Here is a 121,896-nt window from a genome sequence, read left to right on the forward strand (position 1 = left end):
GCAATAGTTATAAATAATAATTTACAGTATGTATAAGGAATGAAAAAAGCTTATGGGCTTTTACATTAGTTCTCTCTGATTATGAGATAAAATAACCTTGAACTTGTCTGGCATACAGAATGCTTCAAACAGGAAGGAAGTTTTGTTGATAAAGCAAAAGCGAACAGCAAATGGAGGACTGAATAACCTCAACCTACCAGGGACATCTTGTGTGGTCTACAAAAAGCACAGCTCTGTTCTCATTCTATAAGAAGTATGCATCAGTGTAGTGTGCGGCTTGTTCTAAATCTAACCTCCACAACAAATAAAGCAATTCATAAAGAACTGCTTTCCTCTTCCGTTATTTCCTCGTAGAAATTCAGGACCAGACTAGTCAATTTGCATGATTAGTACTCAAACACATCTGAAATATTTTCTTTTTTACCTCATACACATCATGCAAAGCATGAAAATACTCAGGAAGCAGACCTGATCAGATATGCCAGAAGTTACTAGAAATGTTGTTGCAGTGGTTAGTAACTCCTTCATGTTTGAAAACCTGAACTTCGTTTTAAACTGCTTTCTCCATTTTGCATTAGATGAGAAAGAACTGGTTCTAAATCTAGTTAAATGTCATGAATGCTTTTTATCCATCACTACATAAAGGTAGTTTGTTCAATAAAATGTAGCCTTTTTTTTTCTACATTGAAACCAGTGTCTTCTTCACTCTTCTGATCTCTCACACCAGTAGTGTGAGCCCCGATCTTTGCAGCATGTTCACTCCCAAGCCATCAACAGCTTGTTGAAATTCACAAACACGCCATGACCAGGCTTGCTGAAAGAAAAAAAACAGATTACATGCTACATGACAAGTGTTTGAACACTGAAATGTGAAAGAGAATCAACATTTTATTTGAGAAGTTTATTTATTTAGGAAAATTATGACATGTTGTAGAAATTCCCAAAGACCTTCACGGCAGCAACTAGATTTTCACAAGTGAATCCTGTGGCTCTCACATGATGTTGAGTGTTATTTGTGTTTGTAGTTTTTATTGTGATGCCAAAGTCAGATTTTCATCCTTTTGGACAGACAATAACGTTATATAATAATAATGATGAAGCTGTTGAATTAGCCATTTTTAAAACAGAGATTCAGAACGAAAGTCCCCCTTCTCTCTTCTGTTAACTGAGGACCTTGGCTAGTTTCTAGCAAGTTTGTGCCAGTGTGCTTATTGCCAGTGTTCAGATTTTATACAACGAATATGGCATCTGAGACACACCAAACATCCGATTTCTTATTTATTCTTGTTTCCTACTGTATGTGTTCTAGGTTTTCTTTGAAAGACAGCTGTGCAAGAGTACTTCATCCTCTGCCCCTGTGGACTGGGGGACCATGAGAGAACCAAGTTAGCTGAGATCAATTATTACTGTTCACACTATCAGGGCACTTGGCAGGGTAGTGATATAGTCAGGGAGTCCCATTAATCATTAGCTATTGAAGCAATGCACAAAAACACAAGGGTCTTTACCCTGGCATTTTGTTTACATGCGCTGTGTTTTAGGTGTTTTTGTATTGTAGCACTTTACGTCAGCATCCCAAAACTTTCATGTAAACCTTTCATGCTTGTTATACTGTAGGTTGATTTTTCATGTCTAGTTTGTTTCGACACGCAGCTCATTTATACTGTTTCATTTCAGAATTAACAGCGGCACTCAAGGCAGTAAATCAATATAGCAGAGGCTTGTCTAGAGTCTGTTGGAAAATCATATGGGCTCGCCAGTTTCCTGACCTGGACTGGAGGTGTTTCACAACAACTCTGCTGTTTTGCTTCCCAGAAGGCTTGGCAAACAGCCTAAAGCTAATATTGTATTATACTGCTGTAAATCTGGAAAGGACTTTAATTTTTTATTCAGTAGAAACAGTCCACGCCTCTGATACATTTAAGATATGGATGAGCCACAGTGAAAGGTTAACTTTGGATGCTACCACATTCATCAGTATAAACACAGATATAAAAACACCTACCATTTAAAATAGCAGTGGCCCTCATACACTCCATCATGCTGTCCATATTCTGGTGTCTCCAGCTCTACTCCCACACAGAAATCCTGCATACCAGACAGGTATCCCAAGTACTGGATTGTCCCAGTGTTGATTCTCCCAGAAGGAAGCAGCAGGCGGACCCTGTGTCCGATTTGTAAATCCAAGTGGGAATGAGGGACAAACACCCTGTAAGGCTTTGTGTTGCTTCTTGTGGTTACTAAGCTGAAAAGAAAGCAATCGAAGCAGAAATGACATTTCTCTTGTTTCTTGCGGATTCCTTATGCTCTGCAACCTACTTGTCCTGTTATAAATTAACATTAGAAATGTATAAATTGAATTTAACTACAAAGAATCTACAATGTTCACTCCTTGTTGTCATGTACCAATATCACTGCATGTGTGACGACAGTAAGTTTATAGTGCAACTACTGTACCAGCACAGAGAAAAAAGGGAATTGTGACATTTTTCTGTGCATTTCTTCAGTGGTTTTCATCACATATAAGAATGCCAGCCATTCTCAGTACACTCCCCCAGCAAAACTGATAGTCCTAACATGATGTGCACAAAAAATAAACTGTACAAAACAACTGACAAAAGTAAACAGGATACATTCCAACTTTCAGACTTAAGTTCTGCCCCAGTGCCTTACTCCAAGTCAGATTAGGGTCAGACGCAGGATGGGAATTCAAGTAATATTTTGCACCAGACATTAAAAAAGAAAGTTCTCCGGTTTGTCTTTGTTTCCTCATTTTGTTTACAGTACAGAGCAGTGAAAAGATTTAATCAGTGTTTGTTTTTTTTGGTTGTGGTTCAAATTAAAAGTGTGAGGGACACAAATTTCTGGCAGGCATGAAAGCAGAGCTCTCTTAACAAAAGGGTTTGGGAGTGATTTATACTAGATTTTAAATAAGGGTTGCAGAAATAAAAAGAAACGTTACAGGGTTAAAAGAGAAAGGATGTGTACAGGGGAAAGGGGATGAAGCAGGTGAGAGGCAGTTTCATACTGCCATAACAGCAACTGATATCTCTGTGGCGTACATTTTCTTGTGTCGCAATAAGGCAGGAAGGAGTGATAAAGGTAATGATTGCACTGAATTCTTGAAATATGCTACAGTGTGCGGTCTACCTCACTTCTGCTTCTAACGCACACTCTGTGGGTTTCTCTGCTAAACTGACATCAGTAGTTCAAGGTAGTAACTTCTCTACAGGTTCATTTTTTAACTTGACAGGATAAACAGAGGAAAAAAAACTAGGTGAGTATGTTCATGCATGGGCGTGGGGGATTTCCAGTCCTAGAGAGTCAAAATCCAACACGTTGTGTATGGTTGCTGTTGTTTAATTATTTAGTCGAGTCCGACTCCTCGTGACCTCATGGGCTCTAGCATGCCAGACCTGTCTGTCAACAACTGCTTCTCTGAGCTCTACATATTCAGTACTTCAGTAATGCTATCTATCTTAACCTCTGCCGCCCCTTCCTCTGTTCCCTTCCATCTTTCCCAACATCAGAGTCTTCTCCAGTGAATCCTGTCTTCGCATTTTATGGCCAAAGTGTTTGTGTTTTAGTTTTACTATCAATCCTTCCAATGGACAATCTGTGTTTATTTCCTTGAGTATCGACTGATTTGATCTTGGAACTCTCAACAATTTGCTCCAACACCACAGTTCAAAAGCATCTATTTTCTGACGCACAGCCTTACTTATACTATAAGTTATACTGTAGTCCAACTCTCGCATCTATATATTACTACAGGGAAGACCATAGCTTTCACTATACAGCTCTTTGTTGACAATGTAATATCTTTGCACTTTAATATCTTATCCAGATTTGCCGTAGCTTTCCTCCCAAAAGGTAGGTCACCCTTACTGATCAGTTTAAAAAATAATGTCATTTTGTGATCAATTTATGATGCCTTTTCTTCAGTCAAATTGGGAGAGGACAGTTCTGGAAGCATGGTGTTCATATATTCATTGCAATGGATTGCCAAAACTTCTTTTAACATTCATTCAGCATGTGCAATAGAACTGAGCCAGCTTGATAACCTGTGGAGTGCGATGCGCACAGTTACTACACTGTTTAGTTAGGAGGCAGTTAATCTACTATATGCTTCTATATTGTGTCATCATTAAATGTGTAGGCTGGCCACACAGCAGACCCTGGCTAGTCCAGAGCTTGTTCTGCAGGGCGCGGTATAGACAATCAGGGATTGTCCAGCAGGAATCCGGCTTTTGTGTCTAGCTGTGTGCCACTCTTTGCAACAGGCTGTGCTGGCACATCTTGGCAGGACATGATGGATCACAGCAAGTGCCATGATGACATACTGTATGGGCAGGAGATGGAAGGAGAAGCTCTGACAGAGGAATACAACTCTGGCAACCAAGGAAGACCTTCATATTCTTGAGAATATGCACCTTGTTGAATGCTTTTCGCAAAGGACTTATGTAAGCAGTAAATCACCCCTAATTAGAAACCTGATCTGGTGACTGAGATTGGGTGTCTGTACACAAAAATAAAGAGACTTATTAAAAAAACTAAATTATTCCTTTTATCTAAATAATACATCTTGCATTGCCAATTTATTTGACAGGCCTAGTGCTTAAATAAATTTCAATTGTTTTGTCAGTTAATGAAGTTATATAAAGTTTTGGGGATTTGAGTACGGCTATATACAAACAGCTTTCAGAGGTTGATTTCCTGACAGGCCAAATGCTGCCCTCAAGTGAATTGTGGATGGTGGAGTACAAAGCTTTTGGGAGTAGCAATAATACATGGGTGAAAAGTGTTACTGTATCTATCACCCTTCAGTACTTTTGCTCCTGCAGGAGTACAGATCCTCTACTGTCCTCCTCTTCAGGGATGTGCTCAGGTAGATCCCAGGTCTCCTTAGTATCCATGCATTGGAAATTTGACCAGTGCGTAACAATCATGCTTAGCCTCTTACGTAAACGGAAACACTTCTCAAGGTGACATGAGTACAAGTTGTCCTATGTGATTATTTTGTTTGTTTGATATGATTGCTTGAGTTATACGATTGTTTATCTTTAAGAAAAGAGTTCCAGAAAACAGCCGTGAACCTTTTCTGTGGGGGATGATTCTCTGGACTTTTCTCGATAGCAATTTCCATTTATTCTATTTTACATTCACATCACCAATGGACCCCACAACTTCTATGCAAGTTAAAATTCATAGAGGTAAATAATGCCGTTTTCTGTCAACATTTTCTTCAGGAGACAGTGCACATGTGTTGCATTGAAAAGCACATGTATATGCCAGAATTCTCATTTTATCACCACTTCCTTATCTATGCAAGCACAGCAGTTTACATAGATAACAATGTGGTTTTCCTCCGAATAATAATCCCAATTTAATCTTGTGGTTTAGTCTTTCCCATAGAAACACAATATACAGTAGGACACTATGCAAAGTGGTTACAGGAATTCTAGAACTTCGGCTGTAGTTATTGTTCCTTCTCCTCCTAAGAAACATGGTCAAAATAATTTAATGAATACATTAATTCTAAAATACTGTATTTTAAAACAAACACACAACCAACCTGCTGTTTCTGGAAGTAGACGACGAGGGTCTAGAGCTGTTCGAAGAAGACCAGGAGAGAAGGCTCCCAGACAGGTCACGCTTAGAACTGGCAGACAGGTTTTCACTTTTCAGCGAAATCACATCTGTTTTCCTTTGGTGGTGTGGAAGAGGTTCCTCGCCTGAGAGTGATCAAATGCATTTCTCATACAAAAAAAAACACTGAAATGATTTTCAGTCAGTCACAAACAAAAACACGGGTGCCTGTCATTTGAAGCTTTGAAATTATTCTGTTGATGAACAAGTGGGTTCAACATACAGCAATGTGGACAAGTGGTTAGGTGTCTGGCCTTTGTGCAGAGACTTGTGGGTTCAGATCCCAGGTGGCTACACTGCTGCTGTATCCTTCAACATGCTCCTTTACCCAGATAGCTCCAGCAACCCTGCTGTGTAACATGGTTCCCCATTTTGTATGGGCTAAACAAGGATGGAAAAGTAATAGCAGTAATACCTGTAAGCTGCTTTGGAAAAAGATGTAGCATGCTTTATAATAATGCAAGGTTTAATACGAGACTTACAATGCATCTTCATTGTATTTCTGAAATTGAATCATCTCTCTCCTGGATAAATCAAAAGTGAGTATAATCGAGAACAAACACACAGAAGTAGGTAAAATTTTAAAGCATGCATATTTTTCATGAAACTGAAATAGCATATATGCTAAGACAACTGAAAGTAGTATAATTTAATGAGAGTGGACATTTTACATGCAGTACATAGCATGAAAACTGTAACATTGTGGCTAACATGTTTAATGGATTGATGATTCATTTTACTGTAGGAATGTATGATCACTGTTTGCATTTTAAACTTACTTTGCTTACTTGCACAAGCATCAAGCATGCAGTGGTTTTCCAGGTCAGATTTGGATGTCGTTATGTCACTCTCTATGAAGCCACTGATATCATCTTCGAATGGAGCTCCATTTCTTGCCAAGATTTCTGATATGAGCTGGAAAAATATATTTAAAAAAGTAGATTACTTGCCCATTTGAATGACTTTAGGATTTTGCTGTGTACATTTTTCTATATTGGTGGGGAAGTGTGAAATAGCTGCATGTTGCAGCTTGCTTCTGAACTCTCGTTGCCAAATTTAAAAAATGAAAGCCAAAACAAATATCGGCATACAAGTTGATTGTTTTTTGGCAGACACACTGATTTTATTTCCCCCTGCAGTGATATATAAATGTGTTATTATTTTAAATTAATTTTCCAATGTATTGCATGTTACTAAAACCACTAATGTACTGTAACATACCGCCAATCATTAAACCATCTCTAGGTTATCAATACTTATTAACACTCACAATTAACAACTACAACAAAGAGTGTTCAAAAGTTGTTATATGAGAAATTCATATAAGAAAAATGGACCCTGTGAGGGAATTCATCTCCGATTTTCCAATAAATCCAATCTTGTATGATCATTTTGACAAATAATGCCTCATTCTACCTTACAGAAGAACTGCATAGAAATATTTTCCACATTTATTTACACAGGACAAGAAAATCTAGAAGGAAACGAAAGTACTTAATCCGTCATAGAAAGTGTTCCTAAACTCTAGGTCTTTGGGTCTAGAATTCATTAAGGTTTTTAGCCTCTTTAAATCATCAATAGCATAAGAGTCAAGGGGAAGAGAAGTAACCCTTCATTGGCTTAACCCTCCTCCTAGATATATAGTTGTTTTAACTTAAAGAGACCGAGAATGCATGCTTGCTTGCGAACCTGTCAGGAACCTTGCAACAGGCTTTATGGATGCATATTCAGATACCTGTGGAGAAGGATACCTGATCTCTCAGTTCCAGCTGTTTTCTCTGCAGCTCCAGAAACCTCTTTTCCCAAACAGCTTTTTCCTTTGAAATCTGTGATTTCAATAGCTGAATTTCACTCTCAGCTTTGGATAATCTCTTGCGAACCAAATTACTGCAGTCATGAAGGTTTGACGTCTCTTCTGAGACTTCAGTATCTAGAAGGAATGTTCAATAGAAAAAATGGTATAAGTGCACACAGAGAAATGTGTTATTAGCAGACATCCCACAACCTCCAATAGGTATTTTAGTTTTTTTGCATTGAAGGGCCTCTGTTGTTTTACAGGCACTGATGTTTCCTACAATTTTGGGTTTAGTAAAGACTACAGCACTCTGAAAAACTACCCATTCAAGTTTAAAATCAAGATGAGTCATTCAGACAAATTAATCTCCATTTTACAGAGCTCCAGTTCATGGTGAGCACCCTTTCAAATCACAAGCAAAGGTGGTGGAGTAAAGGTAAGATTTGTTTCTGAAAGGATAGATTGAAATATTGCGCTTTGAAGCATCTTGAAACATCAGAAAACTGTTTTCTGACATGTTATGCGCTCCCTCTGCTGGAAGTATGCGTGCATAACATCCTACGTCAAGATTACAATCGAGAGATAAAAACATTTTTATTTCGCGATTTAAAATTACACCGTATTGTATTTTATAGTATTATACTACAAAATGCATGGAACTTCTGCAGTAAGGTACATCCAGTACAAGTAGTCTGAGCAAAATAAACATCAACACAGCTTCAAATTAAAATGTTTCATTACGTTTGTGGGCGTAATGTAGTAATAAAAGACTTGCACAACGTATTAACCTGAAAAATTACTGTAATTAAAAACTTTTTATCTTCTCATCGGGAAAAAAAATGATGAACCACAAACCTGTTTTTTCAAGCTTGGGGCTGTGAACTGTAAAATCTACAATCTTTCGCTTTTTACTGAGATAAGAAGACGTGATTGCTTGGAAAGGAGTCACCTGGAATGAAAGACAGAAAAGTGAAGAACTTGGCCACAGTATGGAAACAACAGAAACGCCTTGTTATCACTTCAAAGAGTTCCAAAGAAAACATTAGCCTAATCCGTTAAAATATTTAAATGAGAGTGATCGTGCTACACTTGGTACAAAAGAGATGGAACACATTTTACAAATATAGTACATCGAAAACTCTAAAATAAAACCTTTAGTCCTTTTAAATGGTTACATTTTAAGCAATTTAAGTCTAAAAAATTCAAACGAAATTAAAACTACATTAAGAATTCGTTATTGAAGTTTTTGTTTTTCAGTCTTAAATGATAGGAGGTTTGCAAGGCTTGCATATTCATTTATATTAAAATTGATATAGAAATGCATGAATCTGCAAGTTCTACTATGTTTACTTTTCACATACTGTATAACAGTAAAGCTCATCAGTGAGCTCTGAATTCCAGATTATTTGTTTGCTTGCACAGCTATGTGAATGTGAAACCACAAAGTTTGTTTAAATTGCTATGGTTTTGTCATTCCTTTATAGATATCATTTAGCACTGCATGTTATTTTTAAAAATGTAATAATAGTGTTACTGGGAAGTACACAGCAATAAAACATAGGCTTTTGGCTATAATTACAGCATGCAGTCCTGTCAGCTAAATCCAAATTACTAATAGCTCTCATCCTACATAACTACCATACTGTATATAGCTTTGCTTAATATCTGTCTTTATTCTTAAATAAAATCCCCATCTACACACCTGTATCTTGTTAAATGCAAACAGGCAATTAAATAAATTCAGGTTTTACTCTCTTCATGTATGCTATTGTTTTGTTACTTTATACTGTATAGCCTGAAAGTTTTTTTTTACTTACCCACATAAATCTCCAGAAACATATCAGTCCTCTAAATGTCCAATCTACCATAGACCAGAACACATAGAAGACCATATTGAAGCCAGCTAGATCTGTGAACTAGATACCCATTAGTGGAGCTATAAAGAAAAGGGATACAACAACAAACGACTTCATCCAGTGCTGCAGAAATGTAGGTTAAGTCAGGCACTATAAACTTTTAACCTGCATGTAATTACCATTTATTTTTTTAGCAACAACTTTAAAAAGTCAACGCTTGATAACATTATTTCATAACATAGTCTTTGCTTCAGCCATGTTGCAGTGGTTTAGTTAGAATCCTGCGAGGGGACATATGAAACACAGTCTCTCAGTGAGCATTTTAGCTCTCAAGGAAAATGAATTTATCTAATTGATTTCAATACATTTACATATGACCAGCATATGCTGCCAGCAGCAGCCACTGACGGGCTAATGATTGAAGGACAGACACATATAGTACAACTGTTTTAGCCCTGCTGTCAGTTCTGCTAAAGATTATCAGAAATCAGCATAGCCTAGTACATATTGCAGCTAATGCTACCTTTTAGTTCTGTGTCTTGGGAATCCTTAAAGCCTTTTCTAGAGAGATCCAATTGCTGCCATGTGGTGTGGAAGCCTTTTCTAGGTCAGAATGTAGTTACAGCCCAGGCGTGTTCCCTTGGCTATCGCCCTGTGTATAAATTCCCTGCTGTTGCTATGAGGGTTTGTTGACAGGTGAGAACCAATCCAGTTAATAAATCTAGCCTAATCCTCTTAGCCATTGGTGCTGGTCATCCAGTGGAACTCATACAAAAGTGAATTTGCCACTCTGCCCTAGTTCGCATGGTTAAAACCGTTCCTCTTTTGGTTATGTTTGAAAAGAAAAGCCAGTCCTAGTTGGATTTTTTTTCTAGACAAAACATCAAATAAATTATTTTTTATTCTTGGAACACGGGACTGGTCCCAGATATCACCCCCAGTGATTTTCAGATAATATACAAGATTTTATAGAAGATCAAATCCTCACAGTTTACAGTGTTGTTTAGATGCATGTAAAACAGTGTTGCATACGAACATACTGTATTGCCAGGTTCTAAAAGGGCAAAGGTTTGATTTGTTGTTAGTTGACTAACAGTAATAAAGCAATAATAATTATACGTTCTGCTTGCTTCCACCTTTCTCATCTATACGACACCCGCGGGTACAGTTATATTTCACAAAGAAGCAGGAAGATAACACTGTAACTCTTGGTCTCTACTGTGACGGGCTTCAGTGGCGCATAATATTTATTTAAATGTCGTGCTCGTCCAGAACTTAAAAACCACAGTTAGAGACCATTAAGCCGTTCACTGATGAATGCAACCACCTATTCCTGAGAAACGAAACGATTTGGTATTGTAACGCTTACGGGTTCGAGCAGAACGAAATCAATCCGATACGGACTAGACACACAAACACCAACTTTTACTCTTCTTTACATAAACCCCGGCTACAGGATTTACGCACACATTACGGGACCGAGGGAACACGTACTTAGGATAAGGGTGGTAACTCTTTAACAGAATCTACACACTTACTTATAGGGCACTAAACTGCAGGGAACACTTTAACTAATACAGGTATATTTACATGAGTAGGGTCAGCTGCAGGTCATCTTACGGACCCTCGGACTCCCCCGGCCTACAACTCCCAGCCTGCTTTGCGGTAGCCTCAGCGCCGAGGTGCACTTCCTCCTCACCACCGGGCGAGGGCGCTACAGTATTAGACGGCGACTTAAAGACGTGTTATTTGATATTCACAGTGTTTCGGATGAGTAAAATAGAAAGTGCTGGTTTGAATATCTAAATGGAATTCATGAAATGTTTTTTTTTCCTGTATTTACTTTTAAAATAGCGGTAATGATTTATTTGGATTTTGAGAAGTTACGACTTGACCAACACAAAAATGGACATAACGTCCCGGGATCTTTCGACTGCGTTTGTTGTTTCTCAGTTTGACACCGGACACTTTAGGGAGATGCTTTCCGGTAGTCTGAGCTGTGGTGCGTGTTGCATTCGCTTCCGTCTGTGTTGTGACTGTACGGGAGTGAAGCGGGAAAGCCTACAACTTGTCTTTTGTATTTGTTTCTTGTTTCATTAAAACATGGAGACCATTTTAGAGCAGCAGCGGCGCTACCATGAGGAAAAGGAAAGGCTCATGGATGCCAAGACAAAAGAAATGCTACACAAAAAAACTACGGTAACTTGCGCAGCACTCGCCTTTGAGTTAGGCCCGTGTTTGTGGACCCGCAGATCCCGGCAAATTAGGAAAAACCTTTTTTTAGAAAAAATAAATCAGTAGAACGGTTCTGTGTTGTTTATTTTAATGTTGCAGAATTGTTTCGTTGTTTCATATGTTTTACGTTCAAATAAAATACCTGGTTTTAGATTGCAAGATAAATACTAGGTGCTTTAAGGTAAGAGATTTCAGAGGCTGTTTTCAAGCTGTGGTACACTGTTGTTTTTAGTGTTTTTATTCATAACCGCCTACGTTAACTAATTACCTGGTTAAATGTGAAAAATGTAACCGCTTTCCTTGTTTTGGGGGTATTGGGTTTCTTCTACGCGTGTGAATATGTTTTTTAAACATTTTATTTTTGACCATATGAAGCAAACGATCTGCTAGCAGTTTTTGATTTTCTTCCACCGAGATGGAGAGCTGCTTGTGAACTTGAATAGATGGCTTTATATTGCTTCACATGAGTTATATTCACGCTTTGTATTCCAGTGAAAAATTAGCAACCGAAAGTGGGATGCAGAAATAAAGCAGCTGGTGCCTTTTAACTTGCCCTTTCACCTATTTCTTTATTTAAATTATAGTCTTATTTGGAGGTGTAATTAAAAGTTCTTAGTATTATTACAAATTCTAGTAGTACTTTGGAGGATACAGTGACAGGTAACTTTATGCAGCAACATAATTACTGTCGGTGATTTTGTCAACTGTGACGTTGGTCACTGTCAAATGTGTGCTGTGTATGTATGGATTTTGATCAACTAAACATTCTGATTGGTCACAGAGCTGATTTTCTCTTTCTTGTTTAGTTAAGGGACCAGATAAACTCAGATCACCGGACAAGAGCGATGCTGGATGTGAGTAATGCATTTATATCCCATCTTAAGTCCTACAGCCACGTCAGATATTTGCTTGATTTGTGGTCCTTTTTTATTTCATGGGTAATTAAATGTGTTTCACAAGAGACGATAACACCCAGGAATTGGATGCTTGGTATGCTTAGTGAGACAAGCTTGGCTTAACCTGCTTGGTTAAACCCAGTTCAGACCGAGAGACCCAAGGGGCAGCTGCAAGGTGGAGATGGGTTTGAGTTGAGTATCTGTAGCGAGTTACGTCATGATGGAGACTAGGTACAGCTCTGTGAGATTGACTTGTCACCCTTCCCGCACTTCAGTTTATAACTTCCACGTAATAAAATATAAGATTGTACCTTGTTAAGTGTGTTTTAGAAAATACAACAGCATTTTAATTGCTTTTCCAGAGGTACATGGAAGTGAGTGCAAACCTGCGGGATTCCTATGAAGATAAAGATGGGTGAGTCTGTGGATCCAGACGTTATTTTCTGTTGGTATATTGATATAAACATGTCATTGCAGAATGATTAATAATGCTGCATGAACTCTTACTTCAGATGATCTGATTTTTGTTAACGAGTAGATTGCCAAACTTAATTGTTCTGCTGTGCCGTGAACAAATCGCCAGACAGTACCAGATTCTTCAGTTGCCTGTTGGTAGATTTGTCATACAAAGGCATTAAAACTCACTTGCTTTCACATATTGAGCAGGTAACATTTTAAGATGACTTTATATAACCATGGCATTAATAGATATTTACAAATGCATTTCTAAATATTTGGGTTTTTTTTTTAATTTGAATATAATGTTTCTTTCTGCATGCCTGTCCTCACAGAATGAGAAAGGAGGAGCTCAATGCTATTTCGGGACCAAATGAATTTGCTGAATTCTACAACCGGTTGAAGCAGATAAAGGAATTTCACAGGAAACACCCCAATGAGGTGAACTTACACACAACACAACAACGCATTTACCTGAGACTGCAATTTAATTGTGATCTAACGTTTCATATTAAGCATGCTTTTCTGTTCCAGAACTGTTTATCCTTCTTTCTTAATCGTGTTAATGTTTTTTGATCATTTAGATCTGTGTTCCCATGTCTGTTGAATTTGAAGAGCTAATGAAAGCCAGAGAAAACCCCAGTGAAGAAGCACAGAGTAAGACGAAAATCTTTTGAGATTAATCCAATTATGATTTGGAAGGAAAGCAAATCCTTTTTACATGAATACATTATCTAACTCCTTTCACAGTAAATCTTTTCTTAGATCACTTTCTAGTCTCTTTCTTTAGTTTAATTTGTGACCTTGTTGACTTAATTTTCTGTGGTGGTATTTCTGCATTGTTAATGTCAGAGATGTAAACGTGATGAAGAATGCAGAATTATGACTCAGAATAACGATTACTTGGTGATGTTATCTTGAGTAAGAATATCTTTAGTTGTGTTCTAACCTATTGTTCGTAAAACACTCACTTCTTAATGTTAGATTTAGTTGAATTCACTGATGAGGAAGGATATGGACGATATCTTGATCTTCATGATTGTTACCTGAAGTACATCAACCTGAAAGGAGCAGAGGTAAGATCTTGGATTTAGCTTTATTTTGTTTTACTTGTGCACTTGGATATCATTAACTGCTGGATAAGGAAATAAAAATGGGTATTTGATCAGGATTGTCCATTAGGGTACGAATAGATCATTGTTCCTACCAAGAATCTGCTTTATGCATGGATAACTTTCAAGAAGTGCTTTGTGTCTTGGATCGATTTTCATTTAGTTGTCTTTTGTGTTGTCTGGGTTGGAGTGCATTGTAAATCCTGAAGACATTGTTGTCTTGACTTTGTCGGTACCTTTGAGAATTTTGAGATTAATGTCTTTCAATATCTCATTCCATGAATCTCAGGAATATACCTAACCACTCTGCCTTTGCCTGCTTCCAGAGCCACAACCTTTTTTAAAGAGTCCATCAAAACAGTACACAATTATCAAAAGGAGATCTCACTAATGTTTCTTTTTTCTTTTTAGAAAATTGAATATATTACATATCTGTCAACATTTGATCAGCTATTTGACATTGCAAAAGAAAGAAAAAATGCAGAGTACAAAAAGTAAGTCCAAGTTTGTTGCTTCACACTTTTCTCAGATCTGTAATCTTACATTAGTTTTATTAGTGTATTCAAGAAACGCACTCACAAATCTTTTTGTTCATCTTTAGGTATCTGGAAATGCTTTTAGAGTATCTTCAGGACTACACTGACAGAGTTAAGCCCTTGCTAGATCAGAATGAATTGTTCAACAAAATACTCAACGAGTTTGAGAAGAAGTGGGAAAATGGTACCTTTCCTGGCTGGCCGGTACGTTTACCAAAGTGCTTGAGCTCCAGAATGCTCATGTTAAAAAAACTCGGTGTGCTGTTTTATTATTGTATTATTTTTTTGCAGTTCCACATCTATGATGGGACTGCTGTTAAAGGTTTTATCACTTTTTGTTGTTCGAGAAATTGCATATTAATGAACTGTAAACTGCTAATAAGTACCATTATCCAAATATAAAGTTAGGTAATGGAAATAAAATTAAAGGCACTGTCACATTATGTGGTTTAAAAAGAGAAACTTTGGCCGTGGGCATGTAAATGTATTTGACAGGAACTGTGTGTTCCTGATTGGAGAATAATTTGGGTTGTCAGCAATTTCCTTGAGAAAAAGTCAGCTCACTTCTGTTTTGTCTTCTTAACAGAAAGAGACTAGTAGTGCACTGACCCATGCTGGAGCTCACTTAGATCTTTCTGCGTTTTCGTCTTGGGAGGTAAGATATATTTTCCACGTGTTAGCATGACGTGTAAGTTGCCTTTTTAATTCCTTTCTTACACACAGTGCTCCTTCCTGTTCCCAAACAGGAGCTGGCATCTTTGGGGTTGGATAGATTGAAGTCTGCTCTCATGGCTTTAGGCTTGAAATGTGGAGGGTAAGTATTGTTAGCTCTTTTCAATGTAATCTAAACTTTGTTATGAAGACCACGTTTCATTTTCCTTGGGTAGTATTCCTTGGATTTCACTACTGTGTCTGTGCATGCAACATTTATTTTAACGGGTTATTGACAACAAAAGGGTCTTTTTGTAGTTCTTCACAGTTTCATGCATTACCTGGCAGGCTTTGGTCCTCCACTTAAACCTATCTGCGTGTACTTGGTTCTTTTCAGAGAAGACACAATTGTGTACTTGATGGTAATGAAGGCAAATCACATTTTCAGTACAGTCACTCTGTACAGAAGTATTTGTCCTATCCACTTCTTGTTTATTGGCAGCGAAAAAATTAATTTGATATCCTAGCCATTTCAATACACATCTTAGCTTCATTTCTATCAAAACCAAAATGTCATTGTCATGACCTTTCCTACCAGTCAATCAGATTGGAACTCTTTGGTCTCTGGTGAATGCTGCTGTACTTTGTTTTGTCCTTTGATCCCTGGTTCAGACTTTAGTGGACACAAGTGTCATCATCTTTTTGTGTTGTATAAAATGACACACTCATGCATATCCTTTGTGGTTTTATATATAGTCTTTCCTTGTGTGTGGGGGATCTGGTTGGTTTTGTTCCACTGTAGTACAGCTCACCTGATGCCCCTCCATATTTGATCCTTATCCAGTTGTCCCTGTGTCTATGCACCCGTCTCTCTTTATAATATTAGAAAAGATTAAAAAAATGACTGTTAAAAGGGTGTGAAAGTAATATTCTGTTGAGTGCGTTTTTATCAGATTAAGGTGTTTATCGCTTATTCAGGACTTTAGAGGAAAGGGCGCAGAGGCTTTTTGGCACCAAGGGAATGTCTCTAGAATCACTGGATCCCTCGCTTTTTGCCAAGAATCCCAAATCCAAAGGACCAAAAAAGTAAGAATCTTTACAGTTACCTATTTATTGAATATATCATGTTCAATTTGATATTGATTCATATCATATATGAATTATGTCATGGCAATGTAAAAATCAGAAAATAATACTGGTCAGATATTAATCCCAAATTTAAAGTGATTGGTGTGTCTGCTAAAAGCATGTTTTCCCACGGTTCTTGACTCTCTTGTCTGATGATGTCTTTTGCACCACAATTGTCATGTGGCCCTGTGCTGTTTCTAAAGTAAAAGATTCACATTGCTGTTTTTTAGGGACACAGAACGTAATAAAGAAATTGGTTTCCTTGAAGCGCAAATCTATGAGTACGTGGAAATCCTAGGGGTGAGTTGTTGATCGTATGGAGCTGTAGTATTATTACCAACACTGTTGCAGTTAAAAAGGATAATTGAATTGTTTGATACAGTTTTGATAGAAGCTGATGAAGAGACCCTCTTCTCACGTATGTTACTGGAGAGAAACAGCAAGTCTGGCGGTGGCCGGCGCCTCACATGGTCCTCACTGTTTCCGTAGGAACAAAGGCAGCTGACTCACGAGAACGTGCAGAGGAAACAGGCACGCACAGGGGAGGAGAGAGAGGAAGAGGAGGAGGAGCAGCTGAGCGAGAGTGAGAGTGAGGATGAAGACAACGAGATCATTTACAATCCCAAAAACCTGCCCCTGGGCTGGGATGGCAAGGTACACACCCTGATTTTTACCCTGGCCTTTACACTGTCCACAGCAGGTACTGGTGACTTCCTAAGACAGGTTCCTACGTCATTCATCTTTGATGTGTAATTGCCAAGCACCCTCCAAAATATGTCACTGCCTTATTACATTGAAAATACTGAAACTTTACAACCTAAAAGATAGGTTTATAATTAGTGGTTAATATTACACCCACAGAAGCCTGTTTGTTTGGCAAAAAATACACAATTCACTGGTGTATTTAATCTATATTGATATTTTTATAGCATGGCTTACAGACCAAGCACTGAAAAAATCCAGTCCCTAGCTAGCGCAGATGTGCATGCCTGTCATCCAGTTTCTGATTTTAATGAAAGTGAAAGTAATATTCAATAATATATTTTTGTTATCAAATTATACAGCTACGTGTCCTTTGAATTATTGTTTCAATCTTGTGATCTTTTGAAGGCGGTCTTTTTTTATTCCTGTTTTTTGATGCTTTCAGCCCATTCCATACTGGCTCTACAAACTTCATGGTCTGAACATTAACTACAACTGTGAGATATGTGGAAACTACACTTACCGAGGACCCAAAGCGTTTCAGCGTCACTTTGCGGTAAGTTTTTACAAAAACTTGAAAATGCCAGTAAAGGTTATTCTTTCTTTAAGACGCGCAGTTTAAATTGTAGGCGATTATGTGTGAAAAAGGAAGTATAGGCTTGATAACAAGGAAAAAGATCATTGCATTTGCAATTTTAAGATGTATTAATTTGCCCTATCCAGATGCTTTGAATTGCAAATGTAGTAAAATTTACACATTATATTCAGTGGTCCCTAACACAAGGTTAGCCATTCGTCTTTTGTAAGAAGCAAATAAAGTTTATTCTTCTCTTTTCAGCCTGGAAAAGAAACACAACATTTCGGCTGTTGAGCTTTCTTCAGGTGTCCGAAATGTTGTGTTTCTTTTCTTCTCTTTTCGGCATGGAATAAACCTTTACTTGTTTCTTTGCAGCCTATCCATGCTGACGCAGCACCCTACTTAAATCTTTTGTGTTTTTTAAATCTCCTCACGGTTTCCTTTGCCATCAGGAGTGGCGTCATGCTCATGGCATGAGATGTCTTGGCATTCCCAATACTGCACACTTTGCCAACGTCACACAGATTGAGGATGCAGTTTCACGTGAGTAGAATATCTCAGTGGGGTTCTTAAAATCAAACTACATGTAAAGCAAAATATGTTGCTTTTTAACATCTTTTCGAAGTGGAACCAATTTTTCTGAAGCAATGTTTGTAGGTGTACAGATATGTAATTAATAGGTTATTTAGTGTTTTCAGGTATGTTTTTACTGACTCCCAAGTAACTCACTACTCAGAATTTTGCCAGTTCACATCACTGGTGGCCAGGATTCCCCAGTTGGCAGTGTTTTGCTGGGTGTACGAGTTATAAAAAATAGTGATTCAGTTGAGTAATTTATGTAACGGTTAACATTGCCATTAAGAGCATTATGCAGTTCAATTTCTTTTGTGTTTTGAATGTTAGAAAATGCTCTATTTTCATTTAGATTAGAATTAGAATAATAAAAGGCTTAATTCTTAGCTTTAGTGTGTCATGGTTTAATAATGAATGATCAAGCCATTTGAATAGGCTGCCATTCTAAAATACATTTTAAAGACGGGATCTGCATTATTATTTTTTTAATAGTTTGGGCCAAGCTGAAGACACTGAAGGCATCTGAAAGATGGCAACCAGACACAGAGGTGGGTTCATTTTTACAATGTTTTAATACTGATATGAAGAGCTCAGTCAGAGAGTAGCCAAGGTATTGACACACAGACACAAATTCTGTTTTTGTAGCCTAGAACAACAAACAGATGACTAGTGTTTCTTGTTGGAGATTGATGGAGGGAATGTGATAGGGTGGTTGTGTAAGGTTAACATCTTGGAAGTTTGTATTTTGCTTTTGAAGTTCAGTATACAGATACAACCCTGTATCCTTTCATTTCCTTGAAAATTTTAATTTTATTAATTTGCTTTCAAAAAATGTATTCAGGTAATTATGACAATCTTAACACCACTTATATATAGTCATGTATAAAAATAAGGGCAAAAATTAGTTTATTGCATTATTCAAAGTCCCAGTATGGTATTCCCCAAATCCTCATTTTGTTCCAGCTCACACAACAGAAAGAAAATTACATAATCCAAACAATTCCTGTAACAACAGGATAGTGAGAAAAGAAAATGGCCACAAGATGGAGTTAAAGGCTCATTGTTTTTAACTACAGGAGGAGTACGAAGACTCCAGTGGAAACGTGGTCAACAAAAAGACATACGAGGACTTAAAACGACAGGGTCTGCTGTGAAAATGAACATTGTGAAGGAAGTTTGTGCGAGATGAAAGGCTCTACCCTCCTGATTTTATCCCATTTCACAGCTGAGGCACACATCTCATTCACTTTGCAGGATGTTTTATTTTTTACACCTTAACTCAGCTGTAACATTTTGTGTCATCCAATTACATAACATTGCTTTTGTCTAAACTCTTCATTTGCCAACTTTTGTTGCAAATGATCTTGTCTGTGATCTCACTGTATTTAATAAAATTGTCAGGATTTTGATTTCCTGGTTTCTTTGTCGCTTACTATTCCTTGTGCAATGGGGTTGGGGTTCTTGTTTTCATTGGTTGCAGTCAGTTTAATACTCTTCAAGCCAAGCCTGTCCATTATAACAAACAGGTCAAATCCTGGTACAGTTGTATGAAAAGTAAAGATGTTTGGGGGAAAAAACAAGTCTTCAAATTCCACTTCTGGGATCCACACAAAATATGAAAATCAGAGAAATACAAAGTGATCTGTTTTCACTAATATGTTAATAGAACGAGCAATGCTTATTTAAAGAAGGAAATTAAGAAGAAGGAAAAGGAAAAGCATTCCTGTGATTGCAATTTCTTTTCCTAATCCCTGAAAGACCTTGATTAACATACAAGAGAAAATAAAATATTAGGAGCAAATGTCCCACCCAGTGTCTCAGAAAATTTATTTTATGTTTATATAGGAGGAAGTGTTTGTATTTACTTTATCTGCATCATTTTAAATTGTATATTATGAAGTTTTAATTTTTCCAGGTCCCACCTTGATACCTTCAAGTAAATATCAAAATTCAGTTTTTTTTAGTTACTTGACATTTTTTAGTTGTAAGAAATGAACATAGTGCATATTTAGTTGTGCATGCAAGTCTGTGACAAGTTGATCAGATTTCTTTAAGAAGGAAATGATCAAAAGATGTTCCGGTCCTAATATTCTTTATCTATTCTAGAGCACTTTATGATAGTGCATTGCTGTTAATTTCTCATCCTTGTTAAAAATATTACATTTTTTCAGAAAAAGATCTACAGGAAAATGTCCTGCGTTTCTATTTTGAAATAAAGTAGCTGTGCATGTTTTTTACAACTGCAGTACATGGATTAAATATCTTGCATTAATTGCATACATAAATGTAAGCAATTTACTACGCAAAACCACAGAGCTGTTATGTAGTTTAAAAGATCCCTTTTGTTAATTCAAAATGATCCGATTACCTTTGTTTGGAGCCTTTTCTGCAAATATTTTCTGTTGTTCTGGAAGGATGTCATAAAGAACTGTGTTGTGTGTCATTTGTTATGAGTTAGAAATCCCCCTAACCTTCTCTTTACTTGTGCTTATGACCAACATAGGATTTCGTTGTCCTGTGAAATTTGAGAAGCTATACAATTTATAGAAGAGTGAGATATTGGAGGTTTGTATTGTTTGCAATAATGGTTAATATAATCCAGGATCAAACAAAGGGTTTATGGTGAAACCCAACCTTACCAAAGAGGATTAGGTATAAAATTCTCTAAACACAATCCAACAGTCACTTTTATGTGGTTCTTTTTGATGTAAAATAGAATCTACTATGTTATTCCATCACCACCCCCAAGTTGCCACATTCTGCATATAAAGATTTTATCTTTCCTGGATTTCAATTTAGCATCTTTAAACAGAACAATAAAAATGTTAGTATAGTTGGATGACTATACGCCTGGATGGTTTTACTTTGCTGCAGCACATAAGGATTACAAGATGTCTCGAGCTACTGTAAAAAGGCTGAAATAATCCCTAAATGAGAGAGCCAAAACTAACAAAGTGCACTTGTCCTTTGTTTACCCAGGAGCTCAAGTGTGGCATGTGTGCTTAGACCTTGAAGAGCTGTGCACACACTGGAGTTTCATCCAGCGGGTTCAGGAAAACCATGTAACATTTTTTTTCCTGTTCTAATGAATGGCTGCCAGTCTGTCTTAGATATCGTTTACTTCTGTTGTAGCAAACAGCCTTTTAAAGACTTACATTTTTGTTGTGGCTTACAGCCATTGTTGAGGTGCAACCGTAACATGAGAAAGCAAGCTGAACTTCAGTGAAATGTTGAATGTCTGTGACATATACTATGCATGCCCTGCTTGTTAAACGAAGGAGATCAGTTTAGCATAAAAATTTCTTCCTCTCTGTAGCTGAAAAAGCTATCTAACGTTAATATATCAACTCAGGAACTATTTTTGATTAACCTTTCTTTTCACTGAACATTGTTCTGGCTAATTAGCATCTGTTGGTGTCTTAGGCCTAGGGGAGGCCTAGCTGTGTCCTCAAAGGCTCTACTGTTGACTAGAGGTAACCCAATCGCAAAAGCCACTATGATAGTGATTAATGGTTGCCATAGATACCCCTTTATGAAACCTGCACTCAGGCTGCGAGAACAAATGGAGTTCACTCAAAGTGCAATAAGACTACACATTCCCCCAAGTATATGGTTATATTCCTCTGTTTTTCTTTTGCCTTAGAAATTGAAGAAATTGTTTTTAAGTATACAAATCATAAATTCAAAACAGCTAGCACCTGCAGGAAAGGTGACATTTGCATGATGATCCAAAGGGTTATCAAGACTGATAGAGTGATTATGAAAAACTCTGGATGAGCAGCGGTCATGGAAACGGCTGGGTGCAGAGATGTCTAGTGAATGCAAATCCTATTAAAACAACAACAGTCATAGGTGGAAGTCAGTAGGTGCACACCACTTAGGCAGAAAATGTTTACATCTTCTGACAGGAGATCAAGTTCAAAAGACAATCTGTCCTGTTGGTATGAACGTAAGAAAATGAGCTTGGCATACACAGGATTGGAACAGGAAATTGATCAAAATGTGCCTTTGGATTTTGTGCCTTCTGTCTGAGAAGTGCCTCTCTGTCTCCAGGACTTCGCAGACATTTGAGTGCTTCATGGAACTGCTCTGTCAATCTCTCCACCTTGTTCCATTGAAGTTGAGTAGCCTGTCTGCTTCCATTGTCCAGAGCTCCTTAAGGGAAGAGAAAGGGAAAATTTCACCATGGTTCCACAGCAATAAATTGAAGTGATTCATACCTCCCACGTGTATAGTGTTGATGTTTTTCAATTTTAAGAACAGCTAAATTGACGTTATGTTTATTCTGAGGAGATGGCCTTCTTAACCTCTTGATACAGTCTGCATGGGGGTTAAAGTTCACTGGACTGCAGTATTTTTTTAAAGGCAATGCGTTTGTGACTGCTCAGAGTTGCATTCTGCTTCTTTGTCATTTGTAACAAGGTGCTCTGGAAGGGTAGTGTCAGAGCCCCTAATTTTTCATTAATACACTTTTTTTCTTTGAATGAAAAACGGGTTCAAAGGTCAAGGGTCACAGAGTGTATTCATCCTTTTGTGTTTTGCATTGAAATTGGAGACTTATACATCCACTCTAAAACCACAACAATCCACTGGAAACATACATTTTGTCTATATGTACATTTAGGTAACCAAGTAACGAGATTACAGGTGCTTTGAATTCTGGTAATGATTCTTTTTTGTTCACTTTTAAGGTCTAAAATGGTAGTGTTTTAGAGATCTTACTCCAACAAAAAGAATGTTGAGTGGGTATTTTTTAATAAGTGTTGATCTAAACTGCAACATTGTGATGGTCAGCAATGTTTTCAATTTGCAGTGGTAGTTTTGATTTATGATGAATGAGAAAGAAAGACCATCTACTTCACATCCCAAAACATTGATTAGATTAATTGAAGTTATACGTTAGATTGTGTGCTTGTATCCTGTAGCCTAGCTTCACAAAATGCAACTCTTCATCTCTGCAGTGCTTTTCCTTCCATTTCAAGGAACCTCAAATTCTGAAATTGAATCTGAAATTCTCAGCATTATTTTATTTTGATAATTAACATTTTAGAACATTAGTTAAAATACTTTAAACTACACTGTTCATTTATGAGCAAAAGTCAATTAAATGTAGCAGTTGTAGAAAAGTCTTAAGTATTTGTCTACAGTATATGTTGATGTACTATAGGACTCAGGATTACTTAGATTTGTAATGTGTTCTTTTGTTTTGTTGACCTGTATCTGGAGATTCTTTCAATTTCAAAATGAAACAAAGACCATATCACTTGGAAATCACAGAGCAGAGTCTCGCCAGTATCTAGAACATGTTTTGTGTCTATGGCAAGCAGCAGGCCCGGTTCTGGACTTGTAACTGGAAAGTTGTGGGTTAAAATTCCAGGTGAGACTCTGCTGTTGTTCCGTTTTGCAAGGTAACTCACCCAACTTTGCTCTAGCAAAATACACATCTGTAGAAATGGGTCCTTTGGATAAAAGCATAAGTCAAACAGGCAGAAATTTTGAAACAAACAAACACGTATGACACTGAAAAACAAAAGATGTTTTTGTAATTTAAAGCTTATGTACAGTCCACTGAAGTTCAACCACCTCCGAACACATAAACACACTGTATTAGGGGGTAAAAATTGACAGTGATTTCTAAAAAAAGCTTAATGCTTGCAATAGATTAGGTGCCCCCTGTGTCTTCGTGTGTGAGAGGGATTTTCCCATTATTTTCCATCTTCAGAGCACCAAGGTAATTTAAAAACAGCAGAGACTTTGTCACTAAGCACCCTTGTCAATCAGTGTCGGGCCCTTGGTGTCTCACATAACAGAGTATAAGGGGCGCATAAAGGGACAATTGTTGTCAAGGGGCTTTTATGTCAAATAAAAAGGTTTTTAATTTCACTTTGTTACGCTGAGAAATCATGAAGTTTGCTCGGAATTTGCTTTTCGAAAGCCCGTCCGCTTACAAAACTGCCAGAATTTGTCATGGAAGGATTTAAAGCTGCTTAGTGGTGAGTAGTTTTTTCAGGATTTTTCATAACCTACAGACTTAACCGATTGTTAAACAGGAATCTGCTTGGTGAAATAAAGGTAAGAACAGCTCGAGCATAAGGACCACCATTCTGCACAGGCACTGTCGGTGCGCTGCTTAAAATAAACGATGAATTGTACGGCAGCGCTGTATAAGAAATGAAAACTGAATTAATGTAGTAAAGTAAGGTTACCTCAAGAAACGTAAAACTAAACTGAATAAGTTGACAGTTGTTTAAAATAGGGAACATGTCAAGGTCATTTTGTTCTTTTTTTCATTTCACTGTTGTTTTTTTAAATTTGATACACACTCTAGCATTTTGTTTTTGTACATGAAGATCTCAGACCCTTTTCTAGACTATTATTTTTGGCGAAAAAGCCAGGATTTAATGAAAAACGTAAGTTAGGGTTAACCCGCTGAGAGATGTTAATATTATTGGGGCACTTATTGTTAAGCGGATGTCAAGAGGGATGCAATTAAAGCTGAAAGTAAATCAATTAATCATGTTTTGTTTTTTTAAATAAGTTTTGCATAAACAGGGATTTTGCTAGGATTAGACCTTTCTTAGGAGGGCCTGTCAACAAAGCAGAAAAATTCTATTACTTTCAAAATGTATTCTCTAAAATAGAAAGCTTGTGCTCCTATATTCCAAGAAGGGTTTTTGAGATTTATTTACTTCCATGGATGATGATGCAAGAAACAAACCCTCACTTCCAATATTTACTGATGTTAGCGAACTGTACAAACGGTCAGCATTCAGATATACAGTATAGCTACTGTTTCGTAAAGGGATCTAATTTTTGTTGACTTTAAACTGGAACAGGCTGCCTACTTTTAAGCAGGAAGTTCCACTAAAGACAAATTAAAATTAATGCCATCTCCTAAAGAGAAACCAATACGTACAGTAGAGCAAACAGTTTCAAATGCTGACATAAATGTTTTAAAAATATATAATAGCTCCTGTACGGTGCCCTCACCAGCCCGCCTTGATAAACTGTCTCCACCCTTTAGGTGCACCTTTTAACTGGTAGGAGCCACAGGTAAAGCCTTCTACTCTAATTAGTTTGAATTATCTGGATAACACAGGGCACAGACGGGAAAAGACAGAAAATTCACTCAGGCACTCTGCACACAGCCCAGAACAAATTGTCATCTTATCTACGGATTCTTCCAATACCAGCTCGCCGGTAAGCAGGATTATATAGTTTTGTATAATCGATAGGGTTTTCTGTTAGGTGTTTGCATAGTGTTTATATCCTGTATCGCAGAATCTGACATCTGTTCATTGTGTGTAGGTGAACCCACTAACAAAGTAACAGAACAGTAGAAAAGACAACAGTTAGTCTTTGCTTTTAGTCTCTTTTTAATATTTGTAATGTATTCGTCATTCTACTTTATTGCACAAAGCAGCTGTAGTCTTTAACAAGATTGTGGACTTGCAGAACTGCAGATTGGAATTGAACATTTGTGATATTTAGTTCTGTATGTAATGCATGCTTTTTTATTACAATAAAATATTTGGCTTTGTATTTAGCTGTAGTCAGTGTGTCTGGGAAAATGTAGGTTATTGGCTTATTAACCTTATTAATAATCTTTTTCTCTAGACTACAGAACCATGACACTATACAGACAATCATCAGATATTTTATTCTTTAGAAAAAAATAAAACTGAATTTAAAGAGCCATCTGGAATACTCTTCCATATATCATGGACTGCATTGTTTGAAATTCTTCTATGGCATTAAGTTTGAATGTTTGAATTTTAATTGAATGGTCCGTATATGTATGACCACAATAATTTGTGGAAATGAGTGGGTTGATCATATTTTGCAAATATGAATAATGTTTTTGTCACCTGCCTCATCTAAATAATGAACTTGAAATATACACTGTAGCTATGGTATTTCAAGTGTATTTCATGTAGTACTTTAACAAATCTTAGCTTACAGATAAATGCAAATTCTTCCATCATTGACTGGTTTTTTACTGTGAAAAGAGGCAGAGGCAAATTAAGTCAAATGATGTATGAAAATGAGCGCAACATGCTTCTTCAGCTTGTTGCCTGCAGCATTTTTTAATTATTATGCAAAGAATCTCCAGACTCTGATGACAGCTCAAGACTTCTCGTCGTGTTTTTCTCTGAGCTTGCTTTGATGGGGTTTCTGAAAAATAGTTTTGAAATCTGGATTCATAGAAATACAACGTCATTTACATAAGGTTGTGGCACATTAATCATTAAGCGCTTAAATATGTAATGGAACGAATTACAAGTCGTAACGTTCCTCAAAATATAGACATTTTCAACAGCAGCTTTGAGGGACTGAAGCCTATGGCAACAATCACCATGACAACTGCTCTTGGTATCTGATCCCTGGTGAGCAATTACAGTTGATAAATCCCACTACCTGTATTTTTTTTGCTAGCTCATTGTTGTCAGCGTAGTTTCACACAGGATTAAACATCCTCAGGAGGATGACGAAAAACAAGCTGTAGGTTCCATAAGTGCCCGGGGGACTTTGGTTTGCGGAAAGTAAACAACATATCTTTCGATGGGACAATAAAAGAGTGTGGCGAGAAAGCAAGCTGGTCCTCTTAATTGAATATGGCCTTTTCCATGTCGTAATATCAATAAGCAAATCTTACAATATTAAATCCCAATATTAATATCCAAAACCCAAATCAAAGACACAGCTAGCAGGTTGAAAATCATGTTTAATGTTTTATTTTAAAAGTTAGAATGTGAAAAGTCAGCATGTGTAAATATATTCTGAGTAGTAGCCACACATAAAGGCTGAGTGGGCTAGAGCTTATCTAGGTCTGTAGATGTAAAACAGTCAGAGAGCACATGATTATCCCCAGTCTATCATAGGGCCGACCTTCCACAATGCTGCTTCCCAGTTATACAGCTGGGTTGACTGTCAGTCCATCTGCTGCTGTACTTTATTCAAGGTACAACAGCGGTGACTGGAATCCACAACCCACCAGTTGTGCGCCCAGAAACGTATCCATTATGTTACAGCTAAAAATGCTTTGAAAAATATAGGAAACTGACATGTGTGGCATCACAGTTAGAAACTTAATGCTACGGTAGATAAAGAGAGGGTTATGTATTGCTTTTAGAGCAACTGAAGTAGAATAATTTAAAGTAAAGAATTTAACTTCAGATTTGCTGCTTTTCCATGCCGTGATTGTCCTTTTCTTTGAAGTAGAACACCATGGACAAAGCAGAATATGGAAAACCTCCAACTCTTGGTTGTCACAAAACAGCATCATTTTATTAATGCAATAGCACATTCATTCACACGAAGGTTCTCTCCTTCAAAGTCTTTTGCAGCAGAAGGGTTGCTGTGCTAGGTAAACCCAGTTTGAATTGAAGTTTCTGAAATGTTACGCACACTAGCACAAATAGCTGTCAGTGAGTCAGTATCATACCAATATGCAACATGACAGGCTTACAGCTGCAGACAGATTTCTAGTGTGACCATATAATAAAGTTGTTCTCTAACCAACAAGTGTATATATATAGGCCTATATAATTTTCCCTTTAATTCAACTAATAAAGAATTTCTCGCTCTCTGTAAAGCATTTTGAGATCTTCTGGGACAAATACAAATACAAGAAATGGGGGATTCCTAGTGACCTCTTCAGTCAAGCTGTACTCTTTCCATCAGGTTAAAAATAATTCAGCTTTGCTTTTTTGTGCTAATATTGCCTCTTCTTCCCCTTTTCCTAGTGTCCCGTCTAAAGATCATGGCTGTTACTTTTCAGTTTTAGATACAGTATATGACATAGCTGGTGATAAAGTTACAGTATTTACGGCAACATTTTAAGAACTGAACACTGTTGGAAAAGGTTGTTTAAAATTACACTTCATTTGTTATTTAAAAAAATCTAAAATCACAACGTATTTGTCCTTTTAACTCACCTGAAAAGTTTCTAATCTTCAATGCTTAATTATTTCTGCTATCTGCTTATTCTCACTCCTCATTCCACAGGTACCTGGAATCGTGGAGGGGTCAGCAAATCTGACCAATAGTATTACACGTCTTTTATGTATGAACATTAAATCCTGCATTGCTCCTTCCAAATTCTCAGAAAGGCCCTAGCACATTAAATCATTGTAATAATTTTTTTTTTTTTGTAGATTTTAAGCTAACTTGTTTCAAAATGTGCTTGCCTTGTTTGTTTGGATTTAACAACAATCTGTTAATCGTACACATTTTCAATCTAATTCTGCTACCAAGATTTTATGTTGGTAGCAATGCCTGAATTATTAAACCTTGCATTTCTGTGCTAACATGGCCTCTTTTCCAATCACCTGAAACAGGGCTCACCCTGCTTTTCTTCTTAAAAAACCACCCTCTTTGCTATTTGGATTTAACACCAATGGTCACAAGGATCTGAAAATGGGTTGCTATCCAGGGTCCTGAAACACACTTTTTCTATTAACACTTGTAATTCTTTTCCAGCTGTATTCTACCTTTACACTTTGATTTGTGTTTTGCCAAAATGTTGGAAAAATATTAGAAAAAATAACCCCATCTCCCCGTAAAACTAGAAAACTGATCACTCAAATTAAACAAGTCTACACTTCTTCATTGATCCACTGACCATAATAACTGTTTAAAGCACATTTGTTTTTAAGAAAAAAAAAATTGTGCTTGACTTGATTGATTTGATTGTACTCTTGAGCTAAAAAATAAAGCAAAAACAAAGAGTATTACCTGTATTTTATGATGAATTTTCATGTACATCAGGTTCTATTATTTTTTGTAAGGACAAAGTGATTTAAAAGGTGAGTTTCATCAGACCCATTGTTGCAGTGCTAAAATTTTAAAATTTTAAATCATAATATATATGTATATAATTGAGAATACTGTAGCTATTAGTTTAAATTTGTGTAAGATATGAGCCATGAGACCATTTGTTTGAAACATGTCTCTTAAAGGGTCTGGTCCATATTCAGCATAAACAAGGTTGAAATTGCTTTTAGGATATTTCTTTCAATATTAAATTTCTCTCCGTCTGTAGACTTGTGGTCGTCATACACTTTAGAAAGAGATGCCTTGGCATTGGAATTGAAAATGGGACCATTATAGCATCATTGTTTGAAAAATTATTCTTTTATTTTGCAGAATTGTCTCAGGGCTGTGATTTTACACATACTGGAACAAAAATGGCCCCAAAGCTGCTTTTAAAAGGTATTTTTTCATCTCTATCCTAAGTATCTTCATAAGTTGGGTCTCCACAAAGTTCCGAGAAAAGGAGTCATCCATACTTTCAGCATGTTCATAATGTGAGAGGTACTACATTGTCATGTAACTATAATGTTATACTAATAACTATGTGTGTTAATTCTATAGAAGAATACGATACATAATGTAAATTAAGTTTTCAGTTTTGGAGTTAGAGTGCCTATAAAATACATGGATTATACTGTATGCAATATATGTTTGGCAGCCAATACATGTTGCATAGAAATGAAATTTGCAAAAGTTGCAAAAAATTATATTCCTATTACAAATAACTGAATAGTTTTCTCTGGAGTGGTTCATTTTACTTCTGTTTTTATACTAAGGTTTTAATATAAATATTAAAACAAATATATTAATACAATATTTAGTATGATCAATATCATCATATAAGCTCCATACATCACAGAAATTTCTCAAATGTAAAACAGTATTCAAACACTCTTTTCTCTGCCTTAATGAATTAATTTAATAATGCTCTTTAATTATTTAATAGTTTGGCTATACATGTTTTGGATATAAGTTCTCCAAATCTATATGGCTATAAGTATTAAAATCAGAATTAATACTAAAACTTTGTTTTTCGGTAACAGGCTTTCTTCTGCTTTTAATCATGCTGACAAGAAGCTCCACATTAGTGTCAGGTCAAGAAACTACAACTGCAACATCACTTAGCAACTCTACAGCTCAAGAAGATTCATCTACAACCCCAAACATAACATCTACAGAACCAACAACATCTGGAATGAATGACTCCTCATCATCAAATGTTTCATTCAGCACTACTACAGCACCTGGAGTTGGATCAATGGTCACTACCATTCCAAGCAATGGCACAGGAAACACAAGTTACTCTTGGGCCACCACTGTTTCTCCAGGTGCAGTTATATTTTCTAATATTTCCACAACGGCCATAACACATATATAACACCAGCCAACACAGCCACCAACCACATACCAAAATAATTTAGCCTATAATATTGAAATACTATATTATACAGGCTAGCAATATAGAGTATGCAAGTGTATTTGGTAAATACTGTTGCCCATTTTCACATAAACATGAATAATTAAGGTTTTAGGAATATGTAACAAGCTACTCTGCCACGTTTTTGAAGCCAGATTTACTGCACACAACAGCTGGATGAGTGATCTGAACGATCTTTAGATCAATTGTCTACTAAGTGCCAAACATGCTTGATAAACCAAATGTTCTTTGTGTGTACAATTTTCATGTTCTTATGTTAAGTGTCATTAAGGCATTGCTCTTGTTCTTTGTTTAATATTTTTAACTGAAGTCATTTCCATTTTATTTTTATGGCAGTCTCTGGAATGACAACAGTTTATGCAAACTCCACTTCTGCAGCGAACAGCACAACTAGTTTGGTAAGTGCAAAGAGAACCTATCCATCCTCCTGTCGTTCCTGCCAAGCACTCATTCTGTCAGCACAGTTCTGTTTTTTATCATCTTTACAGTTTGTTCACCCCACTCTTAACTCCTTCGAAATTTGGTTTTCATTTAAAGGGGAACTGCAGTCCCAATTTCTCAGACAAGTTTCTAAATCTCAGTAGCAAAATCCATTAATTGATGGTACTGTATATATTTTTTTACAAATTTCAATTTTTATTTAATTCGTAAACCCCTGGTCTCGCCATGGGTGAGAACAAGATTTCCCACAAATTGTGACATGAAGCGGCCCTTCCTGCTCACTAGTCACTGTAATGACTAATGCAATGTGATGTACGAGAGAATAAGTGCAAGTTGTACAGCAGACATTTCACTGTAGAAAGTATCCAATGTGATCTGCATGCAAAGTTAACAAACAGAGAATTAATGAAGAGAATTGTTTATATTGGATTAAAAGAGATGTACTCTTTCTAACGCCAAAATATAAAAATAACATTGCCAATTACCTTTAACGTTAAAAGGCTTAAAATTGCCTTTACCTTTAAATGACCTTTAATTTTTGAATTTCTACCTACTGAGTGTCTTTCCAGTTTGTTAGCCGTTTTTGAGGTTTGGACGAAAGCCTGAAGGAGCCAGATCTCTACTACTGTATATAACAGCAAGGAAATCCAAAGCTCTCACATCTGCATAAATTATTTCTCAATATTTACATCTCTTAAGATGTTTACAGACCAAGCAGTGTGTGTATTTTGGTCTTTCACATGTTGCTACACAGTGAAACAATAGTACTGTACTGTATATGAAGCTCAGCTTCTTCTTTTACAGCTTGCCTGTAAGTCTTTCAGCTGCAGCGCGCCAGATTGCTACAGAATGTATATGAACGAGACAGCAAGCAACTGCTCTTCTGGCAATGCCTTCTGTGAGGTAAATACTGCCATTCTAATGTGTGTTACTTTGGTAGCCTGCCTCGGATAACTACAGGATCTTCACAAAGAGAATGTGCTTGTCTCCCACAGCTCAAACGGCTGAGCAGCAGCAACTACACCGCGGGCTGCAGCACCACCTGCAACGGCACGTCCAGCAGGTGTGCGAACGAAACCCAGCTTCCGTGTGTTGTCGAGTGCTGCCGAACCCCCAACTGCCTGAACGGATCCATGCAGCTCATCAGCACCAGCTTCGGTACATCGTTTTTCATGAGTTTTACTGTGCTGAGATACACGCTATTGGTCATGAAGGCTGACGTTCCTCGGACACACAAATGAGTGTACAAAGACAGGAACTAGGTTTAATGCTTAGGAAACAGAGAGGGGAACAACTGTGGTAGTGCAAAGTATTCTTAAAGCATTTTTAATTTTATATGGCAGGGATAATTATTAATTAACCAATTATGGTGACATTCTGTTGGCCATAGTTACCAAACCCCATTGCATTACCCAGCCTCAACTCAAGTAGTTGTCTCCACCCTATCTCTATCTAGTACTATATTCCAAACCATACAAAAGGCCAGCAGAATATAACTGATCTCTGAATTTACTCACTTGCTTTTTTAATGCAGTTGTAAAGGACAGAATAAAAAATGGTAAAAGAGGAATAGATTGAAACGAACCCTCATTATTAAATTCTGAAGAGCATAGCAAAAGAAATTTTCATCCATTTTCAATGTCCACGTCGTCCAGTACAGAGTCACGTTGAACTTAATTACACTTTATTTTTCTTTAATTTACCAGTGACTACACGTGCGCCAACAACCACCACCACTAACCCAACTACAACTGTTGCAAATAATGTAAGACGTTGCTTGTCATTTTTATTATTGTGATAAGTGGTAGTAACTGGAATGGTCAACATTTTGCTCCGCTTTTTTTTCAACAGCACAACAGCTTTCAAAAATATCTTATCTGGAAATAAGACCTATTGACATACAGTATTCAATAGCATTCCCTCATTTGAATGAACAGAAAGTCACTTAAGAATGAAGAGCTAATTACATTGCACATACATAATTCAAACTTTTTTCTATCATTGCATGGAAGAAAACTGTCCAGACTGCAGGAATCTAGCCCAGTCATGGCTCAGTTCATGATTACACTGATTTCTACAAACTACAAACTACCCCTGTAACAATCAACCAAATTTGATTGTTTTTCTTGACTTTTTTTCAACTTATCATTCAAAGATTTGAGAGCTGTCAAAGCTCTATTCTGATCTATCTGGGTCAAATGTTTTTGCCTGTGCCAGTGATCAGCAATATTAGACTGGACGGTTTTTCAGGAAAGAACACTCAGGATGTTTATATTCCATTTAGATGTATTCTTTTGCACTGCCAATATTAAGAAGATAACCAAAACAGTTTCTTTCTTTAATTAGAGTGCAGAGTATCTACACCACATCAAAGCATACTTTGGTAGCTAAATATGAAACAGAGAAAGAGAAAAAAGCTCACCGGAAGTGAATGTATCTGAAATGATAGCATGATTCTTTATTTCTGTGTTCTGAAGCAGTTGCTCTCTTAATTCAACAGGGCAAGAAGTGCCAGACCATGACTTGCACTGGTGAAGCCTGCTACAAAACACAAGCGAAAAATGACAAGTTGTGTCCCATCGGATATGAGTTTTGCGAGGTTGGTGTCACTTTTACTTGTAAATAAGCATTTAAAATATACGTCCTTCAACATCAGATACAGTCACCAAAATCTAGCCTGATCACTGACGAGCTTCAGAGACTCATATTTCTCTATCTGAGATGTTCCATTTTTCAAGCGTTTCTCAGGTAGCGTTTTCAGACATTGTCACTGGCTTGCAGGAATGAAAAATATAAAGACAGTCATAATATTACACATGCAGAAAGACATATGATACAACATGATATTACATCTGAAAAACACATAAAGCAGATATTAAAGGAATATATTTAAGGATTTCTTATTTCTTGACTAAAACATTAATGTGAAAATTAATATAATAGGGACAAAAACTAAAGCTAAATCCAGTTTCTATTACTTCGCCCCTGCAGTAGATGGCTTGAGGGAGAAGTCTCTGAACATGAATGAACAGTGTAGTTGCAGGTTCACAAGGCAATTTGGAGACGATGCTATGGAGTGTGTGCAGACAGATGATCTTCTGGGGTTCTTGTGTTTTTCCCCTTCAGCTGAAAAAGACAGTTGCCAATGCTGTCATGACCTGGACCTCAGGCTGTAGCAAGGACTGCATCAAACTCCCCCTGATCGTCTGCACATCCACTACTGTGGACTGCCTTCTGGAATGCTGTAATGCCACTCAGAAAGACGCCTGTCTCAAGATGGATGGGTCTGTTAACATGCCCAATGGTGCCAGCACACTTCATATTCCTTCACACTTCATGTTCCTGACCAGCTCATTCCTGATCTGGATTTTAAACAGTCAGCTTCAATCTCTCCTGATTCCGTAGGCCAGGAGAGAGTGGCGATTCTTTCTGTGGCTTAGAGCGAACAACACAAGTTGACTGACAGAGCAGGACATGTCCTTTGTACTGTAGTTTCACATGTCTGTTTTGTATTCTTTTTTTTGTTTGTTTCGCATGTTTGGTGAGCAAAGGTAACAGCTAAAGGGCACAACGAAACAGGAGTAGCTTTTACAGTCGCGTCAACGCTTAACGTTTTGCAAGAAACAACTCATGCTAAAAAAGACTTGATCTTTGTTATGGCTATACAAATTACACCTGTATCATGCATATTGGGAATTGCTGAAAAAAATATTGTCACTGTCATTCAAGCACTACTGTATGCATGCTGTCAGTTTTGGGGGGATTTCTAAAGTATGTTTTGCTTTAGAAATCTATCTTTTGCTTTTAGATGTAATTTTATAAAATAATATTACATGAAGCCTTTTTTATAAACATGCACTGAATTAAGAATTTCTGTCTTTACAGAAATATTACTTATGAATTAAAGTTGGGCCCATTGACTGCATTTCAATACTGACAGTAAATATTGAAAAAAAGTCTTCTTTCTAGGCACAGTACAGTATCTTCAAAGATAGATATTCTGGCATGTATTTTATAGACAAAAAGACATATATAATTCATTGGAAGTTGGCAAGCAAAGTGCTTTCAAGTTGTTAATTCACTAGACGTACAATGCTTGAGTGCAGGTCCAATTCTATAGTCCTATGTGCCCCAAGGTATTTATATCTCCTTCAATGGTAACATCTCATTACCTTCTCCAAAGTCTGATGTATTCAAAGGTTTATCAGTTGTATTGTGCTAAGCTACATAAAACATTAATAATATGGTACACAAAAACAGTTACAGATATTGTTATACCTCTTCATGAAGTTCAGCTTGGTCTATTGAAACTGCTAGTTTTAGCTTTAAGTATCTGAATGCCTCAATCATTTAAATTAAAATTTGTAAATAGTTTTCTTTGAAAAAATCAGGTTGTAAAAAAGGCTTAACAAAAATCAATTCACTTTTCTGCCACAACATCAATTATGTTTTTAAATAAGATTTATTTCTGTGTACTATATATATGTGATATTGTACATTAAAATATAGCAATATATCATTATATTTTCCCTTATGAGTTATTGTGGTACAAAAAAAGTACAACAATAAACATTACATTTTTCCCTTAACAATTATTTGAAGAGCAGTTTATTTTTTAAATTATATATCTTGTTCTTGCTTTTACTGCTTTGTAACATACTATACAAAATAAACTTTCAAAGAGATTATTCTATAATAAAACAAAACTGAGTAACTTGCTTTGTGTTACTGATAAGCATGTACTGCATTGCCATGTTTTTGTGACAGACTGTATGTGATGTAATACAAAAGACAGAGATATTTACCTATCACTTAATATTAATATCTTTTTAAATAGCATTAAATATAGCAAGAAGCATTCAATAAAAAAAAATATTCCAAAATTGCATTTTAGCTTTGTTCAATCACTGGGAAAGGTGCAGCTGTGGTCAAAAAATGAAACTCAATTCACTAATCAAATTCACATTCCAGCTCCAGGACTAGTAAGTGGCATTATATATAGCAGTGGATATACAGCACAGTATATACTGGGCTTGAGTCTTTAAATGTTATTCAGACCTAAGTTCCAGAAACACAGAAACGGGAAACTAAAATTCAGAGTTTCCTTTATTTTTTGTATTGTCATTGTGGGTGTTAAAGTCTTTATGTATTACTATCAATGCGGGGGCAACATTTGAGAAAACATCCTCAAATATAAATAACTCCTAGCAGAAAAGGTGAGAGGTATTCAAAATGGAGAGGCTTTATGATCCCAAAGGATTTCTTCAAGAAGTTCCCAAACCTATGTGTTTCAGGTCTATGTCAATAGCAGGTGGTTTTTAATTTTGCTGGTGAATAAGATAAGATCATTTTATTAACCCTATACAATTTCTTGCATTAGAAAATTGGTCTTTTCATAGACCCCAGCTTGTTTTCCCATCAGACACACAGACAGGGAGAGAAGCCTGGGGTCAGAGCACAGGGTCAGCCATTGTACAGCACCCCTGGAACAGCTGGGGTTAAGGGCCTTGCTCAGGGGCCCAGCGAACTAGGATTCCTCTGCCAGCCAAAGGATTTGAACCAGCAACCTTCCAGCCACAGGCACAGATCCTTACCCACAGAGGTGAACAAGGAATCCCATTAGCCTTAATTATCATCTAGACCCCCAACAACAGCAACTTCTTTGATTGTGTGTTATGCAATCACAAAATCAAGTTGTGTCTTACTGTATGTCATTCATGGTTTTTAATAATTCATTTTAAACATAAAACCAAACATAGAATAAACATAGAATAAAACATTTTTTTTATTTTACAATTTTATATCATCCTGTTAATTTTCTTTTTAAAGTTGTTCATTGGAACTTTATTTAGCCGTTCAATGAAAAAGAACAAGCTTTTGATGTCAACCTTGAAGTCTCTGCTTACTGCATTTTTAAATTTTGTTGCTGTTTTTCATTTTTCTTAAGACAGCACCAGCCTCCTAGAGCTTGAATACTTAGCAATGACATGACTGACATGTCATCATCACACAAAAACAACCTTATTCTTTAACAGTGTCTATCGGTTTTTCTGTGCATGAAACCCAGTTTGTTTTGCACAGGTTATCCTCACCAGTAGGGAACCACTTAATTACTCCTGAGTGGGAAGCCAGCTCATGGTAGCATGTAATAAATGCCTTGCCACGTGATTGGACAGGTGCTCTGCATGTACTTTTCCATGATCTCAGTCCAGGTGTGTAATGTGTGTCTGGCAATAATATTTGCTTACTTCAATTACATATGTATTATCAATGCAAAGCATTGCAAATCAGATATGAGGAATATAATAAAGAGTTTAGATTCCTTTCAAATTCCTTATTCCTATACTATTAGTAGTAGTAGTATGCTATTGTTAAAATGTTATGTTTGATTAGAAGATTTAATGTTAAGTTGGTAGACAAACTTCCACTACTGCTGTGACTATTTGCCATAATAATTCAATGGGTGTAAACCAAATATAAAGTACATTGCTTTGTTATCTTACGGTTAATACTTTCATTAAAGTCACACAACTGAATGTGACTCATTTCATTTCATTAATAATTTAATTATTGTCTATCCAACTATTTGGTTTCAGATGTTGTAATAATATTACATTATTGTTGCTGTGATTTGCATACTGCTGGCCTAGTCATTTGTTATAAAATAATCATGTCCAGACTGCCTGAAGGCAGTTTTTTATACATGTATATGCTTGGTTATATCGATTTAAAACTTTTGAATTGATGAAATTTTCCTATTTAATGTCCTTGCAAAATTCATACTGTTTGTAGCTATGGATTTCTGACATTTATGGTCTGAAAGTGACTGATACAATAGGTCAGAACGACAGTGCCACAGACCTCTAGTTACTTCTATTCTGTTTCAGAGTGATTGTTCTTTCTTCTTAAAAAAAAAACCACAAACAGCCTTGACATAAACACCAGCGTTCTTGCAAAGCTGCTCACCAACTCGCTATCTAATTACCTTTCACACCGGGAAACGCCAACAAGTATTAATTCTCCTAAGCGTGTTTTGTAATACAACAGCTAATCCGCTTCGTGACGTCATGCGAAAAATCCGAAATCTCTGCGTGGCAGCCTGGGAACTGCGCCTGGAAGGGAAGCGGAACATCTGGAATGCCAGGCTGCAGTGTCCGAGCGCTTGACAAACTTTTACGATCGACTTCTTCCAGTTATTTGCGGGTCGGTGCGAGGCGTTTTCTGAAATAGTCAGGTATTACAAGTGAAACTGTTTCTCGGAAATAAAAAGTTCTTCCTCACCACAATAGTTTGCCTAAATTGCATTGCTTCTTAAAATGGATCAATCTGTCGCTATTCAAGAAACCCTGACAGAAGAGGAAAGCTGCATCATAGTATCCTTTGACAGTGCCGTTAAACTGCATGACTGGAATGCTGTACAGCTTTCTATTGAGAAGCTGGGGCTGACGCAATCCCAAGGAGAAAGATGGACGCCTTTTGATAGCGATATTGAATACTGGAAGCAGTTGACATTATTTAACAGAGGTTCCTTGAAAAGTTCTGTGTTAGGCCTCGTTGCTCAGCTGTTCGTCAGAATTGCTTGTCCGCTCTTGCAAAGCTATTACCGTACTTCACCCGTTGCGCTTTCAAACAAAATCGGGCGTAGGGAATCTGATTTGCACATTTTGCCGTCAGAGTAGGAACGTTTTGCAGACCAACAGCATGATTTTCACTATTTTATTTTGTGAAGCAAACACGTTTAATTTAATGGAAAGACCACTCAGAGCATGCTCAGAACGTTTGAGCGCAGCATACTCACATAACGGTATACTGGAAACTATCCACGCGATGGCGATGTTACACAACTTCATTGCTTGTCGCCTGAGCGTGGATCACTCTAATGGGTGCCGTAATTTAGTCATTTGCATTTCATAGCAAATTGCACGTACGAAATAAATATACTTTTAATCACAAAGGAACTGTATTGATTAGTAGGGTGTATATTCCTTTATTCTAACAGTTTCCCTTAACTGCGAAAATTAAAACATGCTGTCCAATGCTTTCTCATTGTGGACAGCATCACAGAAAGCAGACTTCTGGGTTTGGTGGAACGTGGACAAGAACATGCGTGAGTCTCCGTCCATCCATTTTCTAATTGCTTCATCCAATTCAGGGGTGTGGGGGAGAACCTGGCACGCTGCAGGCACAAGCAGAGTACACCCTGGACAGGATACCAGTCCTCAAAGGGCAAACAAAGACACACACATTTGCACCATGGCTAGTTTTCCCCAGAAGCTGATTCACTCAGCAGCATGTCTTTGGACTGTGGAAGGAAACTGGGGGACCAGGAGGAAATCCACAGGAACACTGGGAGAACATACAAGCTCCATGCAGATAGCACCCCAGGTCCCACATTGAGCCCAGAGCCCCAGAGCTGCAATGCAGCAATGCTAACCACTGTGCCACTGTGTCACCTGCATGCATGAGACTATTTTTTTACTGTAATTAAGGAACTCTGGCATAGTGCTTCTGTGTTACAGCATGAAATATTTCGATGAGAAATATGAATTTTATTCCATGCTGGAGATAATGCAAACCACACCTAACATTGCCTTTTATCACAGCTTACTAAATGAGGATATTTATTAAGATTCTAGTGCAATTTACCTGTTTGTTTTCGTCCCTTCAGGTTATTTTTATTCACTCACAGAAGAATGGCAATAACTGGTGATGATATTACATTGGACAAAGTAGTGCCTATTACTGAAGATTTTGTCATTGAAGAAGGTATGTAGTTCTTTTCAGAAAGTGCATGTATTTTTATTACTTTTGGTTCACTTAATGTGTGGAGTCTTCCGTGTGGTCATTAGGTAAGTACAGGAGTTAGCGAATTTTGTTCCATTTTCTATATAATTGCTCGTACAACTTGTATTGGAATACCAAGTTAACAAATATTAAAGACATTGTGCAGATTTATTATAGTACACTAATGCTATGCAAATATGCAAAGGTTATATTGTGTCTCTGTCAACAATTTATTCTATCATTGAACTGAAGAAAAAAAAACAGCCTGCACTGCCAAGACAATAGAATGGAAAATTGTAATGGATCTGAGCTGTACTGCACTCCCAATTTAAAACATGGCAATGTCCTTGCTTCAGAAATGGATACTGACAGAGAGCATTACTCTGGCTCTGGTGTGCCAAAATACCCAATGCTGACATCAAATGCAGCTTACACTCACCGTTATTGACCTTGGAGTGAAATCTACTCTTCTCCACATTTTTATTAAACAGTTTCCATTTTTCTAATGCAGAAAAAGATACTTCTAAAGATCCATCCACCCATCCAACCTTTTTTTAACTGCTTTATCCTGTATAGGGTCACAGAAGACATTGGAGCCTATCATAGCAAGTAACAGGAGCGAGGCAGGATATACCCTGGACAGGACACCAGTCCATCTCAGGGCACACACCTGCACTGCCACAAACACAGACACTCACACCAGGGCCAGTTTTCTCAGAAGCCAATACAAATAATAACCCACTAAATCAACTAACCCATAGGCACAATGACTTTGTATAATTCTGTTTTCTTGAACACACTGTGGGATCTAACTTTTAAACTGGCAAAACAACTTACAAACTGTGGCCTTAGCAATTTGTTGGTATATAGACATCTAGTCGTGAGCTGCTTCCGTATTTAAAGGTACACGAGTGTTGAGTGTTTCTGTTTTTCATCTTTACAGTGACTTCTCCGGATGAACTGGCCATAGTTGGTGAGTTATCAGCACTGGTGTTTTTTAAGAACTTTGTGACTTGTACAAACCAGTGGGCTCTCACGTTCTGTCTGTCGTTTCCTCTTATTTAAACATTTAGACGTGCATGCTTTGAAGCTCTTGGTTAAAGGAGTTTGTAAACTGTTTTAGGCTCAGTTCTGACCATCTTCTCCACCCTCCCTAAGGCTCAGACACCACAGTAAGGGTTATGCTACCAGGACTGGAGCTGAGGCTGAGGCTGCTCTTTGGCTCCCATTCTCGGTTGTTTTTATACGAAGTGGACAAGGCCTGCCAAGGTAGGCCCTCATTTTGCTCATTTCTTTTAAGGTGGTCTCTAATGTCAGTGGACAAAAGGCTTACGGGGTGCGGGACTCAGCTCGCTTGCATATTTGTGCACGTGTGCTCATTCAGGAACTCATTCACTGCAAGGCAATGTGTTTACCATATTCAGATTAGCTGGCTTGCTAATTTTCATCTGCAGTCCTGAGGCAGGTTATGATCGCTGCTATAATCACTCAGTTCTCTCATCGAAAAAGCCAGCCTGACAAAAGCACAGTCAGGGAAAGATGGAGAGTAGTAATACTGTGCTTAGTAAAATGGTGGCAAATTAGTAAGAGTAACTGATGGGAAGGGTATTTGTGCCAATACCAAACACTGAAGGATGGAAGAAGAACAGAGGCCATGGTTTCAGCAACTTTGTGACCTAAGCTTTGTATTAAGGCCTTTTTAAAGGTGACCTGATCAGGCATTGTTCCACCTGGACCTCGTTGGGAAAAAGTGCACCTAACAAGCCTTTGTGTGATTGGCAAGTCGCAATGCCTCACTGCACAAGCTGTATTGCTGGTCAGGGGGCTTAAAACAAATCCACAACTTTTTGTGAAAGTAAATAAGCTATAATTATAGTATTCTCATTCCAGAAAATGTTGCATTTCTTTTTTTCATCAGTATATATGCTTTATTTCATTTATTGAATTGGAGAAAACTGCATTTGTGTGCTCACAAACTAGGAAACTAGGCTATATTTTAGGTTGTTTTTTTATATATTATTTACAATGAAAAGAAAAATTCAATTAACGTAATTTAATATTTATTTAAAAGAATAAATGGAACCTGTTGGGGCACATTCTTTACACATCAGAATGGAAGTTTATAGGAAGGGCAAATGGTTACCTTGGTGTTTGCTACCTGTTCTTTAAACAAGAATTTTCATTTCACTGTGTTATTTCTATCAAACTGGAGTGTCTGAACTGTGAGCATTATGTATTAAAGCAAAAGCAGACACTCACTCAGGTAAATTAATTATATAATAACAGCAGTATTCAGAAAAAAAACACTTTTCCTGAGCTACTTCATACCCTTTGAACTGTATAAAACATCTATTGAGTATTCTATGAACAATAAACGTTAACTATCGCAGGTCAGCAAAGATAACAAGAAACAACTGAGTAACAACTAGATGAAAGAGTTGAAGGGCGTACTTATTGCTTGTACTGTTTGTTACTCCTCTTATAAACATCCTAATCTTTTGGACCCAGAACAACCATATTGATTCATAACTGAAGGAATGAGGAAACAGCTTGTTTGAATTCTTGCAAATTGTCTCATTTACTCATGTCAAGTACCTGCTTAACAAGTTATACTGTATGTTCATTTACAGCACACACCACGTACTGTGAAGTGTTGTATACATATCAGAAAACTGGTGAAACATCATATATTTTGAAATATATTATGAAATATGGATATAGCAAATTACCTGTAACAGTTCTTTGGTAGAATGGCATTTATTACTAAATTCACTATTATATACAGTAATGGAAACTATGCTTAAGATCTTGGCTTGGAACACAACATGTGTTCAGTTTTAAACTTCTGGTCTGAATCAAGCCACCTCTTGTCAGAAAAGAAAACTGACAACCCATTTTAGTGCAAAATGTAGTTTTTTTTACTGGTGCGACGGAGGTTTATTGGTGAGGAGACCACAGCAGTCAAACTGAAGAGAACGGATGAGAGAGGAAAGACGAGAGAGAGGGGGTGGAGTTTTGATTGAAGCTCTTTCTGTTATCTGCTGAAATACTTTGTAGATCACAGAGAATTTACAGTTTACAGTTATGTTCTTTATAGTAGAGCTTCAGCTTATGGTTTTAGCTCTGATGTAGCTTATGTTTTCTTACCATTTGTTGGTGGAATAAGCTTGAGGAATCTGCTGCTGAGAAGAGCACAAAGAGGGGGTTGTATCAACAATGTGTTATTTATGACATTGGTACACTATTTTAGACAGTGGTGTACAACTGCACAACTCCTTAAGAAGGTTCCAAGGTAAAGCCTTAAGGTTTTGTTCAACATTTCCTTGATGGTATTCCTAATGGACTCCCACAACAAGGATATTGCTTCAGAAAGTGTGAGCAACAAGACGAATATCCAAAATGCACAGGGTAAGGTTAAGAACTGAACGGCAGGCATTCGTCATTGTGGTCAACTTGAAAAGGCAGGCCACTTTTTAAATGTGGTTTTGCTGCTTAGAATTCAAAACAACATATCTACTAGTAAGGGGAAGTCAATGCTGAGTTTTAAAGTTATGAGCTGGCATTTTTGCAATATACTGAGTATGAGTGTGTATGTGTGCTTGAGTTGTATAAAAGAATAGAGATTGATTACAGCTGTTCTGATATGGCTTCAGAACAGCTGGAGAGCAGGAAAATGATCAACATAGTTAAAGGGTGAAGGTTTTTTTTTAAATAAAGGGAACTAAAAAATAATAACATGAAGAGCATAAAAAGGTTACAAGCTTACAAGGTTAGAAGTAGATTTGGCTAGTAGCACCAAAGATTTCATCCAGTGATCTTTTGAAGAATCACAGGCAATGAATAATTAATTCAAAATACATATTTTTAAAAAAAGTACACGTATCCTTTTTATTATCGACTAGACATCAACATGTAGTGTACTCAGGAAAATTAAATGTACCAGACACTTACCATGGTGCTGCTAGTGTGTTTCGACACAACCATTGCCCAATCTTCTGTGAGGCCTGTATCCTTCACTTTCATTTAGTGTTTCTCAAGAAAATATTACAGTAGTCAGTAGTGCAATAGCTGCATTTTGTAAACTAGTATGCAGAGGAAAGTATAACAGTTTTTTTTCAAAGGCATACCTAATGCATATTATTTTATATATCATATAAAACTAGGTACATGTTATTATTATTATTATTATTATTATTATTATTATTATTATTATTATTATTGTCAGGTGTCCAAATTGTTTAGTATTCTTATTCCTCTGTGTTTGTGTTTGTTATATTAGGTTTATGTTGTCTACACTGTATAGCCAGATAGAATTCTGATGTAGATAGTGGGATTTAACAGAGGTCCATATAGGGAGGTTTCCTTTGTGAGCAGAGGATGTGTGTCAAAGTGTACATAATGTACATAACAATGTTACATATTTAATTCTGCTGTGCACAGAAGAAGAAAAAAACTGCTTCTGAGATTTGCTTTTCTTTTCCTCCAAAAAAGTTTGTAAGCAGTCATCCAGAGAGACTCCTCAATCCCAGTTTGTGTGGCTGTCAAAATACTGCAGATCATCTAAGACTGACAATCCTCCCGGAAAGGAACAGGCTATCCAGACCTCAGCACAAAAAGGAATTAATTTCTCTAAAATTGGACCAGTGAAGAAATCAGGCAAGTAGAATGCTTGTTTTATTATCTGTAAATAATACTTTACTTACAGTAACTACAGACCTTGGTATACTTCAGTCTCAAGGAGCTATTAATCACAAACAGAATTTATGCATGTTTTAATATAAAGAGCCTTTATTAGGTATGTGCTTCTGTAGTAATTGATCTCAACACTCATGTTTGCCAAGCTCTTGCCTATAAGCACTGAAGATACTGTATTTGTTAATTGTTGGGACGTCAGAATGTCTTCTGGGTGTGTGGAATTCATGAGGCAGGTGTTAAATGGTTAAAAAATATCACAAGAGACATGTGGAATTCCACTTTGAGCATCTCAACTACAGTTCAGTATGATAAACCATGCTTTTTTGCATTTCTTTTATTTTGTAGCATTATGTGTGTTAGCATCTGATTTCAGATGTTTCAGCATCCTACTGCTGTATGTTTTCTGCTTGTCAATGATGAATGTACAGTATAAACTTTCCAGGGCTTAGTTTAAAAAAAAAAGGTTAATGGTCTTATAAATATTCAACTGGTACATGCTTAATGAAAGAAAGCTATTTTTCAGATCATTGTTTTAAGACATCAGACATACTTTTAACATTTTTTATTTGGACTTCATACTGTACAATATTGTATTCTATATCTGTGATGAGCTGTAACAGCTAATTCTTCTTCATATACAGTGCAAATATGTACTGTATTTTCACATTAGAGAGACAATCCCACCCACACCACTTCCAGCAGCAACCTTAGCTTTCACAAGAAGTCTGCCAACCAGGTACTGATCAGGCTCACACCTGCTTAGCTTCAGTGGGCAGACAGTTGGGAGCTGCAGAGTGATATAGCTACTGGCAATAAACTTATAAACTTGATGACTAAATAACCTTACATGCAGTGCAGTTTGACCATGTTCTGTATTTATAACATTATTGAATATCTTTGGAGATGATGCTAATAGCTTTATGTCCGAGTCCGAGACTGCCTTTTATTAGTATTATTTCGTGTACTATGGATCAGGAAGGACAAGCAGAATACATGAAGATCCAGAAGGGTGAGGCAGGTTAAAATACCCACAAAAAAAGTAGCTGATGCAGACTGGGGTTTATAAGAGAAGCCGCTGAAATGATCGAATGACGCGCACACGCTGAGCAAAGACTCCCGCACGTGCACCGGGTTGCCATAGGTAAGCGAACGCGTTCTCGTGGAGAGTTCATCATGCATCCCGAGCCGGGGTTTGATTGGTCTGGTCTGTTTGAGCTTCATTTAGTCGCGCAACAAGAGAAAGAAAACAAAATCTTTGCATACGAGGAAATGGTCTTCGGAGCTTTACGTATAATGCAAGTGAGGGAGCTGGGCAATGTCTCATGCGATCAAGCAATCTGGTAAATAACCATTATGCTGTATTTGTTAGTTGACTTGTTGGTTTCACGGATTGTTTTTGAACAGCGTGCCTAGGGGAAAGTTCACTCTTGTCTGCACACCCTTTGGTCGTCGTAGGTGAGTAAAAAAAGGTGCTGTAGTACGCCGCAGAAGACTGTAAATATAGGTGTTTCGTTTTCATATATGGCATTAATTTGTTTCAAGAGCGCTTTGAGAATTCACTTTCAGCTTTTTCTGCTCTTGACACTGTTAACTGCTTACCTGCCTCATAAGGGAATGATCTAAATATGAAGTTGTTCACGTTGCTGTGTCCAGTCCAGTCCAGTCCAGGCTGTTTTGATATAAAATACCTAAGAGCATTAGAAAGTTGACAAAGGAGAACAGACGCATCTGGCCACTAGACTCTTTCGGTTTTTAATAGCGAATTGATCCGAGGAAGTCATCCAGCTGTTCAACAACAGGGCAGGGTAGCTTGTTCCAGATCCCCCACAACCTTTTGAGTTACGAACTGTCTGCTTGTGTCTTTTGGGCCTTTCGTGTCTATTTTGATTTCGAAGAAGTTTAAAATGTTGACTGTGATGTCTTTTAGCATTTTGAAGACTTATTTTTCCTTCCCCTGTAGTCTCTGTTCTTTTAGCCTGTCAGAAGAGAACCTTCAGATTCTGCCTATGCTAGTTTGCTTTCAAATGTTAGTATTTGAATACCGTACAATTATCTTACCTGTTGGTAAATTATGTTGCTATGGTCTTACTTTGGTAAGTACAAGATAGTAGATATAATCTCTGTAAGATTTTTTTATCCCTCCAAAGAAATTATATTAAGCATTGCACTGCATAACCATGACTGGAAAAGTCTAGTTGCTAAGATTATCTACCTTAGATGTCTGATTAGGGTTAAGTTTAAAAGCCCATTTGGAAAATTCGGCCTTGTACATCAGATTTAATCAGCATCCCTTGCTTTACTGTGATATTTATACTTAATATTTTATTCCTCGGAAATTCTTTAATTATATCACAGTCCACCATGGAGTTCTGAAAATCAGCTATTTAGGAATAACTTATTTTTTCCCTTTTATCTTACAATTAGTCTTGCAGAGACAAGTAATACATCATTGCATTTCTCCTGCCAGAAAACCTGACACTATATCATATGCAAGATACAGATTAATTATGTTGTCTTCTACTGTAAAGTGCCTCACTGGGCTGAGTCAGCCCAGAAACTGCAAGTCAGCAGGTAATCTGTATTACAAAGTGTCTGGAGAAGTGTTTCAGAACCAGCTTAACTATTCTGATTAGGCTATCCCTTATATGCAAAATAATTTCAATTGACCTTGATTGAATATTTTCATCACAGTACACAGTACATTTACAGTACAGTACATAAAAAGGTGAAGTCCATTCCAGAGCCACAGCATCTCAATGGGCCAGACCTCATCCTGGTTTCTATAATTATAAGTGGACTGGGGAGCACATGACTCCACCCCTGGATGGGATGCTGGTCCATGGCGGGCATCACCCCACAGCAATGCTGATCCCCACTCACACAGCTGGGAGGACTTAACGGGGTTACAGTACCTCTCTCAAGGCACACCAGCTGTGTCTGCAGCAGAGACTTAAACCCACAACCTGTCAGTCAGGTGTCCAATGCCTTACCCTCTGCACTGCACCACCCCCATACAGTACATATATTCATATATATTTAAATATGGATGTAAATACCCGTTTACCTTTTGTCACAGTGCCAATAAACAAATAAAAGAGAGTGCCGCAATTGTCCTTAAGCTTGGCCTCGAGTAACTGAAGCATAAAGTCATCCACTAAACTGGTAATCTAATTGAGAAGATCAGGGGAACTCCTAGTGCAATAATATTTTTGTTATAACAAAAAAACTGATAATTGCAGAGACTTTGTTTATAAAAAAAAACAATATAAATAGGTCAATTTCTGGCTTTTCGGTTTTACAGCAGGAAAATAGTTTTATTTTTTTCTACTTTTCTTTTCACGGAGAATCGGTATCTTTGTTTCCGGAAAAGTTACCACCCGACTGCACTGAAAAGATGGGCTGAATAACTTTTCTGGTTGGAAGTTGGGGTAAAAAGAATAAGTGCCCGTTCTAATAATTTTTGTTCGTAAGAAGAATGGTCATCTTTGGCTGGAACATAGCAGTGGTATAAAATCTGAAGCAGATTATCAAAAGTGTTAGTTGTTTTTGGTTCAGAAAGAGGTGGGGATCCATAGAGAGCTAGACTGGTCATGATGATCATGTGGATTTAATCTACAGGTTTTAAGTGACTGCCTTAAAAACATATTTCTGAAGTTCAAGGGAAAAAAAAATTCTGAGCTTCCTTAAACCAGTCTTCTCACTGGTATTAATAGAGTATCTTTTCAGCCCATCTACATGGGACTGTTTTGTACTTTAAATTGCAGTGATTTGTAGAAGTGGTCCAGCTTGTGTATATCGGCAAGAAGCCCACATGATGTCTCTGCAGTTGCCTTAATTAAAGTCAGCGTGACTCCCACATGCAAAGATGTTCAACCAAAATTAAACATCTGTACCAATGAACCAAAGTACAAAGTGGTGTGGTTTTTACATTTGTGCTAAAGACCTGTGGCCTGCACTTGAGCTTTGGAAACTGGATAAAAAAAAACTTAGTCAGGTACTGTATATTGTGCTTGCTTCTTAACAATGTACCAAACAGTTGATTTTGACACGCCTAATGTTTTGGCTATGTCTCCGATTGATTTATTCTGATGTTTCAGCCTCACGATGGCCCGCTTTAATGGCATTAACACTTCATTGGTCCTCATGTTGAGAGACAACAGCAACAGACTCCAGATGCAAATGCCACTTCTAGAATCAGCTCTAGATCGTTTGTTAGCTCTCTTGTGCGTGAACTAATGATGCAGCAACAACTGGCCAAGAAACAGCTGGGTAGCCAATTGTCTAATTTCTTTTGGTCCCCTAAAATGGGAGGACTATGTTTAAAAAGGGCTGTGATTCGTATATGGTTCACCCAATATAGACGTAAATACCCCCTGATTAAAGCTGACATTCTGCACTTTAACCTCACAGTCATTGTTTCATTTCCAATCCAGTGTGCTGGAGTACAGAGCCAAAACAACAAAAATTGTGTCACTGTCCAAGTACTTATGGACTGCACTGTATAAACCTTTAAGGACATGAAAAACTATTTTTACTCTGCTGTGGAGTGAGTTTGTATTCTTTGCATTGTACTATTACAGAATTGTGCTGCAACCAGACCACTGATATTTGGTCATTAGTAGATTTAATTCAGTTTAGCAATTAATGTTCTGGCTGTGTTAAAGTACTTATTGAAAGGGTCCTGCTCAGCTGTGTGTGTCATATTAGCATCAGTCTCACAGTGATTAAGTTCTCAGCTATCTGTTTAGGGTCACTATGTACAGTATTATATAATTGTACAGCTGACCTTTCTATGGAAACAATAATGGGGAAAAAATAAGGAATACTATTTTTCTGTTAAGCAGCTTTCACTATATAAATACCAGTGGTGCAACAATTTAATAAGGGCTTTTATGCTTCTCCAGTGTCTCTTCTGTAACAAATTCTTTATCATGGAAGGCAAGTTTAAAGTTAGATGACACTTTAATCGTTTAGAGGAAGTGGTTTTCAAAAAGAGCTCAAATGTACTTACTGATTAATATCTAAATATAATATTCAGTTTTCTTTTTCTTTTTATAGCAAAAGGAGACAAACTGTGTATTTTACTGTGAATTCTCAGATGTTAGCTGTTTTTCCATCCACATTTTTGGGAACTGCTGTATTGTGCAGGTAGTTTAACACCTACATGTTTTGAAAGTAAAACATCGCTTTCTTTTAAATGGAGGAACATTTCCTACAGTTTAAATTACTGGTTAATCAGATAGGTTGAAAATCCTTTTTCCCTAAATAATACACTATGGAAACAAATGTAAAAGCAACAGGGTGGAGCTGTTTAGCTGGTGAATGGGGCAGCGTTCTTAAGCAGGAAAAAGGAAAAACATTTATTTACAGTGTTACAGTAAAGGGAGAAAACACGCACAGCAAGAATTCTATACCCTTTTTTTCTCTAAATATGAAGACCTAGTGATACATTGTCAAGCAGAAGTTTCCCTTTATAAGCAATGAACAATGCATCTCATTTCCTTTGTAGAGAACAGGAATTTAGGTCTCCACCTAAACATTCAAGGTCAGTATAATAATAGGTAATAATATTTTCCCTGCTAATATTTCACTCTTATTTTCTTTCTCAGTGCATCCAGTTCTAAATCAATTTTTTATTGGTTTGCTGCTCCTTCAAATCTACAAAAAAAAACCATACTTAATTAGATGTCATAAACGGTAAAAAGAGAATAATTTAAATTAAGTGCTATAATGTTTTGTTTTAATTTTGTATATCTTTAAATTCTCCAGGAGATGGTTAAGTAAGATTTAGTATTCAACAAGAGATTGAAGCCTCTCTACAGTGTATTTCCACTATAATTTAAGAGCCATCTTTCATTTATTGTGCTCTTAGCACTTGGACATTGTGAAAAAATATTGTCATTAATGAGGAGATGTACTGTGGAATATTTCACTGTTATAAATGCCTATGTTTTGTAAGCCATCTCATTCCATTTCTGTGCACAAGGCAATTATACAATAGTTAATTAAGTTAATTAAAAGCATTTGCAGTATGCTAATTTCTGTTTCATACATATTCAGTAGGCCGATATACCGCAGTCCACAAAATCGTGTTATATGTGTGCCCATATTTATACAGCCTGCAGTGTCTGTATGCATATATGTGTGCATTACATGTATGCACATATTACAAAACTATGTGTACTTGTTTTTTAATTTATAAACCTGTGGTTGAGTTAACCCAGTTGTAAGGCAGAGAGGCATCGGGACCACTTCGGAATGTGGATTGCTGAGACAAGGTGCCAATCTCTTTCTCCTGCACTGGGCAGACAAACGTTGGTAATGAACCTACCAGCACATCCTAGGGGGGCATGAGGAAGCTGGAGTTCCTGGGAAAACAGGCTTTACAGAGAGAGACAGGCACCCCACCCTATAAACCGAAGCCAGGACTCTACAGCTGTGACACAGCGGTGCTCCCTGTGTGTTTGTTTCCATTAACACCTGAATTACACACTAACAAAAGGCAATTTGACCCCAAATGGCACCTATCTTATCTTATTAAACAATGGGGTTTTATTTGATGGGTCGAAGGGTTTCTTTTCATTCGTAGATTTCTTCATCTTCTCTGTTTATCAGTGCTAACTGTTCAAAATGTATTGAATAATGATTCTTCCTAGTTTCCTAGTGAGTGGTCCTGAAAATTCCACATGGATTCCCTCAGGATGTGTCGGAAATTCCTGTTGTCTGCTTTGTATATTACAGTATATATACAGGATTTAACTGAAACAAAATTGCATTTTCTCCTTTTTCAAAATCTCGGTTAAGGATTAAGTAATGAGTCTAACATCCATGCCAGCACTTTTGCTTCTCGTGCCCAGCGGAGCTGCTGAATCCCAAGGAACAAACGCCTAGAAAAACAGAAGATTATTACAGCCTGCAGTCTCGCACTAGAAGAGATTGGAACTTCATACTGTGATAAAAGACAATATCAGAAGCTTCTTATAGAAGTTAATGGGATGCTTCTGAGGTGAATCACAGTAAACTGAGCTTATACCTGAACTTTTAGTGGTGGAGTAAAGTGAATGATTTTTTTTACCTTGAATTACAGTACTCAGAACTCAAACACCAAGTGAGTGTTTATTGATTATACATAGTGTCAGAAGAAAACAACCCCCACCACCTTGAAGTTCACTGTTTAGGCAAAGAATTCATTCTGCTGTCTTGTTTTGAACTTAAAAAGGTTTCTCTACAAGAGAACTACAGAGACCTGTTCCGCTATCCTCATTTTTTAATGCAATTTCCTTTTGTGCTAATCTGTTAATAAAAACGGTAAAGAAATTAATGTTCATTGAGTGTATAATACATGTATATATGTTTCTAGTTTTTCTTATTTCCTTCATCTCATCCCTAACTTTGGAAATTATTTTTTAACAGAAAACTACATTTTATATTGACTGCTGTAAAAATTAGGGTGATCTGAATACAGTTCTGTATCCAAATCCAATTAAGGAGGCCAAGACTGAAGAGATAAGGAAAAGTAGAGGAAGCTGTACGCTTTCCTTGTTTAGGAGCAAGTGATGGAACAACTAGGAGCGACTGATGCCAATCTGACTGAAGTACAAGCCCTGTTGCAACATTTGTTCTCTCAGCAGTAACTCAAATGACGTCACAGATTCCACTCGTTGCTACAGTGGATTTAGTTGACGCAGTTTTGTTGCAGGTGGTTTAGAGGAAGTCCTTTCTTTATGAAATATTTATTTCTTTAGTACGGTAGCTCCCCACACTCCAGTATTAATTCTCAGAGTGTTTTTTGACAGCACCTATCAGAAGGTCAACGTTTTCTCCAGGCCGATTACCTGCCTGTGCTTTTTAGCCGTTCCTCGAGTGTTTCTTGTATTTCAGGATGTCTGTTGCTTCTTGTTTTTGTCTTTCTCGAGCCAGTTTCGTAGACGGCACTGTCAGTTTCACAAAGTCATTTCCCAATTTTGTTGAAACTACGAAGGTAGTGTAAAGGGCCTGTATTCTTTGAATGAATCCTGTGATGGAGCATTTAAAAGAGGAAAAGTTTGTGTATGCAACATCCTAGAGGACAAAGGAAGTTAATATCTAACTTAATATACAGGAATCAATAAAGATTTTCTTAATGGTTCTCTTTCAGCTTGACTGAATAGTCTTAATTAGCCCCTTTGGGTATTGTAGTGCCTGTGCTCGTAAATGATTTGGATTGAAAGTCAGGAAGACACAGTTAAAGAAAGCTAATAAAACAAGCTTAAACCAGATACTGCAGTAAATGGCATTTAACAAAGTTGGAAGAAAATCTGGTAGCCTGCTTCACCAAAAGCTGAAAGACGTCATTATAAAAGATGCTGAAGTCTTAATATTTACAGGTCTGGAAAAAAAAGACAGATTGGTTCCTTAACTTATTAATATCCTAACACAGCATTGATAAAAGTGATGTTTTGACTTTGACATAAACTTGTTTCACCTCATAATAGTATCTCGGCTTTCAGGTTTCACTACCAGAAATAAAGTAGGCCTGTTCATAAAGATATACTCATTTCTGAGCTCCTCGGCTACAGTAGAAGCCTTGACTGTCAGAAGCAGGATTCTTCGCTCATTGTTTTATGGAAATTCCAACTGCTTCTTTTGGGAAGTGGAAGATCTGTCAACAAAACATTTTAATTGATAATTAGTAGGGTCAGCTAACAGTTCAAGTGCAGCAGTGCAGTGAAATGAACTGTCCAGGTCTAAACCAATGCAAACCTATATACAGTAGGGTGCTTTAAGAAAGGTGATTTTTTTAAGAGTAGCTACCCCAAAACCTGGAACATATCCTAAGATCTTAAAACACCATGATGCAGTAGGTGTTGTAGAAATATTTGTAGAGCCCTTTGTTACTGTACGACCTGTTCGCAAATCAGCTGCATACTTTTTTTCATTTACTGGTGTCTTCCATTTGGTTGCTTTCATTTTAAAGAGCTCATTTGTGTGCTGGGCAAGTTGAAACTAAGTCACGGTTTCAGCCTCTAACTAGCTAAGTGCATCTTTAACACTTTGCTAAACTGCCAGTTAAGCAGGAATGTGAAGAGATGGCAAGTGGAGATGAAAACAGTTATTAGTTTGTGCTCAGACACACTGCTTTTTCTGCTGGTGCAGTCTATGAAGGCTTAATCTGTGTGTGGTGTCCTTATTGGCCAGTGGGCTCTGCACTGCAGCAGGGCTTTCCTCATTAACAGTCCTGGCTCTTCTTGCAACCAGAGCCTGAATGTTTGTGTTAATGTCAGTATCTCTTTGCATTGTCCTAAATACTCAAGCCTATATCTAACATGTAACACACAACCGAGAAACTGTGGCATTCACATGTTAGTGAAGCAGAGAACAAGCACATTACTGTAACTTTGTTTCTCCCGTTGGCAAATGCTTCCTTTTGAAAAGAATGACACGTGTTGGTGTTGCACAGGGTAAGGAGATGGCAGTCTATCAAAAATTGACAGGGTCCCCAGAATGACAGGGTCAAAAGAGGGTTTCTATTTCCCATGACGTGTTAAGTATCTGGCCTTTTAAATCTGACCATACAATTATTTTTTTTTAAAAAAACAGAACATCCTAAATTAATGAAATAAACATGATAGTATCTTAGTGGGAAAAGCAATAATGAAGAGCTTTGTGAAAGCCAATTTCCTTTTCAGTTCTTGCCAACAAAATTAGTTCTAATGCTGAATGTCTTTTTCTTTGCCAGTTCAAGGACAGTGGAGTACTGTTTGCTGTGACTCTCCCCCTGATAGGATGGCTAGATTGCAGAGCTGAGCATGATTCTATCTGACTGCTTTTTTATTGGTGCAGTGGTTATTATCAGTTATTATTAGTGTGTGGTTCCTATTGTGTTGTTTGTGGATTTTTTGTGCTCTACAAATTCCAGTTCTTATGAACGCCGTCCATCCATTTTCAGTACTCTTGTCCGGTGAAGGTCGCAGCATCTTCTCAGCCTGTTCCTCAGAAACAAAAAGATGTATCTGTGAGTTTGAAACCTTCATTTGCACATCCCCTGTTTCTGTCTCTCTTCCAATCAGAGAAATCCGTGGTGGATGGCAAAACACTGGGCACTGAAGAACTAAAGGTCATTAACCGAAATGAACAGACTGGGCTGGAGCACAATGTTGACAGGTAAGGCACAGAACCAATCAGCCATATTATTGTCCTTTTAACCATATTGGGAAAGCTTGGTGTCTCCGATTTATTTTTAAGTCCTTGTCTTGTGTCATTCATAACTGAGCAACACTGGATATTTCTACTGGATATGAAAATTCTCTTTTTTTCATGCAAACACTCTGAAACGAGATCCCTTATCTCTGTACCAAGGTTTACAGATATAAATACACTGCCACTATCTTGGATATTGCACAACCTGTGATATTTCTTTTTTTAAGCGGGGTAAAAAACGACAAGTACCAGTAAAATCTGCTCCTGTTTGTAGTCAGGATGCTAAGTGTTGCTGTTATCTTTAAGCACTTGGCTTTGTGCGGAGTGTCCTGTGAATGTGTGTGATCACACTTTCTTGCTTTTCTTGTTTTGCAGGCCTGCAAAAGTGAAAGGAGAGGCAAGACACGATATGGTGCGCTCTTCCAGTCACACGCTGTCCAACAAGGCACAGATGCTGGCCATGCCGCGGTTCGGACTGCGTGACAACCTCATTAAATGCGAGCTCCTGAAAAATGAGGAGCAGTACACCTACATCAAAAACTTCAGGTGAGTTTTTTTGTGTCGGCACTACAGCAGCCCCCCAGCAGGGAATGTTTAGCTCAGCTGGAAGGTTCTTTATGTAGTCAGCTATAATACAACCGGAGCTGTTCCACTTGGCCAGAAACTTCTTTCATTAATGGAACACATGCTTATCGTCCTGGGTGCAGCTGACAAGATATGTGACAAAGCAAAAAAAAGAGTGTGAAAAAAGACTGAGCCTTAAATATCTGTAAGTCTGAAGCAGGGCTATTTATACAAGCAATGAATTTAAGATGCCCTTTCGAACTAAATGGGCGATTCACCACTCTTTAATAAGTGAATGCATAGTGATGTTGTGTTAAAGGGACTTGACGACAATTTCCATAATTAAAATTAATTTAATCAAAATAGTAAACAAGTTCTTTGTTACATTATCTTTTCTTACTGCTAGAATATGTTGAGTGCCTTTCTTTGAATTTGAAACGCCTACTGGTTGGAAGTGGGGCAAAAGGGGTCAGGTGGCTTTGCGAAACGTTCACTGCTACACGGTTCAGGGCCAACCCTAGGCAACATTGTGCCCTGCGAGAACTCGTATCCCCCCCAACCCTCTGGACGGTGCCCTCTTTTTGAAGATATGAAATACAGTAACCCTTCCTCGCCTGATTTTGGCAGAAGCATTTAAAATGACGTCTCATCTCCGAAACGGAGCATCTGGACAAATATGTGAATATGACAGAGGATTCGACATTGAATGAAGGTGACCCCAGCACTGCCCTGATGAGAGAGTCAGAATTCCTCCTGCCACTCTTGTCTACTGCATATCTGCTCTCCTTTCTGTGTCATCATGGCCCAGTTAATCATGACGCTGTGGAGCAACACAGACCTGCATTCTCATGCTTTGAACGGAACCTCTGCTTCCTGTTGGCCTGTTATCAGTGCAGTAGCTGCCTCAGGAGTGTGAAAGAGGTTGAGCTCATTTCATGCATCTCCCATGCCCACACAGGAAGTGATGAAACCTTGCTAAACGTTGAATCTGTGATCATATGGAGATCAGTAACTGTTTATTTAAATAGTTATCTTTTTGAATTGAAGTGCTTACTGTGAGAAGCCCTAGTCTACAAATAAGCAAGCCTGATAATATAAAGTTTTCTTTTTTTAGTCACAATGCCCTTTGAATGTTCAAGCTCTGCACACTTCTGTTCAGAGCTTCACAGTTTGGTTGGGAAATACAGAAATAAAAACAAAAGAAAAACACTTTCACAGTATGAGGAAACGTATATCCATATGGCTCCTGTCCCACTGGTCATCCTCTAAAAAACAAAAACAAAAAAAGGTCAAGTAAACCCTGCAGGGATTCAGAGTATATGACAAATGGCATCTCAGGCAAGAAGACAAATGAAATCAGTTTTGTGACTCATTTCCCCATTCTGACGAATCTCACCTTGCAGGATGATTGCAAGCCAGCCATACAAACCTCCTGGAACCATTTTAGGAGCAGGACAGGCTTCGGCCTGTCTCTGGCACCCTCTGCTGGGGAAAGTGTGAAATACTCTGAGTCACGGGCACAGTGGCTAAACAAGAGCTACCTCACTTTAAGTGTGACTTGTGTAAACCAGCGTAATCCAGCTAGCATAAAGGTCATACACTCCAGGTGGAAAGACAGAACACTGGGTTTTAGTCCCTTTGATCGTCATAATGTGTGCGTTTCCTGTTTTCTTAGCACATGCTTCCAGTGTCTCTAGTTTATATTTACAGTAAGTGGTTTGAAAATGTATTATTAGATCTGCCATGTAACAGTTCCAGCATCAGCATACCTGATGACACCAGAGTAGGGAATGTGGAAGTGAGAGAGTCTGGATATCACCACTCATTAGCTTTGAAACGCTAAATTTGGACTGATTGTAGAGATGCTTCTCTGCACTCTCCTCTAGGATTAATTTTTTCTTCAACCATGAACCCATAGACTCTCAGTTACTATATACCACAACTATGCATATTATTCGCTAATATAGTGTAGTTTTAAATTACATGCAGTTATACATGTTAACATTCCACACTTGTATAGCATTCCACTGTAGCATTTGGCATGAGTATGTACTGTATGACACCTGATACTGTACTATAGCTTATCAGAATAGCAATATTAAATGTTGCTGTGCAATAAAATCAATAATGTGTGGGGGTCTGTAACTTCCTACTGCTTTCTTTCTACTTTAGTTTTTTTATAGGCACGTACAATGTTAATGGCCAGTCACCTAAGGAAAGCTTGAGACCCTGGCTAAGCTGTACGCCTAACGCTCCGGACATCTACTGTGTGGGGTAAGTGTAAGATCTCCTTTGTACTGTATATGCTTAGCAAGTGAGTTGCTTGTTTCTGTTTTTTTTTCCCCTGGTTTAGAAAAAGAATGGGCTACTTTGAAAGCCGTTGATAAATGTACAGCAGGTCGCCCAAGTCATCAAGGAAATGACACAAAAAGTGCTACTGCATGACACATCAAATGGGTGTAATAAAATGCGACACTCCCGTTTAGCTTCTGTACCTGGCATTAATTAAAAATGTGATCTGTGTCTGTGTGGGGCTTTTCTCTTACACCCTAGCTTTCAGGAGCTGGACCTCAGTAAAGAAGCGTTTTTCTTTAATGACACGCCGAAGGAGCAAGAGTGGACAAAAGCTGTGAGTGATGGGCTCCATCCTGATGCCAAGTACGCCTTGGTGAGAGAACACACTTTCTACATACAAGCCCTGTTTATTTCAGCTCTTCTGTTGCGCTGTTAAACCTTGTGAGGGGACATGCAGAATAAGGCATTTTTGGTATAAAACAATGTAGAAGTAAGCACTAGTAATTTTATATTACCTTAATGTTTCTGAATGGAGGCCTTAGGTGTCTGTTTTCTTTTGAAAACCAGTTACCATACTAGTATTGTCCTTAATAAGTCCAATAGTTATTCAGACACATTGTATGTCCATAATGTATCTTACTAAATGGTGTGCATTGACATTGAATAGATTTGTAATTACCATGTCACAAAGCCTAGAAGAAACTACATTTGTAGGGATAAGATCTTCATATGGACTCAGAAAAGCAGTATTACAAAAATTTTAAAAAAACTGTCATGCCTTCTTTCTGAGAAATTTGAGGAGACAAAAGGTTTTGTCACTTCAAGTTCCATTAAGATGACAGATCATTTCACTGTAAGTTTTTTTTTTCCTAGTGTTGTTTGTAGCCCCTTCACTTACAAGCTGTAACAAAAGTGTCATGTTAATAGAAAACCTTCCCATCGCTTCTAGAAATGGTTCCTCATTTTCTTTTTGTAAAACATCAGACAGAAAGATGTTTTTAACATCTTCTTCAGGGTAAAATTGCAAATAATGCAGAATAGAAATTCTTAATTTCAGGGATTCTTGAAGAAGAAAAGATTTTCTGTAATTGTCTTTTTAAATCTTTTTTTTTATTTTTTCCATACTTTTCTTATTCTGGCTCAGTATATTTGTTGTTTTTGTCTCCAGTGAAAGATGTGGTGTTGATCTTGGGCCAGGACTATTTATTTCCTTTGATAGAAAACTGGAATGACTCTGTCTGAAAAAAGCAAACATTTTTTTCTCCCTTTTTTCAGATTAAGCTGGCCCGGCTAGTGGGGATCATGCTGTTATTTTATGTGAAGAAGGAGCACGCAGAGTACATCTCAGAAGTTGATGCTGAAACTGTGGGGACAGGCATTATGGGACGAATGGTGAGATGGACAGTACTGACCCTTGTACAGTGCAGATGTCACACTTTCCTAGAACATGTGCGACCTATGCCAGCCTTGCTTTCCTTGATGTGCCAAGTTGATGTGTCTCTATACCCAACAATATCCCTAAAAACCTGACTATACTCCTCAAAGTTGGATGTTTTGTGACCGCAGTCATATGCAATCCTTAAAGTCTTAAACAGTAGTTCCCAAGGGATTTCAAAAATAAAATATACTATTCTATTTCAATTGTGCATCATACCAATGCTAGAGATGTATTCTGAACAGTTTACCTGTTAGAAAATACCAAAATTAAGGATGCATTTTCCTGTTAACTCTAATCTTGGTGTTCTACTGTGGCACATGAAGCACCTTCATTACCACAAATAAGCACAGCCATAGTTTAGGTTGGCTTCCTGGTATCCACATACAGTATTTTTGCAGTTTTGAGAGAGTGATTCCATAAGCTGTGATGTTTATGCAGTGTTGTAGAGCCTGTTTCACATGCCATGGTTTTGTCATGGACAGAGAATTTTTGTGTATGAAAGAGGAGTGCTCGGGGAACGAAGAAAGAGTTGCTGTAGACAGTGCAATCTCAGTTTCAGTAGTGCACCCTGCTTCAGCATTTACCACGTTGTGGATCTCCTGAAATTTCTCCTTGTCTGGGTCTTGTAATTGTTTCTCTCAGGGTAACAAAGGAGGAGTGGCAGTCAGGTTCAAGTTCCACAACTCCGACATCTGTGTGGTGAACTCCCACCTGGCCGCCCACGTGGAGGAGTACGAGAGGCGCAACCAGGACTTCAGGGAGATCTGCTCGCGCCTGCTCTTTCGCCAGCTGGACGCCTCGCTGCCTCCCCTCGCCATCGTGAAGCACGAGTACGTTCAGCGCGAGCGGCAGGCGGCCATGTTTGTGAGCACTAACTGTAACAAAATGAAAGATTAAGCACTGTGACATAACCCTGTTTTGGGTGCATTTGTTTATTCCCCTGCAGTGTGCTGTTTATAGTTTAGACGGAAAACACCCAAATGTCCTTTCTTTAGTTTTTAGGCAGATTTCCTAGTGATATTGTTTTCTGGAGGTATTTACCAGTAGCACATTTTAAATTACACTTAACTTCCTGTTTAGCCTCTTCTTACAAATAATAACTTGTTTCAGAAAAATTGAGAATATTAATACATACAGTATGTAAAAATAGTCAAAGTGCAGTCCAGCCCCCATGCTGTGTAAAAGTTTATTTGCTGAAACTTTCATGTCGGTAATTCCTCTCTCTTGCTGTGTTTATTCTCAGGATCGTTTTGTGGCTTGGTGATCTGAACTACCGGATATGTGAGTTGGAGGTCGACCAAGTGAAAGACTTAATTGAGAAGAAAGATTTTAAGACTCTCCGCAGTTATGACCAGGCAAGTGCTAGTACTACATCTTGTCTATCAAGCAGAGTTCACCATTGCAGCTGATGCAGCCTATAGACAATTTTTTTGTCAACGTTTAAAAAAAAATGAAAATCATCATGATTTTAAAATAATTTTGAACTGTAATTCATATACGATGGGCTTAATTGAGATGTTAATCATCATGAATATCTTAGTGATTGAAAGATGGCTACAGGAGACATACTGTATGTTGCAATGGATTTATTTTTTGCTGTTGCAATTCAGAAATTCAGTTTTGGATGGCTGGTATAAGAATGTAACTGTACACCTTTGTCTTTGAAGCTGAAGAGACAGATAGATGAGAATGCTGTGTTCCATGGTTTCAAGGAAGGAGAAATTGCGTTCCAGCCAACTTACAAATACGACACTGGATCAGATCAATGGGATACCAGGTACATCAAAGCTAGTTTGATCCAAAACCTTATTTCTGTTGTGATGATCATCCCCCACTCAGACACTTAATAAGCATGTTCAGGTATTTCAACAGACAAAAGTTTTGTCTTTGATTATATGCAGAAAACAATTTTAAGTTGTCATATATCCAAAATCACATGTGTGATGGGCTACTCTGTTTTGCTGAAACCTGTTTGTTGTCAGAATGTGTCTGTCTCAAGAGTAGAAGATCATAAGGGAGGATACAAACTACAGGAAGCCTTTTGGCTCTTTTTCAGCTGGTCAGTTTGATGTTCTGAGAATTTTATCCAGCTGTTTCTTGAAAGACCCCAGGCAATCACCTTGAGCAATGATTAGCAGCTTATTTCAGACACATACCATCTTTTTAAGAAGGATCTGTGAAAAGAGCTTTAGTTTTTATTTTCAGCCATAAGTGTTAAGTCTTAAACAAATTTCTATTTGTTTCAGTTATGTCCTTGTTTCACTGTTTATTTACCGATACCTTTCAGGATTGTTGTATGTCTATAACAAATTCCCTCATAATCTCTGCTGTTTGAGATTGAAATGATTTAGCTCAGGAAGAATACCATGAATGGATAAGAATATCATTTGTGTCTGTATGTTTTGCCTTTTAGAAATGGTCATTTAATGCAGGCTTTGGTATTTTACTGAAAGATTTCTTCCTATTCTAAAGAAAAAAAAATAATGTGGACACAAACTGTTTTCTCCCAAAATAAATTAAAATTTGGGTTCTTTCTGTGTGTGTGTTTTTCTTTTCCAGTGAGAAGTGCCGAGTGCCGGCCTGGTGTGATCGGGTTCTGTGGAAAGGCAAGAACATCAAACAGCTGGAGTATCGCAGTCACATGGCTCTGAAAACCAGCGATCACAAACCTGTCAGCTCCCTGTTTGAAATTGGGGTGAGGGTCTGCAGTATAGTGCTGTGTGTGAACATCATTGTGCCAGCACCAAATTCTGCTGTGTGTTGCATTTGAAAAAGCTAGTGCATAGTGTGCTTGTTTTAATAAGTAACTCTTTTCTCCTAGATAAAGGTAGTGAATGAAGAAGTGTACAAAAAGACATTTGAAGAAATTGTGAGGGCTATAGATAAGATGGAAAATGAATGCATTCCTTCAGTAACACTATCACAGCGAGAGGTAAGGTTGGGTTCCTTACAAGCAGTATTTCAGGGTACTTGTAGCAGTAATGTGCTCACCTTGCTAACCTGTTACGAGGTCATTTTATAAGGAATGATCAAAATGACTACTGTTCTCTGAAGGATTCTTTGTTGGGCAGTGGATGAACTAAATGTATAGCATTGCACTAGGACGGCATGGTAGCAAAATGGTAAGCATTGCTTCCTCACAGCGCTGGAGACCCCTGGTGCCATCTGTGTGGAGTTTGTAGTTCTCCCTGTGTTCGTGTGGGTTTTCTCGGGTTTCACCAGTTTCCTCCCACAGTCTGAAGACATACTGGTAGCTTGATTACCTTCTAGGAAAATTGACCCTATTGTAAGTGTGTGCGTGTCTGTATTTGTGTCTGTGCGTACCCTGTGATGGACTGGCGTCCCGTTCAGGGTATATCCTGCCTTGTACTCGTTGCTTGCCGGTACAGGCTTCGGCTCCCCTGCGACCCAGATTTTGATGAAACGCTTAGAAAATGGATGGATAGCGAAGCACTATAAAAACAGTAACTTGGGTAATTTTATTTATAGTTCTTCTTCAAGGATGTGAAGTTCATGGAACACCGTGCAGAGACATTGACCATTCACAATGATGGGCAAGTTCCTTGTCAGTTTGAGTTCATTCAGAAATTGGATGAACCTGCCTACTGTAAACCATGGCTCAGTGCGAACCCCTGTAAGGGCTTTCTAGCACAAGGTAAGCAATCGATCTGCACATTCCTTCTGATCGAAATTAACTGAGCTTAACCTGGGAAATTGCACCGTCATACTGCTAACAATATTTTTACATGGTTTATTTAATAGCTTTTAAGTTCAAATACGAAAACATTTTTGACGTTTTTTAAATATTTAGTAAAACAAATATTTTCATGAAGAATGCATGTTTCTGACTACAGTTTCAATATTTATTTATTACATCTTTAAGAATAACAAGCTAAACAACAGAAGAGTAACGTACCGTATGTGTAATACAGTAGGTAAACCCTCATAGTCTTTAGAGGATTTAATGGTTAAAATATCTGAGGTTGCATATACATGAATGTGTTTGTTTAGTTTGTTTAGTTTCCCATGAAAAGAGGGACATTTTAAAAATATCCCAAGAGTTGTTTTTTTTAATAATTGTGGGTCCATATTTCCTAGGTGGTGAAGTGCACATTGACCTTGAAGTCTTTGTAAACCGTTCGACAGCCACTGAGCTGAACTCGAGAGAGAAAACTCTGGAGGACATTCTAGTCCTTCACCTTCAAAGGGGCAAAGACTATTTCATTTCCATCACAGGCAACTATCTGCCAAGTTGCTTTGGGTCCTCCTTACAGCTGCTGTGTCACCTGAGAGAGCCCATACAGGACATGCCTCTGGAAACAATACGAGAGTTGGTGAGCCAACCAGATTAAAGCACTTTTTTTTTATTAACAAATTTAAGTGGCGTTTCTGAAGATGTTGGAAGAGCACAGAGTTCAACAAAGTGATAAGAAGATAGTGGGAGATATAATTCCCATATGAAGCTGGAAAATCAGTAGAAATACCTAGTCTTAGAAACTTACCATCAGCTGAATATATTTCAGTATATCTGTGCCTGAGATGTCTGAGAATTGTTTCTGCTAAGAAATTTCTAAGAAAGAAAACTAGCGTCTTTCATTGCGATCATGGTTCTGTAGTGCTTCAGGTATGTAATGTTATTCATAACCAGCCATGATTAACATTAGAGGAACAAGTAAAGGTTAAATTTCACATTCAAAAGTAAAAAGAAGAAACACGATGTGTTTGCTGTTGAGCCTTCTTCACATCTGAACAATGTTTTACAGTAGAGATTTTTATATTCTAACCATTGGGAAAAAAAACACTAATTTTTTTCTTAACATTATCCTTTAGTTTTATTCACAAAATATTTTGCTATGCCGACACTGTAAATACATACATTTTTAACTATGGCATCATACAAAATGTGTTTAATTGTAGCGTGTAGTCAGCCTGACTTGATTTTAACTATTGAACTTGAAATAAAGAAGATGTGTGTGTGTGTGTGTTTTGATTCGAAAAGGGACGTTTTACACGGGCAGAAGTGCTTTGGCAAGCAGGCTCAAATCCAAGACCCCCTGAGCTCCTGCATGGCTGGGAAGCTTGAGTTGCTATGACCGTGCAGTAACCAAGCAAGACAACCAGATGGGCATTTGAATTGCAAAACAGCAGTCTAAGTGCAGCACCAGAATGTTTTACTCTGTAACACATTTTTTTAGAAGTCAGTTTCGAGACAGAAGGAAAGCGTACGCATGTCATTTCCTTAGTGACTTTTCCTGTGCCATGAACACATTCACAAATATGTTGCCAGGGATGTAGATACATGAAAGTGAAACATCTCTCATCAGAATCTTGGCTTAAGTGTTATTCTCAAGATGTACTGAAATACATTGAATTTTATACTTTTCAGTGCCTTCATTCCTTAAGGAGAACTTCCCTTCCATTGCCCTGTTAAGATTTTCCATTATCTTGTCTATAGAACTGTGTTGCACATCTCTGCTAGAAAGCCCTTCTCCCAGGTTTCTAAGCACCCGGTGCTTATGATGAGTCATGAAAACACATCATTTAGAGACACAAATTAATTGGTCCTTTATCTTTTTGGTATCTTCATAGATGAGCAAGCAATCAAAATATTTGGTAACTTCAGGACAGTTTTCCCTAAATTGGGGCTCATCAGTGCATTGTAACTTAGTCTTCTCTCTACTCTTGTTGCTTTATTGTCCTTCTTCTGGGCTGGTAGCTATAGTGACTACTATAACTACTGCTATAGCTACTATTCTTAAAATAAGAATGAAAATAAGAATGAAAAAACAGTAAACACAGTTTACACTCAATTAAAGCCTTATGGCAAATGATATGAACATCACTTTCACAAAAAACAGCATAACAAATAAAGATGTTCTAGATTTTCTAAGGCAACAGAATTTGCTCTGATCTCTTTCTTTTTGTTCCATCTTTTGTTTTTGTGATTCAAGACCTTGATGCCCCAGGACTTGAATAGTGTGATTGCTGAACCTCCCCTTGAAATTCCGAAAGAAATTTGGATGATGGTAGACCACTTGTACCGCAATGCTGCCAAGCAGGTCAGGTTTGTCCTGCAAAAAAAGTGAGCTGCCTTCTATGGAGCTTTTAGGAATTTTGCTGTCTGGTCAGTCAAGGCTGTTTGCTGAACGAAAGAGGGTGTGTTTCTGGAGGGGTTCCCTATTGATTCACCAGCCCTGCGTTTAACTTTCCCCTACATTAAACAAACGTTTTGACTGTTCTTTAAGCCATGTCTGTGTCAACATGTCAATCAGACAGTCATCAGACACGTGATGCTTGTTGACAGCCAGCAGTATGAAGCAGAGAAATCGATGGCATTTTGTTGTTTACTGCCAAGGATTTCTGTTGAGGATTTTTTTTCTTTTTTATTATTTAATATCCTTACAGTCTAATACCTGAATATGGTAGGACATGAATATTTATATATAGCATAATATTGTATTTGTATTTGTGTCCTAATGAACTGTTGACTTCATGTCCAATTATCATTTTTAGGAGGATCTCTTTCAGCAGCCAGGACTGAGGTCTGAATTTGAGGAGATTCGTGATTGCTTGGACACTGGGATGCTTGATTCTTTACGTATCCTCATTTAACTTTTTATGTACCCTTTTGCATTGTTGGTTGGTCCTCCTTATAATTACACATCTGTGAGAATTTCTTCATAGAACCTCAACACATCACAGAGTAAAGTTACAGCAGTACATCCACCACACTGCTGAGTTACCTACATTTTTATTTTACCTTTTACCTTTTATTTATCTTCTCACTGGTTTTAAGAGTATGAGTTCAGTGGTAGTCTGCAGTTCAAGGCTGAGAACAAAGATATTCAGTGGCAAACAGTTTGATTATTGCATGCAAAAGATCTGCTGTGTCATCAAGACTTCTAAATTTGAGTAGAGTTTAGAGTTTAGTGTTATCTTAGTAACACATATTTCAACATGCAGAAATTTCTGTATGTATAAAAAGATACCTATCTGTACTTCCTCATTCTCCCTATGTGGGCACAGGGCTTGCTGTGATCTGAAAAATAGAGACACAACTGGCGATTCCCATTTGGGATTGATATATATTTTAAAAAATGCAATTGTACTTTTTTTTTAAATCTAAAAGGTTTGTTCATCCAGTGTAAGTAAAATTTTCATACATTACATAACTTCACTAGCTCGCCCTAATTCTTCGAGTGTGGAAAGACCATACTGTATGCTGTATGAAACAAGGACACAAGGGGAAATTAATTAAGTGCCTTCAGGACTGAAAATTGGAAACACTACCAAGCCACTTTGCTGAAGCTGACTCCATGTGATCTTCAGAATCACGAAGAATCAGGGATCACTTTAGCTGCTAAACAACACTTAGCTACTAACAAGCAAGATCTGAAAAGGTTCTCCTCGGTTTTTATTTTATTTATTTTTATATTCCCATAGTGGTTTTGAAAAATAATTTCTGTTTAAAAACTGACGGTTCATAGTTTGGTCTAACTTGCGAATTTGTTCAGTGCTTTGTGCAGGCTTTGTCATGGTTGAATTCACCATGAGGTATAAATATGTCACAAGGGGCAGCCTCTCTAGGCCTGTGCAGTGATCAACTGTTTCTTGAAGCTTGTGGGTGAAAACTTTGCTATACCAAACATGTGAACGTACAGTTACATTGTCTCTGAGGACAAAAGGTGCCGAATTGTTCCCTTAACCCTGGTGTCCTACAGCGGGCAGTGCCCACTCAGTGGCTGAAGCTCTGCTCCTCTTCCTGGATGCCCTTCCGGAGCCTGTCATCTGCTACTCCTTCTACCAGGAGTGTTTGGACAGCTGTACCAACGTTTTAATGTGCAAAAAGGTCAGTTGGCTCTTCTTTTGCTGTTCATTTCACCATCAGTCTCGTTATTGGTATTGTGTAGATCCTCCATTTCCCCTTTTAAAAAGAGGTCAGATTGTCGGAGCCTGGGGCCTCCAGGGTGGTTGAGCTGGTGAAGCTATTCACCTGAGCGCGGGCTGGTCTGGATGATCATGGGTTCGATCCCATGCTGTGTGTTGTCGTGCAGCAGAGTAACGTTCGTTTACCAAATCTGAGATATCCGGTAGTTTTGTGTTCTGTAAGAGAAAATGAAAAGTATTGTTTTAGATCTATGATGAAGCACAGGTGTGAAAAAGAGATTTATGTGTACAGCTAACACACAACTAAGGATTATTTGCTTTTCAGTGATCTAAAGTTTTGCCGTGTAAACCACTGGGTAAGAGAATGAAAAAAATCCATGTGAGACTAATTCATTTTTATTTGTTGTGATTTCTTTAGGTTATCTCTAAGCTACCTCCATGCCACAACAATGTGTTCAACTATTTAATGGCATTTCTGCGAGAGTTATTAAAGAATGCTGCGTACAATCACTTGGATGTCAATACACTCGGTAAGGAGGAGGGAGACAATAGATTTAGGTGTTTTATCTGTGTCACTTATCACAAACCAAAGAGTTTTTTAATTAGTGGATAAAATGATCGATTAAAGTGCTTACCGAAAGTGCATCAATATGAAAGCTATTTGTACAAACAACAATATAACACCACACAAACTGCAACTGATAGGAAACTGCATTAAAAAAGTATAATTAATTCAAAAATATTTTAGCTATGTAAACTACTTATTACTTCTTCATTAATTCTACCACCTTCACTTGTGTTTTCCTAAGGTTTTATTATGGATTTAAGTCCTAAATGTATTTTGTCCTTGAAATTTTTGAAAGAGGAACTTGTGTTTTACATGCATGATTAAAACCTTGCACATCTACCTTCTAACGTGAATTCCTGGAAACATTTTCTCAAGTGCTTTTATACAACACCATTAAAAGGCAACACATTTCGCTTTCAAAGCAAATAATTGCCACTTTTGAATATGTGAAGAACCTATTTTATTACATGTTGCTATTGATATGATGAAGACTTTGGACATAGGGAGAATATAAAAGATATTTCAGTTCTGTGGTAGAATTGTAGCTTTCAGGAGGTTCTGGGTTTTAAAAATATAGAATTCCCCAGGGAAATTTTCTAGTGCAATATTGGCCTACCTTTCCACAGTCTGTGCTGTGTAATAATACAAGAACTCGGGAGAGGAAATTAAATTACAAGAATGCTACAAATATATATATCAGTTGATATTTCACTCTTAGAGCATGGTTATTTTTGTAAGGCAATTTTATTCTTGATTGCATTTTATATTATTTTTAGAAAAATGTATTCTATGGAAGGCCAAGAATTATTCACTTCTGTAGAGGTTTTAGGTACAGATCTACTTGCAGAAATGTCTTAATTTTTTTCAGTTAATTATTATACAAGTATTAAAGATGTAAGTTTTCAACAATTTTTGACAAGTTAATTTTGCATTTGGAAATTGCAGAAATGTGACGCAAAAAATCAGCATCCGGTTACCCATAAATGATGGAGCTTTCCTTTTCCTAATACAATAGAAATGAGAAATTTAATTTTAATGAAGTTTGTGACAAAATTGTTTTATTCTTTATTACATTCGGTTAAATGTACCTTTATGTAATGTCCACAAATGCATTTTATTTATTACCTAATAAAAATAGCTCTGTATTTTAAACTTTAGTAATACATTGCATAAATCATCAATTATTATTGCAGTGTTCAGATTCTGTATCAACTGCATATACTGAGTTATTTTCATGGCGTACTCAATGCTTAGATCCAGAATGTCTACAAGTTTAGATTATAAAGCTCTATGCTATTTTTTAAAGGCTGACTAGTGTGACAGAAAAAATAGATTGTTGACAAGAAAATATGTGAAGCCACAAAGAAAACACTATCTGCACACTGACTTCAAAATATTTCTTTTCATGGTTTAGTGTGGCTCAGATATGTGTTGTTGTACTATTAACCAACACTGGCCTATCTGGCTCATATAGAACAATATGAATTATTCAGGAGCTTCAAACCATTCCAGCTACAGTGGTGTGTTTAATCGTTGTTATCTGCTCCCTTTATTTTTGTAGGGACTTTTCCATTTTTTAGCATTAGTTCTAAAAAAAGGTTTCTAACTTGAATACATTACATCTAATGGTTACACCTAACCTGTTCTTTTAGAGTTTTGAATTCTGAAGGGGTGCAGGTGTTTAAAACAAATATCATTAAACTGTAAAGGGTGTGTAAATTAGTTTTTGTGCTGTACTCTACATTCCTTAATTCACCAGCCTTTAGAATTCAGTCAGTACATTCTTGAGACCTATTTATTCAGGATTTTGGTCATGTTGCATTTCAATGCTCAAGTTACTTAATCATGTGAATTCATTTGTTTTACTTAATGGTTGAAGAAACTGGAATACAATTTTTTTCCTTCCTGAAAGACTGTGCTACTAAAAAACTAAATTAAGGCTGATTTAATTCTGATTAGTATTTTGGAGAAAACTCTAAATGTGCATGTTTGGTTTTATGGGTGATCTTGTTAGATGTTTGAAGGCTTTTTTGTGAAATGCCTTTGAGGAAATAAGTCCAAAATCATTGTTGTGGGGTCTAAACAAACTTGTAATGAAGTTCTATCATAGTAGCCAGTGGCATCCATGCACAAAAAATGTATTTCAGACCTGAACCAAAATCTTTTATATTCTATTTAAATAAAATTAAAAGATATTTTCTTTTTATAGACAGACATGGCAATTTGAATTGTGAATCAGTTTTTACCGTATCGCTGTAGGCCTTATTCCTGCATTAGCAGGGAGAGGTGGTGGGGGCGTGTACATTTTCCTCCAAAGAGTGCACTTATTAGAACGATCTGCCATTTTCTACCACCCAAGTATGAACCCTGCTTGCAGGCCGGTGAGCATCAGTGATATAACCTCCTGAGAGCACTGCAAGCTCAGATGACGTTTTGCAGCAATCCAAAACTACTCTTGCAAACTCAGACCCACCCAACCACAATAGCAGGGGAATAATCTGTATTAACGTGTGTGTGTTTTTATTTCCTCTGTGAAGATGAAGTCAGAGCATGGTGCTCTTGCACACAAACAAATTGGCATCCTGCATGCACTTCAAGGGACTACTGGTTTTATTCTGTAAATGCTTGGCATTTGCATGAAGGATCAAAGATGACAGGATTGTAGACATTGATAAATTAACTTGTTCACCTCTGTCGCCCCCAGCATCTATTTTTGGTGCCTTGCTGCTGAGGTCACAATCGAAGCAAGACATCACGGAGAAGAAGAAAGCCCAGGAGTTCATTGCACATTTCCTCATTTAAGGAATCCTTTCCCGATTCCCTCAACATAGCAGCAGAGATGTGTATCTTGTAGTGCTCTGTACAGTATCCGATTTATTTTTTTATAAAGCAAAATTCAGAAATGCACAGAAGTCATATGTATAGTCCTTTTTTCATACCCAATGTTTCCCAGCCGAGCTGGGTTTTAAAACGAGCTGTTTGTGTATTGCTTTAAACAGCGTTTAAAAAACTGACATTTTGTATGTTTTTTGTAGTAATTATTTAAAGGGTAATTAAAAGATGTTTTATTATTCTGTTGTGATTTGTAAAAAAAACGTTTTTGTATAAAGAGTGAGTGTTTTATTATAATATTGGGATGTAGCAGTTTCTCTTAAGATTGTAGAGTCATTTTTGAAATAAACTCTGCCCACAGGATTCTATGCAATTGGAAGATTTTGCAGAGGTACCTGTGTACTACCAATGACATGAACCCTTGTTTTTGGCTCTAGAAGGATCCTGAAGCTGTGCATGAAAATATCATGTTCTACAGCCAGACAGTAATTATATGCTGTTTGTGTTAATCCTATAATGCAATCAGCCATTCTGTTTGAGGGAGATATCTAAAGAACAGTTTGCTTACACAAATCCTGAATGGTTATTATATTGTCTCATCAGTTATAATTCTATTCAAGCCAACAAGTGTCAGATGCTCTTAAGGTTGAAGCAGTGTTTATTTTAACGGGCTCACTTACCTCTTTTTTTTTTAACCCTCAAATGAATTTTAAATGTTACCAGAAAATTGCATCTTCAGTACATGAACGTTAAAGATGGGGAACAATTGCTAGGATATTAGGGTTTAGCTCATTTCAAGCTGATAGAAATGAAATGTCTTAATAAACATTTGTGAAACCTAAATCTTGATCTTGATGCTGTGTCCTGCATAAAATTAAAATTGGTGAAAGAAGCCTTGTTTCTTCTGTCAGTGATCAGTTTATTTCGCATTCTGAAGCCTGAGCTCTGACTATTATTTACCTGTAGCTCCTAGAGTGTGACATTTGCTTTCATATCAGTCACAGATATTGCAATAATAAGAAAATACATTGGTCACCTACTGTACATCATGAGAATGCCTTTGCTTTTGTGTAAAATACACGTTGGGTGATGTAGCCATGTCTTTTCAGAAAATACCGATTGCGAAAAGAAAACTGCAGTGTTGTTTTTGGCTACCACTAGACTCTCGTTGCAGTATTTAATATCCAAGAACATTTTTTTCTTGCACGGCAAATGTGTTTCTAAATGAACAATATAACAACAGATAACTAACAAGGTGAGGCCATTAGACCTATTTTGTTCCTTTGATTACTAAAGCTTTTCAACTGCTTCCAGAAAGATGACAGTCAGTTTTTGCAGCTTTGATCAGCACTCAGTTCCAAACGCCGAGAACTCTTGGTTAATGAAGCTACTGCTATTTCCAGTCCAAAATGTTTTGTGCTCTTAATCTCCACTTCTATGTCTGTCATTTCATTGTTGATCTTTAATTAATCCCTTAGTCTCGCCAGACTTTGCATACTAGACTCAAATTCCTTGGCAATCTGTTGAAGACTAAAAATATTCAATTTTCAGTTCTTACCAGTTGATAGCACAATTTTAGAATAATTTCCATCCAGCCAACCCATTTTTTAACAGATTCATCCAATTTAGGGTGCGGGGGAGTCGGAGCTTATCCCGGGCAAACAAGGGGAACGAAGGATACACATGAAACGGAACGCCAGTCCATCGCAGTAGAATGATTTCTTTCTGTTTAAATTCTAAACTTTTTTCTATGTACCAAGGTATTCAGTCTTTACTGTTCAAATTTCCCCCACAGGTGGCAGAAGGGGGGAAATGCGCATAAAATTCTATAAATATGACAAAAAAATTAAAGTTCTCTTCTGTACAGTATGTTTTGAGATGTTTGATGTCTGTTGTCGTGTGGTCTATAATTTCTCATTTGAGAACATTCAGAATGTTTCAAAAGGGGTTTGGGGAATTTTCGTGTGTGTCTGTTTGGAATACATTAGTTTGTTGGCTGTCATTTAGTGCTGATTAACTAGACAATTATCATTTCTGAGTAAATAGGGCCTGTGTGACCATGTGTTCCCTTTAACTGCAATCAGATTAAATGTAAAGTACATGAGGAAAAAAATAATATTATTTTTGTCCTAATCTGATGTTCAAATAAAATGCTACAAATTGTAGCCATTTTTCTTAAAGCATTGATAACGTTGTGAATTTGGTTGCTATTGAACGGTTGTTTAAAAAAATCCCGTGACCCACCCTTGGTTGAACCACCAAATCACGTGAGTAACGTGACGCAAGAGGCGTTTTTTAGAAAACGTTCAAAAGTCCCACAGAGGGGAAAATACGTATAGTATTCTGTAAAAGATTAGTGAATATCAATTTAAAAGGTTATGTTCTGTATGTGCCGAGATAGATATGATATCTCTTTTATAGGCCTAAACTGAACTAAATTAAACTAAATTTAATTTGCAGATTAGCAGAGATAACCCTGACTACTTAGTCACATCTTCAGGGAATTTTTTAATTATAGTAGACAGTATATAGTGATAACAGTAATGTTAAACAATAATATAAAAATAATGCAATTTCACTGAAAGCTATTGAACTATATCACAGTAGTCAGAGATGACTATAATTTTCGCGATAATGTTCTGTCTACAGCTATAGTATTAGCCGCTACACCCTTGCCTCTAATGAAACACGTGCATTATCCATAAACACATTATAGCTCTTTTTGCAATGAGGACAAAAACGTTTTTTTTTCCCTCTCTGGCACAGCATGTGATAAAACCTTACAGGTGGATATAAAAACACGTAGCGGTTACTATGACAACCGGTTAGTTTATTGGGCAGTGTTAGCCTTCTCCTAAAAAAAAAGATAACGCTTTTAAAATGTTTCTCGGTCGATTAACAAACTTTCGGGCGAGTGCGGGGTTCTTTTTAAACGCGTGTTTATTTTTTTAAAGTTTTATTTCACTTGAAAGCGATAGCCTGTCAAACTCGGCCTTCCCAGGATGCCTCTGTGAAAAGGAAGCTGAAATGTGACGTTGTTGTTTTAATCATGGTGCCGCTTGGGAGGGGAAGAGAAGAAATCGCCAGCAATCCGAAAGACAGACCTATTCGGCGTCTCTTGAACACCGGTAAAAATCCTTTGCATTTCTGTTAAAGGGAGGCCGAAAAGGAGAATTTGATTTCTGTACTCCGGTCTTGTTTGTGCCCGATGTGACTCTCACGTTAAACGTCTCCAGCCATACAGCCACTGAAATGATGCCTTTCATGTAGCCTTATTGGCCGAGCTTTCGTTAGAACATCTACAGTAACAATAAATTGTTTTGTGAAGGGTTGTTTGCTCCTTATTTGCTTAACCGCCATTTCATTTAGTACGAAAGTTGAAGTTGTTTCTTGACATCAGCGATCTGTCAGTTAGATTTTTGGATTCCCGTGAGTAAGATCCTCTCAACAACGAACACCCCAGACTAAGTGCACAGACAGGAGCTCACATTATTCCCGATATTCAGAAAACTGGAACATTAAGCACTGCGTCGTTAACAACACTGAATTAAGTAACGTTGGCTAAGTGGGTTACTGTTTGGAGCGTGTTCAACAGAAACGGGAAATACTGTATATATACTGTATATGTCTTACAATTTGTAGACAACCTAAACCTTCATCCATGTACACTGATGTTGGCTACTACTTCTGCCCAATTGATCTGAAATTCGGTATTTTTGTGTTGTCCTGATAAATGGCTTCTTCTTTTGATTTATTTGGGAGGGGGTGCTTCAAACTTCCAGCATTTTCGCCTGTAAAAGCAATCGTTAGTTAAATCTGGAACCCTTCAAGAGACGTACTGTCTCTACTACTGTACTACTACTGTACAGAGAGAAGGCTGATTTTTCCTAAGCGAAATTAAGGTATTTTGTGTTGTTTTGTTTTATATTGTTGTATGTTTCGCTCGTGTTTTACGTGGGCTTTGAAACTAAGTTGCGAGTTGTACACAGGCCAGAAAAGCAGCCTTCCTTTTTCACTCTCGTCCTGTCGTGGTAGATAGAGACCAAGAAAACGTGTTTTTTTTTTAAAAAAAACATTCGTAAAGCGGTTGATACAGTAGGTTGGGAATACGTTGTGATCTGTTGCTTGATTGATCGGTTGGAGAGTTTGGAGGTCTTTACGTTCAGAGTTAAATAGGAATTTGTGGATCTGTGGGTATATTCCGAATGCACATACTCGAGGATTCGAGCTTCGGTTTACTGTGCAACAAGAAATTGAAATTAAAATAGAATGAGAACATGTTCAGTTGTCAGTACTGGCAAGTTCCTTTGGTTGTGTTTTGCAGTTGCTTACAATGTGTGTGAAAGTTGTGGACCAGCTTTGATTTTGCCCAAAGCTTTAGCTGTGGTTGTCCTATTTACACTTTAAATACTCCGCAAATTAGTTTTGTGATTTGCAAAGTAACAATTCTTACACAGCTGTCCTGGGAATCAGTAAAAATGTATGTTCACGTTGATTTCCACATGCTTGATAATGACTACAAAGTCAAAAAACACTAAATCACAATTATTCAAAGTTTTGTTAAGTATGACAGTGAAATGGTCATAAAGCAATTTAAATTTTCCCTCTACTGGAAACTGAAATACTTAAGTAATACTTCAGTTTCATGATATTGTACTTATTCCTTCCTCTATTTGCATAAGAAATTTTATCCTTTTTGAGTTAGCCAACCTCAGTGGTATTTTTTAATTCTGTTGAAGTATTTAATAAATTAAAAATCGAAATAAAGAACATACTTCTGTGCTTACACCCTGGTTTCTCCTGGTTCATATTGGCATTCTCATGCTGTTTTGATGTAATAATTTTAAAAGGGCTGGATTTTCTTTTCTGGAAATCCTAATAATTCTTCAGATGAAGGTTGACTCCCAGCTCAGTCTTTTCTTCCTTTTTTTTTTCAGAAAATTTCAGCGCTGTGAAAGTCACCTGGCACTGAGCGACTTCAGACCATGGGTGAGAATGGCCCACACAAGGACATCATGTATTTTGAGGTGGAGGTGGATGAGGATGAACTGACGCAGGAAGAAAAGATGGTGGGCTTCGATAAGAATGGACTGATGCCCTCCTCCTCTGGTACAGTTTACGATCGGACCACTGTTCTCATTGAGCAGGATCCGATAAGCTTGGATGAGGAGGAGGAGGAGGATGGGCAATGTGGGCACGACAACATGACTTTTTTAGCAGAGGGATCAGAGGAAGGCTTGACTTTCATGGCCGATCATGAAGGAATGTCACAAGGATATGTTCATCACACAATCTCACCTGATCAGATCCAGTTTACTATCAACCCAGGTTCTACTCCTATGCCAAGGAATATAGAGGGGGCAACCCTAACCCTGCATTCAGAATGTCCAGAGACCAAGCAAAGAGAGGTACATAAATCTTTTATTCTTTCTGTATCATTTTTCCCCACTTGTCCAAGTTCCCTATTAAAGGAATATGCAAGGATCCCTTGAGCCAATGGTATCAACATTAAAATCATGTGTTTTTAATGGCTGGTCTTTACAGTATTAATCGCATGCATACAAAATTAAAATAATGAAACCAATAGGTAATGGAGTGTTTAACAGCCCGTGTAGGCTACAGTTGACTGGATATCACTGATCTTTTATAATTTTTCTTAGGGGAATTTATTTAAAATCAAAAACAACTGATAGTCAATATTCAGATGAAGAATGTGCTATGATTCCTTTTGTGCTTAGCTAAGGCAGACCTGTTTGTAAAATTATGCAGCACTCAGAGTTGTCAAGTCATTTGCTTAAACCATGCCATAGGCACATAAGCGAGTTCAGAAAAATACAGTAGCTCTCTATCACTTTCATTATAATGGAGGTGAATACAGAGGACATCTTGATATTAATTGGCTGTGCATTTTCTTGCGTGTTATTGGAGTGTCCAGAATATCAAACCATAAAGAAGCAATAATTAGAAGAAAGTGTTACAAAAAGATCCCAGAAAATGAGTTCATTCTAAGGGGAGAGTTAATTTGTTTTTGCTGAATGGAAAATGAAAGCTAGTGATTTGCATAGCTTGCTGTACATCCCCTGGGCCCCCTCTGCTCTGCGAAGGTTTATGATGGATCTTCTGCCACCCTTTCCATGTAAACATAATGAGAAAAGGGATTACCGTTGACAAGTTCTCATACATTAAATAATTATAAGCTTTTCAGTGACTTAACACTAGACTTTTTCCATGTATTTAGCACTTCATAGGCTATTGTAAATGTACAGTAGCTTTGTCTGTGAAGAGCTGTTTTGTACTGTATGTACATGGTGTCCTGTTTGAATGTGTAATGTCTGATTTTTGCTTGGAGATCTTGCAGCATTTGATGATAAGATGTTCGATACCCAAAAAAGAAAAAGTGTCGTCTTTTCGAGCCAGGGTTGATTAAGTATTTGGTTTTTGTGATTCAACAGTGTGTGCAGACTAGAAAAAAGATGGAATAGTTTTGTAGTACAGTAGGGTAATATATCCTACACATCACCAAAAGAAGCAATTTCTGTGTGTTGATATTGTACAGGGATCATTTGTTTCTATAATTATAGAGTTGGCAGGCAAAGCGCAAATCTGCCTCCATCAGTATTTGTTAAATTGATTGGTAAAGTGTGTATTTCCTCCTCAGATCAGAGCAGTGTTGTTTCTTTGCTTAAGAGGCATTAGAATATTCACAGTAAGTCATTTTCAGGGGAAACATAAGATGTCATAAAGGCTGTTCTTGTACTTAATTATCAGTCTCTCGTGTGTTGAATAAATGAAAATGTAATGTCTTGCTCAGGCAAAATAAAAGTGTTTAGCATGTTAATTTTCATTCACCTTTGCACGGTTTTGCCTGGAACTTCATTGATGTTTGACGTTAAGTGTATCTGTTCCATTAAGATTTAAATCTACATTTATTTTTGCTTCTTCCATTTCAAAGAAGACATATTGTCATTTATTGCAGATTTTATATTTTTTAATCATGATTTTCTATTCAGGTGCTTCAAAAATTTGATAATGTGTACTTTCAAAAATATAAAGATACTGATCTACCAAACACTGAATGGTCTGCTGAAGCTGTGAAACCTGATATATAGTCTTCATAACATTATAGGTCTTTTTATTTATTTTGCCAAGTATTCCAGAGAAATTAGAGTACTGGGATCATATTCCATGATTTACTGTAGTAAAGTATCTTTTACTAGCTGAATTAATATACATTTTCAATAATTATTTCAATAAAGATAGTCATGTGACTTTCCTCATTAAATATTTGCTTTATTGTCAGGGAAAATGTTATTGTAGTTTTATTACAGTATGGATAAAAAATCTTAGGTTTTTAAACCTACAATATCTTGCTTGTATCGGTTTTCAACATTGAGATAGAGTATCTTGTTTAGTATTATAACTTTGATCAATTCTCTTTTTCTGTTTGATTAGAGGTAACAATTAGAGAGTTGAACTGAGAGTTACAGAATGCATGCACATCTATATTGATCCTACAAGTGCAGCTTGATAATTTGATGTAGATTTATCTAAATTATACTGGAGCATTCAAAGACTCTTAAGATTCATCCATTAGCAAAGACAATTGAGATCTTCAGTGTAGCAAAGAAGGTGGGGGCTGTATTTTTTAGAGTAATGTTTAACTTCAATAGTTTCCTCCTAAATGTTACTTCAACCATTCTATATTTAAGATGTTATATGGATCATAGGATTTACAGCCAGTTAAACTGAAAGGAGACTTTTACAGGATAATTTCTTGCACTTTCTAGTTCCTACTCCTGCTTAACCAGTTATAATGTATATTATCTGTGAGTAACTGATTGAAACTTAAAATGTCTGAAAGTTATTATTTCCATTTTGGCTTGGAGATTGAAATAGAACCATTTAATTTTGAACACACCTCAAACATTTATAATTATAAATGTGTCTGTAAAATGGTCTTCTTGTGTCTTGAAAAGCAGTAGACTTGTTCAAACGTGTTTATTGCTGGTTGATCTGGATCAAAGTAGGAAAGCAAGAGAAACCCTGGTATAGCTTGTGCATTTAACATTGTAAAATAGTTGGTTTTGAACCAAGACATTATTTGAAAGAAAAATTCTCTTATTGCTTAGTTGGATTGTAAAAGGTCTTTTAGCTCTTCTCTCAAATTGATCTTAGATTAATTTTAAGGATGTGAATAGTCATTTACTTGTGCTACATACATATAGATTGCATTCCAAACTTAAGAAATATGTGCTCTCTAAATGCAAGGCTCTTTTTATTCTAGTGTATTTGTCACCAACATTCCAAATGCCTTAAAGCCTTATAGGATGAAATCGTTTTTTGTGGATTCAACTTTGAAGTTTTGGTTTTTGAGGGTATCCGTTAAAAATCCCCATGCTTAGAAAAAACCTCAAAGTGCGGTTTGGGGGAGAATACTTTGCAATTAATCCCCAATTAGTGGAAGGAAGTTGTATACTACCACAAATTGAGATCGCATATAGAGACTAAGAACCAAGAAGTAAGTTTTTGTGTGTGTGTGTGTGTGTTGAAGTGGTCGAATACATGCATTAATTGTAGAGTGTACAGGGCAAAGAGTGTGACTTGTTTTCAGCCCTGGGGTGTGCAGCTGAGAGACTGAAGCTATTGTTGAGAGCGAATCAGCTGGGTACCTGAAACCAGGCCAGCTCTCGGCAACTGAGCTTTCTGGAAAACTGCTGTGCTCTGTCCCTTTTACTCTGCTGAGAAGAGCTGAGTCATTAAATTCAAGATCTTTACAATTGTCAGAGCAAGTCTGAATTCTCATTTGCAAGTTCTTTATTTCTCCTGTGCATAAATGTTTTATTAATCAGTTACTTAACATTATAGTAGGCCTACTGTGTGACTTTAGTCTCTGTACAGAGGATATCTAAACCATGTTCATACTTTAATTAGACACTTTAGAAGTGATCCTGAACTGTCCATTTTAAAAGTACTATTGAAATAATCAGGATTTAATATTTTTCAGGAAAGAATATTGTTCAAAACATCATTCTGTTACAGGAAAGGCCCAGAATGTTCTCTTGGGTAACCTACAGTGATGCAAGACAAGTTTAGGCTATTTTAGTTAATACAGTATTTATGGAAAGCAAACCATCAGTTAGGAATTATGGCCAGGCAACTTTGAATACCCATTTCAGATCATGTATTGTACTTGATACTTTTTTTCTTCTTTTATAATCATTTGATAAAGTCCTCATTATGTGCTGATATGTTTCAAAGGGTGCAATTTGTTTTGTTTTCAGAAACGTTTATATTCTCATGCATGCAGTGAGACAATTTAACCTACATTAAAAGAGCATTTATAATGTTTTACTATATGTTGGGAAGAAAGATTTTAAAATTTACTGTTTACTATAGTTTCCTTTTATTTGCTTGGTTTTTCTCCAAGAAGACTAGTGGATAGCATGTTTTTTTCTGGCTATATATAGAGTACCTTTATACTGTGCTTCTCTGCATTGTTTTCAATACACACCACATTTTGACTTTGAATTTTAGTCCTTGAAAACGTATTCTTCTGAACAATAAATGGTTTGTTGAAATTGTGTGTCCTGTGTATTTAACTATGTACTATAGTACATACTATATGTGTATGTAAAAAAAAAAAATTCAAATGTTTTCCAGGTTAAAAGGTACCAGTGCATGTTTGAAGGTTGCACTCGTACCTACAGCACAGCAGGGAACCTGCGGACTCACCAGAAGACACACCGTGGGGAGTATACATTTGTCTGCAACCAGGAAGGCTGTGGCAAAGCTTTCCTTACCTCCTACAGTCTGAAAATTCATGTACGAGTTCATACAAAGGAAAAGCCCTTTGAATGTGATGTACAAGGATGTGAAAAGGCATTTAATACACTGTACAGGTGAGGCAGTGGTGTGCTTCTGTCTTTGAGATTAGGATTGTGATTCAATGTAGGATGAACTGTTCTGAATTCGGAATGCTGCTGAAGGGTGGAAGTGGTTTTAAATGGTACATGTGGAATTTAATGCCAAAACTTAAATACTCTACTGTGAGTCGTGGTTTAAAGTACTGGGACGTTTCCTAATGAATATTCTTTGCCCTATTTTGGCACTTTATTTAGGTGGATTGAATTTTATTCAGTAATTTGTTATAGTGTGCTCATTGACATTGTAGTAGAATGTTTTGTATGATTATCTCTTTGATACAAATGGGTGTACTGGCACTGGAGGTTTTGGTTTGTCTTCTTAAAGTACTCTGTGATGATGGACTCTTGACCACTTATTTCAAGGCTGTTGTGGTACTAATTCCAGTTTATCAGTTGTGGCTTATCCTATGCTTAAAGCGTTCACTATTTCACGTTAGAAAGCTGTTAATTGTGAGAATTGTTTTCAATGATTTTTTTATCTTATTTGAATCATCAGTTAATAATGCTGTGGAGAAAGGCAGGTGGCTGTCTCATATCATAAGTAGATGGCTTATACAGGTTCCACATAAATTGGTGCTTGTGATAGTCTCTTTCTGTATGTCTTGAACTTTTGCACTTATATAATATTTCCTCTGAGTCTGAATTGGTTTTAGTTTACTGATCTTGAAGCTAAATGTATTGCAACATAAGTTAAGGCTTCAGGGTAGGATATTGATGAGGGTTTTTATTCAAAATAAAGCCTGAATGTTTCTGAATGCTGAGTCCAACCTGGAAAGGGTTCATTTGCTTTGTTTCAGGTTTTGTTTTGCTTAGACTCTGAACAAAGTTTATTGTACCATTTTATGTTAAAAATGAATAAAAAGGGGGCCTATTCGTTGGTAATGCTTAAGGCTCTATTGGAAGTACCTGTTAGCATACTCTGAAAAGTGACAAAAACAACACTAATGACTGCAGTCTAAAGATTTCATATCTTTCTGTATAACCACCTATGTGTCTGTAGGTAGTTAATGGTGCATGGTAGGCACATGGCTTTAAAAAAAGATCTTATCTCCTCAAAATAAATGTTTGCCTTATGATGAAGATGCTTGGTACGCATTTGAGAACTTGCCCAAGAAGCAGTTCCATCCGAGACCGAAATTTTGACTTAATTTTCCTCTAATGAATATCTTACTCCATCACTGTCAGTTTGAGTGAAAATACGCCAATGTGAGCATTAATGGCATTCTTAATATTTTTGCTTTTTAAAAAGTAAATGGGAAGAAATGCTTAATGTCTTTATTTAGGTTGAAAGGTAATGAAAGTAGGTGCAGTGGACTTCAAGCTGATTAAAGTGCTGTTTGTCATGTTCTGTACATGGGCACTCTGCAGTCACTTTTAATTTAACATGAAAGCATTAATGTTATAAATGATTTATAAACATTGTACAAATCTTTTATCTTCATAACAGTAGTTTATGGATGTTGCATTGCTGCAGTGCTCAAGACTACCATCTGATTTATAGGCTCAGCATTTAATGCAGTTTTAACTTATAGCAGGAATCCTTGTCATTGTTTACTCTGCAGTCACTGAAGTGACTGTTATATTAAAGGGCTGATTTAAACTAGACCGAATTTCTATCAGTTCCCTGCTTATCAAAGGAAAAAATATAAGCCCTTTCTCCTATTCTATATTTTTAATATTCATGCAGAAACAAATCAGAAATTAAAATGCCATTTTTTAGAGTAAAATAGGCTTCAACTATTACATAAAAAGAAAAAAATAGTCTTAAATGCTTATTAATTTTTCAGTTTCAATGAATTCTTAATTTAATGTTTTTTCTGTATTTTTCTTTTCTGGTTTTTGGAAATACTACAGAACAATGTTTTTCCCCCCATTGTTAGTCTTTTTTTATTTTGTACTGGGTATTAAAAACATTTCTTCTCTTTGATGCATTCAATACTTTAGTCCTAATTGCTTAAAACATTCACAGGCATATATTGGCATTGCAGTAGAGACAGAACATTGTGGAGCAATTGATAATGTGTCAGTTGTAATTCATCAGCAAAATCAGCCAGTGCTATAGTGTGTTGTCCCTCTTAATCTCTTTCATTTCCCATATCAGAACCATGCGGAGCTGCAGTGTCATATTTTATTGGTTTTGAAAAGTAGTGATTATTAATTAAGCCTATGTACTTGAAGTGAAAACAGTGGGACCTTAAAAGTTTAATAAGATTGAGATTCTTCTTCCCCTAAAAGCCCTTCATTTCCAATCTTGGAAGGAATTAGTCAACTTTTTTTTTTCCATTGGTTGTGAAAAGCAAGAGTCTCACTAGAAATGTACGCTTTAAAGGTTATGGTCATAAACATTGAAACATTGCTCCTAGGAGGGTCAGTAGCTTTTGTGATGTAGTTGGTAAGCATCCAGTACTGATGTATGACCTTCAGAGACTGGCAAAAACCTTCAGAGCTGATTACTTCACACTTCATTAGGATGGTTCCCTATCGTCATCAAGATTCACAGCCTTTGAATTCTGTTCTGCACTCTAGGGACTTACAGTATGGCATTCCAAGTGAAATAGCTACTTAAAGCAAAAGGGATTCGTCTGATAGTTTTCTTTCTGAAGGGGACTCAAATGTTCTTGATTTGATAAAACTGAGGAGGAAATAAAAGAGCTTACTGAATTATATCGCTTGATAAAATATAGTATAGTTGCTCTGAAAAAACACATGTAATCCAGTTCAGGCTGTGAGCTTTGCTATTGTATGCAATAGTGTGGTCTGTACCAAATATTCAACTATCCAAGTGAATCTGTATTGACAGTATAACTATATTACCTTGTGTTGTGTCATCTAGAATAATTCATTGTGTCAGTAAAATTATCTTGGATACCTTGACTGAGTGTTACAGAAAGCAGTTTCACATTTCTCCTTTAATCTTTGTTTCCCGATAGAGTCATCTGAAATACTGTCACACCATTTTGCTGAATTTTACATGTATCTAATCCAAGACTTTCTGATGACTAATTGTCCTTAATCTGTTTGTTTCTACCCAAACATATTTGAAAGCATTGTGTAGTGCTTTGGAAAAGCCACCTGCATTTATGTGCACTTTTACACCATTATGCACAGCTATTTGGACCACGTTTGTTGCAAAAATGGTTTTAATGTAGTCATTATTTCAAAGGAAGTTAAATTTAATCCCAAATGTACTTGTAGTAATCCCATTGAGTAGTAATCATATTTGCAAGCTTTCCATTATAATAACAGTATTTAGCTGTGTCTATTTCAGAAAAATATTAATCTCACTGGTATGTTTACAGATTGAAAGCACATCAGAGACTTCACACAGGGAAGACGTTTAACTGTGAATCAGAAGGATGCACTAAGTACTTTACAACTCTCAGTGACCTGAGGAAGCATATTCGAACTCATACAGGAGAAAAGCCATTTAGGTAGGTAAAGGTTTGTTTTTGTGTGCTTTATTGAATTCTGCCTGTGTTTGGTAATGAACTCTAAAGAAATACCCTGAATTAAAACCCTAGTTGAAGTGTTAGTGAATTATTTTTCTTTTTTGTAGAAGAAATGCCTTATATGTGATGGTCGGGCAAAGAGACTATTTTCTTGGTTCGTTTTTTTTGCAGAATGTGTAACTGTTTTCTAAACGTTTGAATGAACGAAGTGCCCTGGGAGAGTAATTACTTTGGTGTGGTCTCTCTAGGTGTGACCATGACGGCTGTGGCAAAGCGTTTGCTGCCAGTCACCATCTGAAAACGCATGTCAGAACACATACCGGTATGTTCAAGGGTGCTTTTGAAAAGTGTGGTTCTATATTCAGCTGTTTGTAGCCATTTCATGTTAGGTTTGAATGTTCTGTTGATCAGTGTACTGATTTAATAAATCATTATGATCTGTGAATTAGGAATTAAAATTGCACTCATCTCAGCACTTTGCCGTGTCAATTTATGTTCAGTACATTTGCCAGTGCCTGTTTTTCACATGACCACACATGTTCAAGCGCATTTAAAGCTGAGAAAAATAAGCTTTTTTTTTTTACAATAATGTTTATCTTAAAAAACGTATACTTCATAAAGCATTTGCAAAATATTGGCATTGATTTTGTCAATTATGTTCTGCATGATTATCTGGTCTTAAATATGAAACCAGTGCTGCAATTGCATTCAGTCTGCATAACATGGAAGTCAGACATCATAATCTGCTGTCTCTTTTTCAGAAGTGGAAATTTCCATTTCATCACTAAGATGTTGCTTTGCGTGTTAAGCATTTCTCGTATTTCTGGAAATTTTTTAAAGAAAAGGTCCCTACATTTTTGTGATGTTCCAAGTCTCATTTTCTTATTTAACCAATGGCATGTGCACCACTGTGTAAGTCTAAACTCTGTTCTGTAATGATTCCATGAGGTTAAAGGGTAAATGTTCTCTAACTTGCAGGAGAAAAGCCCTTCTTCTGTCCTAGTGATGGCTGTGAGAAGACTTTCAGTTCTCAGTACAGTCTCAAGAGTCACATGAAGGGACATGATAAAGGACAGCCTTATGGAGGGGCACTCAGTCATTCCTTGTCTGAAGTGAGTTTTCTTCCCCAAAGATTATAATAGAACACATATTGGAGATGGGTAAATTTATATTAGCTGGTTTAAGATGTTACAAGAATATAATCTAAAAAATACAGATGCGGTCTTTATGGCATTTCAATAGAAAAGTAACTTCTTAAACTTTATTTTGAGTTCAACAATTGTGTCTTAAATTGCTGTTGTTTTGACCCATTTTCATGATTCTTTTTTTACTTTTCTTGGTTGTTACAGGATGCAAATCATTCACTTTGCCTCAGTGATTTGAGTTTAATTTCCACGGATACTGAACTGAGAGAAAATGCAAATAATGTAAGACTTATATTTGTTTGTTTAAACTTTTTACAAAAGACTTGGTTAATGCACACAGATGCAATACTAATATTTTTTTTAATTGTTTGAGAATTTGTTTTGAAAATTACTGTCCTTTTCTGTTTTCAGTCTCAAGGCCTCGATCTAAACAGTGTTACACCAGTGAGGGTATTTGAACTGATGTTTCAGAGTCCGGAAAACAGTGTTAGTCAAGATGATGCTCACCCACATGGTAAGTGTGCCAGTATTAAACGTCTTACATTGGATATACATTTCTGATTAACAGTAGTACAAGGTTTAACTACTATGCTAATGAGACGGTTAATGGCATTATCTTAAATAGACTTAATGAAATTGGATTGAAACATGATTTTTAATTTTAAAACTAAAAAAAAGCATGGCTCACAGTTTTAACTCCATGATAATTGTAGCAAATTATAGGTGTTTTGTCACAAAACAGCCTGGTGATGTAATGGACAGCTGAATGCACCTGAAGGGTGATCCTTATGCAGGAGAAGAGTGCTGCTGATCAGGGAAAGCGATGTGAGACTGCAGGACAAGAGCAGGCAGGCAGGCAGGTCACAGAGCTGTGGGTGCACTGTGGAGAAGAAAGGCAGAGGTACAAAAGGGAAATCCAGATAGAGTTGTCAAGCAGGTGAGAGGCCCAAACACAGGAATCGGGCAATCCAGGCGAAACATGGGAAACGAAGCGGGGGGTCAACCTGGAAAAAGAGTAGAAGGCACTGGGGAAAAATCCACACAAGCACGGTAGAGACAAACACCATGTCACTGATCCAAAGCCAAGACCAAGCAGTACAATATCAGCTAAAAGGGAGTACCCGCTCAGTAATGAGGTAAGTGCCATTTAGTTACAGCCCAGTAGTATTGACAACCTGCCTGACTGTGTTGCCATGGGAACAGGCAGGGTGGACAATGGATTGTGAGATTGACCGCTGGCCCTGGTGTTACATGAGCTGGAAAGACATGCGCCAAGACATTGACAGACTTCAGAAAGTTAAAATGGCGTCAAGAGTGTATGTTCATTTTAGGCATACCAATAACAAAACACTTGAACGCTGCGATATTACATATGCCAGTTTTAGGTCGAAAATTTGATTAGGTAATGGCTTTTTTTTACCCACTACGGCATGTAGTATTTGGAGTATTTATGTTTTATATGTTACATATAAGGCTTTATTTGATTTTTTTTTTGCTTGCACGAAATTGAACGTTGTTTTTATTTGTTCTAATTACAGATGCATTGGCTGAAACCTTCAGTTCTGAAAGCGCACCTGCCTCTACTGCTCAGCCTCCTGCTGCAGACTCCAGTTCGCCCATGACTTTTCCCATGCCATATCCGTCATCATTGCAAGGCAATGCCCTGGAATCCTCAAAGCCAACACCTGCGCCTTCAGCACCCCTTCCGAACGCGTCTGTTGCCAACAGCTCACAGCCAGCTGTGTTTGGAACTCCTCCCAACGTGTTGCAGACACCAGAAGTGCCTGTCCAGTCCAATTCACAGCAGTACCCACCAATACAGCCTGACTTCCTTCAGCCAACAACTCCTCTCTCTCAGCCTGGCCCCCAGGGGCCCCCCGCAGCAGCTGTAACTAGTGCCACCACCACCACAGCCCCTAGCACAGAGTCGCTGCCAGCCATGGTGCAGACTGTGCCTTTAGCTGCAAACCCTGTCTTGACCAGTAACCCCACTATAGCAATTACGCCCACCCAGAACACCACTATTTTGCAGCCAAGCATCATGATGGCAGATCAGAACTTGCAGTGGATATTAAATGGTGCAACCAGTGCACAGCAAAATTCAGAACAAACGGTAAGTCTTGTGCTGTAGAGCCGTTGGATCATTCTTCTGCACTTGTATTAGAAACTGAAAAATTCCAGCAGAAATACTCAAGTTACAGACACTTTTTAATTTATATTCAATTTGGATGATCTATTGGCAACATTCTGTAGGCAGTTGGTTAGTCCAAGTCAAGACCTTAGTCCAAGTTTTAGACTTAGCCGTTGTTTCTTTAAAGAACATCTTGGATATTTACTGGGCTAGTTCCATCAACTTTAAAACTTGGCTAACATTGTCTGATGGTATTCACAGAACTACAGATGTACTTTCGTGAATTGTTTAAATAGTTTTTATTTTTAATATGCAGTATTTTTCCCCCCAGCAACATCAAGGCCCTAAAGTTGAAAAAGTGTTCTTCACTACAGCAATACCAGTTGGAGGAAATTCAGGTATGTTCAATTTTTTTATTTCTGTATAAATGATTTAGAGTTTCGTAATTACAAAGTGTGAATAGTAAAAAAATGTATTGACATTTTGTATGTGTGTATGCTGAATCCAAAAGTTAAATACAATGGCAGTATTAAGTATTAATCTATAATTTGAGAAACATAACTGTCATATTTATGGCTTTGATAATAAGGAAATGTCAATATACGGTAAACCAGATTTTTTAGAGACAATTTCTCATATACGGCATACAGCAATATATTATACAGAAGTAAGCCACTGATAACATATAACTGTTTCCCAATATGGTAAATGAATTACATGTTTAAAAGGTCTCAAATACCACTGAAACATTTGTTGACATCTTGTCCTCTCTGTATATGTGAAATGTCTTGAAATCCAAACCAGACTGACCCAGCATTGATATCAGTTAAGCTTCCCCAGTCATGTGGTTTTCTCTTTTGCCTTGTCAATCGTCTTAAAGTGTGCCAGTTCAGCATTCTGTGGTGATGCTTTGTGTTTGACTAACAGAGTTTCTGTTCCTAGCCACCAACTTCATATTCTAAGTCAGGTGTTCCCAGTTCTGGTCCTGGGGAGCCGCACACCTGCTGCTTTTTAATATGAGCACTCAGTAAAGTAATTGAACCCTTAATAGACCTTATAGGTGTGATCTGAACTTTGATTACTTTCACTTCCTAAACAGGGCAGGTTGCCTTTTAACTATTGGGTTTCAGAAGTAACTTCAAAGATCTTCAAACCTTGAGGGAAAAAAAAAAATATTGGCTCAAGTGAAGAGCTCTGCTGCAATAAAGCCAGATATATGGCCCACCAGGACTAGGCTTGGGAGTACCTGCAGTAAACTGCCTTTTTTCATTGAAATTGATATATCTACCTCTGTACATATTCTACATTTTTAAAACAACCTAGGTGTGAGGTTATTGTATGTACATCAAGGATTTTATTTGCATAGTTCATGAACTTGTCACTACCTTTAAACATTAGGATGAGTTCTTTTTGACTCCAGTTGGCTTTGTATTATTCCACTTCATGTAGCTGAGCTAATTGCTTTTTTTGTTTTGTTTTAGGAAATCCAGTTCAGCAAATAGGTCTAAGTCTCCCTGTCATTATTATAAAGCAGGAGGAGTCTTGTCAGTGTCATTGTGCTTGTAGGGACTCTGTTAAAGACAAGAACTCCAGCAAGAAGGACGGCTTGTCTGCACAGGCCCCCGTGCCAGCCCCTCCCCCTCCGCCATGCTCTTCTTCCCCACCTTCTTCCCCTGCAAAGAAAAACGAGTCCCCTCAGAGCTCATCGGGGCAGGACAACCCTGCACCTCAGCCTCAAACGTTCCCCTCCACTTCCGATGAGCACGGAGGCCTATCCCAGTCCCATGATGCCCAGAATGACACTTTGATCAATATGGACATGTCAGATTTCCTCTCTCTTCAAAGTCCCGAGACGCCCTCGAACATGAGCACTATTGAAGCGCTGTTGTTGGTTCCTGACGATTTTACCCTGGGTGGGAGCAGCAGTGGCAACTTTTCCAAGTAGTGTGTCTGGTTTGCCCTTCGGTGTTTTTGGAGGTGTTGTTCCTTTTTTATACAATTATTTTGTTCTCACTTGTTTCCCAAAGGCTAATTTTGTGTAGACATGTTTTATATTTCCTTATACATGAATGCCCATATTACAACCTGGACCATGGTGTTTCATATACAGTACATTCTGATTTACTGCATATGACTTAAATATACAATTTTCGTTAATGCAAAGTGTCACCTGAGGAATGCAGAAATATTAAAATGAATATTCTGTGCATTTTCATAGTGATTATTAACATAAAGCATCATCTTAACAAAGGTTATTGAGCTTCTGTAGAATGGAGAACAGGCCCAAGGTGGGAAAAGGTTCAATTCGTAGTCTCAGGACTGTTGAACTGTTTTAAATAGAAGCACAAATCAGTCTCAATTTGTGCCTTTAAAAATGCATCAGACAACATTTTCATACTGGATATGCACTTTACCAGCTAGCTTAAATAAGCAGTTGATGAAAACCTTCAGTCAGAACAAAAAAGTCATCATCCCCTTTCATGACTTAAGGGAGCATCAGTGAAAATGAAACGGAGATGACTGTGGCGAGCTGTAACTTGATTAACAGTTCTATATGAGGAGTGCTGAATTTGTGATGGTTCTGCCTGCTGTCCTTGGGGAAACAGTCATTTTTTCCAGTTCTGTTATGTATTCTCAGGTTACGTGCAGTAAATTTGGCAATTTATGTATGCAAATAAATGGAATGTACTGTGGGCTTAGTAAACAATCAGCTGTATGGCCAAATTTCATTAGATAAAATATAGACTGGAACAACAATCTTATTTATCTCAAATTAATTTTTCTGTAAAACGTCATATTAAATATTAACAAGAACATTAGCAACAAACCTAAACCAATTCACTTTTTAAAGTATGGAATTAGCTTCTCCTTATTCTTTTGTAGCTTGCATGCTTATGCAGCTCCCCACTCAGACCTTTTATGAAGAATATGTTCTCAATTTTCTTTTTAAAAGTTTTTATGACGTTTGGTCTTTGGTCCATAAAAATCAATTGTGTATAAATTAGACATAATTTTACATCTAGTTTGACACCTGTAACTACAATTTGACTTTTTAAACAAATTTCCAAGCCGATACAACCATTGAACAAAGGTACATATTAAGGTTTCTTGTACATGTTAATTTATAAAGTTGCTTAATATACAACATTTAAATCATATAACTTTCTGGACAGTTCTGTTCCAAATTATGGCCTCATCATTATTGGCAAAAGTCTTATTAAAAGGTCTCATTTGTGTTTGAATCTCTGTAATTTTAACTATACCCAGTTTAATATATTATAGTGTCATTTTCTCGGTACATTTACTAGTCATTATATGATTTGCCCTCCATTCCTTCCATTTTCTTGGATTCATAGTTTTTATTCATAGTAGAATTTTTCTGAATAGGTTTCCCAGTTCTTTCATTCAACAGTTTCTAACTATATACATATTTATTAACTATTTCAATAACAAATACAAATTCTATTTAGGACATTTAAATGTACAGAAATAGATGGTACCACATACTGTGAGGCAAAACAAAGTTAAATCTGGTGATTTTGTAACCACTATTTGTGACCACATTGCATTAATTTGAGTTAGATCCTGGAAATTTACTTTTAACTGTGGTTTTAACAGTTAAAGGAACTCTTACAGTAATGTTATCTAGTTGGTTATGCAGAGTATGCATTTATTTGTATATGCATTAAAGGTCAATTTGAAATCAGAATACCTTTAGTAAATGTGTGCATTTAACATGCCAATTCACCTCTGGTCAAAGTGTTTCGAGTGTTTATTAAAACTTGTATATGCATATAACTACTTAGAGTACTTATTATAAGAGATGTGAGCAAAAGCTTAAACGAATGTAGAAAGCTAATTGAAACAACAAACTTAACCAGAATTTATAAGGTGAACTCCCTGGATTTCAAAATGTGAATATTAACCTTACTGTACAGTACCTATTTGATCAATCCTACAACAAAAATGTAACCAGTTTGGTTCTCCATTCACACACCATTGTATTTATGGAACCTCTAAATGGGAGAGCTTTTTTTTTTTTTTTATTCTTTCAATGCCAATACATCATGGTATCACATGTATATATTATTTGCAATACATTGCATTACAATAGAGCATAAAGTGGCTTATTGATACCAGAGGTGTTAATGGCATGTACCTAAATCCACTGTTTCCCATCACTTGACAACTATATTTGAGGCCAAGAATTACCAGAATTGCTTGAGACCTGATGTGGGACTTTCACATGAATCTGTTTTAAAATACTTCCTAGTCAGATCCTGCAGATAAGATTTAAATGTAGGAATTCTACATAAGGTTTCTGTCTTAAGTACTTAAGTGTCCCTTCTACCCATGCCTGATTACAATTTGCCATTTTTAACAGTTCTTTATTAAATTCAAGATCCTTGTTTTGCTCTATCTTTTGTACATATCTAGTCTAATGTAATATTTTTAAACCTGGTACAAAGGGGATAAAAATAAGTTAATTGCAATTAATCATTACATGGTAAAGAAGTTTCATTTCAAAGTGCACTGCCAGTCACAATGTAACCTCACATTTCTCGATAACATTTACGTTTTAACTTGGCATTTGACAAATTGCATGCTAATATTATGAATTGCTGAGGACTTCAGGTTACTGTTCAGTTTCTAAAAACTGTTCATTCCTTTGGTGGGAAATGATGCCTTTTTTGTTATTTTTTTAAGTTTTTAAAAATGGATTTGCTATTACAATAATCCCTATGCCCCAGTGTGACTACACAATTTCCACCAAACTGACCAAGGCATCCTCCTGTTGTTACTACTGTAGCAGGCCCATGCATTGTTTTCTTTTAAGTTATTCTGTTAATTTAACTGGAAACCTAGTCAGTCACCGCTAGATATAAGAATCTATATAAACAATAGTGACTGTAGATTACAAGCATTGAAGTTTCTCTGATACTCTGTTCAGTTTTGTTCTCATACAGTATGTTGTTTCAGAGGGCAATAATCTATGCAACCTTTTATAAACCACCAACTTGAAAGTTTCACGGATTGCATGCATCAAATTGTATGTTTAACTATTTGATACAGAAGTCCACTGGTAAAGAAAAAAATAAAAACAGGAATGTTCATTGGATGTTATTGTATATTTCTAAATATTTTGAACTACCTTTTGTGATAGTGGTACTTGAATAATTAGTTTTAAATGGTAATCATCTGGAAACTAATGAATGAGTGTATGTTGCCAAACGTTTCATATAATTCCTATAGCCTGGGAAAAAAATCTGATGTTTTGTTGCTGACTGCAGTGTTTTCTCTCATTCACTGGAAATTCAAATAGATTGTTATTGAGATGCCTATCAAAGAAATAACTTGTACTTTGCAAAAACACATTAAGGTTTAAATTTCTTTGAGATGATTATGGATAATTGGAAATTGCATTTGTATTATGATAGTCAAATGCATTGAAATTTGGTTCTAAAATACTATATTTCAATAAAAGGAACAGAAAATAATAAAGTGAGGAGACAGACTCTGAAAATGTGAATATTATAACCCACATTATTTTCTGAGGCATAAAAGTCCTAATACATTTTACTGACTGTGCAGCACTACCAGATTTCAGTCTACATTTTGATTTAAATTGATTCGGCTAAATTAGTTGCACACAGAATTAATGGTATTCTATAAAAATGTTCTGCAATACATTTTCATATTTAAGTAATTTAGGCTTAATGAGCAGTAATCTTGATTCATTCGGTAGCTTTTTTTTTGTCTGCAATTTAAGTTGCCTTTTTTCCTATGCAAATTTCATAATACATTGAATGAAGTGGTCTTTCCATAATGTCTTGTCATCATTATGTGAAGTGAATTACCAGATTTAAAAAAGAAAGTTGTAAAGCTAAAGGTTTGCTTAGGCCAGTTCAGGAAAATATTGAAAGCAAAACTACACCCAGCACAGCAGTCAAAATACAGTTTTTACAATTCAATTGGCAACTTGAAAACCAAGGACGATACTTTAGCTCATTTGCATTTTTATTAATTTTTGTAATTTTTTGGGTTGTTTACTTATTTTGTATTTTGTTGAGAGCTTCTGCATTTCTTCACTCTAGAAAAAAACAATGTGAGTGAATAGTAGTATAGTTTTGCATCTAGATGCAGATAAACACCAGAAAAAAGTATTACAGACTCAAAATCAGAACATTTTTGCTAGTGCATGTCCGATTCTGTATAATATTAAGCAAGATGTAGTCCACAGATAATGAACACTGTATCATATAAACAATTCATACTTACAGTAAGGCTGATTTTGTGTGAATGTAGGTTTGGACAATATTACGGATGCATTTCTTTTAATAGTGACACTGCATTTAAAAGTTTAAGATGTTTAGGACTTTGTAATGATAATGTGTAAATTACACCTTTATGAAGACTATCCTTGCACTCTTTAGTTTGACAATGTATTATTCTGGAAAATATTTTCATTTATCTTACCTTGATTGGCACTTTGAACTGAATGAAAGTAAACTCAGATTAAGCTTAGATTTGGGGGAAGATTTAAACTTTATCTTCATTTGCCCTTCTGATCTTGATATTTACATATCCTTGACATTTCTCCATAGCCTTGGGAATATTTAGACATTTTCATAAGACATGGGATCATTTTAGCCAGTTTATAAGGAGGAAACAAGCAAACAAAAGATGTGTGGAAAATGAAATTCTGTTCTAAGAATTGTTTGAGTGTGTCTGAACCTTTTGATAGTTTTGTTTATGCATTTGTGGGACTGGTAAACTCTCCTGAGGAGATTTGTTTTCTATTTTTTGTCCTTAAATTCACACATTTTCAAATGTCTTTCAAGTATTTATTGCAAGCCACAAAGTCAACACAATTATACAAAATCTACTGTATAGTCTTCATATTTAATTCTGTGAAACTAATGTTTTCAAACCACCATTATTGTTCAGACATTGAGCTCAGTTTAAGATTAGAATAGATATTTAACACTGGTCATCTTGACGTATTCTCTAAAACTGCTGATGGCTAAAGATCATTTGGTTCAAATTGTTGCACATCCCTAATAAGTGGTAATTTGAAAGGGTTTTGCTTATTAATTTCTTAAATAGTTTTCAGCTTTGGAATAAAAAAGGCATGGTGGGTGGCAGTATGTTCACTTCGTTGCTAATGTACAGGATGTGTTCTGATATTTTGAGTATGTCCTCTTCAGGCGTGAAAATAAAATACTTCCAACGGAAGAGAATGTCTCCAAAACCCAAAGAGTGAAGAAAAAAAAAACATGTAGAGGATTTGTATTTTTAAAGAATGTATAATGTGAAATTGTTTGCTTACATGCTTGTTTTGTATAAAGTAATATTGTATTATGATTTAAATTTAACATTTTTGGAACTGAAAGCAATATAATACTAATTAAATCCTATCTGACTTACCTACCTGTGCATTCATGTTTAATTTAATTGGAGAATTTGTCTTCAGGCAAATCTTTTCAAGAAGCAAACAAGCTGGAGAGCAGTAGCCTTGATAACCCACTGTACAGTCTTCAAACTGATATAAATGAGCTAGAAAACCCAGTGTGTGGCCTTCAAACACACATTCCCCTTCATGACTGCAGCAGAGCAGCCCTCTCCTTTAATACTTTAGTGTGGGTTTTAGGGGGATCTGCCGTGCTATTTTTATATTTTGGGGTTAGAATGGTCATTGTTGAGTGTGTTTCAAACAAAGTGTACACAGTAACATATCCAATTTTTTATGTAGATTGGAGGTTTTACATTAACAATTTCCAGGTAAACGCAGCACCATAGTGCCGTCATTGTCTGCGATTCAGAACGAGGCAACGAAACTTCCAGAGAGGTGAAGCAGCCTTATTACATTGTAAACAAGCTGGCTTGGAATACATCTCTTTTAATCCAATAGAAATATTGCTCTCGACATCTAAGATGCTTTTGCCAACAAACTCTACTCACTTGTTAATTCTGCACACAGAGCACGCTGGATAATTTTCTTTGGTGAAATGTCTGCTGAACAGCCTGTACTTATTCGCTTTTACTTCGCGTTACGCGAGTCAGTCATTACAGTAACTAGGGAGCAGGAAGGGCCACTTCACATCACAATTCTCATGAACCCTGACCAATACGGTGACTACTTTTACAGTTAACGATTTTATTAACAATTCGGAATTCGTAAAATTTTGCAATACCATCAAATTTATTTTGGTACTGAAACTGGGAAATCAGGACTTCTACTCAAAATTCAAAAGTCTCCTCTTGCCAAGCAAGGCAGTAGCTTATTTGTTAATCAAACGGACAGGGCAGGAGGACTGCTGCATCCCCACTGCATGGTCATTATAAGTTTAAGTTTGTCATTATACACAGGTATATGGTATAATGAAATGCTATTTAGCTAGCTCTCAGATGGTAAGCAGTACAACTGTATAAGAAAAAAAAGACAACGGGCAATGTACAAAACAACCTCAGATGTGCAAAATCATATAGCAACAGAATGAAATAAAGGACAGAAAATTAAGGGGAGTGAACTTCTTGACATGAGATAGAGGTAGATTTCAATGTGTGTTTGAGTTTTGATAAAGAGAGAAGGCACTGTGAGGGTTCAGATCATAGGTGAGAGAGGCTGGGAGTTTAACAGTTTGATAGTGTGGGGGTAAAAACTGTCTCTGAATCTGTTAGTCCAGGCCCAAATGCTCCGATACCGTTTTCCAGATGGTAGAGGGTCAAACAGTCTGTAGCTGGGGTGTGTGGGGTCTTTGATGATGCTTAGAGCTTTCCTCAAACGTCTGTCATAAATGTCCTGGATAGATGGGAGAGCAACCCCAGTGATGGACTGGGCAGTTTTCACCACCCGCTGTAGGGCTTTGGGGTCAGCAATACTGCAGTTGCCATACCACACTATGATGTAATCTGTCAGTGTGCTTTCTGTAGTGCATCTGTAAAAGTTAGTGAGGACCTGGGGGTGTATCTTAGCCTTCTTCAACCGTCTTAGGAAGTACAGGCGCTGTTGCACTTTCATAGGTGGCGTTGAGAGACCATATGAGATCCTCAGTGATATGGACACCAAGGAATTTGAAGTTACTGACCCTTTCCACTTCAGTCCCATTGCTGTGAATAGGGGCATGACCATGTTGCAGTTCTCTGAAATCAAACGATCAGCTCCTTGGTTTTGCTGATGTTGAGGGTGAGGTTGTTGTCTTCACACCATGTTGTAAGGAGATTGACCTCCTCCCTGTAGGCCCTCTCATCATTGTCTGTGATCGGACCTACAACTGTGGTGTCATCTGAAACTGGATGATGGAGTTGGTGTTATGTTTGGCCTTACGGTTGTGGGTGTAGAGAGAGTAGAGCAATGGACTAAGCACACACCCCTGGGGGACACCAGAGTTAGTGTGCAGGGGGTATGGATTCCAAGCCTGACAGCCTGAGGTCTGCCTGTTGTTTGGTCCATGTTGTTCCTGTGCAAAACAACTTCATGCAGCTTTCATAACCCAAATTTGATCAGAAGTCCTCAGCCTTTAGCAAACAAAAGGTCTAACATTCAATTTTAACAGGACAAAAAATATATACCTAGAGCCATACGCGTTCTTACTTTTAATTTTGCAAATAAAAGTCAGTTATTCCCGACTTCCAAAGCCGTTTCAGTGTCAACATGTTCATGAATGAGAACGCTCTTGTATTATCCTGCGCTCGTCTTTAAGCTGTTGAAACGTCATCTCTCAGTGGCTTAGAACCTCCAGCAATTTTTTCTAGTTCCTTTTTCTGAAAGAAGAAAGAAAACGTTAAGCGTCCCCTTCGCCGACGGGAAGGGTTTGCGTGAGGAAGGGACGGAGGCCGAACAAACCTCCAAAATGCCCTGGAGACTCCGCAGGTCTTCCACGAGGTCCTGACACACGTCCGTCAGCGCTTTCAGCTCCACCAGCCTACCATTCAAGTCATCAAGGCACGGATCCTGAAGGAAAAAACAGGCATCCAGAGGGGACCGTTCTGGCGTCGCCTCTCTTCGGCCGGGAACTGGGCGTTCGTTTCGGAAATTTCTCTGGAAAGGTTACTGACCTGCAGCCACGAAGGGTCGCGTCTCTCGTTTCCACACAGGTCACTCTCCGCGTTTTCCTCGCCTGGAGAGAGAAAAAAAAAAGGGTGCGGGTAACTACATTTTCTAAAGTAAATGTTACAGTGTTTGCATCTTGCGTGACAGTATATTCAATAGACGGTACCTGTTGCCATCGTGTGAGCTTGTCGGGGTTCAGACTTCCTCTTCGTTAGTCTCCTTTTTAACAGGTGATTCGTTTTAATGAGCAACTAGTGGAACCAATAATGTCCGTTGATTCTGGACAAACAACAGTCCACATCTCAACAAAAATGTAGTAATAATACAGAAAGGGTAGACATTTCTATACTTTCTGTATTAACAGAAAGGACAATAATGTGTTTAATTCGGCACTATCTTATGACAACGTTCCGAACGAGACTTGAACACAATCATAATTGCCTCCCGTTACTACCAGTTCAAATTAAAATAAATGAAAAAAGGTACCCAACGCATGTACAAGAGTTGGGGTCCTGAAGGCCGTAAGATCTTCGATATGCTCATTGAAGTCCACATCAATTAAAACTTGTATGACCTAAGCATGTTAACTCAGCTGTTAACCAGGGTTCCGTGCCAAAGCAAGGTATGCATAATTTATTAAAGTACTCCTAAGGTTATGCAAAAGTGATCGACGAGCTCTGCCTCCTGTCTCTTTAATTTAAATTAACAGGGTGCTGTTTTAGAAGGCGTGACCCGGAAATAGCTTTCACATGGTTACATCAGATTGGCGGTGCTGCTGCTGCTAGTACTCTGCTGCCCAGACCATGCTTTGACTGGGGGAAAAGCGAAGTTTGTGGGGGGTTTTCATGCAGGTTGTAGTGCGGTTTGCTCATAATATCAAAGCCTCGATACGTTCCTGCGCGTTTGCTGCGAGGTCGCTGGTAAAACCAGCGGCGATGTGTAAGGAGCTGAAGGGTAAAGTGCTGAAGCTGGAGCCGCCGGCGAGAAACGGGCCCATGAGCTGCCAGGGCGATCTTCAGCAAGGTAACCTGGAAATGTCAGCATCCGTTTACCGTGGTCTTTATTCTTTTCCATTTTTGAGAGTGCCATTCATGTCACCGATCGTTAAAAAAAACTAGACAGTAACAGCGGCAAGATCAATTCGTATTTATTGATTTGAACTTAATGTATTTATCGTATTATAATTGTATTTGGCACTTCTTTTGTACTTGTCATGTCAGGTGATCTCTAGACTAATCTTTGAGTTTAATGAGCAGTGTATTGTAATATTGCGGTCATTCATAGTTTTATTTTGCGTGGGGGAGTTGGAAATAAATTTCATCTCCGTCGGCGTGGCGTCTATATCTGTATTTAGCCATAATGTGGGTTAAACATTTTGTTCATATCCATAGCTCTATTCTTTTAAACAGTTGAGCATTGTCGGGTTTGTTATTTTATTTGTCCCAAACATAAAATCGCTAAGAAAAGTCATACAATCCTCAGCCACAACCTCCCCTCGCAAAGAACTCTGGTACATGTAGTTCTAAATTGAATGTTCGTTCGCCGATGAACTACAGCTTCCTCCATACTTTATCCAGTAAACGCTTTTACATTTTCAGGAGTTTGTGCATCACTAAATTCAGACATTTCACACACCCTTATCAGAAGGCGAAAGCCGATTTAAAGTACTTGCATTGTCTTCTCTTCTATTATTGCATTTGACAATTCACAGTATAAAACCTATTCTAAATATGTGTTTTTATTTTAGACTGGAAAAAAATTCTGGACACCACAGTTCATGTTCTACAGGCAGGACAAGTCGTGGCTGTGCCAACAGACACAATATACGGGTTAGCCTGTCTAGCCCAGAATTCAGACGCCATTAAAAGGGTTTATGACATCAAAGGACGAAATGGCGAGAAACCTCTTGCCATATGCGTGGGAGAAATAGAAGATATTTATAAGTAAGTTTCACAGGTGTAATGAAAAACTTAAACTTGAAAACAAAATATCGGTGCTGTATAATATTACCTGTAAAAAAAACAATTTAGTAGGATTTTACTTGTTATTGAGTGTTTTGATTTAAATGTATGTCTTTGCCTGCTTATATTCCACCCTGAACTGTCTGTCAGTACTGGGTCATGTTTAATAACAAGTGAGTGAGGGTGGCTGTTGTATTCGCCATGGAAACGGAGGATAGGGGTTTTAATTATAGGGGTTATATCACATAGACAGTAAGGGTGCAGATTGCTGCTGCTGATGGAGATGTGAATGGAGCAGGAAAGGTTATGCAGTGTGATAATTAGCACTGTTAGTTATTTGTGCTGTTTCAGAGGAAATATGGACGCACTCTCGTCATCCTAATAGAGCTAATGTGAGCTCAGTGATGCATTTAACTTGTTCGTGGACAAGTAACCTATATGTTGGATTTTTAGGTACTGTAAGGTGTCAGTTCCTGGCCAGTTACTTAGAGACCTTCTGCCAGGTCCTGTGACATTGGTACTGGAGCGCTCTGGGGAACTGAACATGGACCTCAATCCATTCACTCCGGTAAGATGCACACAGTGTGGAGACTTTGCAGATGCCCGTGCTGAAAGAGAAGTAGGATTGCCATGGTAATTTTTAAATCATGTCATTTTAGCAGTAGAGTTTATTGTAATTGGGATATTTTTTGCTGCAGTAGTCTTGATTACGATAACTGTAACCTTTCTGTTAGAGATGGCCTTTTTATAAAATTTTCCTTTAACTAAATTTCCAGTTCATAGCCGATATTTAAAGGAGATTAAAAGTTAAGGCGTCCGCTGTTTCTCAAGGAACACGCCTCTTGTCGTTCTCCAGTGAAATTGACCCTGCATTCGGGAGCTTTTCTCCACCTGTTTCTCTCTGTAACACCAGTATTCTATCTGTAAAAGGAGGCAGCTTCGAAGGAAGGGCTGGTTTTTCGTTCTCTGTTCCTCAATAAATATTTTCCCTCAAGAATGAGGCCCACTCCACAATAAGCCCCTTACCTACAACGTGGGAACAGTTTTCCACCTGATCTACCAAAATCAAACGGCAACTCTTGAATCCAAATCTACAGCAAAAAAGGCTTGAGTCACAGCTACCTCCCTGGAGCTGTTGTGGCTGCAGTTGTTGGTTTGGAAGTATATTGTTTGTTCTTTTACTCTGCTTATTTTCCTTTTGCAGTTGGTGGGCGTGAGGATTCCCAACCATGCCTTCATGAGGAAGCTGGCCCAGCTGTGCAGGGAGCCTCTCGCTCTCACCAGTGCAAATGTCAGCACGCAGACCAGTACTCTCGTAGTGGATGTAAGTGCAGGAAGATTTCAGGCGGTGTTTTTAGTTGATGTAACCGTATGGTGTCCGTCAAGGTGATTTCTCTAGCTTGTGTTCCAAAATGCCTGAAGCAAATTAATTCTTGTCTACTGGATTGGTGGTAAAGAGCACTGCGTGTTTATTTGACTGAATTTCGAAAGCAAATGTGAACTCTGTTATCCAAAGCAATGCAGCTGATGCACATTCCCGTTATTATGACTGTGCACACATGAGAAAAAAGGCAGTCTCTTTTTAATTGCAGGCTAGCCCAGCCTGTACCAGGGATGTCTCGTGCCCTGATGAGCACTAACCATGGATTGCCTAATGGGTTTTTTTTTTCTTCAGGTAATTAGGTCTAGCTGTGATGCTAACCCTAGTTTATATAACCAGTTCGCTGTGTCAAAAAGTAGTTGTTCTTACTCTTGTGAACATTACCACACTAATACCCTTACATACCGCATTTTAAGGTATATTTACGCCTTATATTAAACACTTGACTCATTTTCTGACCATTAATCTCCTTTTTATTTTGCTTGTTTTGCAAGTGCTACAGCGGTCATGTGTTATTCTCTTTGAAGGAGTTTTGTGAGCTGTGGCCGTGGTTAGCCCTTGTCGTGGATGGTGGGCCGATAGGTGACACGATGAGTCCAGAGTGTCGTTTGGGATCAACAGTGATCAACCTGTCTTCTCCAGGACAATACAGCATCATTAGGCCTGGCTGGTATGTAGTATCCCAGTAATACACTAACATGTTAAATATACCTTATACAGTATTTGGTGTATTTTAGTCCATTTGGAGTGTGATTCCTACTCTTCACACAACTCTAACATAATGCTAAATATCCATTTACTTCAACTGGTGTTGTACATATAGTATTATCAAGGTTTCAGCAATATTAAATCTTTTGTTTCTACCCACAATTTCATCTGAGTCATCATTTTCAACGGCATCAATATGTTGACATTTTTGGACTGATTTAGTATCTGGATATTATATGTTAAGTGTGGGTTATGTAAGTTTATCTACAGAAAGCTAAACATGTTCTTTGGCCCAGTTAGTGCAGGTTTGGGTCTTGGTCATGTCACTGGTTTTCCAGTTACAAGTTTGGTGTATTGCACATCTGGCAAGGTTGAATTGGTATTTGGACACCAAGGGTCTCTGATGTGCAACATTGTATTGTTCAGTTGCCTTTCTTTCAGTCCTTTTTTTATAATTGAAAAAAACAATTGCTTGTTTTTATTCTGAGAAGGGCTCACTTTTATTACTGCAGCTATCCCCTGCAGTATCGAGGCTGATGCACTGCAGCTAAAAAATAACCTTTTCTGCTGCAAGGTTTTAAATAGGAGCTATAATTCTTCTCAAGGACTAAATGTTGGAAGCACTTCTTTTAAGTCAGGCAAAATGCTTTTTAACTGATGTATATTGCATAAGTATTGGCATGGGATGGGCTTTATCCTTTTGATGTTAATTGAGCCTCAGTAGGATAGTTCAGAAAAATAGAGCTCTTTAAATAAAAGAGAAAAAAATAGAGATCTGTTAAAATCTTTTTTTATTCACTACCTTCTTTTGTCTTCCAATTTTTTTACAGTGCACTTAAACCTACTGTTGAAATTCTAGAGAAAAAATACAGACTGTTGCTCAAACCTGCACATCAGTAAATATACCGGATCCACTTGGCTTTCTGTGAAATGCAGAAATGACTTTTGCTAAGGTGTGTGCAGACTCTGGATCTCTTTTGGTCCAAACCTGTTGACACGGACAAGCTGGGATACTCTACTGCGAAGACTGACTTCTGGCAAGAAGACATTTCATGTGATTTTATCCGATGAATGGCATTAATCCATGTCAAAACTTAATCAGAAGAAATGTCCTCAAGATGTCCTCAAGATACTTACAAAATGTCCTCAAGATACAGCAAAATGTGATGTTTTGTGTAGCACAGACAAAATGTTTGTCCTTTCTTTTGTCTAAATTTGTTTTTCCGTGGTCGTTTAAGGTATAAAAAAAAAGTTTATGGAGCAGACCTAAGGATACAAGCTCTCTGATGCAAAGCTGAGTGAATACATGAATCCTAAGCAGTCGTAGATTTTTTTTTCCGTTCAGTTTTCAACACTGAGCCAAGGTTGCGTGCAGTATTTGAAAGGATTCTCATGCTGCTTCCTAAATGCAGCCTGCTTTTTTTTTAAATTCTGCTGTTGTACTTAGTGGTGCATGGCATAATTCCAGATAAGACCAGCAGTCAATCTCTGAGCTACAAAAAACAGCTTGTTTGTGCCAGAATCTAAGCAACAAATAGATTAAATCCCCTAAAATACAAGTTCTTAAGATGAAAGAGCTTCACAAACACTTACAGTTCTCCTGGGAACTGGTAGTCTCAACCATATTGCTTTTTCATTATCCACTAGTTAAGCCTGTCATTAATATTTTACCGCCAAGGTGTTTTTAATTCAGTGTGCCTCCTTTCACCTTTGTAACAATGAATTTGGTTTAGAACTCCTTTTTGATTATTTTCTCTCCCAGATGTTGTGGTTGTCCCTCCAGTTTTTAAACGTGTAAGTCGCCAAGCCGGGTTACTGATAGGAATTCTGTCTTTTGATAGCATTTAAAGATTTTTTTTTATTTTGTGTTTTCCATATTAAAAGAATGACCTCTTTGTGCTGTAGATCATTTCAAAACCAACAGAACTTTAAGATATTTTGCAGTATCTTGTCGAAGTCATTCTATAATACTTTTTCAATAATAATACTGTACCACAGAGAGGGTTATTTGATATTAAGAGAATAATGGTAAATGATACACAGGTGGTCTGGGCTACTCAGACATGTGGCAACCAGGTGTGTTGTTCACAGTCCCTTGTGAATGTGTATCAAATGTAATTGTACTGCAGTGCACAGTTCTTATAATAGCTATTTATCTGGCCTACCTGATCTTCTGAGCACCATGCATATCTCTCTTAAAGGATTTCCAGTATCAAATGCTATGTAGCTTTTCAAAAAAACTCGGTAGAATCAATTGAAACACAAGCTGAACAGGGGCATACCAGCCTGTATTTAATACATCTTTCTGAGCAACAGTAGAGTTGTTACATTAATATACTCTTCCTTATAAAGCTCCATTAAATTGAATTGGTATCTCTATGGTTTAAGTGAACACCAGTGTGTCTCTGGTAGCACAGTACCTACATCTGCTCTCGTAGTAATAACTGTGCTTTGAAGCTGTTCTGGGTCTTCAGCCTGTAGTATTTCTTACCACAAATGACTGGTTTGCCTTATCAGCAGTATCTTTGCAGACCAGTTTTCTGTCAATTATATGCTTGCTGGAGGAATGTACTGTATATATTGAATGACGGGGGGGGGACTTTATTCCAGTTCTTTCATAATGGTTAACTGACAGCAGTCTCACTTTTTATATAGATTTTTAAAGGAGACTTTATTTAAACTTTAACTTATTTTAGAGCTAAATCTTTTGTACATATTGGAATGTTTTGATCTTGTAAAATATTTTAATCAGAAACGTGAACATTTACTCATGGGTTTCTTTTCTTTCTGATATCCTTCTTTTTTTAATGTTTTATTTCTGTCTCTTGTGGAGTAAGAATGATCCCAGCAGAAAACGTGCTGTTCCTACTGTATGTTTTGCATAATGATATTCAGACTGACACATCCTTTTAAAGAACATTCTTGGATTCAAACCAGAGGCAAAATGGCACGAAGCAATATTCATAATAATAATCATTTGCTCTGTGACAGTAATCACTCTTTCCATCTTCCTTCAAATATTTCTTCCCCTTGGGACTATCAGTGTTTTACTTGTTCTTTTGATTGATAGAAATTGCTAGAGCACACATCAGCAAGGAGATTGCATTAATCTAATTTTTTTGAATGCATAGTATATTTAGTCATTGCTGAAGAACAATATAGTTCCCATAAATTTCATTTTTCATAAATTTCATTCATTCTGACAGCATGTTCACTGAATATTTTGAGAAGAGTTGTATGCTCTTCTCAAAAGTGCATATAATCAATTATTGAAGCCTGGCTGTTATGGTGTCGTACCTGTGAATCACCAGCAGAATGGATGGATAAGATCATTAGAAGTGTAGTTGTTGTTATGCTGTACGAAATTTAGAATGATCTATTTTCCATTGCAAAAGTATTTTTTGCTTAATTTGATTGTACAACTCTGCACGATAAGACTGCAAATGCCGGGAGCTCTACATGGAATCAAGAATTGAACCTTCTATTTTATTAGCCGAGTACAAAATTGGCTGCATTGTTGTACTGATTTTCTAAAAGCAGACAGATGAGTGCACACTCTTTTATTCTTAAAATAACTACTCTTTTCACCTCTGCATGAAACCGCATATTTTCACAATGCCGTTATAAATAGGTTACATACATTATAGCTTGGTTTTACAAATACCAATTTTCGCCTCCATTTAGGGATACAAGGTAAAGGCTTAGCATATTTTTGAGTAGTAATCAACAGTATCAAAATTCACGTCTTCTTTTTTGTGACCAATATGGCTGCCTGGATAAGGAATCCACTTTCATTATTTGACAGCAATATGAAAAAGAAGGAACACCCAAAAGTGGGTTTGTAAGTAGATGAGACAAAAGTGCAATCCGCTGTGGGGATGTCGGGTGTTCTTTCTTTAGATTAGTAGGTAGAGAAAAATTTTTATTTGGGGGGGAGTGGTGCAGCATTTGATGGTAGAGAAAAAACATACATTTAATGGTTCTAATGTATGCTCTTCATTCCACAGCACTGAGCAGATGAGGTGGACGAGTATGCCCCAAACTTAAGCATTTTAAACATTTACTGTTACTCCTGAATCATCCTGACGATGTTCTTTCTGGTTATTCAGCTTAATGACAATTTCTTCAGCCCCTGATTTCAATTTGTCCTGGGTTAAGGATTTCAAATGTCAAGGGAAGGTAGATGTATATACAGTACATATGCAATGCAGGAATACATTTACATCTGTGTCGATTTCTGAATATGCACAGAATACTTTTTATATGTGTATGCTGTATCCTTGTTCATTTCTTTTCATACATTTCAGTCTTTGTGTCTTCGCCATGTTGCACACAAAATACCTTGAATGCGATTAGTTGTTGGACATGAGAAGTTCTTATCCTGTTGATCTGATGGCGAGGTTACTGAGTAAACCAATGCTTTGCCATTATATCGCTGTCATTCAGCCAGACCTCTCTCAGTTCAGAAGCAGCAGTGAGAAAGCAACTTGTCTGTCAATATGACTGACTGTGCTGGTGCTGGTGCTGGTGGCTTACAAAGTGAGTTGTACTGCAAGCATGGAAGAAACTCAGCTCTCAGGTTACCAAGCATTAGATCTGACTGGATATCTGATTTACTTAAGAAATGCAGTAAGGACACAGAAATGGATACAGCTGAATCTAAGTAGCCGCAAAGGCTTCATTTAGAAATGGAAGGTTATGCAGCTGTAGGAATGAGTTGCAAAAAATACGCTGGGGTTCCAGTTGAATTGAACAGTAGTCCCACGTCATGCAGAGCCAGTTCTTTCTTGGGCTTTGATAAAAAAAAAGGCCTCCAAAACCATTTTCAACTGCCTGTACAATGCCATACAGCTTCTGTAATGAGCCAAATGAAAGCAACGCCAGTCTTGGTTTCACAGTGTAGCAGACTGGAGCTGCCCCACCGTGGCAGGATTCCTCACATGAGCCACTGCTCCTTCTCTCTGTTGAACTGCTCGGCCCACTTCCGGGTCAGTTCCAAGTACAAGTCGGGCTTGTGCGGCTGGTAATCCAGGTACATCCGAGTTGCCGTTTTCTTGGGCACGGCCTTCTCGATCTGTGTGCCTTCGTGCCACTCGTTGAAGGAGGTAATGGTGACGATCTCCGGCCGCACCATCAGCGCCGCTTGGAGCGACGTCTCGTAATACTTCCCGTTGACCCTGTTCCTGGTGTTGTGGTTGTTCCACGGCCGGATGCTGGTGTCGATGTAGCCGGGGCCGACGCTGGGGATGAACATCAGGTTGTTGGCGTCGCAGAAGGTCTTGATGGCCTTCCAGTTTTGGTGGGAGGAGCCGAAAGAGAAGCCGTTGGACGCGAAGTAGGTGTACATGCCGTCGAAGCCGCTGGACAGGATGTCGTGCTTGTGCCGTTCCTCCACGATGAGGGCGATGAACACGCCGTCGTAGGGGGTATTCCGCAGGCTGTGGGACCCGGACACGGTCAGCAAGTCTGCCCAGGACCCAGGCTGGGTCAGGTAGGAGTCATAAATATAGAACAGAGGCAGGATCTTCCCCGTGCTGGTTTTGAATCTGTAGAACGCTCCATGGTTCCCATACCTTTTAATGCACAGAAAAAGAAGAGCTCTATTAACTTAATCCTGACTGGATAACTAGCTGGTTTCATTTACATACAGTACATGAGGGGTGAGTGCGTCTGTGTCGAAAGCAACTTAAAATGTACTGTAAATGCTTCCATTTTTAATAGCTTTAGGCAATAAAATTCAGGAGGAAATGCTCTTAAAAGGAAATCATATTGAACTTCCCTGCTTGCCCAGTTGAAGTGTTTTGTGTTTTTTTTTCCCCCAAGGTCACCACAAGGTATTTTGTCATCATTTCTAGTTGGTTTTGATTTCTTTGTCTACCTGGGTCAATCTGGAGGTTAGTGACACACCCAGGACATTCATGTTGTGCTAGCACAATAGCAGAACAACAAGGGCTTTCTAATTGCCTTTAGTTACAAAGGTTGAGAAAGACCAAAACCAAAGATGGGTTAAGAATAATAAAACTTCAGACACTTGTCTAATGCCTAATTTTGAAGCTGGACAATGTAGCAGGCACCTCTTTTCTTATAAAGCTTATTTGCAACATACTGTATACCTGATCTAGAGTATTCTGTAACAAACAGCCTGTAGACTCTACTGATAGTATCAGTTCTACCCTTACCTGCTGTTCTGTTAATGAAATGTCAAATGTGAACCTCATCCATATTTAACTGGCTATTTTCAAAAGCAAATCTGCTGTCAAAGACAGTGTCTTACTTAGTTGCTAAATAAGACAAATGAAGCTTATTTATTAAAAAATACAGTCCAGTATTTTTTTCCCATAGTAAGTAGCCCATGACAAAACAAATAAGGAATCTAATTAAAGATTCACATACTTGTCTATGATGTACTTGATGTTGTCGTGAACAGTACGGTCGGTCCTTCCTTTGTACGGCTGGAGGTGAAAGGCTACCTGTAAAGAGATTCCTCAGTGAGAGCTTTGACATAACTGAGCTGGAGTCCCCTGAAGTCCTGATAGAATTCTTTTCTAACTTGCAACTTTTCTTATAAAAAAAAAAGAGTGTGATTCCTTTGAAAGTCTTTGCATTTGATTTTTTTACTATACTTCATATTATGCTGTTTTTCTGTATGTGAATGCATCCTAAGTTAGGATTTCATTGGAGATCAGGCTTCTGTTTAAAAATAAATCACCTGCTTAATTCATAGGTAATCAAATCATAACGAGATCCCAGACACTAGGGCCTATTTCCTAACAATTATATTGCAGTTGCAGTGAATTATGCCAAATATATATTTTTTTTTTTAATGTAGCAGATTGTATAGTAATGGCATTTTGGCTTCTTTTTAATTCCTGTGTTCCAACCATTGATTACACCAGCTGTTTAACTTAATATCTCAGCTCAAGAGCCTCTATACAAGTTTCTCAATCAAGCGCTGTGGAAACGCCCATTTGTGTGAATTCATTCTCTTGGGTCTTCATTTTTCACCTATAAAAATGTGACATTTAAGTGTGCATTATAATGAAGTGATGATAGTGGAATATCAATTCATAGCTTTGTGTCCTTCAAGTCCCAACAGGAATATATTTTCTAAAATATTGATCCCAGATATTGCTACAAATTAAAGTTCTCTATAAGAGAAACATACTTTAAAGAAATCCTAACGGCATGTACAAACAATACAAGTTTTCCAATTTTCCACTCATTTTGCTCTTTCCGTCACTGAAGTTTTTGTTTAAAGGATAGCGCTATGTTCTACCAGATATTAAGAATCCGGTGTTAATAGCAGTTTGTGTAGTGATTGCTGCCAAAACTTGGTTGCAATTCTAAGAGGCAACATGAACCACTTTATGTGCTGTTACCTTTTGTCCTTTAATGTACATATTTAGTCTTCAACATGCCTCTGTTGTGCTGCTAATATGAACCTAAATAATTTAGTTGCAGGCTTTTAACCTCAGTCTGGACGTTTTGCCAAATTACCACATTACGTTTTCAGGGTGTGTCATCTTTATCTGGGGGAAATCATATAGGCTCTTTAACCACATCATCAAGATATTTAAATAATACAAATTGAATAATTTCAAAGCCATGAGATGGGTTTGAGTTTAAAAATATTTTTTTTATCTTTTGTAGTTTGTCTTATTTTTTTAAATCCTTTTATCTTCTACATTTCTGCTTTTTAACTTAAAACATACACTATATTTTCCCTGTCATCTTATCAGATGTACAGAAATAAAGCCACTTTCTATCCTGCAGTCTAATAATGCACGACCGAAAAGGCAGCGACAATCTCTGTTTGATGGCAGGTTTTATTTTAGGGAAAATGCAGCAGACTCATTCATTGATTGTGTGTCAGAGTTTTGGTCTAATGCACATTAGCACAGCATTTGTCTGGCGGCAACATCGGAGCAAGTCAAGTAAATGATCCTAAGAATTATTCAACCTTAAATTAAATATACTCTTCTCCCCTGAGGTAGAATCCTCTGGGTGCTGTTAACCAACAAGCATTAGCCTTCAAAAAGAACCTGAAAGTACTCATGTGGAATTCTGAAAGAGCTGGACCGCAAGTGTGTGAATAAAACCATGTTTCCTTGCTTCCCTGCACAAGGAAACTGCTGTGGAAGAAATCTCAGTGACTGGCTCTGAAACACACTAATAATATAGGTCTGTGTTCAAAATGAAACCTTTTACCCAGCAGTTTGAAAGCCAGATTAATTTGTGGATTTTCTGCTCTTTGTATGCATTGCCTCAGACAAATTTATACCATCCTTGTATTGGGATACTGTATATTAAAGCGTACTAAACCAATTACTATGAAAGATCATTGTTCTTAAACTTTCATTTGCCATGATAGAAAAATACTTGTACATCACTGTATTTGTTCTCCTCAAGATTTCAAGATGTTTAATATAGAGTTGGATTTTTTTTAAATGCCATATGTAGAAAAATGTTATGGTTTAGAATAAACTGGAAGACAGTCGAGTGCCCACTTCTTCATTTCCAACAAAGTGACACTTTTTATTTTTGTAAAAACAATCCAAATGCATTCAGAGAAGCAGGGGACCTGCAGAATTGAAGTATGTTTTAAATGGCTGAAGGCTTAAATCTGTGTACTGGAAAGATTCAGAAAGGCCCCTCAGGCTAATGCAATCATAAAAACATGCTGTTACTCGACCTGTTCATGCAGACCTTGAATGTTTCTAGATCTTTGCTCACACAACACACAAACAGATAATATATAATTAGAAGTGTGCCTGGAGACCACACTTAAAATACTGCTTAATGTAAAAAGTGCTTTGCCTATCCATGTTCAGTTGAATAGTGTATTTCAAAATTAATGCAGTGGGGAATTCATCATCACCCAGCAGTTTGTGGAATTCAGAATCCCTGTTGTGCCTTCCAAGCCAGAAGAAATTTGATTGTCTTTGGTGTAAACTACAGATGAGACAGGGTTAAAATCACACTTGGCTGAAAACAAAGACTGATTACAGGAAAGCTTGTAAAAGGTAGAAAATTGTGTACAAAGAACCCGTGCTTCACAAACAGTAACCGTAGCAACATGTTTTGTGCATGGCCTTGTCCTCGATTTCACAGCGTAGATGTGTAGTTAGCGGCTGAGGGAAATAAAAAATGGGGAAAATCTGTTGTGCTTATTTAGTTTAGTTAAATAAGAGTTGGGATATATTTTTGGAATACACTAAGGCAATATATTTGCAGTGGTAAAAAAGGAGGAAACATTAGAAATTAGGTTTTTGCTGTGGCATCGATAAAATATGGTGACTGGGAAAATGTTCAAAACTTCAAAGGTCTTTTAGGAGTATAAAACAACTCATGTGGCAGAGATTTGTGTTAAAGATAAAAAATATTGCACTGCTCTTTGAGTATGTTATGTTAGTGTAGGAAATGTTTCTAATTGTTTACAAACGTCATATATTAGTGGTGCCTTTTCAGTTACTGACTTAACTGTTCTACAACCTTTTGACATTTTGAAGCAAAACTAAAAATAAGTGTAACTATATTAACCATGGTTGGGATTTAATACCATGAGAAAGGTCACAAAGGTGAAGAGGTCATCCTAGCTCATTTGGTTTGTTGAGTGATTTACTAAAACAATTGATTTCGTGTTAAAAACCTTTTAATTGGAAATTCCAGAGATTTACATTTTCCAGATTTCATCATTTCAGTGATGTACAAGTGATAGCAGCTACCAAACTCTAAACAGTCCATATTTTGTACCACTGTTCATTGTACATAACTATATTTTAAATGGCAGACAATTAGTGGATATCTAAAAGCGTACACATCATTGAATTAAAATTGTAAATCTATAGTAAGGTTTGCTTTTCTTATTGTACTACAAACATTTTCAAACACTCTAATCTAGTATTATACTGTGTTGTTTTCTACATCTGTTTTAGAGTGTCCCATGAGTCAACAAATATTTACGAACAGCCACATGAAAAATTGAACACTAATTTGAAATATATGCATGTTTTTTTTCATTTTTTTCTACCTTTGAGCTGAAAGTTTTAATAATTCAGCTCTTTCATTTCTGTGTTCTTAAAAATAGAATTCTCTCTCCCAGAAATTAATATATAGTGAATTTAATGTGGATCTCACAGCAAATAAGGTAAAATCAACTCAAATTATGGGTCTTTCTTTTTATGACTAAAATGTATTCATCATAAACTGAGTAGAAGTGATTTTGCTGAAGGTTATTGTTTGCCTTCAAAAACAAAACCCACCGCAGCAAAAAATATTAATAATACACTAACTTCATCTAGAATCTTTCCATTCTGTCTACAACTTAAAGTTTGATAAATAAGAAACTCGTTTCACACTGCTCAGAACCCATATGTACTATACTAACATTAGCAGTGGAGACACACCTGAAAAACTTAGCCATATCAAAATGTATGCAAAGCCGACTTCATCCAACACAGATGGTGCAGAATTACTGCTCATCTCATAAAAGAAGTGAAAAATTAGGCCCTTTCCTGGGATCCTTCAAGAGATGTCAGAACATGGGCTTTGGATCAATATGCTGAGGTCTCATTTGCAACTTTCCTTTTGTTCCAAAGATGCTCAGTTGCATTGCAGACTGAGCTCTGAGACCAGTGCTGTCCACTTAAGATGAGGAGAATGCCAGGACTGCCCAAGCAGTTATGTACTATTGGCTAAGCACTGAGCAGGGTGGCTGGGCATCGACTCATTCAGGGTGCTTGTGGATTTTCACACAGCTTCCAGAAGCCTGTGATATCCCAGCCTTAAAAACAGGTTAGGTTTGAAGTGTGGCACTACAAGAGGAAGGAGAAAGATGGCTGGAGTAGGGCTCGTCAAACTGCCTCTCAATTTAACTATTACAATGATGGTGGCTCTTCAGCATTGCACAGAGATGAAGTGGGTGACTTGCAGTTGGAAAAAGCCGTGGTTTAGACTGGGAGGTACAGAGAATGGAAAACCAACATAGAAATATGTAAAAGCAGAAACTGGCACAATTAACCAGGAGCACAGTCATGCTCGCCCCCTCCCTAGTGTTTAACTTGCCCTACTTACTAGCTTAAGTATAAGCCTGTAGGGGCCTCATTGTTAGGGGAAATGGGCAGATATTTAGGCACCAAGCTTGCTGATAAGAGGCCAAAGCAGATCAGAAAAAACTTGAGCCTGGCTGTCCGTGAAATGCTTTTGTACAATTGCAGATCTTGGCACTCCTGTGTTTTTTGGGGATTTTGCTGTACATAAAGACGGAAGTAACTTCTGCCAGAATATTCTTCAACACAGTAGCCATGTCCAGCCCTGGAAATGCACGGTCCTGTAAGTGTTTCTATGTTTATTTAACTTTCTGTTTCTTAAAAACATTTTGGGAAGCAAGGAACCAAGCAGTCAGTTCATTTCAGAATCTGAACAGCTCAGATAAGGTGAAAACCAGAAATCCCAGGTGCATATGAGCACCAGTCAGTTAGAAATGACTCTTGCTGCTTAATTAGGCTCATGACGGCCAACCAAAGACCCTAGAATTTATTCATTCATTGACTGTTATTCTTCCCAGGTATTTAACAAGTGCAATGTTAAAGGGAACTAGTACAATCTATTGGAATTTACATTGCATAAGTTATCATTAGAATATCTTCTCAGAAACCTGAACACAAGTTCTCAGTTACTCTGCAGTTCTGATGTCTCTTGATGATGATGGTTCCCAAGACTTGAAACACACAGGATGAACACAGGATGAAAAATGTGCTGGATTCCAGGAGAGCAACAGCAGAACAAGGCACTGTGTCTTCCTGCTAATATCCCTGCCCCTTCATAATGACTCCTAAGTGATATATAAATTAAGGACTGCATTTTAATTTGCCACCTCTCTGAGTGAGAGAGCTGAAGAGCTACTGAATTCAGCGGGATCATGTTTGCAATTTGAGATGAAAAGTGGACAATAACAACGGACTGTTTACACCTTAGTCCATGGAATAATAATAAACACTTACTCATGGACAATACAAATACATGCTTGTTCTCCCTCAGGTTGTTTCTTTGCATACTGAATCGGGACTAAAGGGCACTATAATACACACAGTGTAGTATGAATTAAAATTATTACAGTATTTAGCTATGACAAGATCATTATTTCTTGAAAAATATGAATAATTTCATTCTAGAAATACAATAATGTATAGAATTGGGAATCATTAAATTCACATACACTGTTAGTTGGCTTGTTACACAGCCTCAAATGAAAACCTAACTGCTTTTTTAAAATGAAATTCCTATAATATACCCCTATAAATGTTGTCCTTTTTCTCCAGGGAGTGATATTATTGCATAACAATTAATAACATGGGTGGAATCCAAAGTACCAGCTCAGCTGCATTGCAACTGTATCAATCCTGCTGGTGCTTTAGAGTTAAAAATACGGATGTAATGTTTGCCTTCAGTATTGTTCTAGTTTTATAATGACATGCCTGTGTTGTTTCTTTTTTTAGTCGCATGTCTCCCAAGCAGTTATGCAATTACTTTGTCAAAGATGTGACATCTCTTGACAGATAACAGGTTCCTTGCATACACCTGTCTGTCTTTCTTTCAGAAATAAAGTCTGACTGTTACAGCTGGACAGACAGGGCGTCTGTGTTTTGAAAATATTCAGTTCAGTCATTGGCAGCAGCATCTAACAACAGATTAAGTTCAGAGAAAGGAAAAAGCAGCACATGATGGGTAGTTTTCTGTTACTAGTTGTGGTGCACTTGTCTTAACAAACTGCTTGTCTCAATAGTGCACATGTGTATCTACATTAGAACCCCATGCTTTGCACATTTTAGCCTTTACTCTGGGTGATAAATACATATTCAAATGGGGCTCTTTGACATTTCCTTCTGCTTAACAGATGTTTTCAATTCACACTGAGCTCCCAAGATTTGGACATTATGTTGATTTCCAAAAGTTGGTGGTTGTTGGTGGATTTGTCATTAGAATTCGAATTTTAAATACATTTTGGTATGTGTCACCTTATTTCCTAAAATGTTACATGGAATCAGATTATTAATTATTTCTATACCCCATGGAGAGAGAAGGAAAAGTAAAGAACTCTATAATTAAAGTAATAACCAAACCTGAACTACAAACATTTTTCTTTCTCTTTCTTTCTTTGAGCTCATATTTATAGCACTATTAATTACCATTTCCTGTCCAGCTGAATGCTTCCTAATGCCAAAATCACAGTTAGATGTTCTTAATTTGTATCAAGTCTGATGTCGAGTGCCTTACTCTGTCTTTGAGAGAATTTACATACTTTACGTCTCTGTTGTTCAAGACTGAAGCTCTGAAGCTGATCCTTGAAAACCCATTTGAAACTCACTTTGAAATCCTCAAAGACTGAAATGTGTCTTTCAATGGTTGTCCGGCATTAAGGGAATCACTGCAATGTGAGTTGCAGTTTGAATGAAAGGTTTCAAGTGCATTGTACAAAGGTTTGCAGGGGTATGTTTTTATACCTTCCAGTCTGCTAAATGTATCTTCTATAAACTGCAGATTGCATTATCCCAGTACATTGTACAGCCCTTTCCTTCAGGTTTATCTGTAAAATATGAACCCAGTATACGCTTTGTTGTCATTTGGAACCCCATGTCCTTGGACTGAACTGAAATTGATACATTTTAAATGGTATGGCAGAAATTCCAGCATGGACTGGAATAATGATTCAGCCCTGAGCTATATGTGCAAAAAGCAGGACATTTTTGCACCATCTGCAATTATAAACCTCACTGATTAGTTTTGTTTGTTTTTGTTAGATTGGTGTTTGAAAGTACATAGCACATTATACAAGTGTTTTATTTTCTAAGATGTTACTTCAGGAATTACGTTATTTAATACCAATTATGGCCATGCACTCCTGGTGCACCTATAGGTTACTGTGATATATAAAGAATAACACTCCCATCTAGAGATGGACATTTAACTGAATAATAGGAAAAGGCTTCAGTGTCTTACAGTGAATTGGAAACAAGGACTTTAAGTAGTGTTCCTTTGTTTCAGGGATTTCAATTAATTACTAATTGATTTTTTGTCAGCAAGCTATGTTGCTTAGTCTAAGCAATGATGTCTTTTTGTAAAAATATGCCAAGAGTCACCACATTAACTACAACACTACAGCTACCACTGCATGTTTTGTTTCCACTAAGAATAATGCATCTTCATGTGTAATGCAATTAAAAAAAACAACTTGTCTGTTTTGATCAATAAGCATGCAATCAGTAGAGTTAGGCCAGGGGCTGCATTCTGCTACAGTCACAACTCCCACCCTCCTTTGACTAGCCCCACAGGTCTGGTGTTTACTTCCCTCACTCGACTGACAGTCCGCTCAAGCATGCTGTCATTCCCTTTATTTACCTTGATTCTGTGCCTGTGTGCAGCATCCATTATAGCTGGCACCAAGTCTTCAGCTGCTTCTCCATTGTCATCAGCCAAGCCCGGTGGATACCAAGACAAAACCAGGACCCCTAAACGAACACGAGAGAAGCATGTTATGCTTTATGCAAACTGTAGATCTTAGCAGCTGTTCCAGAGTGAAAAAGGGGACCATGTTAATGATCGTTACACATTCTTCATTTTCTGACTTGGAATGGAGGAATTGCAGCTTGTTAAAGGGATGTTTGAGCTGTGGTTTTGCACTGAGAATAAATGACTTTCAGTTTAGTCAACTTTAAGACAACTCAAATTCCTAAATCAGTTTTACTGGATAAAACTCTGGGAGTGGGAATAAAGGTTTCAATTGAGAAGGGAGGTTGCTCACTTACTGTAGCTGTACAACAAGGTTTAAACCAAAAAAAAGTATGGAATAATATTAACTTGCAATTGCAGTATGCAAGCTCAGGGACACACAATGACTTTCAAAATCTACCAAAAATCTTCATATAAATAAATCACTGCAAGTATGAATAACGTGAATCTTGTTCTTGTGTTAGAAGGTGGAGAATCTCCCTTCTTTTCTTGGGCTTTACACCAGGAGTTATTTAAGAATGGAATTATCTTTCCTAAATTATTGGATATGGATTTGGAAAGTGTTTTAGAGCGCCTTTATTGATGCGGTTGCTTTCAATACATACGCGTTTTTAGGTTTACTTTCTTCAAATCACTCCTCATCTACCATCTGTCAAGACAGAAGTGCAGATCACTCAGCTGTGATCCTGCGGAAATGCATGACTTCACACATGGACAGATAATAAAAGAGTTGTGGCCAAAACCATGTATCCTGCTATTAAGTAAACTGCTTAAGTAAACCTTCCATTTCCAGCACACAATTCACTTTAAATTTAAGAAGACCTCCAGCGCTTTTTGTTAACAATATGGTATGTATCACTGGGCAAATTACTACAGCTCTTTCAATATAAGGGATGACATCTGAAAGAATACCAAGCACAGTGCTAACTCATCCAAACAAGGCCTTTGATATGAGTTCAGTTTACTTATACATGTTTCTGTCCTACAAGCTAAACTTGGCTAGGCTGTAAAAAAGAAATGCTTTTCAAATAAACTAATCGTGATTACAATGTATAAGAACCTAAAATTAAGATCTCTTGACCAGGTACAAAGGTTAAATCGACACTAGTTTTGTAACACTCTGAAAAAGCGTCGTACTAAGGCACTTATTGTGTTTTTAAGCACTATGAATCGTACACCAGCCCGTATTTTAACGAGACACGCAGTTAATAGCTCGGTCTGTAACTCATATACACATACAGCACGGATTTGGCATTGCAGTGTTGCAGTTGAAATGTGGCGCAGAACACGTCTGGAACACGGAGCTGTCCATCAGATACAGTGCTGAAAGTTCACCGGTAGTAACGCAGAATAAAACTTATCCGCTGAAAGGAATTAAAATCAAATTGATCTGTGCACTTTCCTACACCATTTAGTATAAATATATGAAATGCAAGCATAGAAAATGCAGTAAAATAAAATATATATTTTTGTTAACCTACAAAACTTATTGTTAACTAAATTGTTAAACCATTGCAGTACGGAAACTCTAGTAGAGTTTCTTTTACTAGAATGTTAAGGATGTTTTTCTTCTTTCCATTACCCATTAATGCCACTTGTAAGTCCACGGATTTATTATGTCTTAGGGCGTGATTAAAAAACATCTCCGTGGGCAGATCCTCCTGGCTTGGTTTCTTTAAACCGCTTTCTCTCAGTTTGACTCCTCTGCCCAGTCTCATAGCGCTCCTGTTACTTTAAGCACGCTTTTAACAGTCAGATCTAAATGGCGATCGATGAGTAACCGAATCGATGACACAGAGGTGAAAAGATTGCAACCGGCAAAACGTGTAAAGACTCTTCGGGGTCAAGAGCGTGTCAAATAATGAACATAATCGATTTGACAGTTTTGTTGACATTCAGTCCTAGAATCTTATTCATCTTCTTCTCGTTTGGGATATATTTCTACGATATTTAGTAAAACAAACATAAGCGTCTAGTTAAATCGCCACAGGAAGGCGCAGATCCATCCTCATACTTCACCTGCTCCTGATGCCTCGAGCTGTTCCATATGCGATTCCAGAAGAACTGGATCCCTCGAACTGTAGGGTCCCAATTCCGGGTAGAAACTGGAGCCGATGTCTTCAGGGGGCGTGTGTCTTCCCTTCGGATAGCTGGCGGCAATTTTAGGGTCCCAGTGGGGCACTAGCACGTGGTCCCAGTGCAGATATTTTCCGTCTACTTTTGGATTTCCATACCACACGTAATAGAATATATGGACATCGTAGAATATGCCTTTATCTGGGCTGGAATGCCACAAGGCGGTTTTAGCATTGCCCACCGCTCGTGGCTGAGCTGGAGAGGCGACCACTTCGTTGGAGATCGACCGCCGGTCCGCTCTGTCGCCAGCAACGGGCATTAACTCCAGTCCTGGGGCTAAGTCGGAGAAGCCATCGCTAGGCTTCAGTGTCCTCAAGCCCATCATGGTACCGAAAATGAACAGCGTGAATAAGAAAAGAGCCACGCACGCTTTCTTGCGCAACCTGGCCATTCTCGGTCTCGGGAATCCGAGCGATCCGCTCTCTACAGCACTTTTATCGCATTGGAGTACGTGCGAGCACTCCTTCTCTCTGGAAACGCAATAGCATAACTCGGAGGGTCACTATTAAGTGGCCTTAATATCTCAATTCTTGTTATCCTTATTTATAAAGCAGACGGGACAACCACATTATCGCGCAACCTCCATCAGAAGATCTGGAAAAAAGTCAAGCGCAAAACTCAAGGAGAACGTGGATGGCGTCTATAAATATTATCTGCGGTAGTTTATGTAACGCACAGCACCAGTAGCGTTCGCGCTCGATAGAGGCATAACTTCCCCCCCAAAATTGACAATATTCATTGTGTCATTCTGTGTCATGCACTGCAGTTATCGTCAGCACCCAAAGCCGAAATGAATTAAAACAAAGCAGTTCGACTCCAGGACTTTTCATGATGAAGTTACCGAACTTAACACAGAAAGTAAAGGAGATCAACGGTGTACTACTGCCCACCAACACAAGAAACGTGAGATCCTCAGTCACACTCTGACAGTATACCAGTTATTCCAAAATACATCTTACAATATGACCTAACGGTGTTTTTTTTCCTTCTTTCTTTTCCACACGCAAAAGCGACGTTTTCGGTGTGTACGGCATCTACAGCTTACACTCTATATCTTTACACGTAACTTAAATGTACTATAATTGTAAACTGTACTTTAAAAATCAATGGTGATGAAGTGACGAAATCACGCCACTTCATTATCTTGTTTCTGTACCTATCCATAGGTAAATGTTTCATGAACCCCAATTAAATTAGCCTTCCATTCGTGAAGCGCCAGCCGCCGTCAAGCCACCTTAAAAAACGTTAACTGGGGGGGAAAAAAAGTCTGTGCTATTTAGCTATGAATAAAATAAAAAAAATAAACTTTCAAGCCGAGAGCACTAGAATGTGTTCGGTGCTGATTTAAGAGTCGGGCAGCGGCCGTTGGTCGTCCAACGGTGCCACTCCGAAAGCCATCGCTGTCATCCACCTGCGTTTCCAGCGGTATTCGGGGGAGCTCGGTGCTCAGTCCTGCCCTCTCCGCCTCGGCTCCGCGCAAACCTCCGGCACCGACTGCGGTTTACATTCCATCCGGATCCGGGGTGTTCCTTACATGCCTCCAGTTAAGAGCGTTTGATGTCTGCGGGAATAATGTCGGCGCTGACGAGGAGCTTGGCATTCGGGCTAGCCTGTGTCTTGATGTCCATTTTCTCCACCAGGAAGGAGGGGCCTTTTCTCGCTCGCCCTTTTAGTGTGTGATGCAGCGGAGAGCGAGGGGGGGAAGGAGGGGGTGGGTGGAGATACTGCTTTTTTTCCAAAGCGCTGTCACGGAGGATAGAAGTGTCATTAATACATTCGATATTTGCCTTTTAATTATAGCTCGTTGAGTATGTTTACTTGTGAAGCTCGAAGACCTGTTTTATTAAATTTAAGAGTATATTTTGTGCCTGTAAAAACCTTACCAAGCTGCCCACCTTTGTTGTTCTGTCCTCCTCTCTTATGGAATTTCCTCTCCACCTTTTTGTACATATTTGATGTTCACGTAAATGTATTTTTACACCATCTTGTCCACCCCCTCCCCCGTAAAAAAATAATAATCGAAATCAGCCTGCCAGTTTGTCTTGGGTAATTTCCCTCGATGATCTATTTCTAGCTGTTTAGGCATCGCATACTAACATGTCTGTGGTCACATGCCAAGTAACACGTTAGATTAATAAAAGTACAGTTTTGTCAGTGCTCTTAAAAATAGACCGGGGTCATTTTAAAGGCTGGTCTTAATTAAGTGTATAAATCAAATTAATATAATACATTATTTTTTTAATCATAAGTATAATAAATAAATTAAAACCTCTTTGAAAGCATATCTGCAGTCACGTTGTCACTGAGGAATTAGTACACAGATGGAGCACAATTAATGGAGCTTAAGCGCACAAGCTGTATACGTCTGTCATTCAATGTTGGATGATCTCCCATTGCATTCCCACAAAAAAGACATGGAGTAGGATTTTCTTCACATTGTCACCCCTGCACTGCTAGAGTCCCTAGTAAAAACGGGGAAATATCTATCCAATTATTTTTCAATATCTACATCAGAGCTTAACAATGACTTAAGATTTGTGCACTGCAGCACTGTCAGTATCACTGTTCAAGGATGTCTCTCCCTGTGGATTTAAAAAAAGAGAGAGACTTGTATGTGTTGGTTTTGTATTTGGATTCACCATTTTTGCAGCTTAAAAATGTCTGGATAACTCGCAAAAGCAACTTAATGTTAATGAATTAATTTTATTTAACATTTGATATGATGGATTTAACGGTTTCAAGTGTGCTTCAAACACACCAAACTAATTTGCCGTTGAAATGATTACAGTCCTAATCAAGCTACATGTGTCATCAGTGTGATAGCATATTAAACTTTTAGTGTTGCATTTACAAAGGTAGTTCTACTCTTTTATCCCTGCAACTGTTATAATATCTCAAAAGGCACAGAGCTAATTGTTTTGAGGAGAATTCCCTTGACACTAGCTACTGCAAATGAGACGTGGGTGATGCAGATTAAGAAGGATATCTTAATGGCTGTCTACAAAGAAACAGCTTTAAAGAAGAGATTATGTTTCCCAGGGGAAATTATAGACATAGTTACCATATATGCAGATTCCCTTTTTAGTTGTACACTACAATTAAGTATCAATTGATCGCTGGGGCAATTAAAAAGTTCATCATAAGTAAGACGGCTCAAGTCAACAGTAAGCACTGGCTTTAGAACTAGTTTAGTGTTTTGTCTACATCGATTGAAATGTGCCTCCTGTGCAGTACTTTCATGTCACTCAAGGAGGAGGCTTGGGAATTCAGCTGCATGATGACACAGGACTGCACAAAAACTGATTTGAAGATTAAAATTGACTACTTACACAGCAAAAATATTATTCTCATGCTCACATTAGATTTTAGGCAATATATTTTGAAATATCAAAGAGACGTTACATTTATGGAATTCTGGGAACTGGGAAGCAGAGGAGATTTTTACCATTGGCTCTGTGACTGTGGGAAAGTGTTGACACAGCGTAGGAAACAGATGACAGGAAGCTACTCAGCCTGTCTCTCTCCTCCACTAGTTAGCAGCTTAATGATTCAGGAACCCGCATTAAGAGACTTTCACAGTGCTCCCTGTGACTCAACGTTCACGACATGACTTGTTGGTCCACTCCACACTCCCACAATTCTCCGTGTAAAAAAAACATTCCTCTTATTCTCTCTCTCAAATTTAGCTACCCATTATTCCTGCCGGCTTGTCCTGATCTCTGTGACAAATTTTTAACAATGTCTCCATGCACTTTGGCCAATTGCTTCGAGAATGTTGAGTATCTCAGTCACATTTTCCTGAATTTCATGGAGGTCGCGTTCAAAATAACATGGTGCAGACAGTAACCAGGATTCGTTTTACCAACCAAGGAGGTGCAGTGACAAATTAGTTTAGTATGCATTTTTGGAAGGAACAGCCATGCATATCTTTACTCAGCCATCCATTAAAAATTTAGGAAGCTTGAGTTTCAAAGGCAAAGCTGCACAGGTGTAGCTTTCTTCTTTTCCAGGAAAGGAATCCGATCCTCCAGAGATGTACAGTAAGTTAATCTTCAGGAATGTATGAATATGAGAGTTGTGATGTTATACTTAATTTAAGGTTCAAATGTCTTCAGAAGTCCATACTAAGAGAGATTATTTTTTTATGTACTGTATGTGAATGTCATTGCACAAATGACAATCTGGTCAATTATACCTCTACAAGTAATGTCATGATACAGTTGCAAATAAAAAAAAAGTACATGCTTCAGAGTTAGGAATTATTCAGCAATAACACAGTATGTTTGAATAAATAAGGGAGATTAAACATCAACTGTACAAAAAATACATTTCTCATCTTTTTCTTTTTTATCATTGATATTTCAACCATGAAAAGGAAGAAGAAAATACCTTGACCTT

General features: G+C 37.5%; 7 protein-coding genes and 1 long non-coding RNA gene across 10 annotated transcripts; 6 read left to right on the forward strand and 2 right to left on the reverse strand.

Annotated features, from left to right (window-relative positions):
- Positions 1-697: 697 nt before the first annotated feature.
- LOC148820472 (uncharacterized) lies at positions 698-10,945 on the reverse strand. Its single transcript, XM_088933512.1, has 7 exons — positions 9,262-10,945; positions 8,300-8,393; positions 7,401-7,579; positions 6,429-6,564; positions 5,576-5,735; positions 2,006-2,245; positions 698-814 (listed from the first exon to the last, which is right to left on the reverse strand). Exons 1-7 carry the CDS (start codon positions 9,334-9,336, stop codon positions 757-759), a joined length of 942 nt encoding a protein of 313 aa, XP_088789638.1. The 5' UTR covers positions 9,337-10,945; the 3' UTR covers positions 698-756.
- A 329-nt stretch (positions 10,946-11,274) lies between these two features.
- sf3a3 (splicing factor 3a, subunit 3) lies at positions 11,275-19,575 on the forward strand. Its single transcript, XM_088933511.1, has 17 exons — positions 11,275-11,499; positions 12,342-12,389; positions 12,794-12,846; positions 13,223-13,328; positions 13,472-13,544; positions 13,872-13,963; positions 14,411-14,493; positions 14,601-14,739; positions 15,122-15,190; positions 15,282-15,349; positions 16,165-16,272; positions 16,545-16,614; positions 16,804-16,968; positions 17,462-17,572; positions 18,046-18,136; positions 18,659-18,714; positions 19,243-19,575. Exons 1-17 carry the CDS (start codon positions 11,404-11,406, stop codon positions 19,318-19,320), a joined length of 1,506 nt encoding a protein of 501 aa, XP_088789637.1. The 5' UTR covers positions 11,275-11,403; the 3' UTR covers positions 19,321-19,575.
- Positions 19,576-30,044: 10,469 nt separating this feature from the next.
- On the forward strand, positions 30,045-35,566 carry LOC148820474 (uncharacterized). Its single transcript, XM_088933513.1, has 7 exons — positions 30,045-30,309; positions 30,756-30,817; positions 31,665-31,763; positions 31,856-32,018; positions 32,567-32,625; positions 33,361-33,459; positions 33,987-35,566. The coding sequence occupies exons 1-7, from the start codon at positions 30,045-30,047 to the stop codon at positions 34,263-34,265; spliced, it is 1,026 nt and encodes a 341-aa protein (XP_088789639.1). The 3' UTR covers positions 34,266-35,566.
- A 3,330-nt stretch (positions 35,567-38,896) lies between these two features.
- LOC148820475 (uncharacterized) lies at positions 38,897-40,618 on the forward strand. Its single transcript, XR_016094164.1, has 3 exons — positions 38,897-38,967; positions 39,529-39,626; positions 40,588-40,618. It is a non-coding gene; the product is annotated as an uncharacterized LOC148820475 (long non-coding RNA).
- Positions 40,619-42,715: 2,097 nt separating this feature from the next.
- On the forward strand, positions 42,716-70,994 carry inpp5b (inositol polyphosphate-5-phosphatase B). 3 transcript variants are annotated; one of them, XM_088933514.1, is made up of 19 exons: positions 42,716-43,052; positions 44,136-44,300; positions 54,389-54,482; positions 54,894-55,064; positions 57,255-57,356; positions 57,636-57,750; positions 58,653-58,769; positions 59,458-59,645; positions 60,059-60,170; positions 60,483-60,592; positions 61,375-61,510; positions 61,637-61,747; positions 62,305-62,470; positions 62,914-63,149; positions 64,767-64,874; positions 65,329-65,413; positions 66,537-66,664; positions 67,121-67,232; positions 69,975-70,994. In XM_088933514.1, the coding sequence occupies exons 1-19, from the start codon at positions 42,971-42,973 to the stop codon at positions 70,070-70,072; spliced, it is 2,436 nt and encodes an 811-aa protein (XP_088789640.1). In that variant the 5' UTR covers positions 42,716-42,970; the 3' UTR covers positions 70,073-70,994. The 3 variants fall into 3 exon arrangements, with proteins under 3 accessions (XP_088789640.1, XP_088789641.1, XP_088789642.1); XM_088933515.1 differs by lacking the exons at positions 42,716-43,052; positions 44,136-44,300 and adding an exon at positions 45,574-45,679; XM_088933516.1 differs by lacking the exons at positions 42,716-43,052; positions 44,136-44,300 and adding an exon at positions 45,604-45,794.
- A 2,137-nt stretch (positions 70,995-73,131) lies between these two features.
- mtf1 (metal-regulatory transcription factor 1) lies at positions 73,132-91,852 on the forward strand. Its single transcript, XM_088933517.1, has 11 exons — positions 73,132-73,230; positions 75,040-75,510; positions 79,763-80,001; positions 83,325-83,456; positions 83,723-83,796; positions 84,453-84,586; positions 84,824-84,901; positions 85,031-85,133; positions 86,158-86,732; positions 87,082-87,148; positions 88,232-91,852. The coding sequence occupies exons 2-11, from the start codon at positions 75,088-75,090 to the stop codon at positions 88,693-88,695; spliced, it is 2,289 nt and encodes a 762-aa protein (XP_088789643.1). The 5' UTR covers positions 73,132-73,230; positions 75,040-75,087; the 3' UTR covers positions 88,696-91,852.
- A 5,695-nt stretch (positions 91,853-97,547) lies between these two features.
- On the forward strand, positions 97,548-102,749 carry yrdc (yrdC N(6)-threonylcarbamoyltransferase domain containing). Its single transcript, XM_088932485.1, has 6 exons — positions 97,548-97,827; positions 98,552-98,747; positions 99,219-99,333; positions 99,970-100,089; positions 100,674-100,816; positions 101,685-102,749. The coding sequence occupies exons 1-6, from the start codon at positions 97,650-97,652 to the stop codon at positions 101,752-101,754; spliced, it is 822 nt and encodes a 273-aa protein (XP_088788611.1). The 5' UTR covers positions 97,548-97,649; the 3' UTR covers positions 101,755-102,749.
- A 1,650-nt stretch (positions 102,750-104,399) lies between these two features.
- maneal (mannosidase endo-alpha like) lies at positions 104,400-119,173 on the reverse strand. The gene is made up of 4 exons (XM_088932484.1): positions 117,382-119,173; positions 115,252-115,361; positions 107,248-107,324; positions 104,400-106,427 (listed from the first exon to the last, which is right to left on the reverse strand). Exons 1-4 carry the CDS (start codon positions 117,887-117,889, stop codon positions 105,791-105,793), a joined length of 1,332 nt encoding a protein of 443 aa, XP_088788610.1. The 5' UTR covers positions 117,890-119,173; the 3' UTR covers positions 104,400-105,790.
- Between the last annotated feature and the right edge of the window lie 2,723 nt (positions 119,174-121,896).

Source organism: Atractosteus spatula, chromosome 14 (genome assembly GCF_055471065.1).
Source record: "Atractosteus spatula isolate fAtrSpa1 chromosome 14, fAtrSpa1.hap1, whole genome shotgun sequence".
Taxonomy (NCBI): domain Eukaryota; kingdom Metazoa; phylum Chordata; class Actinopteri; order Semionotiformes; family Lepisosteidae; genus Atractosteus; species Atractosteus spatula.

Excerpts from the sequence above, each read along its gene's own strand:
- sf3a3 (XM_088933511.1), top strand. The coding sequence starts at position 11,404 with ATGGAGACCATTTTAGAGCAGCAGCGGCGCTACCATGAGGAAAAGGAA. Across the intron at positions 12,847-13,222 it reads TCCTATGAAGATAAAGATGG|AATGAGAAAGGAGGAGCTCA; the intron begins GTGAGTCTGTGG and ends CTGTCCTCACAG. Across the intron at positions 18,137-18,658 it reads GATTGAGGATGCAGTTTCAC|TTTGGGCCAAGCTGAAGACA; the intron begins GTGAGTAGAATA and ends TTTTTTTAATAG.
- inpp5b (XM_088933514.1), top strand. The coding sequence starts at position 42,971 with ATGGTATTCCTAATGGACTCCCACAACAAGGATATTGCTTCAGAAAGT. Across the intron at positions 61,511-61,636 it reads GCTCCCTGTTTGAAATTGGG|ATAAAGGTAGTGAATGAAGA; the intron begins GTGAGGGTCTGC and ends CTTTTCTCCTAG. Across the intron at positions 64,875-65,328 it reads ACCGCAATGCTGCCAAGCAG|GAGGATCTCTTTCAGCAGCC; the intron begins GTCAGGTTTGTC and ends TATCATTTTTAG.
- mtf1 (XM_088933517.1), top strand. The coding sequence starts at position 75,088 with ATGGGTGAGAATGGCCCACACAAGGACATCATGTATTTTGAGGTGGAG. Across the intron at positions 84,587-84,823 it reads TCAGTCATTCCTTGTCTGAA|GATGCAAATCATTCACTTTG; the intron begins GTGAGTTTTCTT and ends TGGTTGTTACAG. Across the intron at positions 84,902-85,030 it reads TGAGAGAAAATGCAAATAAT|TCTCAAGGCCTCGATCTAAA; the intron begins GTAAGACTTATA and ends TTCTGTTTTCAG.
- LOC148820472 (XM_088933512.1), bottom strand. The coding sequence starts at position 9,336 with ATGGTCTTCTATGTGTTCTGGTCTATGGTAGATTGGACATTTAGAGGA. Across the intron at positions 2,246-5,575 it reads TCTACTTCCAGAAACAGCAG|CTTAGTAACCACAAGAAGCA; the intron begins GTTGGTTGTGTG and ends CTTTCTTTTCAG. Across the intron at positions 815-2,005 it reads GGCCACTGCTATTTTAAATG|CAAGCCTGGTCATGGCGTGT; the intron begins GTAGGTGTTTTT and ends TTTTTCTTTCAG.
- yrdc (XM_088932485.1), top strand. The coding sequence starts at position 97,650 with ATGCAGGTTGTAGTGCGGTTTGCTCATAATATCAAAGCCTCGATACGT. Across the intron at positions 98,748-99,218 it reads GAAATAGAAGATATTTATAA|GTACTGTAAGGTGTCAGTTC; the intron begins GTAAGTTTCACA and ends TTGGATTTTTAG. Across the intron at positions 100,817-101,684 it reads AGCATCATTAGGCCTGGCTG|TGCACTTAAACCTACTGTTG; the intron begins GTATGTAGTATC and ends ATTTTTTTACAG.
- LOC148820474 (XM_088933513.1), top strand. The coding sequence starts at position 30,045 with ATGCTGACAAGAAGCTCCACATTAGTGTCAGGTCAAGAAACTACAACT. Across the intron at positions 31,764-31,855 it reads CTGGCAATGCCTTCTGTGAG|CTCAAACGGCTGAGCAGCAG; the intron begins GTAAATACTGCC and ends TGTCTCCCACAG. Across the intron at positions 32,019-32,566 it reads GCTCATCAGCACCAGCTTCG|TGACTACACGTGCGCCAACA; the intron begins GTACATCGTTTT and ends TTAATTTACCAG.
- maneal (XM_088932484.1), bottom strand. The coding sequence starts at position 117,889 with ATGGCCAGGTTGCGCAAGAAAGCGTGCGTGGCTCTTTTCTTATTCACG. Across the intron at positions 115,362-117,381 it reads GCTCGAGGCATCAGGAGCAG|GGGTCCTGGTTTTGTCTTGG; the intron begins GTGAAGTATGAG and ends GTGTTCGTTTAG. Across the intron at positions 106,428-107,247 it reads ATCAAGTACATCATAGACAA|GTATGGGAACCATGGAGCGT; the intron begins GTATGTGAATCT and ends GTGCATTAAAAG.